We start from the raw sequence: 144,179 nt of genomic DNA on the forward strand, positions 1-144,179 counted from the left end.
TAATCGAATATGCAAGAGATTTAGATTTCCATACTTTTGAGATGAACTAAATATTCCATTACCACCTTAAACCAAATTTATATGTAAATATAAGGGATGGCCTGGTTGCAATGAGAGTGACCTCTATTTGCCCAATTTATTGAAGTGAACCATTTCGTTTGAGTTCATCTCCTAAACCCAATTATTCAGTGACCGAGATAGTCACTTGGTAAGGTTGTCAACGGATTGATTTTGGATTGGAGTATTAGACCTGTCTTGTCCAAAATCAATTTGGACGGATTGGATGGACTAATAAGATATATTGGATTTGATCAATCTGGTCCAAATATTTATTAGATTGAATTGGACTTAGCCTGTTCGTAATAAATTTATATTGGATTGGGTTGGATTAAGCCAATCTATAGTCCATTGAAATAAGATAGGAATATAGGTGTCAATCGATCAAGTTTGAATTGAAATCAATCTAAATCAAAACAAATTTGAACAAATTAGAGGGTTTAAATGTTGGATTGAATTAGACCTGATCTATTTATAAAGGATTCACATTGGATTAGATTGAATTGGACCAAATCCAGTCCATTTAACAACCCTACTTGATGTCCCTTCAAATATGGAGGTGTGAAATCAAACCCGTGTAAGTGCAGGTTTATAACGTGAATGGGCCTCACGTGCATCCTGATATTTTCATAGTCAATGGCCTAATAGCTAAGATGGTCTCTTGTTATCCCTCCAAATATGTAGACATAAGATCAAACCTGCATGACAGCAGGCTCTCCATGATAAGGTCAGTGAATCGCATGATGTGTAGTACTCTCTTATATGCCCACCCCTTAATCCCTTTTAAATATATAATACCGAAAGAAAAAAAAGAGAGAGAGAAAAGCAACTATAATCAAGTAACAGTATGAATTATGAAGCATTTTATTCTATTCTTCAATCATGAACTTGGGTTTGGGTTTGGTTTAATACTAATAATAATAATCTATTGTTTATAAATATTGTATACTTTTCCTTTATTTCAAACTTGGCGGTTGGCTGCTTCAAAAGCTAAAGTTATAACTGAAATCCTACAAATTAAAATTAAAAGGTCAAAAGACAAATTTATTGTGCCCAGAATACTTTATTCCTTTGCTCCTTTTCTTCTCTTTTTATGTTCTGAGTATCGGCTTTCAGTTTTGGCGGATAAAAGTGAAAATGCAACGTTCATTGGTTCCTACCATCTTTTGTAAAAAAAAAAAAAAAAAGAACTCCGTTAGATTAGGGTGGAGAGAGAAGAGAGAGAGAGTGCGGCAGTGCGCTTGTTGAATTCTTTTGTTTAAAATAGATTATTATGATGACGTGTGATGTGATTGGATGCGATAACATAATTGACTGACCACGAAATATTTGTGCACGTGTTTTTCTAATGCCTACCTTCTACGATTCTACTTTAGGATTGTTTTAGTTTGTTCTTGTCAAAGGAGTCATGTCAATGTGTAAAAGATTCTTTGGCCCTCCTAGTCTTGAAAAATACTTGGCTTCTACACTAATTTTAGAGTTCCCGAGTTTTTTTTTTTTTTTTTTCTTTTGGTTATAGAGTTCTCGAGTTTAGGGTAAGGGTGGCAACGAGTCGAACTTTTCACGAGTTGTTCGAATTTGGTTTGATTTGGTTTTAATCAAGTTCGAGCCTAATATAGTGGTTCGATTATTAAACGAGCTGAGCTCGAGCCTATTAGAACTTGGCTCATGAGGCTCGTGAGCCGGTTCAAATATATATATATATAATAAAATTATAGAAAATAATATATATAATAAAAATATTATAATTATTAATTATTATAATTCTTAATTTTTTAAATATAAAATAATTTTTTTTATATATAGTTTTTATTTTTATAATATATTTTTTCTCAAAATTGAGCTTGAGCCAAGTCGAGCTCGAGTTTATGCATTTTTTACTCGAGTCGAGCTCAAGCTCAAGGTTCTGGCTCGAACTGAGCTCAAGCTTGAGCTCGAGCCTTGTAGAACAATCTCGAGCCAAGCTCGAACCTGGTACTATTCGGCTCGGATCAGCTCGAATCCACCTCTAGTTTAGGGTGTACAAGTTTAGATTTTAAGGTATGAGGTTTAAGAATTTAGGGTTTAGATCTAAAAATCAAGAGGTGGTAGGATATGTCCTCTAGTATGGTAGCCCCTTCATATCATACCTTCATGTCTCTCTATTGACTTTCATCTCCTATTGTTAGTATGGTGGTGAGGGTGTGCGGGATGATCTCCTTGAAAAACGAAGATGGAATAGGGTTTAGGTCAAAGTTAAGAGACTAAGAAGTCTCGGATGACAATAACAATGATCCCCAAGGATTGTGTTTTGTCCCTTTTTTATCGAGAGGATCCCAAGACTATAAGGAAAAAGATATAAAATGAGACTTTTCCTACTAAGGGGATATTTGTCCTCACGTTAGTGAAAGAATGGTAGGATCCATCTAATGGACGCCAATAAGGTTGCGGAATGGGTGGGCGAATTTCAAAAATTTTTTTACCTTCTTCCAATTGGGAATCATATTCCCTAAATTTATAATACTATATTCAATGATCCTACTTGAACCATAATCGAACCAGGTCTGAACAAAAAAATAAAAGGGAGGAATATACCTGATTCGGAGAAGCAGTATCTCCCAAAGTTGGTGTTCACGCCCAAAGAAGAAACCAAGATCCGCTCCTGCTGAAGATGACACAGCTGTGGATGGAACGGAACCAGCAGGGTGCGTCCTACACACTAGATCCTTCGCAAGAATCCTCTGGAAACTCTGAACACTGAATCTTTCTTAGTCTTTTTCGCAAGACTAATGTCAAGAACTGATTTCTTGACTCCCTATTGCTGCAAAGATCAAATCTTGCAAGAGGGAATGGTGGCGGCTGGAGGAGAACTCCTGGGACGAAGATGGCTAAACTGCTTCTCTTCTCTCTGGAGTCTGTATGAGATCTAATCTCAATTCGCAAAGAGTTTTCTTGACCAAAACCCTTGGTTCGAAATCTGATATATTTCTCTTGGGTTTCTCCTCCTTTCTTCTTGATTAAGAAACCTCCTAATTAGGAGTTATCACAATCCAATTCAGTATTTGGATAGAGGATTATCTTAATCCTATCTGCAGATTAACTTAGCTTACTCCTGATCTTATCAGGAGGTTACCAGATTCAAATCTAATTTGAATTTGGTCTCTTGGAGTGGATAAGGTTAAAGGCCCTATCCTTTTACTAACATTAATCTCAGATTCGCCCCATAGATGGGTGATCATATCAGCCCAGCTCGAAATGGGCTTTTGGCCCATTAAGTGTTCAGTGTTTAACTAGTTTCTAATCTGCTGCCCAGTTGGGCTTCTTTATATGGCGTGGGACCCAAGCATTGATCTACACACCAGCCACATGGGTTTGGCCCAGCCTTTATTACAAGGCCCAACCGAATTCACTGAGACTGAAAAGCTCAGTGAACCCCTGAGCCCATCACATGGACCCTATGGGCCCAACACTTACATTAAGTGGTCCCTGGGCCAAACCATCTTATAAAAACCCAGGGACTGTGGGCAGGTGCAAGATTAGCCCATCAGGTATTATCCTAAATTGTCTTACACTTAACCTCTCAGCCCTTAATGATCAAGCACTGCCCGACAAGAGAGGACCTCTCCCTCGGTTGCAAGGAACAATGCCGCACTCTCCACTCACATGGATCCCGGGAATTAAAACCATTTGCAAACATTTCGAAACCATACATATATTATATTTTAATTTTGCAAAACAAAATTCCAACGATTGAAATCAACTGCCGGCAATTTGGTTTCCATCAGAGAGAGTGCATTCCCAATCATTACCCTTGTCCGACAAAGGGGCTGATCCTGTCACTATGATCACCCACTCAGATGAATTCTCAGACTGTCCCAATATACCCAGGTTTTGATCCCCATCTAAGGATCTCACTGATTGGCATATCAAAGACAGCCCGATCCGACACCTAGTGAAGTGTCATAATCAAGTCTAGGGGTCAGGTGTAACTTTCTAGTTTTGCCCATCTATCTCCAAGGTCCAGGGCAATACTGGAAATCTGGTCCGGTTCAAGGATTCGAGTAATCCCATACTGCATGTGCCTTGGGTCTTACCCTGGTGGCTGAGACAGGCCATCTCAATACTTGGTGGCACACCAGTATCAGCCTTGGCAGGATAAATCTCCCCAGACTTATCCAATGGCTGTGAACATTTAAAACTAACACGAGTCTCTATAAGTGTCCAGTTTTAGGGTCTTACACAGAATTGTACCAAACAACATGAATCAAACATGCACTTTATTTATTTCCACTAAATAACAAAAGTACATCAAATCGAATTGAAGCTAAGGGCATACAAAACTGTCTAACAGGTCCCACTTGCACTTAGGTCCAATATGGTACAAGCCGGAGTCTCATACTTTCCACGTGTTTCTCAAACACCTTCTGTGTTAGTGGCTTAGTCAATGGGTCTACTACATTATCTGTTGATGCTACCTTCTGAATTAGGAGGTCCCCTCTACCAACGATCTTCCGTAGTGCGTGGTACTTCCTCTCAATGTGCTTTGACCTCGAGTGGGCCCGAGGCTCTTTAGCCTGGGCGATCGTTCCATTGTTGTCACACAACAACGGGATGGGTGATGTGCGGGACGGTATCACTCCCAATTCGTGTATGAATTTCTTCATCCACACGGCTTCCTTGGCAGCTTCACTTGCGGCAATGTACTCGGTCTCGGTTGTGGAATCTGCAGTGGACCCCTGTTTGCTGCTTTTCCAGCAAACAACACACGATCCTATCGTGAAAACATACCCAGATGTAGACTTTCTATCATCTGGATCCGATTAGAAATCGGCATCGGTATACCCTAGAACTTGCAGTGAACTACCACCGAATACCAGACAAAACTCTTTTATCCTTCGAAGGTATTTGAGTATGTTCTTCACAACTATCCAATGCTCCTGCCCTGGGTTGGCTTGGAATCTGCTTACCACACTCACCGCCTGAGCAATGTCTGGGCGAGTGCACAGCATGGCATACATGATGCTCCCCACGGCTGAGGCATGGGGAACATCTCTCATGCTCTCAATCTCCTCAGAAGTCTTTGGAGACATCTTCTTGGAGAGAGTGACTCCATGCCTAAAAGGAACGTTTCCTTTCTTGGAGTTCTCCATGCTATATCTTTTGACAATTTTGTCAATGTAAGCAGCCTGGGATAATCCAATTATCCGCTTCGATCTATCTCTATAGAGTCGAAGACCTAGTATATATGAAGCTTCTCCTAGATCTTTCATGGAGAACTGTTGTGATAGCCATACTTTGACCGAAATCAACATTCCTACATCATTCCCAATGAGTAGGATATCGTCCACGTACAACACCAAAAAGGTGATCTTATCTCCACTGGACTTCTTGTAAACATAAGGCTCATTCGGATTCTGCTCAAAGTCATACATTTTGACAGCTGAATCAAAGCGGATGTTCCAACTCGTAGAAGCCTACTTAAGTCCATATATGGATTTATTAAGTTTACATACCATGTGTCCTGACCAGCAGCAATGAAGCCTTACGGCTGCTGCATGTAGATATCTTCACTAAGATCTCCATTCAGGAACGCGGTTTTGACATCCATCTGCCAAATCTCGTAGTCATGGTACGCTGCTATAGCTAGCAGGATCCTAATGGATTTAAACATGGCCATGGGCAAAAAGGTTTCCTCATAATCAATGCCTTCTTTCTGAGTATACCCTTTCGCCACCAAACGAGCTTTGTAGGTCTCAATCCTGCCATCGGGGCCCTTCTTCCTCTTGTAGATCCATTTGCAACCAATTGCTTTTACCCCGGAGGGCGGATCTAGTTAGTGTGTTTAGATGTCTATTCAATCATCTTCAAGGCGCCTCGTCACAACAAGAAGGGGCATTGATCACTTATAGGCGGGTGTCATTGGACTTCGGGGTCTATCCACCGTTCATTACACAACATAGGCTATCGTTTGGTGTTCATTGCAAAGTGCTAGTGACATATTGGGTTTGTCTCAGACTAGCAACGTCATTTTATGTCTGTCGCAAGTCTCAAGTGGCGCTCATTGCTCATCGTAGGTTTTGGGTGGTCCTTTATGTCCATTGCAAGTCTTAGATGGCTCTTTGTGCTCATCGCAAGCGTGTGAGCCTTCCACAATTTTGATAAAGTGTCTTTATGCCCTTACAGAGGTGTTCCAGTTGGGATTTCTCTATAGGGGTGAGCATTTGTTTTTTTCAGTTCAAAACCAAACCAAAATTTTTAAAACCAATTTAACAAGATGGCAAACCGAAACCGAAATCAAAATGTTTTTCGGTTGTTTTGGTTAAAACCGAAATTAAGTCAAGCCTTTTGTGTTCTATCAAAAATAGAGAAGAAGACCAAGAACAAGAAGAACAAGAACAAGAACAAGAAGCCCTCAATGGCAGCTGGCAGCCGACAGAGGCAAAACAGACGCAATGGCAACCAGCAATCGCAGCAATTGGCGGTCGGTAGTCACTCAACAAGACATGGAAGATGCCCTCAGCCGATTAGCCCCTCACCCAACAGGCAACAACAACACAGCAGGCCAGCGACCAGCCTATTCTTTCAAAATATAGAGAGATTAGAGTCTTTTGAGAGAAACTAGAGAGACTGACAGAGTCAAAGAGACAAAGTCAGAGAGAGAGAGAAAGAGAAAGAGACGATTGAGGAAGGAAGATGCTTAGACTCTCACGCCAGCCAATGCCTAATAGTTTACTTATCTTTCACTCTTTTGAGTTTTACTTGTTTTAGAAACTTGGCATTAAATGAAGTAATGATGTATATTGCATAATATTAAATATTAATATAAAATTATAATTATAATATAAATAATATTAAAAATATATACTTATAAAATTAAATCAGTTTTTTTTGTTAACCGATTTATCAACTATGATAACCAAAACCAAAAACTGAAATACAAAATAACCGAATAATAAAACCAAAATCGACAGAAAAACCAATTAAACCGAAACCGAAATTTCGGTTCAGTTTTTCGGTTTTAACTGAATTATGCTCACCCCCTATTTCTCTATGTGGATTTCCTTTGATGTCCTCATCATAGTCTGGGTGATAGTAAACTATATATACTTACACCTATAATAATAATAATAATAATAATAATAATAATAATAATAATAATAATAACAACAACAACAACAACAACAATAACAATAACAACAACTAGATCTTGAAAGAGTTTCCCAAATTCTTTGTTTGTAATAGCTAAATTTCATCATCATTTAAGCCTTGTCTCAACTATATGTAATTGATTAATTTTTTTGGTCTCGTGTCATATCCATCATTAAATTATGGGTGTTTAAATAATTTCTTTCTATTTTCACGTAAATTTAAACTATCCCTATCTCTTTTGGTCTCTTCAACTTATAACAAATCACTTCTAATAGATTTTATTGACATTCTATGCACCTAATTGAACCACTCAATCTACTTTTTTTCATTTTATCACCTATTACAATGGCTTAATGCATTCACTATTTTCTTTTATTATTTTTCTTAATAAACGGGAGGAGACATAAGAAAATAAAGTATAAATCCAATGTCTCAACATTTTAATACTCTTTTTTGGACAAATCATCATTTTAGGGATACCTGTCTAGGGGACCCACCTACTCTCCCCAAATTATATCTTAATAATAGGTATTAAAAACTAATGAAAAATGAGGAAAGGTTGCAGCCTCTACAAGTACGTGGTTTGTCTAGGTAACCCAATTCAGCTCTTCAAGAAGGTTGTAACTTGTAATTTGGCCTATTCAGCTGCCTACCAGACAGAATCTTTTGGGGTTCTCTTGTTGACCTACCGTGTACTGAAATTTTCCTCTCCTAATTCAATTATTGATGTTTCAAATCTTCAATTAAACTTTAGTTTACCAAGTTTTGGGCTAAGGTGCTGTTTAATAACAGCTGAAATGGCTGAACTGAATGACCTATTGATTTGTTTTTTAGTGAGTAAGCTTTTAAAGAGTCTGTGTACTCCCCAATCAATCAAACATGTGAGGAACCAGAGCAGCTAAACTTTACCTGGTTGAAATCAAATAGAGCTGTGGGTCATGATAATAGAGTTATACTTCCTTAGAATGGCTAGAGTTGTGCATGATTTTATTACTGATGGAATTAGGGGTGTCAATGGACCGGGTTTAGGTTAGATCCTATCGGATTAATCAAAATCAATTTGAACAGGTTGGATGGACCAATAAGAGATATTGAATTGGACCAGTCCAGATTTGATGGTCCAAAGTATTTATTGGTTGGATTAGACCTTACCTGTCTATAATAGATTTATATTAGCCTGGATTAGATTGAACCAATATCTAGTCTATTAACAGAAAATAAAAGTTCAGGTGTCAACAGATCAGGTTAGAGTTAGACCCAATCTAAATAATAAAACCAATTTGAGCAGATTGGACAGTCCAAACATTGATATTGACCAGTCCAAAATGGTATTTCATTGGATTGGACTGGATCTGGTTTATCTGAACTGAATTCACATTGGATCAGGTCGGATTGGACCAATATCCAGTCCATTGACAACCCTAGTGGAAAGGTTGATAGATAAAATGAACCTCTTATTATATAATCATTTAACGCTACCAAAACAGATTTTCAGAGCAAACTTTCAACATAACATAAAAGAAAAATCTTTCAGAGATACACCTATGGATCTACTGCAGGTTTATGTGCAGTTCTGCAGAGAGAAAAGATCCATAACTATACCTTGTCTGTGTTGGACCCTTCTTTTCTTCTTTCAACTATTCCTAGAAGTATTTATTTTTATTTTGGAGCATTTTCCACTAATTTTCCTTCTTTTTTTTAACTCAGTTTGGAAAAAGTGTAAATACAAATATGTACAATATATATGCATACAAAATAATACAAGATATATAGTTTTATACTCTATATATTTGTATTTGTACTCCTACCAATATGAGCCTTCAGAACAAATGGGAATTGGATTCCAATTTCACCCAACTAAATAATTGAAATTAAAATGGACCGATTACAGACCCCTACTCCCGCAAACAAAAGGGACCCTAAAATGAATTGAAAGCATGTGAATTTTGTATTGCAATCATACTCCACATTTTTGTATTGCAACCATTTGAAACACGTCTCTGAACATGTTTTGAGCATAGGCCATCTCTTACCAAATTAATCAGAAGCAACACCTCTTTCATGAATTCAGATTAACCAAACACTTTGGCTGTGTAGCAGGCTGTGGAACTAATGTTACCACTCCACACCAGTGATAAAATACATGGGGTTCACATTGAGAGGTTGAATGATTGTGGGGCCATGTATTTTATGACTGATGTGGAGTGTTATTATTGGTTACACAGCCTACTAAACAGCTTTCACCACGTAGCCTTTTGCCACTGTATCTATGGACTCTATTTAGATGGAGGGAGAGGGTGAATTTGTTTCTAATTTTTTGGACAAATCTATCATTCTTATCATTCTTAAATTCAGTTGGGCAATTTACTCGCAACACTAATCACCTGTCCTACCAGGGACATTTTCCATTTTTCCTGTCTTCTGTCTGTGGATCCTATTCGTCATGACCAAAGATAATTGCATGGTGAAGTGAAAAAATACAAGTACAAGAACACCGTTTTCAATAACTGTTGTATTAATTTGGTTTAATTGTTCTTTAAATCTGAGGTTAAAAGCTAAAACTCTTTTTGATTTTCCTTAGGTTGTGTTGGAAACGATGCAAATAAATATGAATGTAAATATGTAGAGTGTAAAACGTTTTATATAAATTAAAATTGGGTTAGTTTTACATTGGCAAATTTACCTTTTTACCAAATAGATTTTTAGCTGTAATGGATACAAACATGAATTTCAATAAAACATATGCTTTTTTTTTATCAAAAACCCACTTGAATACAAATTTACTTCTTTTTTATTGATGTATTTTTATATCTTATTATCAATGTAAATATACATTGATCTATCATTTGTCAATGCATAAATGTAATGTTACATTCAAAAGTGAATCAAAAGTAGAAATTTACCCTAAACCGATGTTTATACTTCATTTACATCATTTCCAAACACAGCCTTAAGTACTCCTTTACTATATTTGGATTTAACCCCAACCTGACCTGACCTGGTTTGACTTTCACTCCTGCAGCACATGCAGTGCTACTAAGCATTGAATGTATGGGCCTGAAGCACATAAATGCTTGGGCCCATAAATCAATTGCTGAATGAACTAAATGTAGATTGACTTGAGGCCTTGAGCGTAGAACAATATAAACCCCACATCCATATCTCTATTTAAATCCTTGGGCTTTTTGTACCGCTATATGGCAGTGTGCAGCAGGGGTGGCCCAAACAGAATTGGGCCTTTTGGACTAATTGTAAGCAACTTCTTTTGGTAATAAAATCCCAGCAACAAAATGTCAAAAACCCTTTCCCTTTGGAATCTGGAGCAAAAAGAAAAGCTTTATTGTTTGTGCCCTGTGGGCACGTGTGGATTGTGTTGCAGAAAAGCCATGGCTTTCACCAGTCATCACTATGAAGACTTTCTTTCGTTTTCTAGCTCTATTTTCAGAGAGCCCAGTAGAAATTGAAAGCACGCTGTTTCTGTACAGAAAAAGACTTGTATATTTGGCAATAGCAGGTTTGAAATTCAGCCCATGTTCATTTGCACCAAATACTACCTGACATTGACAATGCGAATTTCTGTATTATTTACAAAAGTTTTCTTTTTCCATATTAAAGAACTTGCATTAATTTCATTGTCCTTTTCAGGGATGTCAGTCGGTCAGGTCGGCTCGAAAATTTATTAAACTATTATTATTATTATTATTATTATTATTATTATTATTATTATTATTAATTTTCCGTTAATTTTCCGTTAGTTTTCCGTTAAAATCTGTCATTGCAGTTCCCATACTACGTAAACATTTGAGAGAAAAACACCGTTCATCTTCCTCAATTCACCATACACGAACAGCAGATCCACATTTCTCTCTCTCCCTCTCTCTCCTCCGATCTCTCTTCTTCCTCTATTAGGAATGCTCCAAAACCCAAATGCAACAGAATCCTGTTCTATTGTCCGCTGGACTGATGGAAGAATGGGCAAAGATGAGAGGAGAGAGAGTATGTGTGCGTCTCGTCAAATACGATGGAAGTCGTTTTCATGGAGGCAGCGATGACGTTTCAGGAGACAGAGTATGTGTGTGTCTCCTCTGTAAATCTGTAAGGTCAATCTAAGAGAACCAAAAACAGACGAAGACGAAAACGGAGATATGAAGAAGATCTCTTACTGTTCTTCTTCTCTTCTTCTTCCACTTCCAAGTTGTTGCCTGAATCTTCAGAACGCTGCAACCGAGTTCCTAGCGGAATCCCTTTTAAAGCACCAAGTCAAAGCTTACGACATTTCCGCGTTTAGCAGGAGAATCCATTATCGTGTTTCTTCTCCTTATCATCTTCTCTCTCCTGAAACTTCATCGCTGCCTCCATGAAAATGACTTCCATCGTATTTGACGAGACACACAGTCTCTCTTCCTCCGAACCGGAGAAGGTGCGACACGTGATGAACTACGATTCTCTCAACAAGCCAACTAACACAATAACACTAATATTGTTCTTCGCTGAGATTTATTCTTTCAAGTTTTTCCCCTACACTTTCTAGAGTAAGCTATTAGAATCAGGGCATGAAACACCGCTGCGATAATGGCTTATGGAAAGGGAAAAGCAGGGAGCTTTCTGATTTTCTATTTGACCTGAAGAAGGTCTCGCACCTCCTGGAACTCCAAAGTTTGGGAGAATTAAAACTCTTTCGAGCAGATCTAACCGATGAAGGGAGCTTCAATACCGCTGTCTCCGGATGCGAAGTGGTCTTCCACGTCGCTACTCCAGTCCACTTTGCTTCTCCGGATCCTGAGGTCTTCAACGCACAGCTGCTCTGTCTCAACAACAATTATTGCTTTTCTTTTTTTTTCAAGTTAATAGCAATTAAGGATTAATTTTAGAGTGAATTGTTTAAAACTCCCAAATTAATGTTGTTAATTGAAACAGAATGACATGATGAAGCCAGCAATTCAGGGAAGGTTAAGTTTTGTCAGAGACTCGACAATTTCGCCCGGGACGAAGTGATTCGCTCCTGGGAACATGTGAAGGACAAAACTGGGGATAACAAAGTGAGGGAAAAATATTTTGGAGGTGGAGAACAGCAGTGGCGGTAATCCCCGATCTCTCTTTCTCTCCCCTTATCTCCGCTGCTGTTTGTCTATCGTGAGGTAGGAGAAGATGAATAGTGTTTTTCTTATTACAAGGGTATTATGGATTCGAGTACAGCTGAATCAAATACTTGGCTATTTAAGTTTGGCGTACTGAAATTGTGTTAGGCTCGAGCTCGACTCGGTTCAAAACTCGGAAGTTTTAACTCAGCTTGGTTCTAATTCAACTAGAAGCCAAGTTTTTTTTCTAAAAAATTAAAGTTATATATATATATATATATAGCATACAAAAAAAGTAAGAGTTATAAAAATTATTTATTATTATACATATAAAATATAAAATGTTTTTATTTTACATACAAAAAATATGAACTATACAAATTATTTACTATTGTATGCAAAAAATAAAAATATTATATATAAAATATTATTATATATAATAAAAATTGTTTATTATATATATTTATATGTATATGTATGCATGTATATATGTATATAATAAAAAATTATTTATTTATTATACTATGCTCGATTAGGCTCGCAAGCTTTATGAGCCAAGTTTCACTAGGCTCGACTTCGAATCGAAACTTGATTTAACTTGAACTGGGTTAATATTTTCATGAACTTAGCTCGAATAACTTGTAAAAAGCTTAGCTAGTGGCCACCCCTACTTGTCCTTATCCCAAACTTTATCGGGGCTAGAAATCTCAACCCCATTCCTGTCCCTGCAGGAAATAAAGATCCCCAAATATGCCTTATCCTACCCCGGTCATTCCTACTTATAAACTTATAAATTTATTTTTTAATTATTTAAAACTATATAATATAATATGTATTAATATATATATATATAATCAAGACGGGGTCGAGGTTGGGATGGACAAATACCACCCCCACCTCGTCCCCAATCCCCAGAATTTTAGATTTCCACGAAACCTGCCCCAACCCCGATCAATGGTAAAAGGATCCACTCCAACCACAGTGGGGAAGGACGGAGCGGATGGAACAAATTGCCATCTTTATAAGAACCCATATCTTAACTCGAGAACGAGGTAGTTGAAGTTCTTCAAATCGAATAACTCACCTTGCAGCCCAAGTGTTGTGGGTTGGATTGAGAATTTGTTTATTTTCAATGGGCCCAAATCCTAATCCAAGGCCAATATGATTGAAATTCTTCAAATCAGATTAGGGTCAGCTGAATCATACGTTAACTGATCCGTTGACATTTTCAGTATTGAAACATTTGTAGATATATAGGTATACTGTGTACATGGGGCAGGTCGGATCGGCTTGCATTTTATATCCCCATCTTCACTTACTAGTGTGGGGTTAGGATTGAGATTATCTATATGTTTGGTTTTGTTTACGTTTATTGAATAAACATTGTCAAATAGGCGCCTTATTAGTAAAGATCTTATTATGTGCATTCATACAAATCTATCTTTGCAAATTCTGTACATCTTTCCAGTTTCAGAAAGTTTCATTTTGGAGTTTCCTAAAACAAATAGGTGTTTATTAACACTTTGTTGATGTGGTGCCTAATGGCGCCTATGTGTCATAAACACCCTCATTAATTATTTTTCTCGATTTTACAGTCACACAAGTACAAAACGTTTATTCAATAAATGTAAATGGAACTAAACACCCTCATTAATTATTTTTCTCGATTTTACAGTCACACAAGTACAAAACGTTTATTCAATAAATGTAAATGGAACTAAACACCCTCATTAATTGTTTTTCTCGATTTTACAGTCACACAAGTACAAAACGTTTATTCAATAAATGTAAATGGAACTAAACACCCTCATTAATTGTTTTTCTCGATTTTACAGTCACACAAGTACAAAACGTTTATTCAATAAATATAAATGGAACTAAACACCCTCTATATTATGTTGGATTCTAGTTATACTAGATATTGATTTAAACCGTCAAGCACTTATATCACCCACTGCTCCAAAATATATTACTGAATTCAATTTGTTTCCATATAAATAAAACCTATCCAAAAAGATCCAGAATAAATTTAATAAATTATCTTAAAAAATAAGAAGACTTAGGCCCCGTTTGGTTCATGGGAATAGGGGTCTGGAATCGGAATCGGAATGGGCAATTCCGATTCCAACTATTTGGTTGGGTGGAACCGGAATTCCATTCTCATTTTTGCTGGAATGGCATTCTCCCATTTCAGGGAATGGCCATTCTCTGCCCCTCTTACAAAATGAAATCTCATTCTTGTTGATTCTAATTCCCATTCTCATTCCAGTCTGAACCGAACAGAATATGGAAATTGATCATTCATATTCCGATTCCAAAAGATTTCAATTCCGATTTCAACTACAAATCAAATGGACCCTTGAAATTTAATTGGAATAATCTATCATTCTTCTTTTAAAAATACAAATACTTAATTGCAAGATTCAAAGTATCATTACGTATCAGCCGATACATATTGTTCCAGGACCCTTTCAATATGCCCCTACGGTGGATGTATAGGAGTCTGACCGATTCAGGAGATGGAGGGGTCCTAAACCGTCTCCCCTGACCGGGTATCAATATTTTGAACCTTGCTTAATTGTAGTTATCTAGTATAAAAATGCACTTGATTATTTCACGTGTCAATTAATTCTTCTTTATTTTCTCATTTCCTTTTTAGATCATCATCATCTTCCTCCATTTGAATATTGGCGGTTTGATGTTTCAAAAGCTGAAGTCCTACATGAAACCTACAAAATTAAATTAAATCCGCACAATTATTGGGCTTTGATTACTTTATTTTATTTTTTGGCTTTATTGAAACACATCTTATTTGAAACAAAGGGAAAATGGCATGCGAAGGTGGTCCAGGTAAAGGTCGTAATTTCTTTATTGGTGGTCCATTATAACTTTTTATCAAATAAATGAATAAAAGATGGTTTTGGAGGTAGCCCTACATTCATACATTCCTTTTTCCCAACATTAAGACCTCACGTAGTTGACCAAGAGCAACTTCATTTTGACTGTGTGAGACATGCTTTATTTCTTTTTCTTATTTTGTTATTTTTTTTTATCTCAGATTCTTCTGTTGTTTTATTGTTTTTTATTATTCAACATCCAGATAGGCTGAGGATATTTTATTATTTCATATGCAGCTAAAGTAATGCAGCTATTTTTATTACAGAACTCAGAAAATATAAAAAATCTTTTTTCCCTTTCATTCCATGCAGCCCGATTATTAAGGGTTGCAACTTGGGTGGGCCCAACTTAAGCCTAGACCAACCTAGGCTGGTCTTAGACTTTTGGTTTTTAGGCTTGGCTTGGCTTGGCCCAAAACCCTGGGCTTTATTGCTGTTTTTAGTTAATCTGAGCCTTCCATGAATACACACTTACCTGCTTGTATGCATGTGTATGTCTATGTATGTATGCATACACAAATACATATACCTGCATATATATAAATATATGCAAAATATATAAATTTTCTATAGGCTCATTTAAATTATTGATTCATACAACTTTTTAATACATTGGATCTAATAGATAGATCCACTTAAGCCCCGTTAACCAAGCCTAGCCCAGGCCCAGTCCAAAACCGTATTAAGTCAAATTTTAGTCTGGGCTGGCCTAGATTGGATAGATTGGACTTGACATTAAACACGACCCAGCCCACCTGACTTGCACCCCCTACCGGTTATTTCCTCTATGCCATCATTGTTCAGTTCTTTCTATAGTTTCAACACATCTAATTTTGGTTTTGAGGACAGATACCCAAACAGGGGACTTTTGAGCGGCAGTGGCAATTAGTGCCATGGGAGGACTTCCTGCAGCGGCTTCTAGGAATTAGTTCATTTCTATAGTTTTAATACATCCTACCAATCTACCATGCATTGGGAACATCTCCTGTAGTTATAAGTTATTATTCACGGGAGATGTTCCCAATGCAATGCATGGTGGATGCACCTGTGAGACGCCCATGTGTGAGGAGCAGATCCCATTCCCTTTTTTTTAACTGATTCCGGACATGCTACTCACACTATCCACAAGACACTAAACCGGAAAAAATTTCATGTGAATGACCACATAGAAGTACCGGAGATGTTTCTAATATATGGCTGAAGTGTCTTGTGGGTAGGTGTTGGCAGTGTCAATGCTTTCCTAAAATCTAGAATTTGGTAAAACAAAAGCTCTAATCCAAAGTGGTTGAATCATTGACATATTTGACCTAGTTACCAAGTTATAAGTTGCATGCTAATTTGGTAAAATAGAGTTTGATGCACTGATAAGATACCCACGAGGAATCATGTATTTCACAGAGGTGGGTTTGGAACCATGTTCTCTGATGTTAGATGTAGATTCTATGGTATTGGCATCAAGTATTGTATTTGACGTTTGAGATACAGATATAATTTGGAAATGCATGGATAAAGATGAAAGATACAAAGATGCTTATGTACATAATAAAAATGTATATAAATCATATAAGTGCATTAATAACATTAAATCTAAAGCTGAATTATCTATAAATAAGTTATAAACACATAATAGGTTATATGAAAAGAAACATTACATTCAACAATACTAAGACTCTAAATATGTACACATCATACAATAATTATCACGCCATTTCAATTTTTATTAAGCTTTTTTGGAAAAAATATTTATTTAGTTTTTTATATAAATATTAACTCTAATTTTTTAAATAGTAAATATGTTTTCATTTTTAACAAATACGTAAAATAAAAAATATAAATCATTTAAGGTAGATAAAATATTTTTTTTTTATAATTTTTATTTTTATTAAGTTATTGGGGAAATTAAATATTAATTTATTTATTTCAGTTTTTATAATTATAACTTTCAATTTTATTAATTTTGTTGGGAAATATTATTTATTTAGAATTTTTTATAAATAATAACTCTGTTTTTTTAAATAATAAATATATCTTCATTTTTAATATATAACTTATATGTAAAATAAAACACATAAATAATTTAAGGCAAACAAAATAAACTATTCTTATAATTTTCAATTCTTATTAAATTTTTGGGGGAAAATCATATCTTAAATTATTTATTTCAATATTTATAATTATAGTTTTTCATTTTATTAAAGTTCAAAAATAATTCAAAATTGATCAATATACAGTTTTGTCAAACTAGGCAATGATGCACTTCTGTACTGGTGCTATGGCCCGATATAGAGTTTTGTGCCATGCCGATACACATGACTTGGGGGATACATACCCAGTCTTGGCATATTTCAAAGCCATGGCCATGGATACGGATACGGATATCATATGCCCTATATTGGGAGTATCGTATCGATACATTAAACCTTGGGTATGTGAATTTGACTTGGACATGAGCAGTTGAGAAAAAGTTTGTAACAAATTTTGTGAAATTCCAAGGCTTAATTTGTTTGCATGTGAATTTCAATCTCACTAAGGTTGCGTTTGGAAATGATGCAAATATGTAGTGTAAAAACGATTTATATAAATTACAATGTTGGGTTAGTTTTAAATTGACAAATTTACCTTCTTACCAAACAGACTTTTAGATGTAATGGTGCAAACACGAATTCCAATAAGGCATATGCTTTTTTACCAAAAGCCCACTTGAATGCAAATTTACTTCTTTTTTATTGATCTACTTTTACATCTTATTATCAATGTAAATATGCATTGATCTGTCATTTGTCAATGCAAAAATGTAATATTGCCAAACACAAATAAAAGTGAATCAGAGTGCAAATTTACCCTGAACCAGGATTTACACTCCATTTGCATCGTTTCCAAACACAGCCTAGTGTGTGAATGCAAGTAGGCTAAAACTGCATTTAAAAATGACGTAAATGCAAAAAATGCAACACTCAAATACCCGTTACTCGATTCCCAAAAATGCACACCGATGCGCTTTTGCATGTTTGATTTGTTCTTTTCTTGTTTGACACTCACGACATAAAATGATTGGTGCACTTTTTCCAGCATTTGAAAATTTATAACGATGTAAAAAAGTTTTAACAGTATTTATCATATTAGATTTTGCACCTTTTATTACTGTTACTCACATGAACCGTTTTCTATTGAAGCTCACAATAGTGATCTAAATGGATAGATGGAAAATTGAGCAGATCAAATAAAGTACATCCATTGTTATTCAAATGGCTGATAATGAATAATAAATCTGATTTTTTGTTCATTTTTTAGACTGTTTGGAAATAGTGCAAATAGAGTGTAAATGCTGGTTCAGTGTAAATATGCACTCTAATTCAGTTTTGTTAGTGTTTGGTAAGAATACATTTATACAGTGACAATGACAGAAAACACAATTTCTAAGAAATATTTACATAAAAAATGAGATGTAATTTTACATCGTAAAAAAAAAAAGTAAATTTGCATTCAAAGTGGACTTTTATTAAGAAAGTATTTTCATGTTTGCATCCATTACAACTAAAAGTTGTTTGGTAAGAAGGTAAATTTGTCAATGCAAAAAGCTAACCCAACATTGCATTTGTATGGACTGAAATGTATTGTGTATATTTGAATTTACACTTTATTTGCATCATTTCCAAATGGAAGCCTTGTATGTTCACATGTAAATATACCTCCTACAACAAATCTATCCCCTTCACCATCGTTATTCAAAGAGATCACTGACAATGAATCAATTTGAGTTTTTGTTTGACTTCCCATCTACTTGAATCCAAATGAACATAACCTAGTAAACAAGAAGAATGAGCACTGAACAACCTGTGATTTAAAATCCAACCCGAACAACCTACCATTTAACCCTTTCGCCATAATATTTTGGGAAAAGTCCCGATTAGTACCCTGTACTTTGGGCCTAGCTAGTGCCACTTTGGTCCCCGAACTTTAAATGCGATAATTTAGTGCTCGAACTTTTGAAACATGACAATCCAGTACCTACTGTTAACTAGTCATTAAGTGGCATTTGAAAAAGACATAAATGCCCTTCGAGTGTCATCTGATTTTCTTTATCAACCATCCAAACATTGACAAAAAATTAACAGTCTCAAATCCTTACCTCTTTTATTCAAGAAAGTTGAGTCACCGGAATGTCCATTCAAACGTGACCCCAACTTTATTGAATGGAAAAGGCAAAATTATGTATAAATTTATTTTGTTTTGTTATTTAATAGAAAATTTTCAATAATTATTGGAGATTAAATTACTATTATTGAAATTTTTAAATTTAATTTTTGTATTTTTGTTATAAGTTATTGATTAATATTTATTAGAGATTACACTATTATTTGAGATTATAATATTTATTGACTAAGTTAATATATTTTAGTACTTATTGTATTTTTGTAATTTTTGTAATTATTGTATTTTTCATTATCAATATATTTTTCAATAATTGTGTATTTTTTATTATAAATTTTCAATAATTATTGGAGGTTAAACTATTGTTATTTATTAGAGATGAGACTATTAATTTAACTGAAATTATGAGTGTTCATGTGTTGGTTCAGTTTCAGTCGTAGACTATTTGGCCAACCAAATTGACCTGGTCAGGTTAGGGAGTTGGTCAGATGAAATCGACTAACCTTTTATGAAAACCAACCCACTCAAGTTGTATCGGTTGGAGTCAATTTTGGGGTTTGGTTAGTTGTTTCAAAAGATTTAAACTTAAAAATAATAATGCAATTATTGAAAAATAAATTTAAAAATTAGATTTATGATATAAAACATTTTAGACTAAGAAATATGGGAAATTTCCCACTTTTCCATATTAAAAATTATATTTAAAATATAAAATATTAATATATATCCATAGTTAGGTCATTCGATTTTGGTTGGTTTACAAATGGCCAAAGTGAAACTGATCCAACTTGGTCGAATTGGGAAATTTTTGAACCAAAGCCAACCTGGAACTAGAAAACCGACCAATTCAAGTCGAGTTAATGGGGTTGGTCGATTTCATTAGTTTGATGAATAAACCTAACTGAAATTAATTTTTGTTATTTTTGTATTATAAAATTTTATTAAAGTGGTATATAAAATATAAATAATTATTAATTATTTAAAAAGTTGAAAATATAAAACAATTGTATACTCTTATGTGTTTCTGTTAGGGTCATTTACTAGAACACACCTTTAGGGATGGCAATTTTTCCCATCCCTGACGGGGACCCAACTTCCCCGACCTAATGGGGCCAGGGATGGGGATTTTTTTGGCGAGGCGGGTGCAGGGGATGGGGATTAAAAGGAATCCTCGGTCGAGGTTGGGATCAGAGTCAAGGATGGGGATTGAGGACCTTGCCTCGACCCGACCCGATTATATATATATATTAAATATTATTTATATTAAATATACTATTATATTATTTATATTATATATATATATATATATCAAAATATATTTAAAACATTATTTATAATTTATATTTTTTATTTATTTGAAATAAATTATTTAAAAAATACTATTATTTGAAAACATTTTGGGGATTCGGGTCCCCACGGGGAACCCAACCCTGTCAAGGATCGGGGATGGGGGTTAATTTTAAAATCGGGGTTAGAGATGGGGAATATGATCCCCACCCCGTTGCCATTCCTACACACCTTATAGTTTTACATATTTACTTAAACCTACCTTATAGTTTTCATTTTACCAAAACATCCCATATATTATACAACTTATTTACTTAATTTCATTACGTAGTGTGTTTTTTCATTAGGCCCATATTTTTTTATTCCAAAAATACCCTTAACACTTTTTTTGTACAGAAAACAAAATTGACCAAATATTGCCAATAGAGTGGTTGCCCGTGTCTTATTAAGGGAAAAAATGGTATTTTTATTTTTATTTTCTTTTGATTAAATGAACATTAGGGTCAACACTGCCATTTTCACTATCATCTAATAGAAGAGTGATTAAATCCATTGCAAATTATAAGTGTTGTTTTAGTAAAATGCTAACTATAGGGTAGATTTTAATAAATCCCATGAAACTATAAGGGATGTTTTAGTATATGACTATTTCTATTATTTAGCTTCCGCTTAATAAATCCTATGCATTGCACATGTCCTTGCTAGTATATATTAAAACAAGGCAGTGAAGAAATTTTCTCCTTTTTTTTATTTATTTTTATTTTTTTATTCCATGTCAGTTTTTTAAAGAACCGATGAGATGCTCTCCTTCCTCTTAGAAATTATCTAAAATCTCTCTCTCTCACCTGCACTTTCCCAACAATCTCCTCTCCTAATGTTTATCCTAAACCACCTCCCCCACTTTCTCTTATATCATCTCCAATTCCTATTTATCTCCTAACTTATCTCTAATTTACTAGAGAATTTCTCTCCAAATTATCTCTAATTCCCATTTACCATCTTTGCCACTTTTGATGATATTCATATTATTAACAGTTTTATATTTTTACAAAATTCATCACGAAATCATGTACTAACAATATAAATTATGATTTTCCATATTATTCAAATTAATTATTCAAATAATAGAAATTTAACATTAAAAAATAAAATATTATTTCAATAACTAAATATCTTAATTTCAAATCACGAGTATTTTTAAATATTTTATATATCATTTAAATATTTAAATAACTAATATTTTAAATAACGAAAATATTTAACATAACTATGTTTTAAATAGTTAAAATAACTAAATTATGCAATAACATACAAAAATCATCAAATAAAATAGAACATAACATAATATTCGAATTAATAATAAATTAATATTTTTACAAAATCAATAATTAAATTATGTAATAATACAATAAATTATAATTTTATAGAATATTAAATTCAATAAATAATTAAAATTGTAAAATTTAAATCAGGATAATATTTAAATAACTAAATAATATTTTAAATAACCAAGTTCACTTATATCAATTAATAATTCAATAAAAATAACTTTCAAAAAAATAATATTCATTAATAATGATTTTAAAATCGTAATCCGTATTTATTATATATTTAATATACTGAAATTAATATTTATTGTATTTTCAGTAATTATTTATAGTTTTTTATGATAAATATATTTTCAATAATTATTTATAGATCTATATTTGTTTTGTTAGTTAATAGAAAATTTTTAATAATTATTGGATATTAAACTACTGTTATTTAATATTTTAAATTTAATTTATTATACTTATTGTATTTTTGTTGTACTTTATTAATTGATATTTATTAGAGATTAAACTATTATTTGAGATTAAAATATTTATTGACTAACTTAATATATTTTTTAGTATATTTTGTAATTATTGTAATTATTTTATTTTTATTATCAATATGTTTTCAATAATTGTGTATTTTCGCTATAAATTTTTAATAATTATTGGAGATTAAACTACTTTTATTTATTAGAGATTAAAATATTAATTTAGATGAATTTAGGAGTGTTGATCATGGCCTGGTTTAGTTCGGTTGTAGGCTATTTGGCCAACCAAATTGACATGGTCAGGTTGGGAATTTGGTTACCCGAAACCTACTACTGACCATTAGTGAAAACCAACTAAATCGGGGTTATATTGGTTTGGGTTGATTTCTAGTTTGCTCAACTGGTTTAAAAGATTAAATTGAAAACTTGATTTTACATTTTAAAAATTACATTAACATTATTAAAAAATAAATTTATAATATAAAATATTTGAGGCTAAGAAATATGGGAATTTCCCCACTTTCCCATATTAAAAAAATATATTTAAAATATAAAAATATTTATATGTGATTGGGTCATTCGATTTTGTCCAATTTACAAATGGCCACAGCAAAACTAATCCAATTTCAACCGAAAATATTATAAACTGAGCAATTCGGGTCGATTTGGCCGGGTTGGTTGGTTTCATCAGTTCGATGAACAAGCTTAACTGAAATAAATTATTGTTATTTTTGTATGACAAAAAAGTTATTAAAAGTATTATAAAATATAAATAATTAATAATTATTTATAAAATTAGAAATATAAAACAGTTATATACTCTTATGTATTTTATTGTTTAGTTTTCCTTAACAAATCCCGTACATCGTACAGGTCCCCGCTAGTAAGAATTAAAAATTAAAAAAAAATATTCAACCTATAAACCATTTAAATAAATAAGAGGTAAATAATAACGTAATATTTACTAAAAAAATAACAATATTGTTTTGAATGAGAAAATTATTGGTGACAATAATAAATAACAACCTTCACCATCGTTATTCATTGATATTAGTCCATTTTCAATATGATATAGCCGGCCCACAAGCAAATTCGAGACAATCTATATCCTTATAACAAATGGTGTGCATGGTCGAGTCCCCAATGGAGAGCAAATAATTTCCTTTTGCCTAATAAAGTGACACATGTTGCTTAATTTACTTTTTTCATGCACGTCGACACATCTCTAATGTTTCCCACCTTGATCTCTGTCTCCATCTTCCCCCTTTTTTCTCTTGTTTTCTCTCTGTTTCCATTCGGCCCAAAAACCATCCAGGTAACTGATTCCGTTTTATCCAAAAACCTTGAATTTGGTCAAAAATCATTGAAAAAGTCAATAAACCGTTGATTTGGGTGATTGAACCATCGGACCCGTTCAATGGACTGATGGTTTTTAATTTTAATTATTTTTAATTTTGCTGTCAGAATGGACCGTCCGTTCAAACCAGACGGTTAAACCATTAACCCGGAAAACCGGTGTCCAGAACAGTTCCATTTTGGGTCATTTTTTAAAATGTTGCGCATTTCCTCTCTCTCTATTTGAGTTTCTCTTGCTTTCTCACTCTGACTCTTTGAATTTCACTATCTCTTGTTCTCCCTCTCCCATTTCCTCCCTCTTCTCTCTCTCTCTCTCTCTTAGCAACAACAACAACACTTATTTTCTTTGTTCTATGTTATGGACTAGGGTTAGGGTTTTTGCAGGGTGGTGGTGGTGGTGGAAATTGATATTTTCTGTTAGGGTTCATTTGTGGCATTGGGTTTTCACTTTTCTATTTTTTTGTTTGGGCTTTGTGGTGGTGGCGGTTGATGTTTCCTGATAGGGTTTCACTTTCACTTATGTGGTTGTGGTTCTATATCTATGATTTCCTATTTCCTTTTTTGTGTTTTGGCTTGATACTGGTGGTGCTTGTGTGGTTGTGGTTGTGCACCTGTGGTTGCAGTTGGTTGGTTTGTCGGAGGTGAAAGCGGGTGGTGGTAGTTGTGTGACTGTGGTTGTACTTATGTGGGCCTTGCTATTGGGCTTTCACTTTTGTGGTGTTATGCCTACAGGATGGACCTAGTGTAGATGGGCTTTACTGGTAGGCCTATGTTTTTTGCTTAAATCCTGTAATTAAATTTGTGGCCTCTATTTTGAGGTATGGGCTTTATGGATGTGAATCCATTATGTTCTTTTGTTTGTAGGTGGGTCTCTTGTTTTGACTATTCTAGGCTTGGGCCCAAGTAGTCTTGGATTTTGGCTTTGTTGGCCCGCTATTTTAGACTCATGCCTACGACATGCTCTATTTTCCAATGTGGGTGGAACTGGTGTTTCGAATTGAATTGGTTTACTTGGAGATTTGGTTTCAAGCCCATTTGTTGTCCATTTCGGTGGGTTGTGATATTAAGTATTTGCTGTACATTTGTGAGGGAAAAGTAAGGAAAAGATAAGGAAATCTTTACAAACCTTGTATATGTTTTTATGTTTTTCCCTAAACTTACTTTTTCCTTCAAACCAAACACAACCTAATAGTTTGGATTTTTTTTTTTTGGTTCGGGAGGCATTTGTCAAACTTTAAGTGACTTATGCTTCTCACTGTTGCTAACATTCCTGATGCGATAGTTTTTAATGTCATGCATATTTTTTTAGTTGATTGAGTGGTTGAATGCTTGTGTTTTAATTTATCTTCTTTTTCCTTTCTTTTTTTATATGGGAACATTATGCAAATTCGTTTTGTTTGTGCGTTGTGTTTTTATTTTACTTCATCAATTCTTTTATGCTTTAGTTTGTTTGCATTAATTTCATTTCTCATATTTTTCATATGGGAGCGATGATGCAAATTTGTTCGTAGGTTTGCTTCATTTTCCCGTGATGTGTTTCATGTGTATTCTATTTTATAATTTCAATGCCTTTATTTCGGAAAGTGATTTGTTTTGTCTTTTTTACTATAATCCTACTTTTCCCTTTTGTTACTTCTTTACTAAGGGTCTAGAAATCATTTGCAAATCTGAAATAATAAAACATGGGCTAGGCATTGAATGCTATCAGATGCGTTTAAGACCTGACTGAAAGTCTAAAATACCTTTGAACTCTCGCCTCTTTCTCTCTCTCTCTCTCTCCTTTCTTCTTCTTCTTCTTCTTCTTCTTCTTCTCTCGCCGCTGCAATTCTTTCAATGAACTAGCGGCAATGAGTTCCGGCCTTCTACCCCCCTTCTCTCTCTCTCTCTCCTTTCTTCTTCTTTCTCTCACCACTACAACTCCTCTAGCGAACTAGAAGCAGCTAGTTTTGGCCCTCTCTCTCTCTCTCTCTCTCTCTCTCTCTCTCTCTCTCTCCTTTCTTCTTCTTTCTCTCGCCGCTGCAACTCCTCCAGCAAACTAGCAATGGCAAGTTTCGGCCTTCTCCCTCCCTCTCCCCCCCCTCTCTCTCTCTCTCTCCCCTTTCTTCTTCTTCTTCTTCTTCTTCTTCTTCTTCTTCTTCTCTTGCCGTTGCAACCGAATAGTCTAATTTAAGGGAAAAATAGTAAAATTAGTGAATTTCAGATGCTGAAGGTTTGATCCAACAAAAACAACCTTCTTTATTCAAAGCCCCTCAAAAGTCAAAAAACAAAAATGTCTCTTTTCAGATTTTCAGACCCTTTTAATATCTTTTTTTTTTTTTAACTTTTCAGATTTTAGATTTCAGATTTATCAAATGACACCTAAGCCTTGTGAGTTACATTTTATGTACATCTATTCCTTTTTTGTTTGTTTTTTTTTTAATATAAGTTTGGTGTGTGCGTTCAGACAAAGCTCTTGTGTGCTTCAATCTTTTCCTTTCAGGCTCCATTTGGTTTATGGGATGGGGATGAGAAAAAGGGAATATTCCAAAAATATTCACTGTTATCATATTTGTTTTGAGGGAAAGAGTGGGATGGGGTGAGAAAAAGATGGGATGCCAGATCCCAAAATCAAGGATTCGGTGCGACCCCGGTGGAAAAACTCGAGAAAATTTGAGATCGTCTTCATTCCCATCGCCACTACTGGTAATCGCCACCATTGCCACCACCGCCGGTAACAGATCTGCCGGTAACGGATTGTCTTCATCCTTCCTTATGCATATGCTGGTAATTGCCGCTGCTGGTAACAAATCTGTCGCTGTTAGTTTCGTCTTCTACCTTCGGCTCGAGACGCGTTACCATAGCTAGAAACCAGCAGCTGTCCTTATTGGCACCAGTTAGAAACTAGCAGTGGTAACAGATCTGCCACTGCTGTTACTATCGGCACCAGCTAGAAACATGGGGGCTGCCGCTGTCCTTACCAGAACCAGCTAGAAACCAGCAGCGGCAGAAGGTAGAAGACGAAACAGATCTTCCGCTGCTGTTACTAGATCTGCCTGTGCCGGTAACAGATCTGCTGCTACTGGTAACACCGTTGATGACAATGGTAGGCATTCACCAGCGATGAGAGCGGATTGAACCTCTGAGATCTCTGTTTTGTCTTCATCCTCCCTCTGCAGATTGAACCTCCGAGACCTTTGTATTGTTTTGGATAATTTTTCTTCTATTTTCCCATGTAAAACCAAACATTGGAAAATTAAATTTTTACACTTTCTCATCCCATCCCATCCCATCTTTTCCCATCTCACCCAAATCTTCCTACAAATCAAACGGAGCCTCAGTGGTGTTTTGCTTTTTTCTCACTTTTACATTCTGGTCTTATGTTTGTTTTTTCTAATGTGTATTGCGTTGTAAGGTATATATTCTTACAAAGGCCACTTTATGAATTGTTTTATTCTTCTTCTTCTTTTTTGTGTATGTGTATACGGCCTGAGCTCCCTCCACTATGACTATGAGTTTTCTCCACTTTATTGTTGTTTCGTTTTACCTTCTACATTATGAGTTTTATGTTTCTTGATAAAATGTGAAATGTGATATAATTGCATAACAAGGATTTACTACAAAGTGAAAAAAAATTTCCCTTGTAGAAACATGTCTTCGAAAAGGTCACCTTCACCATTTGTTATAAGGGATACTTTAATTTTGGTGAAGTTAAGCTTTTAGTAGATGGTGATTGGTGGATTATATCTGGAAGTAAGACTCCACAATTAGTGGTAGTGAAGAGTTGGTGACCGAGGAGGCAACCACATGGCTAAAGGACTTTTTTAAAGTGAAAATAGAGGATTTTAGTTATTCTGACTACTAGTATTACTTCTATAGATGCCAAGAACAAGAGGCTGAGGTTAGTGGGTTAAAAGCTGAAATCGAGCATATAAAGTAAAGAAATGCCAAATGAGCGAAGCAAGGAACTGGGGTAGGATATTGACCATTTGAAGGACCAAATGGGGTCTATTCTTTCCGACAATGAATCTAGGGTATCCTAAGTCATTCTTTCGCTGCATTCCATCCCTTATTTCATTGGAGTTGATATAGGCGCTTATAGCTCGGACCACTGGCACGCACGTGTGTGGCGGAAGGCGGCACGTAGAGCGGATCCAATGAGAGCGTGTGCAGAGCAGAGGCCGGCGTGCGATACAGTGCCAATAGAGCAGTCACCACGTGCGGCCTCGGATGGCCATGCCTTCAAGGCTGGACCGCATCTTGGCCGTCTACGTTCACCTACCTCGAGGCAGTCTTAAGTATAAATAGGGAGTGACCCTCCAAAGTGAAGATCTAGACTCTTTACTGCTAAGAACCTCATTGCCTCCCTCATGGTCTCGTTTGAGCATCCCAACCCCACGCCTCATCCACCTATCATCACACCCGTACTAATTTGAATGTCGGAGTCTCTGCCTCGAGCCAACACCTAGGGCCTTTGACATTCTCTCTCTCTCTCCACAGATCTAACCTACCAGCCCTCGGCCGGAGTGGTCCTCGGACATTTTGGAATTGATTTATCAATAGTCATAGCTAATACTATTTTTTCATAACTGAAATTCCCTTATGCTATTGGCCCATGAATACATTTTCATATTTTGGTAGAATTGCTTATTAAGGTCCTATCTTCCTTTATTGGGTTCACTACACATGCAATGTTGCCAAGAATTGAAGAAATAAATCATAAGGAGCCGTTGGATAATGGCTGAAGTTGTTGAACTGAAAGATTTATTGTTTTATATTTTAGTTAATAAAATAATTATGTTAATAAAACTTTCAAGGGTATAGTGATGTATCCAATTTCAATTTCACCCATTATGGAGCCCACAGCCTCCTTAAAGCACAAAACAATAATCTTTTCAATTCAGCGTCTTCAGCTGTTATAAACAGCCCTTCGGTACATAACTTAGTCAAATTTGTTTAATTAATTCTACAGTTCTAAGCATTGTCATATGGGCTTCAAGCACATTAGGGCTTAGCCCATTTGGGTGATTTTTGTCTGATTGACTTGAGGAGGGGTGGTCGTACAGTAAACCCACATTCGTGAGGAAGGATTGGGCTTTTTATGGCTACTATTGTGCTGTGGCAGCAGTGGTGGGCCCAGCAAAATTGGACCTTTTGGACTGTAACTCTGCAAGCTTTTATAATTTTTTTTCATAATAAAAAACCAACAACAAACTCTCTTTAGCTCAGCTTGAAAAGAGTATAAATAAAAATATATACAAAATTTAGAAATATAATATATAAGATTTTGCACTATACATATTTATATTTATACTCTTCCCAAAGTAAGCCTTTGCAGCAAAAACAAAAGCTTTGTTGTGATTTGTGGGCAGATATGGATTGTCTGCAGATTTGTGACTAGTGTTACAGAAAAAGCCATAGTTGCACCAGTCATCACTATGAGGATTCTTCTTTCATTTTAGCTTAAGCACACTATTTTTGTACAGAAAAAGACTTTATATTGCGCACTAGCAGTTTGCAATTCAGCCGATATTCATTTACACCAAACACTGTCTGACAACAACCTTACAATTTTTATCAAGTTGAAGTCCAACAGATAGCATAAACAAGTATACCCGTTGCAACTTTCAAAAGTGAGTCACTGATATAATAATGTGTTGACGAAAAAAGCATTTTTCCATGTTAAGGAACCTACATTTAGGCTCCGTTTGTTTTTCGGGAAAAGGAGGGGGAAAAGTTGGTCAATTAGAAAGTGGTTCCCATTGATCAACTTTACAGTGTTCTTTTTTCAGTAAGTTCTGGGTCCCACAATAAAGTTAGTTTCTTTGGGTATATCACTTATCCGGGAAAGTGATACCCATCTAATGGATGAATAATTAACTTGCCCACCTAGAACAAAATTTATAAAACATAATGGCACAAGTTTACCCATTTTAACATTGACTTTTTTATTGGAAAAGAATCATTATATATAACTTATCTGGAAATCAATAAAACATGGATAAGTAAAATTGGCTGGGTTTACCTGGGTAAGTGTACTTATGCGGTTAAAAGTGACCTTTTGAAAAATGAACAAGGCCTTACTTCATTGTTCATTTGTTACAAACAATAATAACTATGAATAATAGATCATTGTCAGTTAATTCCACTTAAAATTTGAGTTGCAAGGAAAAATGAAAAAAAAAGAATAATGTTTTCTATGTTAATTAGTGCTGCATTTGATTCATTGAAAAATTGATTATTTCATATGCATTAATTTTTCTTTGTTTTCTCATTTCTTTTTACAGTCATCGTCTTCCTCCATTACAATATTGGCGGTTGGGTGTTTCAAAAGCTAAAATCCTACATGAAACCCTATAAATTCAAACTAAATCCACACAATTATTGTGTTTTGGTTACTTGTATTTCCTACTTTTATTTTGTTTTATGTTTTTGGCTTTATTGGAATCCCTTTTATTTGAAACAAAGGGAACTTCATGCTAAGGTGGTCCAGGTAGTTTCTTTATTGGTGGTCAGAAATAAAAGCTAGAGCTTGACTTTTATTAGAACTGCATATGCACAGCTAAAGTCGTGAAATAAAAGAATATGCAGTTATTCTTATTATAAAAATCAAAATTAATATATAAAAAATATAAAAGTTTTTTATTCCATTGCTTCCGATTTTGGTTCTAACTAGGCCTGTCAATGGATTCTAATTCCCCATTCCATATCAAATCTGATTATCTCATATTTAAAGGTTAGAACTTGCATCTAATTAATATCGGGATCGGATACAGATTTAATTCTATCCTAGTAATTATCAAGGTTTTTAAATCTGACCCGGAGAACGAACCGGTCAGGGGTCTGGTTCCTGGCTCGAATGGTCCAACTGTTCAAACTGAACAGTCGACCCATTCTGTTAAAAAAATAAAAATAAATAAAAAACGGTCAAGACCATTGAATGGTTCAAACAGTTCAACCGCCCGGGTCACTGGTTTGCTAACCAAATCAACATTTTTTTTGTAAATATCCGATTTTCCGGTCTGACCAAATCAACATATATATATATATATATGTTGGTATTATATATAATTATATAAAGTTTATCGCCGATAAATTTAATATTTATATTTATATACATGTATTGAATATGTATGTTAAAAATAATTATTTTTTAATTTATTAATTTTAAACACAATAAAATGAGTGCGATTAAGTCTGAGCCCAATTTGAATCCGACATATTACAACCCTAAATCTGAGTGCTTCTATTTTTAATGATTGATGAATTCAATTTTCTTTCTATTTATTCAAATATTAGACATTTGAGCTAGAGTGGCAATGACCAATTAGTACCCCGTGCCTAGGGATGTCCAACCTGGAACGAGTTTGGCTCGACCTGAACCCAACTCAAAAACATTTTGGGTCGACCCAACTGGACCAAATAAAATGAAAGTCAAAAAGTACCCAACACCCAGGAACCATCTGTGTGCTCAAGGGGTAGAAAAAGACAAGAAATAAAAATATTTCCTATGTTTTGTTCTCTTGTGACAGGGCTACGTGGTGGGCAAGAGCTGTGATGCTAGCATAGCTCAGACCATAATTTATGTGACTGAGGTAGGCAATTTTAGTGGGTGTATATACATATATTTATATATACTGAATATATTTATATATAATATATAGAAAATGTGACAAATTAAAAATATATAAAAAAATACATATACCGGTCGGTTTGATTAATCGTCGGTTTTTTTATAGGTTAAAAAAAATCAAACCAGTCCTTCGGTTTTTCAAAAATCCTGAACTGAAACCAAATTGATCGGTTCGGTTTTTCGGTTTTTTATGGACACCCCTAGTTAAAACTAGAACTGCGTTTGGTAGGAAAGAAAGTGGAATAACAAATAAGAGAAATCCAAAAAGAAAGAAAAATAAGTTGTCAGATATAATTTTTTTTGACCTCTCTCCGCAAAGTAGAGAAAGCAGAGGAAAATAGTGGAGAGTGAGAAGCAGTAAAACCACCTAAGGTTATGTTTGGTTTGATAGAAAGTGAGAAGAGAAACAGAAAGATGAGGAAAAGTTCTTTAAGGAATTTTCGTTCTCTATCAAACCTAACACAGCTTTAAAGAAAATCATTCATCTTTCATTCTTTCTTTTCACCTTTCCTCTTTTTATTTGGTTTTCTTCTCTCGTTTTCTTTGTAACCAAACACAATGAAATGATCTTAAACTGAAACCATTTTTTTTGTGGTTTTAGGCCGAATCTACAACACTGAAAAAGGAGATCAAGAAGAAAATTAGCTGTAGCACTTCTACCATTCTCAACATAAAAACACACTTCTACATTTACATGTACAGACATGCCATTAGTCTGAGCTTCATGAGAAATCATGCTGACTGACCAAGGTAAAACATACCCATACTTACAGAAACATAGTAGTACTGATGCTAGTCACAAGCAGCTGAAGATCTCTAGAAGCTTTTTAGCTGCTTCTGTGCCACTTAGTACTGCACCTTCGACATTTGGACTCACACAGAAATCCCCACAGATGGCTAGCTTCTTCTTCCAATCCCAGAGACACTTCTCCTCTCCGGCAACTTTCATAGCCGGAAATGCACTACCCCTGCAAATGTGTCAGGAATTGATATATATTTGACATTTGAAAAAGCAAGGGAAATTTTATTTTTTTTTCTTGTGATTATTTAGTCTGTTTGGTTTGAAGGAAAAAGTAGGGAAAGGTAGGGAAACCTTTACAAACCTTGTATAGGTTTCCCAATTCCCTACCTTTCCCTTTCTTTCCCTACCTTTTCCTTCAAACCAAACATACTCTCAAGGCTAGTGTGGATGACTCCGGATCTCCTGCCCACGGGAACCCTGTCCACACCTACCCACAATACACCACCCCCCGTGAATTGGGAACATCTCCCCCTGCATAATACTATGCACAGGATGAGATGTTCTCCACGTGTGGCTGTGATAAACATGAGCAGGAGATCCGTTACAAGTGGTTGGTGTAGATGTTACAACCAATTAAAGTGCGACAGATCAGCCTCCTCACATGTGGAAAAACTTGAATTGCGAGACCAAGGGAGGGGTGTTAAGCAAGACTAAGGAGAGGATTGATGCGTCTCCATCTCCTGGTTTATATCAGAGAAAGATGAGGGAGTAATATCACAGGATCACAACTCTTTAATTTGGTTCCTGATGATTTGCAAGGATTATTGAGGGTAAATGGTCCTTGGAAATCATCAGAGAAAGGAACATCGGCTTGGATGATATTGATAATGAATTTATGACACCACAGGTTGACCTATTATGACCCAGATGGTTGAACCACCGACTTGCCACCCAAATGAAAAAGCAGTTCTGTTTCCAAATTGGTTTTAAATACACTGATTTCTACAATCCTTATCTGTGGAGATTCTAAGACAATGTATAATTTTATCCTAGTCCCTTTCGTACAGGTATTATTGAAACCTATAGTCTTTGTATTGGTTCTTTTTATCTTTTATCCCTTTATGGGCATTTCTGTAATTGTACATATTATTTTAATCTAATAGAGGCTCTTTGGGGTGGGAGTCGACTATTCTATTCGACACCCTGAAACTGTTAGTCTTCCTTCTTGTTTGAACTCTCTTGTTATCATGGTACCAGAGCATCTGAGTTGATTCAAGACCTGGGACTCGAAAGGGTGATTCAAAGGGATTCAGACCTCCATTCGAATACACTTTCAAGACCATTTTGAGGGCTGTTTTGATCTGCCCCAGATAACCTGTTTTCTCTGAAAAAGATGCTTACCAGGTGAGTTTTTTTTTTTTTTTTTGTGTTTTCTTCCAATTAGCTGTTCTGTTCAGCCTTGTATTCTAAAGTTTGTGTCTCCCTGACCTACTTTAGATGTTCCAATGATTGGTTTGAAGATTTACTTCAATTTGGAAGGGTTTTGATCCCTTCTCTAGCTCTACCGGCTTGCAACCTTTCATATCTGGACTGTTAGTTCTAAAAACTAGTTGTTTGGATAATTACCTTCTAAGATCATATTTCCTTTGGTTGTTGGATATTTATTCTGGAGTTTAGGAGACTTACTAATCAGTTTTACTTGAAGAACTGCTTCTCTTTGCTCATTTTTGGACTTGGACTGTTTCTTGTTATCGTTCTAGACTGGAAACTGTTAACCTATATGGCTGATAAGGTTGATGTCATACCTGTGAAGTTCGATAGAACTAACTACAGGATGTGGAAGTTCCATTTTGATTTCTTTGTTAAGGGAAAGGATCTGGAAGGTTATTTGAATGGTATAGTTACTAAGCCAGATGAAGCTGAAGCAAAGGCTTTTGAGCAATGGAAACTTGACCATGGAAAATTGGTTTCTTGGATCAAAACCCTTTGCGTGTGTTTGGTTGTCAGTGCTATTCCCTGTGTCTTCCTCAGTTATCCATCCTCCCATAAAGGCTACAAATGCTTTGACCCCACTTCCCACAAGTATTTTGTGTTCATGGATATGTCCTTTTTTGAATGCAAGCCATTTTTTCCTACCTCTCCTCAGGGGGAGAATAATGTGTGGGAGCATGTCCAACAGCACATCCATCTTTCCTTCTATCCCTCTTGAGGCTATTGTTTTTATTGCTACTAATGATTGTGTTGATGATCTTGATATCCCAATTGGTCACAGAAAGGGTGTTAGGTCATGTACAACTAAACACCCTATTACTCATTTTTTGTCTTATAAAAATGTATCTCCCTCCTTCCATGCCTTCTTGACTACCATTGATAATGTGTCCATTACCAGAAGTGTTGTAGAAGCTTTCTTTATACCAGAATGGACAAATGCAATGAAGGAAGAAATTAGTGCTCTTCATAAAAACAATACATGGGAGTTGGTAGATCTTCTTGAAGGAAAAGCGCTAGTGGGTGTTACTATGAAACATAAGCTGCTAACTTTGATTATGTAGAAACTTTTTCTCTAGTTGCCAAAATGAACTCTATCTGGGTTCTTCCATCATTAGTTGCTAACTTTGATTTTGAGCTCCATTAGCTTGATATTAAAAATGCTTTCCTAAATGGAGACTTGGAAGAGGAAGTTTATATGATTCAGCCCCTGGGTTCCTAGCAGAAGAGAATGAAGGGAAGGTCTACAAGTTGAAGAAACCCCTATATGGGTTGAAAAATCTCCAAGGGCTCGGTTCAGTGGATTTCACTTGGTCCTTCAACAGAGTTCAAGTAGTGTCAGATTATACACTCTTTGTCAAGAGGGAATAGGAGAAAATTGTATTAATTGTGTATGTGAATGATATAATGATCACTGGACACTAGAGTTCCGAAAATTAGAAGGTGAAAGAACCCCTTTCTATGCAATTTGAAGTCAAGGATCTAGGACCTCTATGGTACTTTCTTGGAATTGAGGTGGCCTGTTCACAAAAGGACATCTTCATTTCTCAAAGGAAGTACTCTCTTATAGGATATTGACAAACTAGGTGCAAAGACAGAAAATTCCCTTATTGGTGCTAATCATAGACTTGGCGATTGTGTTAGATAACTTGTGGAAGATATCAAGAAGTTTCATAGGTTAGAGGGTAAGCTTTTCTACTTGTCAATGACTCGGTCTGGTATTGCCTATGCAGTGGAGTCTCACCGAGTTTATGCATGCTCCTAGGACTTCACATCTGGAAGCTGTAGAGAGGGTTCTCAGATATCTAAAAAAATATACAGGGACTGGTATATTGTTCAAGAAGCATGATCATATGAAAGTTGAAGTTTATACCGATGCTGATTATGTAAGGTCAGTTGATGATAGGAAGTCCACCAATGGGTATTTCACCTTTGTTGGTGGAAACTTAGTCACCTTGAGGAGCAAGAAACAAAGTGTTGTGGCTAGATCTAGTGCTAAAACCGAGTAAAGAGCCATGGCTCATGGGGTTGCTGAAGTTCTTTGGGTAAAAAGTCTAATCGGTGAATTGGGTTTCTCTGCTGATAGCCCAATGTCCCTTTACTGTGACAACAAGGTGGCTAAAAATATTGTTGCCAACCTAGTTCTTCATTATAGAACTAAGGATATTGAATTTGATAAGCATTTTATAAGAGAAAAGAAGGGTGAAGTTTGTACTCCTTATATCAGTTCCAAGGAACAACTTGCAGATGTTCTCAAAAAAGGCCATCACTACCTGCAACACAATGAGTTATGTGACAAATTGAAGCATGATTGACATATATGACCCAACTTGAGGGGGAGTGTTGTAATTCTATTACATATCTTGGCATAGGACTTTTTTGTCTTTTCCTTTATTTTTATTGTATGGCTGCCACCTTAATAATATAAATAGAATCTAAGGTGCCATCAACCCATCCTTTTGGTGCCTTTTCAATACTTCTTCTCCCTCTCTTCTTCCACTTTTTTCTTCTCGTCTTTTCTCCCACTTCAATCTCTTTTCTTCTAGGTTTTCAAATTATTACTAGTCTAACATGACTAGGCAGTATCAAATTGATTCTGAAATCTTTGAATATTGTCAAGGAGACAAGAAAATACAGGAATATTATGTTGGATTTCTGGATTTGTGGGCTGAATATGAGCTAGTACACATTGACCCTTCCCATCCTCCTAAATGTGTTAAGTATCTTCAAAAACACATTGAGAAATGAAAGGTGACTCGGTTTCTCATGAGGCTTAAACCTGAATATGAGATAATCAAGTCTAACATTCTAAGCCAGGGAACCCTTCCACTCTTGGATTCAGTGATGGGGGAACTCCTAAGAGAGGAGACCTGAGTTTTGACTGTAGTGGGGATTGAAGGGAAATTGATGGATTCTAGGTCTGATACTGCTTTTGTTGCACATGGGAATAAGAAGCCAACCACTAAGGACTTTTAAAAAATTCAATGTTTTGAGTGCAAAGGGTTTGGTCATATTGCTTTTCATTGTAAGAAGAAAAATATGTCCACTTACTATAAACAACATGGCCACATTATTCCTATTTGTATAGTTCGATTCGCTAAGGGCGCTCAAAAGAAGAATCAACCGTGTGCATATCAAGTTACTGAGGGCCAGACTTCTAACATGACTACTACGTAGGTGAATCATTTATATCTTTCAATGAAGAAAAGATTTAACATCTGCTATCCCCTCTACTTTTTTTGCCATTGGCTTGTATGGTAATTCCTTTGCCGATTGTTCTTCACCCTCACATGTTTGGATTATTGGTTCTATTTCCACCAACCATATGACTGGAGCATATCCCAATCACCCAAGTCACCTTACTAAAACTCATGATAAACACATAGTGACTACTATTGGTGAAAAAGTTAAGCATCATTGGTAGTAATGACATATTTCTGAAACTTTCACCCACTATGTCCTTCCCTCTTTCAATGAATTTTCTTGTTCTCAATCTTACTACAAATTTATTTTTTGTTGGCCAACTTGTTGATTAAGGAAATATTATCACTTGTTCTCATAATGGTTGTTTGATCCAGGACCGGCACACTAAGAAGGTGAAAGGGAAGGGGCATAGGTTGGGCCATCTATTTGCATTGAAGTTTGAGAAATCTACACTAACAACATCCTTGGCTTATCTTAATTCTTCTAAATCTAGTTTTGTTGAGTCAAAGAAATAAAGTCTGGGATTTATGGCATAAAGATTGGGTCATCCTTGTTTTGAAAACTTGAAGACTTGTCTAGTTCGAGTTTAATCATGAACAAGATTCCTCTTGTTCATACTTTTGATGTTTCAAGTACAATTGCCTTAACACAAGTCATATTTTTACCTATGTTTCACAAATCTAAGCATGCTACTTCACCTTTTGAGATTATACATAGTGATGTTTGATCCGCTATCATTGCCTCATAGTTAGGATACAAATACTCTGTATTGTTTATTGATGATTGTACCATGTATACGTGAATTTGCTTCTTGCGGCACAAATAAGAAGTTTTCACAACATTCAAGTTGTTTTATGCTATAGTACAAGTCTAGTTCAAGGCTAATATTTGTATTCTTTGCTTAGACTTAGGGGGAGAATATACAGATGGAGACTTTTACGCTTATTTGAGGAGTTATGGCATTCAGTCTCAACATAGCTATCCAAACACTACTCAACAGAATGGTATAACAGAACGCAAGAATGACCATGTCCTTTTGGGAAAAGGCAGCCAATTCAATTGTATATTTAATCATTCTCATGAATGTACTAAACTAATTGCTCAGTTTGCTATGTGTGCCTTTGTGGGATACAATCTTGACTGTAAAGGCTTTTTGTGTTATGATCATAGAATTTTGATTTAGAGGATGTTCTTCCTCATCTCCTAGAAATGATATACCTTCCTCAAATACCTCTATTTCACCTACTAGTTCTTCTATTCCATTCTACTTGTATTTCTCGACCTCTTGGCCACTATGGTTTCTTTCCAAGCCATAGTTCCTATTTTGCTATTTTATCCTCCACTGATATCCTTCGATCTTACCAGCAAGCCATTACGAGTCCTCATTGGAGAGAAGCCATGGATATTAAGATTAAGGCTCTTCATGAGAATGACACTTGGGATCTTGTACCTGCTCCCTTAAGTGCTTCCATCGTTGGGAGCCATTAAGTTTACACCATCAAGCTAAAATTTGACAAATCCCTTGGTTAATATAAGGCTCGCATAGTTTCCTAGAGCTATAGTCAGGAGTATAGCATTGATCACGAAGAAACCTTTGCTCCAGTTGCTAAGATCACCACAATTCGTGTTCTCTTAGCATGATCTGCCATCCAATCTTGGACCATTTACTAGCTAGATGTTAAGAATGCCTTCCTTCATGATCAACTGAAGGAGATCATTTATATAAAGCCTCCTCCTAGTTATTGTAGTGATCCTTCCTTAGTGTGTCGCCTGAAGAAATCTTTACATGGTTCGAAATAGGCTCCCCGAGCTTGATTTTAGCACTTTTGGGATGTTGTAGTTGCGTTAGGATATAGCTAGAGTTCTTCTAATCATTCCCTGTTTGTTAGACAATGGCCTCAGGGTATTACCATTCTTCTGTTGTATGTTGATGATATGTTGCTAACTAGGAATGATGATAAAGGCATTCATGAGTTCAAGTCCTTACTTCATAATTCCTTCCACATGAAAAATCTTGGACCTCTCACCTATTTCTTGGGATTAGGAGTTCATCACAATGTTCAAGGATATTTTGTGTGTTAGCAAAAATATGCTTCTGATCTTGATTCACTTGCTAGCATCATCAATGGGAAATATGTTGATACACCCTTAGAGTTGAATGTTAAGTTATCTAAATTTACTGGTTCTTTACTTCCAGATGCTACCTTGTATCCCTAGCTTGTGGGATCCTTCATCTATCTCACTATGACTCGAACTGATATTTCATATGTTGTTTACGTTGTCAGTTAGTTTGTTTCTACTCCTTGCCAGCTTCATATGACTATTGTCCATCGCATCATTCATTATGTCAAAAGCACAGTTTCTCAGGGATTATTTTTCTCCTCTTCTCCCATTTAGTTGAGAGCATATATTGATGCTAATTGGGCTAGTTGCCCTGACACCCGTAGATCCACTTACAGATGGTGTATTTTTATGGGTGATTCTCTCATCTCCTGGAAGCAATTAACAGTATCCAAATCTTCCACTGCAGCAGAGTATAGGGCAATGCCTTCCATTTGCAATGAGATTGTTTGGTTATGGTCTCTCTTTATGGACCTTTCTACTTAGTTTCCCATTCCTGTTCCTCTCTATGCCGACAATACGAGTGCCATTGCAATTGCCTCAAATCCTGTCTTCCACGAGAGGACTAAACATATTGAGATGGACTATCATTTCATTCAAGATCTTTTCACTGTAGGCTCAATTTCTCTTCCTCATGTCGCCTTGAACATGCAAATCACTAATATCTTCACCAACACCATGACTAGGGATCAACATCTCTATCTTATGGGAAAACTGATGCTTATGCTTATGCATTAGTTTGAGGGGGAGTTTGGAGACTCCAAGACTGATGTATAGTTTATTATAGTCCCTTTTGTACAATATTATTGTAATCTATAGCCTTTGTATTGTAAACCAACTTAAATAACTTTGAAAATAATGGCTTCAAAGGAATAAAAAATAAATGATCCAATCAAATATGCCATATCATATATGACCTACTAACTCAAAAGAAACAAGATCAGGATGAAAACTTTGAGGAAACAAGACATCTAGTGACAAAATATCAAGATAAATCTCATCCACCTCACTGCCACTTATAATCTTCCTCTTTGAAATCAGACCCCAGAAGACATGATAATTAGACAGAGAAAGGTTACTGAACAATGTAAACCCTTTATGAAACTATTAACAAAAAGCTAATCTATGTAGCCTAAGAACATGTAAAACAAATGGTAATTTCAACCTATCAGTTAACTCTAATGTATCCTTTCACATAAAAAGGAGATAGTGACCTATCTGCAATACAAACATTATCTGCACCCAAACATAATTATAGGGTGCTTTGATCTCTAGAGAAGCTGCTCAACTGTTATAGGGGGTGGTTGCTGTTCGAGAGGTATCAAAGAAGCCAGGCAAGAGCAGTTGCTAATTTGCTATTTCTCTCTTTCTCCCATGTTACAAGGTTGGTGAAACCCTAGTATTAGGTCTTACACTAACTGTAGGTCAGTTGTTTTGGGTTGTTATACTTGTTTTCTTGTTTTCAGTGAACTGAGTTGTTGAGGTAATGGAGCAAGCTAGAGTTGATTTGAAGCAGTTTATAGATCTAGTGTTGGTCCAACAGGGTCTCTGGATAAGTTGTCCAAATCTTATGATTCACAATTTGAATCATGAATCCTAAGGGTTTCGATTCAAATCTTATGTTTAAATCCTTTTTAGCAAAAATCTTACAATTTTTGTTTGAATCCTATGATTTGATTCATAAATCATATGATTTATACAATTTCTACAATTCACTACGATTCAAATAAATTCAATTAAGAATTATTTCACTACTTTATTATTTTTTTTTTATATTTAATTTTGCCAAGGGACACTTTTTTTAAAACCCTTACTAGAAAATGATTTATTTACATTATTTAAGACTAGAAATTGAGTTTATTTTCCATCATATGTAGGTTAAAGAGCCATTGTAGTGGATTTGATTGACTTTCAAATCAAACTTGATTATAATCATCTTAGTCTTCTATTGTAAGTGTGGAAAATTCTATTGTTTTAGGTACATATATGGTAGATATAAATTAAAATAGGGTAAAGTCACTTTCCTATATATATTTAGCCTGTTAGTATATCTATATTTTATTAACCAAAAAGAATATATATATCTATATTTAATTTTTTGACAAGTTTGTAAAAAATAGAAATAATCTTACGATTTACGATAATTATTCAATTCGATTCAACTTTCTCTATGATTATGATTTTCAAAACATTTATTAAAGCTAGATGGGACAAATTATCTGGAATGGCCTCATGTATGCAGTATAGGGATGTTGTGTTGTCTTACAAGCAATACCAAGAAACCCAAAAAAAAAAAGGAATATCCCACTTATGAGAAGTGGATGCAGGAAAATTGCATGGTGATTGGCTGGGTAACTCCCTATTACTAAATATTAGTAAGCACTATTTGTGGATGAATATAGCAAAGGAGGTGTTGGATAATGTGGGCGAAACATATTCCCAGAAGATGTATGTTGCCAAGGCATACAGGTTGAAGAATGAAAATAATTTTAAGGCAAGGGGAGAACTCTCTGGCAGTATACTTCTCTATTTGAAATCCTTATGGCAAGAAATATATATATATATATATATTATTTCATATAAAAAGGAGTTTATTAAAACACTTGTAAACAGGTGTGCCGGTGCCCAAAGATACAATTGGTTAGAACATATTAGCTAGAGATGATGTGACTCTATCTTAAGCCTATTCATTAGTGAGCAGTGGAGAGTAGGAGACAGGTACATCTTCAGGGAGCATCTACAGATCTTTATGCACATGCGGATGTGAAGTCTAACAGTAGTGAGGGTAAGGAGGTTGTATGTGATTTTTACAAGAAACCAAAGCCTACTAAGGAGACTTGTTGGAAATTAAATCCACATCTCATGCTTGCAAGATTTAGAAACAATAAGAATGGGAATTGAAATGCAATGTGGCTATAGTACCAAAAGATGACAAGGTACCTAATGAAGAGAAATCAACTCTAGAACAGTTAGCAGCAAGCAAAGCTGGAAAATCATAGCCAACTTCTAAATCAATTGGAGAGTACAATGATACCCAGTTCTTCAAGCAATTCATCCTCTACACTACAACTCTTGCTCACTTAGGTATTTGTGCCTTTTTCAATCATGCAACAGTCTTAGGTAACCATGATATCCATTGGATTATTGGTTAGTTCTAATTAGGGGTGCACATCGGAAGGGCTGGGCTAGGTTTATGGTCAACCCAGCCCCGACCCTAAAATTTGGGCATAAGGCCCGAGCCCGGACCAAACCCGAGGTCAAGCCCGATCTTCCCAGCTTGAACCCAGCCCGCACTGTAATTTGATGCACTCGAGTTGGGCTTGGGCCCAGGCCGGGCTCGAGTTGGTCAATGAACCCTCTCTAAAATTATATATGTAAATATGTATACATATATGTATGCAAATATATATGTATATAGGTATATATGTATACAAATGTATATACATACAAATATATATATATATATATATATATGTATGCAAAATTTACATATATACATATGAATGTATGAATGTGTATAGTTGGGCCGGGTTCAGGCTACGTAAAGGCTAGGCCCGGGCCTGGCCCGAAAAATAAAAAGTCAAATTTCTTGGGCCCGATCCCAACCCGAGGACCGAAAATCCAAGTCCAACCCCATGTAAAATTTCGAGCTAGGTCGGTTCAGGCTTAGGCTAGGCCCGCCCAAGTTGCACCCCTAGTTCTAATGCTTCTAGCCACATGACCAATATTTCTAACCTATTTAATATCTATCAACTCCTCCCTGGCCATGACAAAATATCCCTAGTAAATGGTTCTCTTGCTACCACCTCTAGAAAGGGAGACACTAGAGCCACTAATTCCCTAACCCCATCCTCTGTTCTTCATGTCCCTAAGCTCAGCACAAACCTTCTCTCTATTAACAATTTAACTAAGCCCTCAAAGTTATTATAGGCATATATAGCTGCCACAAGAATTGACTACACAGAGAAGGAAAGACCAAACAACACCAAGGAGAGTGATATAGGAGCTGAAGAGTCAAAATTTGGAATTTTCTGAATTTCTATGTATTTTTGTATTTTTGGACAATAGGGACATTCTCATAATTTTGGCTATTTAGCAACAACACAAGTTCACAACTAATACCTGATCCCTAATCCTAAAATAAAATGAATTATAACTAAAATCACAAACCAACCTCTTTAAATATAGAAGGCATGCATGGACTTGTTTGGGCATGCTTCAAAGGGCTATCACATGGGTGGAGGGCCAATCTCCTAGGATTAGGAATGCAAGATGTTTAGCATCACAAATTCACACTATCTAGGAGATAAATAAAAACATCAAAATTTAAATATGCTTGAATAGCTATGAGCTTGAAGCACTTTGGTACGAGCACATAGTATGGTTGTCAAGGCGACACCTAGGCGGGCATCACTTTGAAGCACTTTTATATTCTTAATTTTTTGAGATTATGATTATAAAATAGACATTATTAAACTAAAATATTCATTTTGTTTCTTTATATACCAATTTCTTTTTATTATTTTCTTATTTTTTAGGGTTTAATCAACACAAACATTGGTAATTGCTGTATTCAACCCTCAAAGACTTTAAAACCACTTTTTTTTTTCTTCTTTTCCTATAACAAAATAGGGATTCAGCCCCCATATTTTCTGATTTTTTTTCTCTTTCTTCTTTTTCTTGTGAATATGTTGATTTTCTATACTTTAACATGAAGTTTATACTTCTCTTATGAAAATTATGGATAATTATTAAGGAATATGATTATGGAACCTAGGGAACTACTCTAGGATATATGTTTTTTACTTAAAAATGACATTAAAGATATCTCCTTCATTTGATGATATGATAAAATGATAAATAACCAATCTAGGGTGTATTAAAAAATGAACTTAGCAAAGGATGTGCTTTAAGAGGTGAAGAAATAAATAACCAATGTTAACTTATCCTCCTAAGTTGGAGGAGGTTAGGTAAATAGTTAGAACCAAGTTGTCACAATCTCCCTATTTTCACCTCATTGAGGTTTAAGATGCACGTTCTTCATCAAAATTGTAGATGTCTTTTAACCAACTTAAATGCTGTTCATGTATGTATGCATGTATCTACATATTTATATGCATGCGTATATGTGATGTATGCCTAAATTTATAGAATATGTTTCAGAGAAATAATACTTTGAGAATTTACTATGCCCTTTTAACTACTGACGTAAAAATCTCCCTATTTTCACCTCATTGAAGTTTAAGATGCACGTTCTCCATCAAAATTGTAGATGCCTTTTAACCAAGTTAAATGCTGTTCATGTATGTATGCATGTATCTACATACTTATATGCATGTGTATATGTGATGACAGTGACGTATGCCTAAATTTATATAATATGTTTCAGAGAAATAATACTTTGAGAATTTACTATGCCCTTTCAACTACTGAAGACATTTTTAAGTTACATAGACTAGTAGATAGAAGGGAAAGCCATTCAGGATACTGACCACCTATGAGCTTTCATGAAGAATGGTTGAGGAATATCAAGTCCTGTGTTTTGAAATTCCTCAAATAATTCTTCAACCACTTTAGTCAATGCTTCATTTGAAGGTTTCTGAAGACCAGTTTCTCTAATGACAGCCTTTGCATAAGCTGCTGTTGAATGCAATACCCAACACTCACTGCACAGCCATGAAGCAAATTCTCTTAAAAAAAGCGGAGCTTAAACTAAAACCTTACCCAGCATTAAAATAATCATAAAAAGAGAGGAAAAACACCTGACATTTAATGGATGTCATTTTTCATATACCTAGTGGCAGAACGCCCTGGCTTGCTACTATCACAAAAGGCCCAGCTTAAAACTTCAGAATTCCTGAATGAGATGCCTTTAACAGGTATCTAAACCATTAAGAAGTAACTCAGTGAAAGGAAGAAAAGGAAAGAGACGATGAAAAAACAGAGCCTGTTTATAACAAGCTGAGTAGACAATGGAGACATCAAGTGTAGAATCCTTCATGGAAATTATGTATTAAGAGAGAAACAAGATAGATATTTGACAAGATAAATCAATTAGCTACAGAAATGAGAACTCAGATCACTATTATGATAGAAATGGAGAAAATATAGGGAGAAGAATTTAAGAAGGTTGACTACGAAAAAGGCCATTACCCAATGTTAGTCCAGACTATCCACAACTGGGAGTTTGCAAGGGTGGACTATATATATAGATAGATAGATAGATAGATAGATAGATAGATAGATATGTAGAGATAGCTGATAGACCATTAGTGTGTGTGGGGTTCCAGCCCCACACTATTTTCTGTTTATTTATTTATTTTTCAGTTAGAGTAGTTGGATCGGTTGGGCCTTGTTTGTTTTCTTTTATTTTTAAGTAAGGGTATTAAGGTAACTCTAGTCTTGTAATAGATCACAATATAAATAAGATGTAATGGGTGGCTAGAGAATTAATTCTGCCGAACCCTTTTCTTCTCTTTTCTTCTTCTCTTCTCCTCTTCTCTTTCTTCTTCTATTCGTGACCTTTTTCTCTCTTCTTTTTTCTACTGAATTGAACCAGCAAACATCTATTTCCTGGTTTAATCTTTTCAAGTTGGTATCAGAGCCAAACCTAGGACAGTTTAGGGCTCTCATGTGAGCCTAATCCAGTCGGCAGCATGAGAACTTACTGAATCTGAAGCTGTGCATCATCGCCTGATTCTTGGAGGATCACTGGAGTCTTGAATTGTGCCCAAGGGATTACATGACCTTTGGAGAGTGCCCAGTGACCAGGAAGGATCAGAGAAGTTAGGTAAGTCAAAGATTAGGGCTTAAACTGAAGATTGAAGGTGGCGATCAAACTCTTTCTGAAAAAGAACCCATCTATATTGAGATCGGCCTTTAAAAGGAGCAGTTTTTAGCCTTCCTGGAAGCAGTGGTTAATAGAATTCTGTCTCCCTTGCTTATTTCTTTAGGGTTTTTGACAGATTTCTGTTATTTCAGTTATTTTCTCTGAGTTTTTTGAAACTCCACGGTCAGTTCTTGCTCCCAGATTTTTTCTGTGACTGTGGTTGGTTCTTGGGCAGTAATCTGTTTTTGGTTCCTGGGTGACTCTTCTTGACTGAGGAGTGTTTCTTGGTGGTATTTCTCAGCTGTGAGTGTTTAAAGGTAGTGACTGATTTTCTGATTCAGCATAAAAGTAGTCACAGTCAGCTGTGGTTTTCTGATTCAGCAGTCCTTTTGCATAAAAGGAAGTTTCTTTTGTGTAAAAGGAGTTCAAGCCCTCCTTTGATCAAAGTAGCGACTGTTAACATCTTTAAAATGGGGAAGGTTGGAAGTGAATTTAAGACTCAATGGGAAGGTTTTTTGAGAGCTGGAAGCATGACTGAAAGTTCTTTTCAGATTACAACTATTAGGTTCGATGGAACAAATTACTTGGAGTGGGCACAATCAGCCATGATGGCTATTGGAGGTAGAGGTAAATTAGGCTACATGACTGGGGATACAAAGAAACCAGCCATAGAAGACACATCACATGCCAAATGGGTTCAAGAGAACTATTTGGTGATGACATGGCTGTGCAATTCAATGCAGCCCCATATTATCCGGAATTATTTATGGGCAAAAACGGCCAAGAAAATCTGGGATAATATGAAAGAGACCTACTCCCAACCCCTTAATGTTGCTAGGGCTTATGAACTGAAGTGTGAAGTGAATAATCTCAAGCAGGGGGAGAAGCCAGTCTTTGTTTACTTTGCCACTTTGAGATCTCTGTGGCATGAAATTGACCATTTGGAAACCATTGAATGGGAGAGTCAGAGAGATGCAACTACCTATAGAAAGCTGATTGAAACAAACAGAGTTTTTGAGTTCTTAGCAGGTCTGAATTCAGAATTTGACATAGTAAGACAGCAACTTCTTACCGGGGATAGTGTAACATTGTCTCAAGCCTATTCACTAGTACATAGTGAAGAGAGTAGGAGAAAGGCGATGTTACAGTTTCAGCCCATGGAATCAGCCCTAGCAGCAACAAAACAGAAATTTGGGAGAGATTAGGAAAAGGAAATAAAGAAAGAAGATAAAAAGGAGATGTTTTGTGATCATTGTAAAAGGCCGAAACATACTAGGGACACTTGTTGGAAGTTGCACCCTCATCTTGTTCCAGCTAGACTCAAAAATAAGAAGGGAAATGCTAATGTGACAGTCAACACTAACAATGCATTGTCTTCCAATACAAGAACCACATCTCTAGATGCCTTAGCTTTTGTTTGGGCTGCCTTGACACAATTAGAGAATGAGGCTGGTATTTCTGGGTCATCATCTCAGTCTTCAACTGCTACTCCTGCCATCCTACTTCAGCTTTTGCTTCCTCAGGTACAAGAGATACAACATATCATACTTCAGCCCCAAGTAACACTAGACCCTTCTGGGTAATAAATTCAGGTGCCTCTGACCATATAACTAGTTTATCCACCTTGTTTACTACCTATTGTTTGTCCTCTGGCAGAGACAAAGTATCTATTGTTGATGGCTCTCTTATACCTATTTCCGGCAAGGGAGACATCAGATTGTTTGATGCCATCTCCCTGTCCTCAGTTTTGTATGTTCCTAAGCTCAGTGCTAACTTGCTTTTAGTTAGTAGTATTACTAAGAATCAAAACTGTTCAGTAACCTTTTTTTCCTGATCGTTGTGTTTTTCAGGATCTAGAAATGAGGAAGGTGATTGGGATTGGCCGTGAGATGAATGGAGTCTACCTGCTTGAGCATCCACAGGGGAAGGAGAGTGAAGTTGGGAGATTGTTTGTTTCTCAGTTTTTTGGTCAGATTATGCTTTGGCATAACAAATTAGGTCATTTGTCTTTTGGGTCTTTGAAGAGTCTGCTTCCAAGTTTGTTTGAGTCAGTCCAAGTGTCTAGTTTGAGGTGTGAAAGCTGTGAACTTGCAAAATATTGTAGATCAACTTATTCTTTGAGAAATAAAAGAAGCAATCTTCCCTTTGAAATTGTGCATACCGATGTTTGGGGGCCATATCATATTCTTGCTATAGGGGGGGGGGTATAGATACTTCTTAGTATTTGTTGATGATTATACCCGTTTCTCGTGGGTTTACCTTATGCACTCTCGAGATGAGGTCCCTTCTCTGACCCAAGCTTTCCATCAAATGGTAATGACCCAATTTGAAATCAAGATCAAAACTCTCAGATCTGATAATGCCAAGGAGTACTTTGCAAAACCCTTGGCATCATATCTCCTAAATCATGAAGTTATTCATCAGAGCACTTGTCCCTGTACACCTCAGTAGAATGGGGTTGTTGAGAGAAAAAAACAGACATATTCTAGAAGTAGCAAGAAGAATTATGCTCAATTCTAATGTTCCCATACGCTTCTGGGGAGATGCAATTTGTACTATTGTTTACCTTATTAATCAAATTCCTTCACGGGTTTTAGACATGAAAACACCATTCAACCTTTTGTAGGACTTGTTCACTATTCCCCTTAAAACCTTTGGGTGTACTTGTTTTATTCAAATCCTTGGACCTTATCGCTCCAAATTTGATCCCAAAGCTGCTAAATGTATTTTCCTTGGGTATGCACAAAATAAAAAGGGGTATTGCTGTTATGAGCCTGTTTCAAAAAGGCATTTTGTGTCCATGGATGTCACCTTTTTTGAGGATATGCCCTACTATCATAGGGCTTCTCCTCAGGGGGAGAGTCGTGAGGAAGAGATTTCAGCCCTAGAAGTTTCATTACCTCTCCTAGTTATTGAGGGGGAGTGCTGTGAAGAGGGTTGCCAGAAGTGTAAGGAGTTGAGAGTGTATCACAGACAGTGGTGGAGGCAAGTTGATTCTCATTCTTAGCAGTCCAGGCCAATCCCAACACCTCCTACAGGTTCAGATGCAAGCATTACACCCACTGTTGAGCCCACTATTGCAGATACTTTGCCTAACACTGTTGAGCCTCAGCCTCCTCCTTCAGATGACCTTGATCTCCCAATTGCAATTCGTAAAAGGAATCGCCATTGTACTTCATCTATTGCTCATTGTATCTTCCAGTTTCTCTCTTATGATCGTCTCTCAGAATCCTGCAGATCATTCCTGGCATCTATTGCTACCATTCCTATACCTAGAACAGTGCAATGAGCTCTTTTGATACCTGAATGGAAGGAAGCGATGAAAGTAGAGATGGATGAACTTGTTGAAAGCAATACATGGGAACTAGTTGACCAGTTTGAGAGGAAGAAACCTGTTGGATGCAGATGGGTGTTTTTACAGTGAAATATAATGATGATGGTTCTATAGAGAGATATAAGGTCAGATTGGTTGCAAAGGGCTTCACACAAACTTATGGCATAGACTATATGGAAACATTTGCACCAATTGCCAAGATGAACACTATCAGAGTCTTACTATCTATGGCTGCAAATTTCTCTTGGCCACTATTTTAGATGGACATCAAAAATGCTTTTCTAAACGGAGATTTGCAAGAGGAGGTGTACATGGAGTTACCCCCCAACTTTTATAGTACAGAAGCAAGAAAGAAAGTTTGTTGACTAAAGAAGGCTTTATATGGGCTGAAACAATCTCTGAGAGCTTGGTTTGATAGGTTTAGACTGGCCTTGGAAAAGTTTGGTTACATGCACACTCAATCAGATCACACTCTCTTCTTTAAGAAGACAAACTCCTCCTTGACCTTACTTGCTGTCTACATGGATGACATTGTGGTGACGGGAAGTGATATTAGTGAGATAGACACTCTTAAGAAGAATCTTCACAAAGAATTTGAAGTAAAGGACTTGGGAGAACTGCGTTATTTCCTGGGAATTGAAGTAGCTCGATCTAAGCATGGCATTTTTATCTCTCAAAGAAAGCATGTCTTTGACTTATTGGAAGAAACTGGAAAGTTAGGAGTAAAGCCTGCTGACACACCCATTGAGTTGAACCAGAAAATAAGTGCAGAAGGTGGAGAACCTCTTGAGGATAGGGCTATGTATCAAAGGTTGGTTGGGAAACTTCTTTATCTCTGCCTAACTCGACTAGACATTTCATATGCTGTTAGTGTTGTCAGTCAGTACATGCATTCTCCTAGGACCACTTACCTTCTTGTGGTGGAAAGAATACTTGCTTACTTGAAGAGATGCCCAGGGAGAGGCATACTTTTCAAGAATAGTGATCACATGAAGATAGAGGTGTATACAGAAGCTGATCGGGCTGGATCCATTGATGATAGAAGATCTACCTCTAGGTATTGTGCATTTTGTAGGGGGGAACCTTGTTTCTTGGAGGAGCAAGAAACTGAATGTTGTTGCTCGCTCCGATGCTGAAGCTGAATACAAGTCCATGGCCAATGGTGTTGTAGAAGTGTTATGGCTGAAATCTTTGTTGGATGAACTTGGAATTGACTATGATAAACCTCTGATGCTGTATTGTGATAATCAAGCAGCAATTAACATTGCCCATAACCCAATACAGCATGACAGGACTAAACATATCGAGGTGGACAGACATTTTATCCGAGAGCGAGTTGCATCTCAAGAAGTGTCTTCCCTATGTTACCTCCGACATGCAACTAGCTGATCTCTTTACTAAAAGCAGTTACAAAAATCAGGTTGGAGACAGATTTACGCAAGTTGGGTATGACAAATATCTACTCCCAACTTGAGGGGGAATGTAGAGATAGCTGATAGACCATTAGTGTGTGTGGGGTTCCAGCTCCACACTTTATATTTGTTGTTTATTTATTTATTTTTTAGTTAGAGTAGTTGGGCTGGTTGGGCCTTATTTGTTTTCTTTTATTTTTAAGTAAGGGTATTAAGGTAACTTTAGTCTTTGTAATAGATCACAATATAAATAAGATGTAATGGGCCACTAGAGAATTAATTCTGCTGAACCCTTTTCTTCTCTTTTCTTCTTCTCTTCTCTTTCTTCTTCTATTCGTGACCTTTTTCTCTCTTCTTTTTTCTACTGAATTAAACCAGAAAACATCTATTTCTTGGTTTACTCTTTTCAAGTATATATATATATATTATTTATTTTTTAGTTAGAGTAGTTGGGCCGGTTGGGCCTTGTTTGTTTTCTTTTATTTTTAAGTAAGGGTATTAAGGTAACTTTAGTCTTTGTAATAGATCACAATATAAATAAGATGTAATGGGCCACTAGAGAATTAATTCTGCTGGACCCTTTTCTTCTCTTCTCTTTCTTCTTCTATTCGTGACCTTTTTCTCTCTTCTTTTTTCTACTGAATTAAACCAGAAAACATCTATTTCTTGGTTTAATCTTTTCAAGTATATATATATATATATATAATCTACAAAAGTAGGAATAGATGTGGTTGGCTTCTGGAATTTTCACTAGACCAAACCTCCCCTAAACTTCTTGACACAGTTGCAAATAGATCTCCTTTGTAAAATCCTCTAATAAGAGGCATGAAAATGTCCAAAATACCCATATAATTATTATTGAGGCTGGTTTATACATAAAAAAACAATATAAAGGTTATGAACAACAAAAAAAGAGAGTTTAAAGTTGATGAAGTTCAGATCTATAAACATGTTGTCTTCGGATTAATCAGGGAAGAAAGGGTAAAAGAAGGAAGAAGTGAAAAGAGAGGAAAGAAAAAAGAAGAGGAGAGAAAATCTAGTTTGAACTCCAGAGAGAAAATCAATTCTCTCTAGTCGACCAGGGTGTATTAACCTTTCTATTTTTTCACTACAAATGACTCTTGTGCCCCTACTTAAGTATGGGACACATCATCTAACTCAAAGACATATCACCATATTGATAAAACTTAAATGACCATTCTACCCTTATTTAGTTGACACAAACACTCCCCCTCAAGCTAGAGAGTATATATCATATAGTCCCAACTTGTTACATATGTAATCCACTCTTGCCCGACTCAACCCTTTGTGAACAGATTTGCTCATTGGCTTCTTGTGTTAACATAAGCTATACTTATTACTCCACTAAGAACCTTCTCTCTCACAAAGTGACAATCAACTTCTATATGTTTTGTTCTCCCATGAAAGACTGGATTGGAGGAAATGTGGACAGCAGCTTGGTTGTCACAATAAAGCTTCATCGGTGTGCCAATTGAGTGCCCCATCTCCTATAGAAGGTTCTTCAACCACACCAGTTCGCAGGTTGTATGTGCCATGGCTGTATTCAGCTTCTGCACTGCTTCTTGCCACAACTATTTGTTTCTTACTCTTCCATGTCACCAAGTTACCCCCAAGAAAGGTACAATAACCTGTAGTCGACCTCCTGTCAGATACAAAACCAGCCCAATCAGCATCGGTGTACCCTTCTATCTCAAGTTTTCCTCCACTCTTGCATAGCAAACCACGACCTGAAGCACCTTTCTAGTACCTTACAATCCTTAGAATTGCATCCCAATGAGGGATCCAATGATTCTGCATAAACTGACTCACCACACCGACTACAAATGAAATATCTGGTCGAGTGATGGTTAGGTAGTTTAGCTTACCCACTAACCTTCTGTACCTTCCTGGATCTTCAAACTCCTCACCCGTATCACTACTCAACTTAACATTCAATTACATAGGTGTTTCAGCTGGTTTGGCACCCAACAACCCTATCTCCTCCAGTAGATCAAGGACATACTTCCTCTAGCACAAATTAATACCATGTTTGAACCTTGCTACCTCTATCTCTAAGAAATATTTTAGTTTGCCAAGATCCTTTGTCTGAAAGTGATCATGCAAAAAGATCTTCAACCTATCAATCCTGTACCTGTCACTACCAGTAATAACAATATCATCCATATATACCACCAACAAAATCTTCCCAACATTAGAATCATAACTAAATACTGAATGGTCGACTTGACACTGTTTCATGCCAAACATTTTCACTACTTCACTGAACCTTCCAAACCATGCACGAGGAGATTGTTTAAGTCCATAAATAGCTTTCTTGAGCTTACACGCTTTACCATCCTCCCCTTAAGCAACAAACCTGGGTGGTTGCTCCATATATACTTCCTTAAGAAAATCACCATGCAAGAAAGCATTCTTGATATCAAGCTGAAACAAGGGCCAATCATACATAGCAGCAAGGGAGATCAAAACACGAACAAAACCAATCTTGGCAACAAGAGAGAAGGTCTTTGTGTAGTCAATACCATATAACTGTGAATAACCCTTGGCAACCAACCGAGCTTTCAATCTCTCAACACTACCATCAGGCAAATACTTGACTGTGTAAACCCACTTACATCCTACAGCATGCTTACCAGGGGGAAGAGTGGTGAGATCCCACGTATGATTATGAACCAGAGCAGAGAGTTCTTCTTCCATTGCCTGATGCCACCCTAGACAGATAAGGGCTTCCTAGACATCCTTAGGAATAGAACTAGAAGATAACAACTATTGTAATGTGTAGTGGCCTATGGCCTAGTAGGGGCACCACTAGCTTTAGATTTGAAATACAATCTTTTTTCTTCTTCTCTCTTCTCTCTTCTCTCTTCTCTCTTCTCTGTCGAACTACATGATATCAGAGCATCTTTGATCTGGGCGTAAGTTCTCCTCTTCTCAGATCGTGATTTCCTTCCTTTTCTAGAAATCTGTTTTTTTCTCGGATCATGGTCTTTTCTTCTGGGCGCAACCTTCAACCATATTTTTTTTTCTCTTCTCTCTTGGTTACTGTACCAAGGAGAAGGGTGTGGTGGCAGCCGAATGCAATAAAAGATATCTCCAGATCTGTGGTGGCAACCGAATGCAATAAGAAATCTTTCTAGATGTGTGGTGGTAATCGAATGTAGTAAGGTGTCTTTCTGGATTTATGGTGGCAGCCGAATGCACCAAAACTTGATTTTCTGGGGGGTTTTCTATGTGCTGTGGGTCGTGGAAGACAAGTATGTATTGCTACATCCACACGTAAGCATTTGACCACTGTGAATGTCACAGTTTTGAGGATTGTAGGGATTGGTTGTCTCTTCCTCTTGGAAACTGAGGTGTTTCAACAAAAAGTCATCACCTACAAGTACTGTTAAACTTTTTTTTGGAGACTCCTAATTTCTTTCAGACAAAAAACCCTCTATATCAGGTTCGGTTTTTGAAAAAACAGCAGTAGATTTTCTGTGAAAATTGCTACTGAGGATTCAACAATCTCTAGTATTACTTCCCAGTAAGGAAACTTAAATGGGGGCATGGACGGCATGAATTTCTCTATGTCCATTACCCCATTTGATGGTCTGAACTATCTAGAATGGTCCAAAGGCATCAAACTTTATGTTACAGCTAGGGGGAAGGTTGGTTACATAAATGGCAAAATAAAAGAACCAAAGTCCGGTACTGCTGAACATGATCGATGGGATCAAGAAAACAGCATGGTTATGTCATGGCTGTTAGGCTCCATGTTACCTCAAAATGGCAGTCAAAAAGGCACGAAATGAGGGAGCAATGTTTTCGTAAGACAAGAACTGAGTAATAGGATGCTTAGTAGTACATGATCGAACCCCTTTTCTATGAGCAATTGGGATATCAAGATCATTAGTAGAGTCATCAATAGCAATAGGTTAAGTAATATCAAAAGGAACATGAGGAATGGGGTCCGGAATAGAAACTAGAAGCGAAAGGAGAGTGAAAAGAGAAGAGACGTCTGACTCAAAAAAGAAAGGAACCGACTCAAAGAAGGTAACATCGAGACACAAAAAACAACATCGAGAACTGGGACCCTTTCTAGGTCCTAGAGTAGCCAAGAAAGACACACTTTGTAGATCGTGCATCCAACTTGTCTAATCCAAGGCCAAGGTTATGAACAAAGCAAACACATCCAAAAACCCGAGGGGTAAAAGGAAAATGGGACAATGTAGGAAACAAAACCGAGAAGGGAGACTAACCATCAAGGATGGACATAGGCATTCAGTTAAGAAGAAAGCAGGATGTAAGCACAGCATTACTCCAGAACCGTTTGGGAACATTCATTTGGTACAACAGGGACCGAGCAGTTTTTCCTTTTAACTACCCCATTTTGTTGAGGGGTATAAGAGCAAGAGGTTTGATGAATAATACCATGTTATTCTAAATATTGCTGAAATGGTGTATAAAAATATTCTCGACCATTATCTAAACGTAGGATTTTAAGATAGACACCAAATTGAGTGCGGATTTCAGCATGAAACTTTTGGAAAATAGAAAATAATTCACTTTTCTTTCATAAGATAAAGCCATGTCATCCTTGAATAATCATCAACAAAAATAACAAAGTACTTGTATCCATTGTGTGACATTGTTTTATTTGGACCCCAAATGTCCAAATGGACCAAAGAAAAAGGACTGGACAAACGACTCTCGACTCTAGAACGAAAGGAAACCCAATGATTTTTCCCATACTGACACGACTCACAATCTAAAGTAGAAAGATGACTCAATGATGGAACAAGTTGCTTCAAAGCTGTAAGAGACGGATGACCAAGTCTACAATGCCACTGGAGAGGGGAGAGAGATGACAAAGAGCAGTTGATGAACCACCACCACCACCATCAAGGAAATACAGTCCACCGGCTTCACGCCCTCCACCAATCTTCATCCCCGTCTTGAGATCCTAAAATACACAAGATGAAGGATAAAAAGTGATAGAGCAATTAAGAGACTTGGTTAATTTACTAACAGACATAAGATTAAAAGGAAATTTGGGAACATATAGAACTAAAGACAAAGATAGTGAACCAGTGTTAGCATCACCAATACCACTAATGGGGGAAGTGGAACCATTAGCAAGGGTGATAGTATGGGTAGTAGAAGATGAAGAAAGTGAAGAGAACACACCTGGAGTCCTACTCATATGATCGGAAGCTCCAGAATCGATGATCCAATGGGAGGGCTTGGATGCCAGACAAGCCATACCTAAGTGGGCAAGCATAGCTGCACTTGGCTGAGAAGTTGCCTGGATTAATCGCTCATATTCAGTACGTGAAATACTCATCATCTCTTGTCAAGAGGCATCTATAGATGTAGGTGTTTGACCAGTCTGTTGATTCCTATGTTCCATACCACCACTAGCCACTACATGATTTGCCCAAGATGAAGGTGGACCATGCAGATCATAGCAAAAATTAATAGTGTGTCCATCCATACCACAATGCGTACACCTCCTCGAACCATTATTACGTCCTCTACCACGAGCTCCCCCTAAATCTCGGCCTCCAGCACGCCCACCACCACGACTGTACATGTGTCCACCTCGACTACCATGGCCTGGCTAACCCTGATGAGCAACTCCTTTACCACCACGACCTCCTCCCCTTGTCACTGCAAAAGCAAACTTGTCCGATATGGTAGGGTTCTCCAGATGTCCAATGGAAGTCCTCCGAAGACGGGCAAATACCTCTTTAAGAGAGGGGAGGGAAGACCCACCCAGAATTTGGGCTCTCACCAGTTCATATTCAGACTTCAATCCCACCAAAAAACTAGTAACATCAAGCTGCTCTCTCTGTTGTTGCTGAATTTTGACATCTGATGTAAGAAGGTGATACACATTCAGCTCATTCCTAAGATTCCTCAGACTAGCATAGTATTCCTCAAGACTCTAATTACCCTGCTACAGATTAAAGTACTCTTGATAGATTTGGTATACCCTAGTAGTATTGTCCCGCCCTAAATAAAGCTTCTTTGCATGATCCCAAATCTCCTTGGTTGTGTCAGTAGATGTTCAAGACTGCTGTCATCCTTGAACTCTAATAGATTTCAGGTTCGGAAAAAGAGAAAAAAGGTATAGAGGAGAGAGGAGAAAGAGTAGAGAGAGAGCAGTAGAACACAAGAATTGAAAGGAAGGATAGAATCTGAATGTTCTGCCGCCACCACTTCTATTTAGTATTTATAAGTTATGCTAGTTACATGAAAGGACAAATCTGCCCTTGGTATTTACATAACACATAAAACAATATAAAACTGAAATATAAATAACAACTAGAATAACAGATTGACCGTCAGCTAACCCTAGGATGACTAGGGAACATTCTACCCTACGGACCGATTGAGACCACAGCTGTGGGGCCCACATCAGTGTTCTCTACACACCCCCTCAAGTTGGGAATAAATATTTATCATTCCCAACTTGGATAGATCCGCCTCTAGCTTCTAGTTGCATACTAGATGTGATGTAAGGGAGGCATACTTCTTGAGATGAGACCCTCTCTCATACAAAATGTCGGTCAAGTTCAATGTGTTTGGTTCTGTCATGCTGCACTGGATTATGTGCTATATTAATAGTTGTTTGATTATCATAATACAGCATCAGGGGCTTCTCATACTCAATACCCAACTCCTCAAATAGAGATCTCAGCCATAGGATTTCAGCTACTCCGTTAACCATTGACCTGTATTCTGCTTCAGCATTAGATTGGGAGACAACACTTTGTTTCTTACTTCTCCAAGAGACAAGATTACCTCCCACAAGAGCACAATATCCTGAGGTAGACCTTTTGTCATCAACACTCCCAGCCCAATCGACATCCGTATAGACCTCCACCTTCATATGGTTATTGTTCTTGAACAGTATACCCCTACCCGGGCATCTCTTCAAGTATGCTAGTATCCTTTCTGCTGCAAGAAGATGTGTAGTTGTTGACAACACTAACAACATAAGCAATATCTGGCCGAGTGAGGCAGAGATATAGGTGCTTTCCTACCAATCGCTGGAACATAACCTTGTCTTCAAGAGGCTCCCCATTCTCTGCACTAATCCTGTGGTTCTGTTCAATGGGTGTATCCGCAGGCTTGACACCTAACTTTCCAGTTTCTGCCAACAGATCTAGGACATATTTCCTCTGAGAGATAAAGATCCCCTGTTTGGATCTAGCAACCTCAATACCCAAAAAATACCGAAGTACACCAAGGTCTTTCACCTCAAATTCTTGATGAAGGAGCTGTTTAAGGGACTCAACCTCATGGCTATCATTCCCTGTCACCACAATATCATCAACATATACTGCAAGTAGTGTCAAGGAGGACTCTACCCTCTTGATGAATAGAGTATGATCTGACTGGGCCTGTACGTAACCGAACTTCACAAGGGCTAGTCTGAATCTATCGAACCAAGCCCTAGGTGACTACTCCAAACCATACAAAGCCTTGTTGAACCGGCAGACCTTCTTACCTGTTTTTGCATCATAGAATCCAAGTGGCAAACGCATGTAAACCTCTTCTTGCAGGTCTCCATTCAGAAAAGCATTTTTCACACCCATTTGGTATAAATGCCAAGTGTGACTTGCTGCAAGGGACAATAGGACTCGAATGGTGGTCATCTTGGCTACTGGGGCAAAGGTCTCCAAGTAATCTATACCATAAGTCTGGGTGAACCCTTTTGCAACTAACCGAGCTTTATACCTCTCAATGGATCCATCTGCATTGTGCTTCACGGTAAATACCCATCTGCAGCCAACTGGCTTCTTTCCTTTGGGCAGATCAACTAGCTCCCAAGTGTTATTTTTCAATAGGGCATCCATCTCAACCTGCATTGCATCTTTCCATTCCGGGACGGATAGGGCTTCTTGCACTGTTCTTGGAATAGGGACCTGTAGGTAAGAGATAGGCGATCATAGGATAAAAACTGGGAAATACAGTGGGTTGTAGATGTGGTACAATGTCGTTTCCCTTTACGGATGGCAATTGGAAGGCCAAGGTCATCTGCAGGAGGTGAAATGGAAACAATAGAGGAAGTCTCTGTGGGCCCTGGGACTGTAATACTTGGACTTGGAAATGCAGATGAGATTGGAGCTGGCCTGGACTGCTGATGACTGGGATCAACCTGCCTGCATCGCCTGTGATAGACCCTCAACTCCTGATCCCTCTGACCACCCTCACCATTGCAGCTCTCATCGCCCAATGGAATAGGTAAAGGAACTGCCCCACTTTCACTACTCTCCCCCTGAAGAAAAGGACTCAAACCCCCACTCACACTGCTCTCCCCCTGAGGAGAAACCTGAGGATAATAGGGTGTCTCCTCAAAGAAAGTGACATCCATGGAGACAAACTTCCTCCCCGAGACAGGATTATAGCAACAATAACCCTTTTGAGTTTGTGCATAACCAAGGAAAATGCATTTGGAGGCCTTGGGTTCGAACTTGGAGTGATGGGGTCCGAGAAGCTGAACAAAGCAGGTACAACCGAATGTTTCAAGGGGAATAGAAAACAACTCTTCACTTGGGTATAGAAGGGAAAAAGGAGATCTCATATCAAAGACTCAGGAAGGAACCCGATTAATAAGGTATACCGCCATGAGGATAGCATCACCCCAGAAGCGAATAGGGACATTGGAGGTAAACATAAGACTTCTAGCCACCTCCAAGATGTGCCTATTCTTCCTTTCTGCAACTCCATTCTACTGAGGTGTATGAGGGCAAGAGCTCTGGTGTATAACCCCATGATTAAGAAGGTAAGATGCCAATGGTTTAGCAAAGTATTCATTTGCGTTATCGGATCTAAGAACTTTGATCTTGGCATCAAATTGGGTTAGGATCATTTGGTGAAAGTTTTGGGTCAGGACAGGAACCTCATCTCGTGAACGCATGAGATAAACCCAAGAAAAATGGGTATGGTCATCAACAAATAACAAGAAATATCTGTACCCACCCATGGAAGGGATGTGATAGGGCCCCCAAACATCAGTATGCACAATATCAAAAGAATTATTACTCCTTTTATTACTCAATAAATAAGACTTTTGAAGAAAACTGAAGAGAAGAGAGTTGACAGGATTGGCCCAGAATAAGGCCCGTTACAGAAAAGAAACATAAATAATAAGAAAGAATAAACAACCTATGGGCCATTCGGCTCATCTTCTCTACACTCCCCCTCAAGTTGAGCATAAATATCAATCATGCCAAGCTTGCTGGTATCATGCTGAAGTTTCGCCTTGGGAATGCCTTTGGTGAGAAAATCTGCCAACTGTCCTTCAAATGTGATGAAAGGAAGACACACTTCACCCGAAGAGACCCTTTCCCTAATGAAGTGTCGATCAACTTCAATATGCTTGGTTCTATCATGTTGCACTAGGTTGTGAGCAATGTTGATGGTAGCCTGATTATCACAGTACAACATCATTGGCTTGTCATATTCAACTCCAAGTTCTTCCATCAAAGATTTTAGCCATAATAATTCAGAAACCCCATGTGCCATGGCCCTGTATTCTGCTTCAGCAGAAGACCGAGCAACAATCGATTGTTTCTTGCTTCTCCAAGAAAACAACATTACCAGCTACCAAGCTGCAATACCCAAAAGTAGATCTTCTGTCATCGATGTTCCCGGCCCAGTCAGCATCGGTGTAGGCTTCAAGTTTCATATGACCATGCTTGGCAAACAGAATACCCTTTCCTGGGGAGCCCTTCAAATAACATAGGATTCTCTCTGCAGCTGCCATATGAGTGTCTCGGGGAGCATGCATGAATTGGCTAATGCAACTGACTGCATATGCAATATCTGGCGGAGTCATGCATAGGTACAAAAGTTTCCCAAGAAGTCTCTAAAAGATTCCTTTGTCTTCTAACAATGTCCCTTCTGAGGCTGAGAGTTTATGACTCATATCAATAGGAGTAGCAACTGGTCTAGCACCCATCTTTCCAGTTTCAGAGAGCAAGTCAAGAACATACTTCCTTTGGGAGATAAGAATTCCATCCATGGATCGAGCCACTTCTATGCCAAGAAAGTATCTCAATTCCCCCAAATCTTTAATCTCAAACTCTGTATGGAGAAAAGATTTTAGATCATGAATTCCTGAGGCATCATTACTAGTCACTACAATATCATCTACATACACAATGAGGTATACTGCTAGAGCTCCACTCCTCTTCACAAAAAGAGTATGATCGGACTATGTCTGCACATAACCAAAGTTAACAAGCTGTTATAAATCTCTCAAACCATGCTCTAGGGGACTGTTTTAGTCCATAAAGAGATTTCTTCAGCCTACATACCTTCCCTTTCATATCAGTTCCATACATCCCTGGAGGAAGAGACATGTAAACCTCATCATGTAATTCACCATTCAGAAATGCATTCTTCACATCCAATTGATAAAGGGGCCAGCCAAAGTGAATAGCTAAAGATAGAAGAACCCTCATAGATGTCATCTTGGCAACAGGTGCAAAAGTCTCTAAATAATCAATCCCATATGTTTGTGTATAGCCTTTTGCAACCAGCCTGACCTTGTACCTTTCAATGGTGCCATCAGCTCTGTATTTGATAGTAAAGACCCACTTGCAACCAACAAGATCCTTCCCTTCAATCAAATCCACCACTTCCCATGTGTCATTCTTGTGTAGGGCATCGATTTCAGATCTCATAGCATCCCTCCATTTTGGAATCTTAAGAGCTTCTGACACAGACCTGGGAATAGGATGAGAAGCAACAGAAGAGAGATAGGCAAAGTATGAAGGTGAAAGCAAACTGTAAGAAAGGTGCTTGGAAATGCAGTGTGCAGTGCACTTCCGTTTTCCTTTTCTAACAACAATGGGAATATCAAGGTCAGGGAAGGATGAATCCAAAGGTGCTGAAACAGTACCTGTTGTCTCTTCTGTGACTGGAAGTGTATGAAGCTCATGTGTTGTAGGAGAAACAACCTGCACATTTCTGGATCTTTGCCTTTGATACACCTTGGGATTGAGGATAGGACGAGGAGGTAGAGTGCTGGGACAAGGAGAATGGAACGACTGATCCGCCCTTGATACATTTGAAGGAGAGGCAAACACATCAAGAGACTCAACAGGGACAGGAAGAGGAAGAGCAAACACCTGTGTCAAATCCTCCCCCTGTGGACAATGCCCTTCTGGAGAGGAACCATAAAAAGGGGAAAGCTCATCAAAGGAGACATCCATTGAGACATACCGATTGCCAGACTTTGGATCAAAACAACAATAACCCTTCTGTGCGGGGGAATAACCAAGGAAGATACACTTTTGAGCTTTGTGTTCAAATTTATGCCTTTGGACACTTGGAACATGTACGTAACAGGTGCAGCCAAAGACACGAATAGGAATAGGAAAAAGGTCCTTGTCCGGATGAAGAAGAGTGAAGGGAGACTTAAACCCCAAAACCCTGGATGGCATGCGGTTTATAAGGTAGGTAGCAGTAAGAACAGCATCACCCCAAAACCTAGTAGGAACATGTGAGGCAAATAAGATACTTCTTGCAACCTCAACAATATGCTTGTTTTTCCTCTCAGAAAGATAGCAGGATAGGTTTTTCTCAAAGTATTCTTTTGCATTGTCCGATCTGAAGATTTTAATCCTGGTATCAAATTGGGTTAGAACAAATTCATGGAATTGTTTTATAAGTCTTGGAACTTCATCACGGGATTTCATCAGAAATATCCAAGTGAACCGTGAAAAGTCATCAATAAACAGGATAAAATATTTGTAGCCACCCATGGAGGGTAAGTGGTAAGGTCCCCACACATCAGAATGCACAATATTAAAAGGAACAGAAGATCTTTTATTGCTCAAAGGATAATTATTTCTACAATGCTTTGACAATTCACAAGACTCACAATGAAGATTGGACAAACTAATTCCCTTAAACAGTTCAGGGAATAGATGACTCAAGGCAGAAAAAGACAGATGACCAAAACGACAATGACACAACATAACCCGACTAACAGACTCTAAAGAGACGGATCCGAGAGCAACATTCCCAAGATGATCAGTGCATTGTCCCGGAGTATCAAGCAGGTATATTCCGTTCGCCTCATGGCCACTCCCAATCACCTTCTGAGACTCCAGATCCTGAAAAACAAAGTAGGAAGGAAAAAATGTTACACAACAGTTTAGTGATTTGGTTAAACTACTCACAGACAACAGATTTGTATTTAGTTTAGGTACATGAAGGGCAGAAGGTAGGTACAAGGAATCCGTAGCCTTGATGGTTCCCTTACCAGAGATAGCATGATTGGTAGAAGCCCTTATACCTGAATGAGCAAATGCTGAAGCAGTAGAATTTCCTGAAGGGTTGGAAGGAGAGGTCACATCACTCAGCTGACTGATCATCTTCCCAAACTTTTCATATTCTGCTCTCATGGCTGCCAACTGTGCAGAAGCAGACATCTCTTCACTATCTGGCCCGACAGCTACATTTGCACTTCCTGATCTTTTACTATCATGTTTTTTCTGAAACCGAATGGGAACAAGATTAGGATGTAACTTCCAGCACTTGTCTTTGGTGTGCTTCGGCTTCTTGCAGTACTCACATATAACTTCTTTCTTTCCTGTGCCACTAGAAGTTCAAGTATTCCCTTTAGGTTTAATCCCCATATTGGCAAAGTGATCATTAATATCAGCCCCTTGAATCTGGACAGCCCTTCTGCTCTCTTCACTACTCACCAATGCATAAGCTTGTGACAAAGAGACACACTGCTTGGAAAGAATATTCTGTTTTGTGATATCATATTCCGGGTTTAGTCCAGTTAAGAACTCAAAAACCCTGTTCCTTTCAACCAATTATCTGTAGGTCTCTACATCATTGGTAGTGTCCCAAGTTACAGCTTCTATTAGGTCAATCTCTTGCCATAGGGACTTCAGGGTTGAGAAATATACAGCAAAAGGTTTCTCTCCTTGCCTTAAATTCTTTACATCACTTCTCAATTTGTATGCCCAGGCCACATTGAGTTTTTGGGAATAGGTTTCTGCAACACTGTCCCAAATTTCTTTTGTTGAATTCATCCATAGGTAGTGTTGACTGATTTGTGGCTGCATTGAGTTCACAAGCCACCCAATGACAGTGTAATTTTCTTGCATCCACTTCTCGTAAGATGGATCATCTTCTGGGGGAGCCTTCTTACTCCCAGAAATGAACCCCCACTTTCCTCTACTACATACATGAATCTTTACTGATTGTGATCATGCCAGATAATTAGTTCCATCTAATTTAACTGTAGTCACAGTCAATAAGGAATCACTTGGAGTCCCCTGAACCAGTCCGTATTCAGCACCACTTTTGTTTTCAACCTCTGAGGAGTACATCATGTAAACACTCCAATAATAGAGTTCAGCCGACCACAAGAAGGCAATACACTGAGTTCAGCCTTCAAGAAGTAAACAGAAACTTCTAGGCACTCAGCCGAAGTACCCTTTTCAAATCTGAACTTCAAAGTAAATACCACTTGGCACTCAGCCGAAGTATCCTTTTTACAAACACAATGTGGGCAATAGAGACAACCCCACTGTCAAAAGGAGAAAAGGCCTCAAGAACAGTTCGTACAGCCCCCCAAAAACAGCCAGGTATAAGCAACAATCCACAGCTTTGTTACAAGGATGTTTTGGCAGTTTGACAGTCCAATAAAGAGTGAAAAACAGCCCAGAAATTTCTGGGTTAAACCAGATTTAATGGCAGCCGAAGGTAGTACAGAACAACCAAAGTTTTTCGAGCAGTTCAACAGTCCAAACACATTCGAAAGCAATACAGAACAACCAGAAGAAATTGAACCCAAAAATCTGAGTACAACTTACAGTTTCGAACCAGAAGAAAACTGAACCCAGAAGTCTGAGTACAACTTACAGTTTCGAACCAGAAGAAAACTGAACCTAGAAATCTGAGTACAACTTACAGTTTCGAGCTTCAACAGAACCGAACTGTTCCTCTTCCTCTTTTTCTTTTCTCTGATTCTTCCTGGTCACCGAACCACTTCTCCAAGAGATTCGAGTCTTGGGCACTTCCAATGACCTCCAAGAATTAGGCAACACGAGTCAAGCTTCCAGCCCTAGGATATTGAAGTTCAGGTATGCTCTGATACCATGAAGAAAACTGAAGAGAAGAGAGTTGAGGGTTCGGCAATGAGGGTCTGAGAAGAGGATTTCGAACTCACTCTCTCTCAGCCCCCCTAACACTGTTTTATTAGATATATTTGAATAATTACAAGGAGGCCCTTAGTTGGGCAAGAATTTACAAAGAACTTAATATTGATAGGATGGGCCCAGAATAAGGCCCATTACAGAAAAGAAACATAAATAACAAGAAAGAATAAACAACCTATGGGCCATTCGGCCCATCTTCTCTACAACTTTCTACAATGTTTAGCAAACTCACAACTTTCACATTGCAACAACTCAATAGAATCAAATAAAGCGGGAAACAAACTCTTTAGAGACCGAAAGGACAAATGACCCAATCGATTATGCCAAAGCATAACCGAACTCACACTCTGAGAAACAAAAGACATCTTCTCTACTAACTCTTCCTGACAAGACCTCTCCCCGAGCAGATAGATCCCATTCGTCTCACGGCCAGTCCCAATCACCTTCTTCGTCTCCAAGTCCTGAAAAACACATCGGTTAGGGATATAGTATCAAGCTTAGGAACATGCAAAACAGATGACAGGGATATAGTATCTGATAACTTGATGTCACCCTTCCCAGAAATAGGGACCAGGGAGCCATCAGCAATAGATACTTTATCCCTACCCAAAGACAAATGGTAAGTGGTAAACAGTGAAGGCAAGCTAGTCATGTGGTCGGATGCACCTGAATCTATTACCCAACAAGGTTCAATAGTACCTGAAGCTGAGGCAAGGTAGGTTGAAGCTCGAGTACTTGAATGTGCGAAGGCAGATGTGGCAAGAGCTGATGGTGACTGCGGTGGCTGAGCTGAACTTCCAACTTCCTTTTCTAATTGTATTAGGGCAGCCCGAACTACAGCTAAGGTCTCTAAAGGTGTTCCTATTGTTCCAGATGAGGATGTTGAATCAGTGTTCACGGCCACATGAGCATTGCCCTTCTTGCTTCTCAACTTTGCCGGAACCAAGTGAGGATGCAATTTCCAACATGTTTCTTTTGTATGTTTGGGTTTCCTACAATGTTCACATACCACATCCTTTTTGTCTTCCTTCCTCCTGTCCTTCTCTGAATCACCCCCTGATTTGGGTTTGACATCTACAAAGGCTGGTGTGGGAGGCTGAGGTTGCATGATAACTTTCCTTCTGGTCTCTTCACTATGTACTAAGGAGTATGCCTGAGAGAGAGTCACACTGTCTCTAGTCAAAATCTGTTGCCGCACAATATCATACTCTGAATTTAGGCCCGCTAGAAACTCAAACACCCGGTTTGTCTCGACCTGCTTTCTATATATCTGTGCATCTTTGGGACTCTCCCACTCAAGAGTCTCTAAGTGATCAATCTCACGCCACAGAGATTGCAAGATAGAGAAGTATACTGAAATCGGTTTCTCTCCTTGTTTAAGGTTTTTCACTTCACATTTCAATTCATATGCCCTGGCAACATTAAGGGGTTGGGAATAAGTTTCTTTCATAACATCCCATATCTCCTTATTTGTCTTTGCCCACAAGTAATTTCGGCTAATATGAGGCTGCATAATTACACAGCCATGTCATAACCAAGTAGTTTTCTTGGATCCACTTGGTATACGTAGGGTCTCCCTTGGGGGGTTCTTTCACATCTCCCAAGAGGTACCCTAATTTACCTCTTCCCCCAATAGCCATCACGGCTGATTGGGCCCATTCCAAATAGTTTGATCCATCAAACTTTACGGTTGTAATCTGACCACCTGTCTCAAAAACACTACCATAACTGTTGTTCCCAAAACTGCCTTCTGCTTAATTTTTAAACTCCATCTCGGTCAAGTCTCAAAAAACAGCACTTGGACTACCAATCACAATCAAAACAGTGTAGGACCAATCTGTATTCACAGTGTATGTGCACAAAACAGGTATAAATCTGACCTGAAATCAACTAGCAAACACAACAGCAGCAGTCCATACAGTTCTCACCCCTTAAGAGAGTTCGAAAAACCCCAAAAGGATCTGAAAAAAAAGCTTAGAAGCAGGTCTGATATGCTTGGCAGAATTAGGGTTTTAATCAGTCCTTAAAGAGAACATTTCAGTTGCACATTCCAATCAGTACCATACTGATAGGCTTGCAGTAGAGTTAATATGAAACCCTAAAAGCTGATCAATACTAACAAAACTTGAGGACAGCTCCAGGTAAATCGCAAGGTTCAGTCTAACATTAGGGCTTGCCGCAAGCTTATTAGGGTTTGCCGCAAGATCACTTTCAAACCCTAGAGTAGGAGAAAAGAACCCTAAGGCAGTTCGGCCCAACAGTAGGGTTTGTTGTAAAACCCTAGAGAATAGAAGGGAGAAAACCCTAGAATGGTTCGGCCGCCCTTTCCAGATAGGTCCAACCTATCCTCTCTAATAGTACTTCTCTTAGAAAATAGATAACATACAAGAAAAAATTGTTCGCTGCCTTCCAAGGTTACCCGAACCCTAGTCTTCTCTGATTCTTCCTGATCACCAACACTCTACAACCGTGACAAGTCTTCAACAGCTACTAAACCCTCTGGCGATCTCCAAGAATCAGTCCACGAACTCCACTTTCTCAGCTTCCAGCCCTAGGGGATTCTCATGTGGTCGGCTGGACTAGACTCACATGAGAAACCCTAACCTTGCTCTGATACCAAGTAGATGCTCAAGACTGCTGTCACCCTTGAACTCTAATAGATTTCAGGTTCGAAAAAAGAGAAAAAAGGTATAGAGGAGAGAGGAGAAAGAGTAGAGAGAGACCAGTAGAACACAAGAATTGAAAGGAAGGACAATCTGAATGTTCTGCCGCCGCCACTTCTATTTAGTATTTATAGGTTATGCTAGTTACATGAAAGGACAAATCTGCCCTTGGTATTTACGTAACACATAAAACAATATAAAACTGAAGTATAAATAACAACTGGAATAACAGATTGACCATCAGCTAACCCTAGGATGACTAGGGAACATTCTACCCTACGGACCGAGTGAGACCACAGCTGTGGGGCCCACATCAGTGTTCTCTACAGTGTCTAAGAACATAAACTTCACACTAATCTTGGGTTCCATGCTGTTCCATAACCAAGTCACAATCTATGAATCTTCTTGTTCCCAATCACTGTATTCTTTAGATTCAACTAGAGGTTTTTCTTCTCTCACACGTTTCACTTTCTTCTTAGCTCTGAGAAACACTTCAACAGATTTGGCCCAAGGGGCGTAATTTTCTACATTCAGTTTGATGGAGGTCATTTGCACATTCAAGTAGTCAAGAGGGATCATAACAGATTTTGTGTTCACTGCTGTCTCCCATGGCTGCTGAAAAAAATATTATTGTTTTTTCTTATTCACACTAATATGTTACCCCAACTCACCAACACCCACCACACTACACTCCTATAGTTGAGCAATCACCATTATCCCACAATACTTGTGGCTGACCATTGCTGAAACATCCACTGTCACAGATTTCAGCAATGGTAGTTAAACAGTCTCCTCTTTCGGCATCTCACAAGAGACCACACACAAGAACATCACACAGCACTCCACATACCTTTGACCACATGCCTGAACACAGATCACGAGTTCACTGTAGCAACCTCGTCAGTCCATCAGAGGGTGCCCTACCAGCCACCTGAAACGACCAGACACCACACTCAGCTAGAGGCATTAAAACCTCTAGAAGGAGAAAACGACCACTCCTTTTCAGCCTTTTTGTCAAACTCCAAAAACCCTAAGAGAAATCTGCAAAAAACTCAACTAGGGCGAGCAGAAACTGTACAGATCCAAACCAATTTAATCAAGCTTTGATACCACGATATAGTTCAGATCTGTAAACCTTTTGTCTTCGGATTAATCAGGGAAGAAAGGGAAAAAGAAGGAAGAAGAGAAAAGAGAGGAAAGAAGGAAGAAGAGTGAGGAGAGAATCTGGTTCGAACTCCAGAGAGAAAATCAATTCTCTCCAATTGAACAGGGTGTATTAACCTTTCTATTTTTTCATTACAAATGATTCTTGTGCCCCTACTTAAGTATGGGACACATCATCTAACTCAAAGACATATCACCATACTGATAAAACTTAAATGACCATACCCTTATTTAGTCGACACTAACAAAAGTTGCAATTTTACCTTTCATCAATTGATATGAAGGGCAAATTTGAAAAAAATACATCAATTTCAAAAAAGAGATTAGAAGGGATTGGGGTAGTGATTCATACGAAGAAAAATTTTGGAAAATAAACATTTTGGTCAAAAGTAATTACATGGGTATTTTGGACATTTTTGTGCTTTTTGTTAGAAGATTCTAATAGAGGGTCTACTTGCAACTGTCTCAAAAAGTTCATGGGAGGTGATTGCATTTACCAAACTTTAGGGAGGTCAGCAATGATTAAAAATTTTACAGGAGGTTTTAGCAATTTACCCTTTCATTTATTTAAACTAAAAAAACTGAAAGTACATCTTATGTTCTCAATAGCCAATGTTAGGCCACATTAAGTGGCCCAACCCAGCCTCTCTGTATCTGCAGGGGCAAGTCTGTTTTCATCTGTCCCAACCCAGACCCTGCATCAGTGGGAATCTCGTTCACTCAGCTGCCCTTACATATGTTTATGTTAAAGATAAGTCTAAGATACATATTTAAAATTGTACTTATCCAGACCCTGATATGAGGCTGCATAACCATCCAATAATCCATTTTCCAACTTTTCCAATAAGTAGTATACAAGATGAACCAACTCCCCTATGAACCAGAAAAATGGCAGTCTTAAAAAGCAACAAACTCTCCCACTCAGGAATCCCCCTTGACCCACCTAAAGCTCTACCGACTCTTCCCATGACACTGGAACAACCTGAAACATAAAATTTTTCTCACCACAAAACAAATTAAAAATAAAAAGTTTTAAGACCTGGTTTCAAGATACTTGTACTTGCTTCTTACCAGGATATAATCTCAGATTCATCCATTAACAGCCAACCATTTGGACTTTAGGCCGTGTTACCCAGATATAGGTTTTGTATCCATGTGAGATGCTTCAACTATTAGTGTGGATTCTATCTTAGAAATTCTGTCCATATAGCGTCCCTCTTGTATTTGAGTAACATAGCCTACAGGCTAAGTAGTGGTAGTGGTAGTAGTAGGTGGTCAAACCAAAGAAATCAGATAACAATTAGATTATGAGACTCTAATCATGTAAACTTTTCATTATCCCGAGAACCACTAAGCAGGATCCCTTTCTCTGTGTATCATGTTCACCAAAAGGACTAGGTTAGGTCAGCAATTCATGTAAGATAACCTATTTCTCAAAAAAAAATGTCAGATATCTTACCGAAGTTAAAGGTTCTGAAAATGCCAACATGAGAGCAAAACATGAATGCACAGGAACATCTTGTAACTTTAGTGCCAATTCCGGGAATAAAGACAAATCTGGAGAAACCAAAGCCACATGTATGTTATAAGCTGAACTATCTATTTATGCAAAAGAAAGAACAAATCTGTAACTTAGTCCATAGTAAGAGATGAGTTAGTGTATCATTAGATTAGACCACAAAACCACAACAGAAGTCATGCTCACATCTAAGTTGTAGAAATATTCTTGTCTCTATGGACTCTAGGTTATTATTTTGTATTATTTAAAATATGAGTGTTTCAATCATTTCTTACTACTTTGACCCATGTCCTTTTTGGTATACTCCTACCTCTTTTAGTCCCTTCAACTTGCAATAGATCACTTATTACAAGTACTGTCAATGGTCTTCTATGTGCGTGACCAAACCATCTTACCTACTTTCTCTCATTTTATCACCTATTGGAGCTACTCCTAGGTTCTTTTGAATGCCTTCATTTCCAACCATGTATTTTCTAGTTTTCCACTTTTCCATCTCAAGTTCTCAGCATACACATTTCTCCCACACTCATTCTGTGGACATGTTGACATTATTTCCCTCACGTGGAGGTGAGACCCATTTACGTGTTGGGGTCTCTTGCCCAACACATAACTTAGAAAGTTTAAATAAAAAGACAAAATCAAGCTTGAGAATCTTGGTATTCTCTCATTAGTGAGAGAGAGAGAGAGAGAGACAAATTGTCTTGTCTTGGTTTTATGTTAGTGGATGGTGGGACCCACTCTCCACTATCTCATGGCTTTCTCTACAAGCCTCATTTATCCTGGTGTAGAAAGTGGAAAAGCTAATCCTCGTTTACAAGAGAAGAAGAGATTCAACCCTCTTGCAACCTGAAGAGTGCCTTCAATCAATTATTTTGGCTATTGTTTTGTGCTTATTCCATCAAGTTTTGGTGGGTTTCTTGGATCTTCAAATGGTGGTCTTGGAGAGGGTTTTGGAAGGCTTGTTTTGTGAGCTCTTTCTTATATTTTGTTGGTTGATTACATCTTGTTTCGGTTTTTTGTATATCCAAGAGAGGTTTTTGTCTCTTGAAATTTCTATCCTCTAATTGGAGCTAGAGAAGTTGTAACCCCTTTATTCCTGTTGATAGTGGAAATTTTCTGTGTTAGTGCCCCATGGTTTTCCTTTCCACATTGGAAAGGTTTTCCATGTTAAAAATTCCGGTGTGCCTTTGCTCTTATTGTGTTGTTTGATTATTTGCCTCATTGGACACTATTTATTGTTTCTCCTTTGCATTGTAAATTGCTGATTTGCACTGTTAATAAGGGGTTTTAACACCAACAAAATGGTATTAAAGTTTTAGTTGGAGCAATTCGTTTGTGTAAATAATGGATGCTGATACAAGTCATATGGTTATACTAAATGGGAAAAATTGGACCATTTGGAAATCCAAAATGGAAGATTTGTTGTACTGTATGGACCTAATGAAGGAGATGAAGCCAACCCGGAAGGAACTTCCATCGAGTAATAGAAGAAACTTGACCGAAAAGTTGTAGGTGTCAATAGTGTTTTCCACCATGTTTCTATAGAAATATCGGCACACTCTCTTTGGAAGAAGTTGGAAAATCTATATGGAACAAAAACAATAGGAAATAAAGCTTTCTTGATTAGGAAGCTTGTGAACTTAAAGTTCAAGGAAGGTACTTCGATTGCAAAGCATTTGAATAAAATGCAAAACATTGTGAATCAGCTCTCCTCTATGAAAATTGTGTTGGATGATGAATTACAAGCCTTGTTGTTTAGTTCTTTGTCAAATAGTTGGGAGACATTGGTGGTGCCTCTAAGTAACTCTGCACTCGATGGGATGATCAAATTAGTCAAGTTACAACTAGTTAGTTGAATAAAAAAAACAAGAAGAAAGGCATCCATTTAATCTCAAGGAAAAACACTTGTTATAGAAAATTGGGGGAGAAACAAGAGTAGAAATCTACAACACTGTGACAAATCCAAGGGAAGGTCCAAGTCGAAAAAAGGGATTACATGCTATTATTGCAAGAAGCTAGGGCATGTGAAGAAGAAATGTAGAAAATTTAAGAAAGTACAAAAAGAAAAGCGTAAAGGAAAAAAAAAAGAAAAAGAAACCACCATAGTTGCTTCTTGATATAGTCAATATTCACCATGCCACCGGTTCATGACACGTGGCAAACCTCTGAGGGTAATCTCATCATCTCACGGACCCCAGGGGCACCCTCGTCCTTTTACACCTGGGTTAATACAGAGCCTTAATAACAAGTGTTACGACCTCAGCCGAGCCTCTCCCGGTGCATTTATTGAGTAACACTCAACCACATGGTCTACGCCTTAATTTCCTCCCGCTTAATGATGCCCAATGTGTGGAGTCATTACCAAGCATCCACCGCGCTCACACTAGGGAGACCTCAACCAAATAGGGACTTGAAGCCATAGGTATCTCTCTTATGAAATCTTAACTACTTAACTACTATTGCACTCCTTCCACCTCAGCTTTCTTGAGTCCTTGGCTGACTTGATCGTCACAGTCCTTGCCCCTGAGACCACACCCCAAGGCCTCTAACATCTTGTCATTGCTTTCAAGTGGGACCCTCGGCCTCATCACCAACTTTCCCTTTCTTTTCCAAATCTCCAGATCCACTTCACCAAAAGGGCCTTATTGAAAATCTTCATCTTCCTGACCCCCCAACCTCCTTTTTCTTTTGGAGCATAAACGTGGTCCTAGCTAACCAAATGGATCTTCTTTTCCTCCTACCATCCTTCCGATAAAAAGTCCCTCTATAACTTTTCCACTCTTTAAGCCACTTTTGTTGGGATTGAGAAAAGAGAGAGATAGTAGGAGGGAAGGTTTGATAGGGAGCTCTTGAGGAGAGTAATCCTACCTCCCAAAAATAGATATTTGGTTTTCCAAGAGGATAGCTTCCTTCCTAACCTTTCCACCATAGGATCCCACACTAGGGAGGAAGTGCACTTAGCTCCCAAAGGAAGCCCTAGATAAATAGTAGGCAGAAAGCCAATTTGACATGCTAGAACCTCTGCTAGAGCTTCCAAATTCTCTATCCTTCCTACTGGAATTAGTATACTTTTTGACCAGTTGACTCTCAACCCTGACACAACTTCAAACCAACTCAGCACCTCTAAGAGTACTCCCAATTGATCCACATCAGCATCAATGAAGTAGAGAGTATCATCTGCAAATTGGAGCATTTGTACCTTATCTCCCCCCTGGACTGGTCTTAAAGCCTTTCCACAAACCCTTTTCCCCTACTCGGTCAACAAAAGCAGCAAGGATCTCCATTACACAAATGAAAAGAAGGGGAGATAGGGGACCCCCTTTTCGAAGACCTATGAAGCTCTTAAAATAGCCTGCCAATTGACCATTAACAAGAACTGAAGAATTTTGGAAAAGTGATACAGACCTTCACCCAGTTCCTCCATTTCTGGCCAAAATTTATTCTTTCCAATACAAAGTCTAGGCATTTCCAATTAACTTGATCATAGGCCTTTTCCAAGTCCAACTTGCATAACAGCCCTGGCCTACCTTCCCTTCGCCTTGAATCTCTCAGTTCATTTTCCACCAACACAATGTCTAACATTTGCCTACCCAGAACAAAAGCAAATTAGTTTTTTACTATCACTGTGTTTAGGACCTTCTTTAATCTTTCTGCTAGAACCTTAGCCAAAATTTAGTAGAAACTATTCAGCAGATTATTAGTCTAAAGTCCTTGATATTTGTAGTATTCAACCTTCTTGAATGTAGTATTCAAGCTTCTTTCTAAAGCCACATTATGATAGAAATCCTAAAACACCTTCAATAGGTCCACTTTCACCACCTCCCAACACTTCTTATAGAATATGTTGGTAAGGCCATCTGGCCCAGGAGACTTGTCAATTTCCAAATTTTTTACCACTTGCCATATTTCCTCCTCTGAGAAGGGGGCTTCTAGCTCCCTTTGCTGATCAGCTTAAGTCTTTTGAGATTCAGGTCACTAGGAAGGGGTCTTCTAGTCCAATTTTCCTTGAAAAGATCAGAGAAATATTTTGTTGCTATGCCTTTCATTTCTGTCCAAGACTCTCCCACCTGATCTTCAAATTCCAGCCTCTCCAAATGATTAAATTTTTTCCTAGCATTAGCCATCTTGTGGAAAAAGCTGAATTTTTTAGCCCCCACTTTAAGCCAATTAACTTTGTCTCTTTGCCTCCACTTCGGCTCATCCTTATAAGCTAGCTTGCCTATAATCAATTTAGTTTCTAACCTTCTTTTTCTCTCCTCTTCTGATAATGAGAACCAACCTCTTCATCCAAATCCACTTCTTTAGTTACTTCCAAACAAATCCTTTTTTTCTAGTTCTGAGCTCCCTTGGAAATCCTGCCTCCAAGATTTCAGTGTTTCCTTGATTAAACTGAGTTTTTTAGCAAAGATGAAAGAGCCAATTCCTTCAAATAGGGCTCCTATCCATTTTGGAGTAAGCAAAGGAACCAATTCCTCCTCTTCAAACTAAGCATTTTCCAGTTTGAAAGGAGTCTTTCTGGCCCCCTGATTCCAACAGACTAACTGAATTGGGGAATGATCAGAAACAGGTCATGAGAGAGCTACCTGTTTTAATTGTTGGAAAGTATCTTCCCATCCAGGAGAAACCAAAAACCTATCTAATTGTACCAGAACCAGATTTTCCTAATTATTTGCCTAGGTGAATTGGGCCCTACCAGAGGAAGATCAATCAGGTCAAATTGATTAACAAAATGCAAATCTTCTCACTTCCCTAGTCCTCCGGGTTCCTCCCTTCCTTTCTTCCAGAAATCTCACTACATTAAAGTCCGCTCCTATAACCCAGGGGATGGAATGCACACCTCTGGCTTCAGCAAGGTCCTCCCAGAGTCTCTCTCTCTCTGAGTTTACAATCGGACCATAATCATTGTAGAGAGACTGGGCCAACTGGGCCCTAGTGCATTATTTTTTGTTATTAGTGCTTCTTACATGTTTTGTTTGATAATGGGCCTTTTTCTTTATGGGCCTGTTAATCTTTTCTATTTCTTTTAAGTGTGTTGATGAGCTAGTTGCCCAGTTAAGGGCAGACTTGTAATTAGTTCTAATTAAGTGAGATTAATAAAAGGATTAGAGAGGTAGGAGACAAGACATCAAACTCTCATCTCCTTCTCCCTTCTTCTCCATCTTCTTCTTTCTTTTTTGTTGTTTCCTTCTCCTTTTTCTTTTCTTGCCATAATTAGAGATTATTTTTTTATTTTAGTGGACTGAATCTAACATTTGTAAACTGCCCTTGAAAACCTCCCTCAAATTCTAGGGTCACCAACACTGAATACTCCCCTATGTGAGAAGAAATCAATTTGCACTTCAATCTGTCCCAAAGAATTAAAAGATCCCCTACAATACCTCATGGGCTGGCTCGGGCCGGGTTTAGCAGTAACTATAAGTGCTTTAACCTAGGCTCAGGCCTGGCCCGACCCGCACTCCGAGCCTAGTTTGCAAGCCCAAACCTGGCCCTACACAGGCCTGAGCCAGGCTTATAGGCTTTCTGAGCCTAATGAGTAATGAATTTAGGTGTATAACATCCAATAATAAAAAATTAATTATTTAAATTTAAATTTTATTTTAAAATAAATAAAATGTAATAAATGCAAAAAAATATGACACAAGCCCAAGGTAAATTAGGCTTGGCTAAGCCTTGGGCCTATGTACAAAAAAAGGCATGAGCCTCATTTAATTCTTAGAATTGGTTTAGCTTGGCTTACCTATCCTTTTATAGATGAAGGCAAGACCTCCATTCCCATTCTTGAGCAATGTGGAACTTGGAACAACACTAAATAATGAGTTCTACCATTGAGTATTTTTCCAAGTCCAACATTACTTAAGCAATGAAAATGAAGGCCTTTTCTAAGAGGACAATTTACCTACTTGAATTGGCTCATGTGTTCATACATGTATTAACATGTGTCAACTAATTAATATTTATTTATATGTTAAAACTTAAAATTTTTATATCTTATATAAAATAATAAACATTTAGTATAAAATAAAATATACTTGTATATATAACATATAATATAATGTTATAATATATATTTAAAAATATATATTATATTGCAGGTTGGGCCAGACTTGAAGTGTTTGGCCCAAGCCCGGCCCAAAACTTTTTGGGCTTGATGTGGGCCCAAGCCAGGCTGGGATTGCACACAAAAACCTAGGCCCATGCCTGGAAATTTGCGGGTTGGGGCGGGCTAAGCCAAGAATGATCACCCCTACTTCTAATCACTCTAGCCACCACTAAATCCAGCTTTGTTTCTTGAAAGAAAACTGCATCTGACTTCCACCTATTCAGCAGTGTTAGACAGTGTATGCCCTTAGCTCCAATCAGAATGATGTACATAAACATTTATTTGTAAATAGATAAAGTGCATTGTTGTTATATGTTGATATTGGTAATGTTTCTATGTATTACCCCTTAAACTGGACACTTAAGAGACTTGTGTTAGTTTAGAATGTTCTCAGTCATTGGATAGACTTAGGGAGTTTATCCTGACAAGGCTGACATTGGTGTGTTGCCAAGGAGTTGGAGTAGCTTGTCTTAGCTGCTAGGGTTAGACCCCAAACACAGCTAATGGGTGTTTATTAGAAGCACTGAACCCAGACTAATTTCCAATTGTGTCCTGGACCTTGGAGATAGATGGGCAAAACTGGAAAGTTACACGTGACCCCATACTTGATTATAATACTGCACTAAGTGTTGGACTGCGTTGTCTTTGATATGCCAACCAGTGAGATCCATTGAGGGTCAAATACCTGGGTATGTTAGGGTAGTCTAAGTATTCACCTAAGTGGGTGATCATAGTGATAGGATCGGCCCCTTTGTCAGACAAAGTGAATATCAAGGTTTACACTCTCTCTAATGGAAACCTAAACTGTCAGTAGTGGATGTCACCTGTGTTTGAAATCTGGTTTTGCAAAAGTATTTATACGTTATATATACTACTATTTTATGTAAAAGGTTTGCAAAAGGTTTTAATCTCAGGATCCATCCGAGAAGAGAGAGAGGCACTTTACCTTGCAGCCAGGGGAGAGGTCCTTCCCTATCGGGCAATGTTTGATCATTATGGGCTAAGAGTTTAAGTGTAAGAGACCATTACAGGGCTGATTACCTGATGGGCTTTGTCTTACATGAGTCACTTATCCTTGGGTCTTCATAGGGTGGTTGAATCCAAGGATCATTTAAGTGTAAATGTTGGGCCCAAACAAGACCAATGCTAATTGAGTCAGGGGTTCACTACCCTGAGCAGTGAATTCGGCCTAGTCTCTTTTAGGGGTAGGGCTGAACCCATATGGGCTTGTGTGAGATCATTGTGGGGTCCCACGCCATATAATATCAAGCCTAAAGTGGCCATGCAACGCCTTGGGTCGTGAGTCTTTGAAGTAAATGGGCCAAAGGCCCAAAATTAATAACATTAATTAAGTTGTCACATGACAACTTACTTTGAGTCAAATTTGGGTTTGGTATTGGGTATGGAGCACCTATCCTCTTAAGAGGATAAGGTTTATCTCTTAATAGAGTCCAAATCCAAATCAGCTTTGGATAATCTCCTAACTAGATTAGGAGAGTGCTCCATAAGGAGATAAAAGAGAAGAGGGCAAACTAGGCTAGAAGTTTTCACACTCTTGCTCTCTCTCTTCTTCTCTCTTGTTTGCCAAGAAACCGCAATTCGATCTAGGCTTTCAAAAACTGATTTTGATCAATTTTTCTTTGCAAGAAAAACATTGAGGAAATATTAGGCTCATTCACCTTTTTTGACATTTTTTGACATTTTTTAGCATTTTTTTTTGTTTGTATTTGTTGAAGTTTGACCTGCCCTAGAATTCTGTCTTGTTCGTTGACTATAAAGTAAACAGCAAGAAGTAGGAGAGGAAAGAAGAAGAGAGAAAAGAGAGGAAAGAGAGAAAGGCTGGTTCGAATTAGAGAAAAAGTTATCCCTAGATTCGGCCAGACCTGTTATTATATTATTAACTTATTGGAAAAGACTTAAGTTCCCTTCTTTAAGTAAGAGGCACTCGAACTAACATAACAGTACACATCAACATTCTCAACAAGTACAAAGACCGAAATACCCCTTCACTAACACCACTAACACTCCCCCTCAAGCTGGTGAGTATATATCATATAATCCCAGCTTGTCACATATGTAGTCCACTCTCCCCTGACTCAAACCTTTTGTAAACAAGTCTGCCCACTGGTTTCCCGTACTAACATATGCAGTTTCTATCACCCCATTCAGCACCTTCTCTCTCACAAAATGACAGTCAACTTCGATGTGCTTGGTTCTTTCATGAAACACCTGATTGGAAGAGATATGAACCGCTGTCTGATTGTCACAATAGAGCTTCATTGGAGTACTAATGTCATATCCTATCTCCTGTAGAAGGTTCCTCAACCACATTAATTCACAAGCAGTATGTGCCATGGCCCTATATTCTGCTTCTGCACTGCTTCTTGCCACAACTGTTTGCTTCTTACTTTTCCACGTTACCAGGTTACCCCCCAAAAAGGTGCAATAGCCTGTGGTAGATCGTCTATCAGACATAGAACCTGCCCAATCAGCATCGGTGTATCCTTCTACTACCAGTTTTCCACCACTCCTGTACAGCAAACCACGACCAGGAGCTCCTTTCAGATACCTCACAATCCTTAGCACCGCATTCCAATGTGGGACCAGAAGTTTTTGCATGAACTGACTCACCACACTAACCGCAAATGAAATATCTGGCCGAGTAATGGTTAGATAGTTTAGTTTGCCTACAAGTCGTCAGTATCTGCCAGGGTCTTCTAATACTTCACCTATATCACTGCTCAGCCTTGTATTTGTTTCCATAGGTGTCTCAGCCGGTTTAGTACCCAACAACCCTGTTTCTTCCAGTAAATCAAGCACATATTTCCTCTGACACAAATTAATGCCATGCTTAGATCTTGCTACCTCTATGCCCAAAAAGTATTTCAACTTGCCAAGGTCCTTTGTCTGAAAGTGTTCCTGTAGGAATGCCTTCAATCTGTCAATGCCCATTTTATCATTCCCAGTTACAACGATATCATCCACATACACCACCAATATTATTTTGCCTGCCGACGAGTCAAAACTGAAGACTGAGTGATCAACTTGGCACTGTTTCATACCAAACTTCTTGACCACCTCACTGAACCTACCAAACCATGCTGAGGGAACTGTTTAAGTCCATAAATAGCCTTCTCAAGTCTACATACCTTACCATCCTCCCCCTGAGCAACAAACCCTGGTGGTTGCTCCATGTAGACCTCCTCGAGCAAATCACCATGCAAAAAGGCATTTTTGATATCTAGCTGAAGGAGAGGCCAATCATACATAGCTGCAAGGGAGATGACGACACGAACTGACCCTATCTTAGCAACCGGGGAGAATGTCTCTGTGTAGTCAATGTCATAGGTATGGGAGTACCCTTTGGCAACCAGCCGCGCCTTCAAGCGCTCAACACGACCATCTGGCAAGTACTTAACACTATACACCCACTTACAACCGACAGCCTGCTTCCCAGGAGGAAGAGCGGTGAGATCCCAAGTGTGATTATGATGCAGAGCAGAGAGCTCTTCTTCCATAGCACGGCACCACTCTGGAGAGGTAAAGGCTTCCTGGACATCCTTAGGAACAACCACGGAGGATAACAAAGATATGAACTGGCGATGGGAGGCGGAGAGGTGGGCAAGTGAAACAAAATTGGAAATAGGGTGAAGGGTGCAAGTATGTTTACCTTTCCGAAAGGCAATAGGAAGATCTAGGTCGGAGGCTGGTGTCGGAGCTGGAGCTGGATCTGTCAACGGTGATGAAGCTGGAGGAGCTGCAACCGGTACACGCGGGCGATGTGTATACACATGACGGATGGGTGGACGGTCAATCGACGGTGGCACCGGAGGCAAGGACGTAGGCATGACTGGAACCAGAGGAGGTGGATCAGCCACAGGAAGAGGAAGAGGAGGTGGTGATGTGGAGGAAGCAGCAGCATCGGACCCCACGAAGAACGGAGTAGACTCGAAGAATGTAACATCAGCACACACCAAGGAACGACGAGAACTGGGATGATAACACTTGTACCCTTTCTGAGTTCGGGAATAGCCAAGGAAGATACACTTCAGGGAACGTGCATCTAACTTGTCAGTGTCCTGGAACCTAGATTATGAATGAAGTAGACACACCCAAATACCCGAGGAGAAAGCGGAAACGGAGACATGTTGGGGAATAAGACACTAAAAGAAGAACGACCATCAAGGATAGACATGGGCATCCGATTAATTAAGAAACAAGAGGTGAGCATTGCATCGCTCCAAAAGATTTTGGGAACATTCATGTGGTGCATGAGGGAGCGTGCCGTTTCTACAAGATGGCGGTTCTTTCTCTCAGCAACCCCATTTTGTTGCGGAGTGTAGGTACATGAAGTTTGGTGTATAATGCCATGTTGGTCCAAGTATTCTTGAAAAGACGAAGACAAGTAAGTATTCACGACCATTATCAGAACGGAAAACTTTGATGTGAACGCCAAATTGATTGCGGATCTCAGCATAAAATTTCTGGAAGATGGCAAATAATTCACTTCTTTCTTTCATTAAATAGAGCCACGTCATTCTTGAACAGTCATCAACAAAAATAACAAAATATCGGTATCCATTATATGACATCACTTTATAAGGACCCCAAACATCTGAATGAATTAAAGAAAAAAGACTCGACACACGATTATCGACCCTAGAACGAAAGGGAACACGATGGTGTTTTCCAAATTGACATGACTCACAATCTAAAACAAAAAGTTGACTCAATGAAGGGACTAAGGACTGCAACACTTTCAGCGAAGGATGACCAAATCTACAATGCCACTGGAGAGGAGAAATGGATGACTGAAGGGCCTTTGACGTTCGTCCACCACCATTAAGATAATACAGTCCACCGGCTTCATGCCCTCCACCAATCTTCATCCCCATCTTGAGATCCTGAAAAACACACATAGAAGGGTAAAATGTGATGGAGCACTTAAGGGACTTGGTCAGCTTACTAACAGACATAAGATTAAATGGAAGCTTAGGTACATATAAAACAGAGGATAGGGATACAGGGTCTAGGTCAACATCACCAACACCACAGATAGATGATGTGGAGCCATTATCAAGGGTAACAGATTGTGATGTTGAGCAATGAGTGAGAGATGAAAACACACCTGGAGTTCCCGTCATGTGATCGGAGGCTCCAGAGTCAATAATCCAGGGGTTGGGTGTGGATGCCAAACAAGCCATACCTGAGTGTGCAAAGGAAGTTGTGTTCTGCTGCAACTTGGATTGAACAAACCTCTCATACTCATCCCGAGGAACACTCACCATCTCCTTGCCTGGACCATCTGAGGGAGTAGAAGGCATCAGGTCAGCTGACCGGTTCTCCTGTCTAGAGCTGAAACTGGTGTCACTAGTCATGGTATGGTTGGCCCACGTCGAGGGAGGACCATGTAAGTCATAGCAGTAGTTAATGGTATGTCCATCCAAACCACAATGGGTACACTTCCGTGGACCCGAGCCACGTCCTCTACCACGAGCTCCCCCTGAATCTCTGCCTCCAGTACGACCACCACCACGGATATGTGTAGATCCACCACTACCACTCCTGCTAGGCTGGGCTCCTCGAGCCCCACTTCTGCCACATCGACCTCTCGACACTGCAAATGCTGATTTATCGGAGACATTAGAATCCATAGATCCAATGGAAGCCCTCCGAAAACGAGCAAACACTTCCTCTAAAGATGGAAGAGCAGATTCCCCTAGTATCTGGGCTCGTACTGGTTCATACTCAGACTTCAACCCCACCAGAAACCGTGTCACATCAAGCTGCTCTCGCTGTTGCTGTTGAACTTTGACATCAGAAGTGAGAGGATGATAGACATTTAACTCATTACGGATATTCCTCACACTGGCATAGTACTCCTCAAGGCTCTGATTTCCCTGTTGCAGATTGAATTATTCCTAATACAGTTGATATACCCTAGTGGTATTATCCTGACCTGAATACAGTTTCTTAGCATGATCCCACACCTCTTTGGCTGTGTCAAGAAACATGAAGTTCACACTGATTTTGGGTTCCATACTGTTCCACAACCATGTAATGATCTGTGCATCTTCCTGTTCCCAGTCTTCATACTCCTGAGAATTAGCGGGGGGTTTCTCCTCTCTTATATGCTTCACTTTCTTCTTCGCCTTTAGAAAAACCTCTACAGACTTGGCCCAAGGGACATAATTCTCTCCATTCAGTTTAATGGAGGTCATTTGGACATTCAAGTAGTCAGTAGATATCATGACACTAGGTTTACTATCACTATTATCTGCCATTGCCGAACTCCCTTATCACTGAATTCTGAGCACTGAATTATGAGCACTACACACTGCACACTGCACACTACACACAGACACTTCACCGAAATCTGCACACTGATTTCAACAGTAATAAATGCTGAGAACTGCAACACCACAAACCCTACTCATCGAAATCTGCACACTGATTTCAGCAGTATTAAATGTTGAAAACTGCAACACCACAAACCCTAATCCACAGCTACAGGAAGTTTCACCATTAAGTATACACTATTGCCCTTCGAATCACACACAAACCAGAATAAACCCTAGCATAAACCCTAGCATACTGCAATCTGAAAACCCATCATGCGAATTGTACTACACCTCTCATGTATTCCATAATAGATAATATGCATAAAAAAAAAAAACTTTACCACATCGCCTGAAGGCCAACCACACGAAGGGCTGAGACACCACTGCACCACACGTACCAGCCCTAACTAGGGCTTAGAAACCACAACAACCAATCACCAACGACACAATCGGAGGCATAGGAACCTCCTAGGGAAGAGGGCGATCACTCCTTTTCAGCCCTTTTCCCAATCTCCAACTCACAGCTGAGAACCCAAGAGAAACCCTAATTCGAATGCGCAGAAGACAGAATTCTAGCAAGTCTGATTTGTTGAACCTCGCTCTGATACCATGTTGAAGTTTGACCTGCCCTAGAATTCTGTCTTGTTCGTTGACTATAAAGTAAACAGCAAGAACTAGGAGAGGAAAGAAGAAGAGAGAAAAGAGAGGAAAGAGAGGAAAGAGAGAAAGGCTAGTTCGAATTAGAGAAAAAGTTATCCCTAGATTCGGTCAGACCTGTTATTATATTATTAACTTATTGGAAAAGACTTAAGTGCCCTTCTTTAAGTAAGAGGCACTCGAACTAACATAACAGTACACATCAACATTCTCAACAAGTACAAAGACCGAAATACCCCTTCACTAACACCACTAACAGTATTTTTGTGCCTTGCTTCAAAAAGGCGCACGCCTCGCCTTGCGCCTCAGGCGCAAATTGACCCATATTATTGGTAGGAGAGAGCCCCCTAAAAGCCTTTTCATTCAAGCCCCACGAAAACCTCATCATTCCCTACTTTTCTTCACCCTGTTACCCCCTTTTCTTACACTTAATTTGCCCATTTCTTCTAGACATCTTTATTCAATATTTTTTAGGTATTTAAATATGTCAATGACTTATAAGCCACTAGATAAATGACATTACTTCACAGGATAAATTGCATTCAACTGTACATCAATTATTAAATTCTCAAAGGAAAACTTCTAAAATTAGTAGAATTATTCATTCTCTCAAAGAGGATCCCCCTAAAAATACAAGGCGCTGATACCAATTCTGATAGATCAATAGTTTTATATCATCAAAAATAGGGTAGCCTCCTTTAACAATATAGTGACCATCCAAACCACACACACACACACAAAGGAGAGAGAGAGAACCAACCTAAAGGTGGAGGTCGTCTTGTGACACCTGTAAACCTTGGAGAAACTGCATTTTTATCTGATGCCACCACACCATCAAAATGGCCTAAATTTTGTCCATCCAAACTAATTAACGACCACGAGTTTATATCATCCAACCACTCCAATCTCCCAACAGTAATTCCAAACTTTGCTTCCACTCCTGAAGAAAAGTTGAGCAGGAAAAAAACATGCATTTGTATCCTAGAATTTAATATATAAAATGCTAGCTGACAAAAGAAAATGCATTTTTATCAATGTATACCAGCCTCATGGCACATTGCTCTACAAATAGAGTTCATGCCTGGAACACCAACATATTTCTTGCCTGATCCATCCTACAGAAAAACTTATATTCAAATTGAATTCATTCTTGGGAGACCAAAACGTTTTTTGCCCAATCCATCCTACAATAAATTCATTCATATAAATTCTATCTCTTCAATATATTTAGAAAATTAGCACATATAAGCTACATGTAAACTGTTCTTCCACCATTCTTTCCAGCCACATGGATGGCCAGCATAACTAATCCAGAGGTGTGTTTGGCATGCTTTTAGAAATTTAATTCTGATGAATTTTGCAATTCTAAGAACAATTTTATGTTTGGGCGTATGAAAATTCCTGGAACTAAATCTTTTTTAGGCTCAAAAATCATTCCAAGAATTGATTATTTAGAGTTAAAATTTAGCTTCAAGAAAGAATAATTTTTTACTCAAATGCCATTCTTCAAATAGTGATTCTTTGGAGCAGAATAACCAAACGTAGCCTCTGTTAATTAGGGAAACCTCTGGATTACCACATACACAAGTTTACTTGTCTATGTCAGCTCCATACCCCATTTTGTATTGAACCTTTCCTCTCCTAGTAACAACATTTACACTCTTGATTTATTTTCCTTTCTAATAAACATACCCGAGTTTGCTTGTTTATGTCAGCTCCATACCCCATTTTGGTTAATCCATATTTGCATATAGTGGCCTTTAACCCCATTGATCTGGTGCATCATTTGGGGTCAAATGCAATGGCATTGTTCTGTTTGAAACATTAGGGGTCAAATGATACACTATAGCCAGTCTTCAAGGATACAGTATGCAAATATAATTTGACCTACCCATAGGGATAGCATTTCTCTTGTCACTAAACCTGAAAAATAGAAAAAGGTGATGCAGCAAATCATGCGGAGCTATTTTGACCACCAGATCAGCATCCATTGAGACAATAGCATGTGAACAGCAATACTTCTTTATCCGCACAAGTAGGTGGCTTCTTTAATGTATGCATGAAACATGGCTGTAAATTATGCCTTAGAGGGCTACAGGAAAAAGCTGATAATGATAATGTATATGAATCATGAGAAGGGGCACTGAGAAAAAAGCTAGTCTGTTCTCATTAAAGGCCAGAGTTTGGGTTTGCTGGGACTGGAAAACTTCCTCAGCAGTTGAAGGTGCTGCAGGCTTGCCTACTCGGAAGGTTTCTCAGGGCATATGCTGACTTAAAGAAGGTAAGGAATTGGATGGTAGAGGAGTAGAGTTTACACGACCCATTGTAGGTAGGAAGACTTAACGCAAGATTATTCCTTGTTATGTTCAACAGTTTAACAGAGGTGGAAGATGTCTTGGAGTTCAAAAAAGATCAATGCAGATTGCCTGAGTTACATTTAAGTCAATGGAATCCATCAGTGGGAGCCCTGAGAAGAGCACCAGGATGAAGAATTACATGGAAAAAAACATGAATAGGATTCCATTACATGCTTGGTGCATGCAAACTTTCACTGTGATTGGAAATGTAGTTGGGAGATTTTCAAAGATTGATTGGAATTGGAGAAATAGAACTTGGCAACTTGGGAGCAGGTAGACAAGGCAAGAATTTGTATCGAAATGGAAGATGTTTTTCAAACCCCATCTGGTATTATGTTATCTTCTGCACGTGAAGACTATTAATTAAAGTTATTGGTGGAAGGGAAAGACCAAACTGTGTTGAGTCTAAGTCTCTAAGAAACTTCAAAGAGAAAATATTAGAGTGGACATCTGATGCTGGAAGGTTGAGCAACGTAAGCTCATAGGGATCGGTATCTGAAGGTGTGATGGAGAAGATGAAGGGTGTATGAAAGGAGAAAGATGAAGAACTGGTTGGTGGAGAGAGAAAAATGTAAGTTAGGCATGGCTTTTTCCTGAAACTCTCCCAAACTTTTCAGGGATTCTCTTAAACTTACTCTTATTTTTCAACTTCTCAATCAAGAACCCCCCTTTCAACATTAGTGACTATGACAGAAATGGTCAACATGCACCATTAAAATTATTTAACGACAAAATTAACCCTGATCAATAAATCAACCTACTAACTAATTGTTTATGATAAAAATACCCCTGGTTCATTTCTTTCCACTATGTTATGTTCTCTCATTTCACAGCCCATCAATGGTTGAGTTCATCTTCTCATTTGTTCCTTAGAAAAAATAGGTTTTAATATTTGGCCTTCACCTCTAAATCAAGTGAATGGTTACAGGTATTTTGGTTTAAAGGCCAGAGATGAACAGAGGGTATTATGGTAATCTTGCAAAAACTGTTTTGTCTTTTAACAGAGAATGTCTGACCAGGGGGTTCCTGGAGGTATCTAAAAGTTGGGGTAAGTTTAAGAGGATCACAGAAAAGTTATGTGGAGTTTCAGATAAAAATCCTTTCAGCCAAAGAGTTACCCAGAAAAAAATGAAGGGAAATTGAAACATGTGGTTAAAGATTTAAATTAGGGTATGCTAAAGCAAAGTGTTAGATTGTTTTCAAAAAAGGTATGCCACCTTAAGAAAAAGGTGAGATATTTTAGTTACTCAAGAAATTTCAGAACTTAGATCAAATGGATTATGAAGAGGGATGGTAAGAGTTGAAACTACATCTGCTGCGACCATGGTCACAGCACTCCCTTGCAACCCCCCAATGAAACACAGGCATGCCAGAAATTGAAATTAAAAAGCACTTCATGTGATGTTTCGAATTTATTTCCATTGCTGACCTATCTTTGTTTCATGGGGAGGGAGATGCTGCAACCAAAGTCACAGCAGGTGCTTTCATAAGGGTTGGGTCAGGATGTAAAGTAGATCAGATGGCAGACACATGGAAGACTCATTTAAGTAGTTGTGTTGGCTTGCATAAAGGGCCAGCGAAAAAGTCTCTTTACAGGTCAAGAGAGAAGTTTAGTGTCAGTACAATGGGGTCAGTCAAAAGAAGAAAGTTAGTGTGGGGCCCACCACTTAAAAAGAAAAGTAAGAGATTGAAGGAGAGCAGGACAGGACATTATTTAAAAGTTAAAGCTGTGAGGGATAAAAAAAGGAATTTTATTCAAAAAAAAAAAAAAGTGGTGAGACAGAGAAGATGAGGCTACTGGAAGTCAAGAGGTTTTAGAGAAAAGGAGAAAGCCAGGGAAGAGAAGGAGAAATAGGAGTCAGTGGTTACTATGTTTGATCAAGTAACCAAGATTTGGGACACAACAGTAGTAGATGACGATGGCAATCCAATAAAGGAGTCACCCGATCATAACTTGCTTGAAGAAAGTCAAAATGTAAGTTCAAACAAAATGATCTCAGTGGATACTTGTCTTGAGCCTCAGTTGAAGTCTTTTGAGGAGAATTGACAGCAGTATCAAGGGAGACTAATATCAATGTCCAGTGGTCCAAGGTTGATCTCACCAATGATGCAGCTCATTTGGATGCCTTCCATGATGAGGGCAAGGTGGCATCGGTGGCTGAATCTGGTAGACTTAATGAGAAACAGTTGTTGAGGCTACTTATGTGTCACTGGTTTGTGTGGAGGATTTATAACTGGCTTTTTCTGTGCCACTATGCTAGAAGGTACAAACTGCAGAAGTCAATCATTTAGCTAAGAAACTGGTTGAGAATGGTGAGGTTTCACCTCATTCTTTGGAGATCGGTAGGAGTGGTCCAGAGGACATTGATGAAAATGAAGGTATGGTCCGTATGGATGACACCTCCAAGAGTCATAATTCAGACATATATTGAAGACAGGGAGAAGACCAAATTCATAAGAGGATTGCAGTTAGTAAAAATGAAGTTACTAAAGAGCCTAGAAGAAGAGACAAAAACACTCTCATCGAGAAGACCAAAATAAACAAATAATTTTCGTTTAGTTAATGTAACTAAGAATTTTGCCAGTTGAAAATGGTCTTTAGGGGGCAGGCCCATAATAAGTTTAAAAGGATTCATACAAGAAAGGGTGTGAAGGACAAAGCCTGAAATTATAAGGTTGTTGGCAAAGGTTTGACATCTGATCAGATGCAACAATATTCTGATAATGTGTCTATGTGATCGACTTCAAAGCTCTCTGTGGCAAATTCTAATAAGACATTTCTAGAATAAGCAGGGAAAGAATATAAATAAGTAGAGGAAGCTTCCTAGATGCAAGAAGAAGACGAGGAGAATTTTGACCAAGTTAATCATATAGAGAAAAACATCGACTTAAAATGGTTATTGATTAGGTAGTTCAAATAAGTAAAACATTAGATCCCTTTTTCTTGAGTGCTAAAGAGTTCGCAAGAAAGTCTTTTATGGGTTGGGGAAAAGGGTGAAAGATCTGGAGTTGGGTGTGTGGATTCATTAGTTGGAGTACTGTGCTGTGAAGGCTGATATGGGCTGCTCTTGCAGGTCACCAGAGACTTCACTTCATGCTGTTTGAGATCTAAGCTTTGGTAATGGGGATGATTGTTTTGGGTGTTTCTAAATGAGGGGTGTCGGTTTTGTTTTGTTTTGTTTTTGGCTACAGTTGCTTCTTCTCTCAGGTGATTTCTTTATCAACTTTTCTTGTATCTTTTTCCTTTTCTAATGAAACTTTCTATTTATTATCAAAATAAATTACATGCTTATGTGATTTATCCTCCCCTTTTCATAGGATAAGTAAAAAGTTTTCCCTGAAATTAAGAATGAAAGACATGCACAAAAGAAGTATTCTTGTATTTGCTTTTATTCATGTATGATTGTATGCACACGATATTTAATAGATAAATATACATGAGAACACTATTTAAATTGACCTCAGAAAGGATAATGAGCAATACTACTTACAGATTGGTAAGGTAGAAAACATTATATTTACTTACATATTTAAAACATGTTTTTATATGTAGTTTAATAGTTTATACTTATTTGTTTGTGCTAAATTAATGTCTAAATACTAGTTAGCCTTTTATGAATGTAAATACTTGTATGCCTAGCATTTACAACAGTTATGTATACATATCTATGAAATTTCATATGAAAGTAGAATAGTTAGCCAACTTTTTTAAAAAAATCTAGCAACCATCTGTAGCCATGCTTAAAATTGAATATGGAACAGCATAGACTTGAATTCCAAGCTCAACCGAGAATAGGACAACACTTACATTAGAAAAATATAACATTGATAAGATAGCACTTGATAAAACTAAAATTAGGAGCATTAAACCTCTTATTTATTGGCTGATTTTTTGGAGGGATTATAGTTGAGTCCAATATGAGGTGAATCAAGATCATTTGTGACATCTGAAACCTGTTCACTCACCACTTAACAATGAGGTAATCAAAAGTTTTGTTGGTATGAAATGAAAAGGATGAACATAGAAAAAGACAGTAGCTTTACAATAAACCACCATCTATGGACAAAGTGTCCTTCCAATTAAAAGCAAATCTCTACTGTGTAAATACCTGAAATCTCTAAGAACATAAAATCAATCCATAAGCAAGCTATACATATCAGCACATAATTGGGGAAACCTTCTCCTTACCTTCAAAAATCCTTCGGTTTCTTTCTTTCCAAATGCACCATAAGCAAGATACCTCATCCCTTCCCCTTAGATTGTAAACTTTCTGGTATTACCCCTTAGATTGTAAATTTGCCATACTACATTAGGGATCACACTACACATGGACCCCAGCAGGATGGTTTTAAAAGCAAAGCAGCAATCAAAATAAACTAACACTCAGCAAGAAAAGCATAAAAAATAGAAGGGAAATGGCCATCCTGTCAATCACAACCACGTGCACGGTCTACGACACTTGGAACCACAAATATGTCAACTAGTGTAATGGCCACCACATCTTTTAAACAGCTATATATGCTACTTTTTCTTTTTGTTTTTTATCAGCAACACACCAAAGGGACTTCATTTATATGATTTAATGGTAGAATTAACCCCATTTAAGCAAAGAAAGAAAAGCAATACAAGATAATATCCCCAGCACAAACTCCTACATAAACTCAGAGAAAAAAAAATAGAAAAGAGTAGCACAATCAGCCCAAATCCAAAACCTCCCAAATAAAGACACTCTCTACCCACTCCCACTAAGGCATTTAAAAAACTTGTAATCCCATTGAACAAGCTATTGATTCTGTACATCAAGGACCTAATCTCTCTAATGGTGCACCTATGTATTCAAAGTCCATCCTCAGCTGATTGCTTCCACCTGGTTATGACTTCAAAGACCCTTTTGACTGGTATATTATCTAAATCCCAGGCAAAACCCAGTTTTAAGACTTGAAGAATAAAATTCACTTCTGCTCTTATTGCACCGATTTCACCTATATGCCATGAATATTATAAATGATGTTTCCATTTGTTCTTACAGACACACCCAGAAGGGAGCCTGGATTGCCCCTGGAATGGCCATCAATGTTTAACATGATTCTTCCGGCCACAGTATGGAACTCTTCTCTTGTAAGCACCCAATATTCTTTTATAGTTTAAATTTCAAGTATTTCGATGTTCCCAAACACTCTGAAAATTGCGGCCTTTGTGCATCTCCAAAGGAACTTCAATCTTTTTTTATGGGAAGATTTATTGTTAATGATTCCAAAGGAACTTCCATCTACATATACAGAAGATCAGTAAAATATTCAACAAAAAGGGTTTATTGTAAACCTTTTCAGTGTCAACAAATTTGCAAGAGATACAGTCAAAAGATCTGAAGGTTTCCTTCCATTCTGCAACCAGACCTCTTGCTTCCCACTCATGGACTAGATTCATTACATTATTATCACTGACATTAAAGAAAGGAGCACCATGGTCGAAGAAGAGTTCCTTCCCATCTTCCGTAGTTTCTCTAATATGAAATACAGAGAGAAATCAAAATAGGCAAGAAAATAGGCAAAGCTAACTACGAAATCTAAATTTTAAGATAATAAACGATTGCAAAGCATTAGATGTCAGAAACTCAACATAAACATCATTATAATTATGTTAATATTTTAGTAAAACAAATACAAGCCATCGAATAAAACATTTTAAATTAAATGTGTCATAAAAATAATTAAGAGGCAAATCTCCTATCAAAAGTAACAAGGAAAAAAGATAACGAAATAATGAACCTCCTAAGCTGAAAGAAATTTACAGAAAATGAAATTCAAGAGAGAAAATGGATTACAAATAAACCCAGCTCGCTTAAAAAGAAAAAAATGGCAGATCCCACCGAAACAAACGAAAGAAAGATCCCCCTACATCCCACCAAAAGTAAAATAAATAATAAAAATAACTAATATAAAATAATAAAACCCAGAAATTAGAAATAATAAAATTAAAAGAAAACACAAAGTTACCTCCTTTGGGACATTCTGCCACCGGGGCCTCTTCCGGACTCAAACACAGTGACGGATACGCCATTTCTGGCCAGAACAGAAGCACATACGGCGCCGGATACTGGCACCCACACAAATTATCACTTAATTAGTTAATTAATTAAAAAAAAAGAACCTACTGTAGAAGGTATGCACGGGACGCATATCCACTTCCATTTTAGCTTTCCATACATCAGAAATAAGTTGGATACGAAGTTGAAGAAATCCTTACTTCCACACCCCAACACGGCAACCTTGTTAACGACACTTTTCATGTCTCCTCCAGATCGAGTTGCAGAAATGGCAAAGCTCCGGAACAAGGAACTATGAGGCTCTTTGAAGATGAGATACTCATGCACACGATGAGGTCGGTGGCAGTTGAGGGTCGAAGTCAAAAGGGATGAAAGCCATAAAGGCAATAACCGTCCAATTTCACTGAGTTGGGCTTCCGTTGGCGTTTATGGATGGGGCGTTTATTTGTAATTTTTGACTTTAAAACTTTATTTATATATTTTCACTTTAAACATTTGTATTGTTTTTGTTGTTTAATTGGACTTTTTTTTTTTATTCTCTATCTCATATTAATACCCATGCAACATTAACATTTGATTTTTTGAATTTGATGTTTCCCCAAATGCTAGGTGTACAAAAATCAAAATATTTCAGTTTTTTATCATTTATTTGATAAATAGTGAAACCAAACATTTGTTTTATTTTACTTTATTTGCAATAAACACTAACACCTATGTGCTACTGATGTGGTGTCATTTTTTCAATAAATGTCCACGGAATCAAACACAACCTCAATGGTTTTAAAAATTGACCCAGAAAATGGAACCACTTTGGTCACCGATTTTGGTCAACAGTTCAACCATTCGGGTCGATATATATGGTGGGTTTTGTAAATTCTAGACTCTACCCGCCTCCCTAAACCTTCCAATCCATATTTGCTCCAAAATCTATATTGGGTTGGATTTTGAGAATCCAAACTCTCCCCACACATAGAAATACAAAACCCTCCCCGCATTTAAGGATAACGCATGTTGAGTTTAGAATTCGCATCTAATTTTCTCTTACTTATTTTTATATTTAAATAATAAATAAGTAAAATAATAAGAGCAACAAAATTTTCAATTATTTAATTAAGACTTGTAAAAAACACATTATCAATTATCTTTCATATATATATAATTTATTATTAAGTTCAACACTTAATAGATAAAGTTCATATGCTTTCCAACAATATGAGCGAGGAGGATGGGGTTTAGCCCAATACCCTATCCATGCTTGTACGGATTATAAAAATCCAAAATCCCTCCTTTAAGCAAAATAAAAAAAAAATACCCCCACGAAGACAATATGACCAGAGGGGTGGGTATACCAGGTCCGGATGTAGTAGGCACGTTAGGTAATTAATGAGTAAGCACCTTAATAGCTGTGTCACTCCTGTCCCATCTAACGTTTCTTTCATCCAAATGTTTTTATTCCCTTACATATGAATTATCTATTATTTTATTATTTCTATCAAAATAATTAAAAATAAAAATTAGTGAAAAAGTAAAACATCGTATCTTTCTCCAAGATTTTTGGGTCGTCATCGTCAAAGTAGATTAGAACAGAGAATTTCATCGAGAGATATTTTTTGGGTCATCATCGTCATCGTCAAGATAATAACTGAGTTTTGGTTTGGATGTAGAGTAAGTCATGGTACAGATAATTGGGTCTCAAGGGATATTTTTCTGGAGCGACAAAGAACATGGGGTTGGTGGGTTTTCTGCTATAGATGGCTTTAATAAAAAACATTGTTGATACAGGCGATGTTGTTGATGGGTTTAAATCTTCAGGAACTGACCCAAAGCATATTAAATTAATGGAATTCGATCAACAATAGCGTGGATCACTTGACCTGTCGAATGTCTCTCACCAAGTTAGCCCTCTTGGATTGAAACTGAGTAAGACTGCGTCATTACCACTACAGAGTAAGACTGTATCAGCAAAGTGCGATTCTGCTCTATCCACTACCACTTTGAATATAACCATATGCTCAAGGATACAAGGATGATTACAGATCAACTTGTTACACAACTAGTTGCAGAAAAAATGAAGGATTCAAATTTCCCAACATCCTTTATCAGAATCGGCAATTGGGAGAGAATGTCGAAATACGAAGGTGATTTGGTAGCGAAATGTTACTATGGAAAACGAAAACTGGTGTGGGAAGTGTTGGAAAATGGGCTAAAGAGCAAGATTGAGATCCAATGGGCGGAGATTTCTGTGATCAGAGCAGTCTTTTGTGAGAAACAGCCCGGGGTTAGAAATTGAGTTGAATCATCCCCCACTCTTCTTCAAGGAAACAAATCCTCAGCCTCGAAAGCATACTCTTTGGCAGCATGCTTCGGATTTTACTAGAGGCCAAGCACCAATATTCAAGAGGCACTTTCTCCAATTCCCTGAAGGAACTCTTGAGAAGCACTATGAGAAGATTCTACAATGCGATAATCGTTTGCTCATGTTGAGCCAGAGACCATTCCCTGATTTTAATAGTCCTTACTTTCAATGACATCTGTATGGACTTGAGGACTTCTCCCACGAATTCAATGTGCCACAACCGGAAATACCACCCCAATTTCAGTTTTCCCATTTGGGTTTCCAGAGGCCCGATTCAGCCCCTCTTCAATCTGTTGAGAATATCCAGCCAATAAACAGACTGCCCGTCGGTGCCTTTGGTTCAACTTCACCATTGTCGGTTATGGAATTCCCACCCATGGAAGACAAAGGATATAACCATAGCCGGAGTTCCAATTGGGGACAAATAACAGACGTTGTTGAGAGCATTCAGACAAGAAAAGTGGATCCATTGTATTCACCTTTCTCTCGACAGGGTTCTCATCACCTACTGACTGAATCGGAACAACCTCCTATAGATAACTGGTCACTCAAGGAGGTAGCCGATCAGTTGCTGAATGACTCACAGACAGTGGTGTTCTCCGACGAGTTCTCCAACCTTCTGCCGTTTTGGGTTCTCCCACCTCTGGACCTTCAAAGGTTTTCCTTTTTCAGTTTTTTATTTTTAATTATTTTGATAAAAATAATAAAATAATAGATAATTCTTGCCTAACGGAACAAAAACGTTTGGATGAAAGACACATTAGCTGGGACAAGTGTCACACAGCTATTAGGTGTTCACTCATTGTGTTTATCTAACGTGTCTACTACATCCAGACCCGGGTATACCCACTAGGTAGGGTGGAAATTGCCATCCGTAATCATGGTGGTCTCTTTACAAGCAAGGCTACCTTCCATCAAACATTAGAATCCCTTAACGTTAAATAAGACCCTTTTAATATAGACATTTGTCACTAAAGTGTTGTTTGGCATCAATGTTGATTCTTCCTTACCATTTTTTAAAAGATAAGTGAACTTTGTTCTTTGGTAGCATTTTTGAGAAGTCAGCTTTGAGTTTGTTGGTACTAATTCTCAAGGGCCGATTATTGTTGCATTGGAGTTATTATTCAATGTCACGTCGGATGCCATGTCATCCTCAATAAATCAAAAATCAATAGGAAATAAGGGAATCACCGAATGGTAATCCCTGAAAAAGGACCAGTTTTAAGAATTGATTTTTGGTCAATTTCCCAAAATTCACCAAAATCAGCCAACCAAACAGAAATTGCAACACTAATTCTTCTAGTGATGACATAGCTCCAACACGGTAATGATTTTCGGGAAATTGGTGTCAATGTCAAACATTAACTATATCACATTATATCAAGTATTGAATTGAATACATGGCTACACATGTTTAGGTTCCATTTGGGAAAGTGCAAATACAAGTATGTAAGGCTGTGTTTGGAAACGATGCAAATAAGTGTGAATGCAAATATGTAGAGTGTAAAATGGTCCATATAAATTGCATAGTTGGGTTAGCTTTGCATTGACAAATTAACTTTATTATCAAATAGACTTTTAGTTGTAATGGATGCAAACACGAATTCCAATAAAGCATATGCTTTTTTTATCAAAAGCCCACTTGAATTCAAATTTACTTATTTTTTTATTGTTGTACTTTTACATCTTATTATCAATGTAAATATGCATTTGTCTGTCATTTGTCAATACATAAATGTAATGTTGCCGACAAAAGTGAACCAAAGTGCAAATTTACCATGAACCAGGATTTACACTCCATTTGCATCGTTTCCAAACACAGCCTAAAGTACATATTGATCCATGCAAACGCAAAGTTGGTTTACTTTTGCATTGATAAATTTACTTTCTTGAAAAATGATATTTGGTTGTAATGACTGCAAATACGAAGAAATATACCTTTTTAACATTGATCAACTTTGCTTTCATTTTGGATGCAAACATGCCTTGAATATTTGTGAAAGTTGACACTTTTATTACATAAATGCACTCTTACCAAACACCAACAAAACCAAATTCAATATATGCATTGAACTTGCGTTTGTAGTCTTCTCAAATGGAGAGTTACAAGGTTCAATAATATGTTGGGGAAAACCCCTTTGCCATGAGTAGACTTGTTCATGGGCTAGGTAGCCAAACGAGCCGACTTATTCATGGTCAGGCTTGGACAAGATTTTCGGCTCGTTGGTTCAGGCTCAAGCCTAAAACACTAAGCCTAACTTTTTTTTAGGCCAGGCTCAAGATTTCTCAAAAAATGTCCAACCTGAGCTTAAGCCCAACCTGATACAAAACTATAATTCTAAAATATACTAAAAGATCTTGAGCTTGACTTTTTTTTATTTTTATTCAACAAGAAAACCAATTTACTTATATTAAACGACCTCGAAACCCAAAAATACTAAAAGATCTCACTATGACTTGAAAAAGAAAACTAGAATATGAACAAAAAATAATTCTAAATAAATCTTAGAGACAAGTGAGAGTGTCTCATTATAGTCTACTCCCTTTTGAGTATTATGCCCTTTGGCCACTAATTTGGCCTTATACCACTCAACTTAACCAATAAGAGTTCTCTTTGTTTTAAATATCCATTTGCATGCAATAGTTTTGGCACCTATTAACAATGGAACAAGGTCCTAAACACCATTGGTGGCCACAGAGTTAATCTCACTCTTCATGGTATTTAGCTAAAGGGTGAAGTTAGAACTATGCATGGCATTACTGAATATAATAGGGTCTTCTTGGAGACATAGTCTGAGGATGTGATGCTACATCCAATCCTATTGGATCTTCTTAGTACAAATGGGGCTTTTTGCACCTTGGCCCAACTTTTAGGCTCAGGTTGTATAGGGGCAATAATAGGTAATTCTGTTGCCATATAGAGCAAACATTTATTTTGTACAACTTATTTATTTTGTATTCATATTATCTTTCCATAAGTAGGTTGTATAGCTGTAGGTAGAGATAAATCAGCCTTTAATGTATAGCTGTAGGTAGAGATAAATCAGCCTTAAATCTCTGTAAATCAGCCTTTAATTATTGTATATTCAGTTATATATTCAAGAAAATCAGAATGAAAAGGCATTGAGCCATTCAATAAAAAATTCTTTCAAAGCAAAAGTTATCATGGTATCAGAGCGCTTGTCTTAGAGTTTTGGAATTTCTAGTTATTCTTGGGTGTTAGAACTTTAGGCCGCTATAGATTGCAAGTTCCATCTGTGTGATTTTTTTCAGAAAGCTCACGTATTTTGGTAATTTTTTTCCCACTCATATTTTGGGTTGTTTATCTCTCTATATTTGTCTTGTTTTTTGCTGAAAATGACTAGTAACTACTCTAAATTTTGTGTTAAATTTACTGGAAAAGAGTTATGGGGACATATTGATGGTACTATTCGAGCTCTAGCAGATGCTACTCAATTGGCTCAATGGAAGATCAAAGATGCTAGGGTGATGTCTTGGATTACCGGGTCATGTGATTCTCAAATTGTTCTTAATTTACGCCCCTATAGAAGTGCTCAAACCATGTGGGAATATTTGAAAAAGCTTTATAATCAAACAAATTCAGCCAGGAGATTTCAATTGGAGTGTGAAATTGCAAATTATACACAGGGGAGTCTCTCTATTCAGGATTACTACTCTGGTTTTCAAAATTTATGGGCTGAATTTTCTGATATAGTGTGTGCTGCAGTGTCTAAAGATTCTCTTGCTGATGTATTGGCTGTTCATGAGATTAGCAAGCGCGATCAGTTTTTGATGAAGTTACGATCAGATTTTGAAAATGCTCGTTCTAATTTGATGAATCGTCATCCTCCTCTTACCTTGGATGTGTGTTTCAGTGAATTGCTTCGTGAGGAACAATGTCTTCTTACACAAACCACTCTTGAACAGGAGAAAATGACTACAACACACATGGCATTTTTGGCTCACGAAAAAAGCAAGGGTAAAGATATGAGTAAGGTTCAATGTTTTAGTTGCAAGAATTATGGGCATATTGCTGCAAATTGTACTCATAAATTTTACAATTATTGCAAAAAGCATGGGCACATCATCAAAGATTGTTTAACTCGCCCTCAAAATCGTCAAAACACTGTTTTTCAAGCAACAGTTGGCAATTCTTCTACGGATTAGATTTAAACTGGGTCCTCAACTATGTCAGCAGTCAACCAAAATGCTCAATCCTCTATTATTTCTCCTGAAATGGTGCAACAAATGATAGTTTCAGCCCTCTCAGCTCTGAGACTCCAAGATAATGGTAATTCTTTATCTAAGTCTTGGCTTGTTGATTCTGCCGCATCAAATCACATGACTAGTTCTGCTAATTTGCTACAAAATGTCCGGTCCTATCCAGGTTCAGAAAATATTCAAGTTGCTAATGGAAATCATTTGCCCATTACTGGTGTTGGTGATATTACTCCGGTTTTCAACAATGCTTTTATATCACCTAGACTTTCTGATAATCTTCTTTCATTTGGCCAATTAGTAGAAAATAACTATAATGTCCATTTTTCTCGTAATGGTTGTTGTGTGCAGGATCAGGAATCAGGGACGATGATCGCGAAGGGGCCTAAAGTCGGATGTTTATTTCCTCTGCATATTTCCATTCCTAGTAATGTTCCTTTAGCATGTTCTGCTGTTATTAATAAAAATGAGGTGCGGCATAAACGTTTGGGACACCCCAATTCTACTATATTGTCTTATTTGTTGAATTCTGGTTTATTAGGCAATAATAATAAACTTTCAAGCCTTTCTTTTGATTGTTCAACTTGTAAATTGGGAAAAAGTAAAATTCTTCCTTTTCCTCTTGCCAGTAGTTGTGCAGATAAATGCTTTGATATTATTCATAGTGATGTATGGGGGATTACACCCGTTATTTCTCATGCACATTATAAGTATTTTGTGACATTTATTGATGACTATAGTCGATTTACTTGGATTTATTTTCTTCGTTCCAAATCCGATGTTTTTTCGGTCTTCAAGACTTTTGTTGCGCATGTTGAAACTCAATTTTCTACTATTATCAAAGTTCTTCGATCTGATTCTAGTGGAGAATACATGTCTCATGCACTTCATGATTTTTTAAATGAAAAAGGTATTCTCTCACAACATTCTTGTTCGCACACACCTCAACAAAATGGTGTGGCAGAGAGAAAGAATCGTCATCTCTTAGAAGTTGTTCGTACTTTGCTACTTGAGTCTTCCGTTCCCCCTCAGTTTTGGGTAGAAGCTTTATCTACAGCAGTTTATCTTATTAATAAACTGCCTTCTCAAACTCTAAACCTTGAGTCTCCTTATTTTCATCTTTATCAACAACATCCTCAGTATGGGCATTTACATACATTTGGTTGTGTTTGTTTCGTTCATTTGCCTTCTCTTGAACGTCATAAACTTTATACTCAATCTGTTAAATGTGCATTTATGGGATATAGTACAAATTATAAAGGTTTTGCTTGTTATGATTCTTCCTCTAAGAAGCTCCGTGTTTCTCACAATGTTGTTTTCTTTGGAAATCAGTTTTTCTTTCCAACTTGTGATAAGTCATTCTTCGATATTGCTATTCTTCCTAGTTTTGATGAATCGTCTTCTTCTCCTGAACGATTCAAGTCTGGATATGTGTATGAACGACGTCATTCACCACCACCCCTTCCGACTCCAGATCTGTCACCTGATCCTGCTCCGACTATCTTAAGACGCTCCACTAGAGTCTCCCGTCCTCCTAATTGGTATGGCTCCTATCATACATCCTTTAGTGCTGCTTTGTTCTCTGTTTCGGTTCCATCTTCTTACTCACAAGCAGTTAAGCATGAGTGTTGGCAGCAAGCAATGCAAGAAGAACTTCGAGCTCTTCAGGATAATCATACATGGGATATTGTTCCATGTCCATCCAAAGTTAAACCTATTGGGTGTAAGTGGGTTTACTCAGTGAAACTTCGCTCTAATGGGACTCTAGAGCGCTATAAGGCTAGGTTGGTTGCTCTTGGTAATCGATAGGAGTATGGGGTGGACTATGAGGAGACATATGCTCCTGTGGGTAAAATGACTACTGTGTGAACAATCCTTGTCATTGCCGCTTCACAGGGTTGGCCACTTAAACAAATGGATGTCAAAAATGCTTTTCTCCATGGTGATCTCGAAGAAGATATCTACATGACACCTCCTCTTGGTTTGTTTTCCTCTTCTACTTTGGAAGTTTGTAAGTTGAATCGCTCATTGTATGGCTTAAAACAAGCTCCCCGTGCATGGTTTGAGAAGTTCAGATCTACCTTGTTACAGTTTAAGTTTGTGCAAAGTCAATATGACTCTTCTCTATTCCTTCATAAAACTTCTATTGGAATTGTCCTTCTTTTGGTCTATGTTGATGACATGGTTATAACAGGAACGATTTCTTTATTGATTACTCAGCTTCAGCAGCATCTTCGAGAGTCATTTCATATGAAGGATCTTGGCCACCTTACATATTTCTTGGGATTGGAAGTTCAATCTAACTCCTCTGGTATATTTCTCAATCAGCATAAATATACTCAAGATTTAGTTGCATTGGCTGGTCTTCAGGATTCTTCATTGGTTGATACTCCTCTAGAAGTGAATGTCAAGTACCACTCGGATGAGGGAGAGCTACTTTCTGATCCATCTTTGTATCGACAACTAGTGGGCAGCTTAAACTACCTGACTATTACCAGACCTGACATCTCCTTTGCTGTCCAGCAAGTTAGTCAGTTTATGCACTCTCCCCGTCATCTTCACTTGGTTGCAGTTCGTCGCATCATAAAATATCTTCGGGGTACTCCATGTCATGGTTTATTTTTTCCCGCTGGGTCTTCTCTGTGCCTTAGTGCTTTTAGCGATGCCGATTGGGCTGGTTGCGCAAACACTCATCGCTCTGTTACAGGTTGGTGTATGTTTCTTGGGGATTCTTTGATATCGTGGAAGAGTAAGAAACAAGATCGGGTCTCTAAATCTTTTATTGAATCTGAATATCGGGCTATGTCTGCTGCCTGCTCTGAGATTACTTGGCTTCGAGGATTGTTGACTGAGATTGGATTTCCTCAATCTAATCCCACTCCTCTACATGCAGATAATATCAGTGATACTCAAATTGCTACTAATCTAGTCTACCATGAGCGCACCAAGCATATTGAAGTTGACTATCATTATATTCGAGATGTTGTAAATACTCGAGTTATTTATCTTCCACATGTTTCCACAGATTTGCAAATTGCCGATGTGTTTACCAAGTCTCTTACTCGACAGCGCCATCAATTTCTTATTGGCAAATTGATGCTTCTTGATCAACCAGCATCAATTTGAGGGGGGATGTTGCCATATAGAGCAAACATTTATTTTGTACAGCCAATTTATTTTGTATTCATATTATCTTTCCATAAGTAGATTGTATAGGTAGAGATAAATCAGCCTTAAAATCTCTGTAAATCAGCCTTTAATGTATAGCTGTAGGTAGAGATAAATCAACATTAAATCTCTGTAAAACAGCCTTTAATTACTGTATATTCAGCTATATATTCAAGGAAATCAGAATGAAAAGGCATTGAGCCATTCAATAAAAAAATCTTTCAAAGCAAAAATTATCAAATTCAACCATGATAGGTTCTTCTATTGTAACTTGTTGTTCTTCTTGTCCTACTTTCTCATTCTTTAGGACACATGCAGAACAATATAAGAATATCAATACTTAGATTAACTTCTTAGAATTCAAGGTTTCTTGAAGTCCTACTCCCACTTACTAAATCATCCTATAGGAACATTGCATTTCTTGTCTTTATAATCTTTCGGGAGGTATTTGGATAATAAAAATTATATCATTTAAATATCTCAACATACCCTACAAAATGGCCATTGATGGCTCTAGGGTCCAATTTCCTTAGTTAAGAGTTATACACCCTCACTTTTACATTACAACCCCATATGTGTACATGATTTAAACTAGATTTTTTAAACCTATAACTTATAAGGAGATGTAGAGACTATCTTAGTAGGCACCTTATTCAAAATGTACACGGAAATCTTCAGGGCTTCACCCCATAAACTTGTGGGAAAAACAAAGTTGCTCCTCATACTTCTCACCATTTCCATAAGTGTCAAGTTTCTCCTGTTTGCAACTCCTTTTTGATCTGGAGAATGAGGCACGGTGTATTGAGCAACAATACCTTGTTCTCTTATGAACAATGCAAAGGGTCTAGGTTTTTGACCCACTTCTACTTACCTAATATGGCACTCACACCCTTTATTAGACGACATAGCTTTAATTAGTTCTCCTATCTATTCTTTACTTCATTCTTAAAAACCTTTTTATTTTGCCCCAAAATTTACTCCCAGTGGAGGGGTGGCCACCATTTGATTTTTATTAATAATGTGAAAGAGATAATAACCAATGAGGGGGGCACGTAAAAGTCTTACCCCTCGACAAAAACTAGTTACACTGAGATCCAACCCTACTATAATGTAATTACAATTATGAATTTGGCTCAGTTTGGAAGGAGTACAAATGCAAATTTGTAGAGCGTAAAGCCTTGTATTTTGTATTAATTTGCATTTGTACTCCTTCCAAACTGAGCCAAAAAGAAAAAAAATGGGAGGATCTCAAAAGAAACTATCAACAACCTGAACCATCATCCTCGATAATCCCTTGAACCACTCATGCAAGCTCCTTCGAAGAATTGTATATACCATTTGGTTGGGAATTGCTAGCCAATTTAGAGAGCTAGTCAACTACCTTGTTGGCTTCCCTGAATAGATGTGCAATAACTATGTCCATCAACAAAAAAATATTGTTGCATTTGTGCTTTCTAGTACCACATTTTCTAAGGCAGAGAATAATTTCCTTTCACAATTTTAACTAAAATCTTTAAGTCTCTTTCCACTATTAGCTTAAGAATTCCTAATGATCTTGCCAATTCCACACCATCCATATATAAGAGCCTTGGTTTCGGCCATCAAATTGGTTCCAGATCCATAAGAATTGTAGAAGGCTGAAATACTATTGTTCTTGTCGTCCCTAATGATTCCACCTCCACCACTCGGGCCTGGGTTAGTCTTAGCTGATCCATCTACGCTTAATTTAAAATAACCCACGGGAATTGTTTGTATATGAACAGCTGTAGGTTGTTTCATAGTAGGATTAAAAACCTGGATTCCCAAATATGATAAGTCATGGGATTGCCAAGAATTAGATCTAGAAGTGACCTTAAACAGAGGATGAAACTCTTGAGTTCAGAGAACAAGTTTTCAAATAATCTGTTGAATACAACTATATTTTCTTTCCATTCTCCTTTTACAATGCTCATTCCAAATATCCCAAGGAATTATACAGTTTAAAGTATTAACACAAATCCCCCATTGGCTATTTGACTCAACCATTAGCCATTACTGAAGAAGAACCCGTATGGGATCTTCAGGGAAGAAATCTATTCCCAAAGTGTAGCTAAAGTGTTCCATAAACAAATGATCCCAGTCTCAACCTTTGAGTCCCTACAACTACATTTTGAAATGATAGGGATTCCCAAATGATGAAGATCACAAGCAACTCTAACCTTGGTGTTAAGCAATTTCCAAGTAAAGAAAGCTACTTTAATTGGAATCACATTATTCCAAACCGCTTTGTGCCAAGTCACTTTATGCATATGATGTCTTAACTGATTCCAAGCAGCTTTAGTGAAGAAATGCCTATCACTGTTATCCACCCAAATCACCTTATCTTTTTCATTGCTAATTTGAATGCCAGTAGATCGGATACCCAGAGATTGACATGGTCACCACGTATATAGTATAGATTGGATCCCCTTTAAATGCCAAACTCCTTCTTCATCTAATACATGGTACACCCAGAAATTGACATCCATATCTTCTAAGTCAACAGCCCCATCAACAAGAGGACCACTATCCAGCCATTTATCTAACCAAAAGATGATCATGCCTTCACCAGCCATCCATCCATCTTGAGCCTTGAAACTAAAGCTTCAATCTGTTGAAAATTATGTTTCCAGGTCTGAGTTGCATTTGGCAATGTAGAAGTGGAAATTTTTTAAGAGACTTGGTGAAAAGAGTCCTCCAAAGTGCTTTCAAATGGAGATATTGATGAACTTCCTGTAAGTCTCTGATTTGAAGACCTCCATCATCATAATGACGAGTAATTTTATTCCAAGAAATCCATACATGCATGTTCTGCTGCTTTCCGTCTGACCAAAAGAAAATTGGAGAATAGTGTCTTTCTATTCTCTTTAGAACTCCCTTAGGGGTTGGGACAACTATTAGGATATGAACAGGGAAGCTTGCTAGCACATTCCATAACAGTACAAGCTTACCTCCCATGGTCAGAGTTTTGCTCTTCCATCATGAGATCTTATTTTCATTTTTTTTTCAAACGACAATTGAAATGAATTGCTTAGAGCCTGCCTTTAAGTTACAAAAACACCCAAATATGTGAATGGAAATTTCTTATGCACAAATCTAGTAATTCTTTCAATAATATGAATCTGGAAAGGTGATAGTTTTTGCTGAAGTTGAAAAAACAGCTCATTTGCTTGTTTATTCTTTGACCTGAAATAGCTTCATACCTGTTGAGAATCTACATTACCCTCTCTAGAGTTCGCTTAGAACCTTTAGTAAAAACTATGGTGTCATTAGCATAAATACTATGAGTAATACAGGGACATCCTCAGGAGGTAGCATAGACACCATCCTCAAAATCTACACAATTACAGACAGATCTTCTCAAAACTTCCTTTGCCAAAATAAAGAGATATGATGAGAGAGGATCCCCCTTCCGAAGTCCTCTCCTTGAGTAAAAGAAACCTGTAACATTTCCATTCCAAATAATAGAAAACCAACCGTTTTTTTCTGTTTTCATCACCATTGTTACCTAATTGGAGCTTAAACCAAATTTTAGAAGGAAATTTTAGAGGAAGTACCAGTTTAGCCTGTCATACACCTTGGCCATATCAAGTTTTAAAATCGCATTACCTCCATATATTTTTCTATCAATATCTACCACCATCTCCTAAACTAGGGATATGTTATCTACAATATTTCTTCCTTTTTTTGGTAGAAATAGGAGGAGCTACACAAAGCGGAGGTTTGCACCACAAAGGGATAAAATTATGTTTGGATGGGAGAGAGCCTCCTTAGCCAACCAGTCAGCAGCTTGATTTGCTTCCCTGAAAGCATGATGATAGTCCACTACACTTCTAAGATGCTCTCTGGTCTTCCTGAATTCCTTCAGAATTGTCTTCAGTCTCCAAGGCATGAGGTCACCAACAATGAGTCTCCTTCGATGATGATGGGAGAGTCCTTATAGTTCAAAGCTAAATTGTGGGCTTCCTAGGCTGCCTAAGCTTCTGCAACATAAATGGAAGTATCTCCAATAAAATAAGCTTTAACTTCTAGAACACTTCCAGAAGAATTTCTCACAACACACGTAATGGAACAAGAGCCATCACTCTTTCTCGATGCATCAAAATCAATTTGACCACCTGCCCCCAAGGACACTTCCATAAAATGGGTTTACATAAGTCTTTTAGCACGATCTAAACCCCTCCAAAATGGGGTTATTTTGACTATCAATAAATAGATAGAGAGCCCGATCAATAATAGTATCAGGATTTGGGCTTAGATTTTTAAAAATTTATCATTTCTATTCTTCCACAAGAACCAAAGAATACAATACTTTTTACTTTTATTTGATCTAACATTAGCCCACCAAGTTTTAATATCCACTCTGCGATCATTTGGCCCCACCAAAGAATTTTCAATGGCCAACCACACTTGATTTGCTATAGGAAAAGTCCTAAATATGTGATCCACATCCTCCTCCTCCCCACATAAATTGCAAGCAACATTGGAATGGATGCTCTTGTCCCTCACTAATTTTTTTTTTTGTGGAGAGCCTATCCTTAAGAAGCAAGAATAAAAAAAAAATATATTTTAGGAGGAAGTTGAAGGCTCCACACCTTACATCCGAGGTTATCAAAGAGCCTACACCCCCATTAGTGATAAACGCCTCCTTGTAGGGCGATTTCACTGTGAATAAACCTTTTGGGTTTAACCTCCAAACCACCATATCTTCAATATTATCTAAGGGATAACGATTGTTCTAATTTTATGCCAACATGAAAGCAGGATTAAGGGACAGATGTTTTCCTCCCTCCACACCTTCCTATCAAAATTAATGACATCAGAAATATGAAGCTCCCCTCTACTCGAGTTAGCACTCGGAACCAACTATCCCTCTAGAAGTCTTATTCGGGATGCTTATTTGAGTCTTGGAGTCTTGGAGTCGCTATCAAATGAAAATTGATTTCTGGTGTAATTCCTGGAGGACCCATCATCTCCATTTCCTTCACATGATGGGTGGCGACTCCTAATTAGCTATAGTGAGTCATTTTTCAATGCTCAGAACAAGCAATTGACTACTTGAATCAAGTCAACTATTAGCAATTAATTGTCCCAAGTAATCAACTACTTTACACAAGAGGAGACTAATGCCACTAGTACTTGACTACAAATTTCATGTAGTTGACTACTCCACGTGATTAACCCATTAAAAATAAGTGTTCAATTTATATTTGAAAAGTTCTCCGTCGCAATAGTAGAGAAGAAACAACTTGTATAGTCCTATCCATTATCTAAGGTTTCAAATATCTTCCCTTTTGATTACTTGGCATCAACTAGTGGAAGAAGAAAGAGAACTGCAATCACTAAGAATCGATCAAAGCATGCTTAGAATCAAATCGGTTCTATGTTTCAACCCAAAGAGGCTAAAACCAGGTACTTTTCAATCTTTGTTGGGAGAGAGATTCTTGAAAGAAGAAAAGCATTTTTAAAGCTTTTGCCTCCAAGGGATTTGATTTTGAAACCTCATTAAGTATCTTGGGATGGGAAGCTCTAGTAAACTTTCATGAAACCATCTTTTCGAGGTTAATAAGATAGTATTACTCATACTTCAATTTAAATTGGTTAGGCAATGAGACTAATTCATTTTTGATTGGGGTGAAAATACAACTCTTCAATGCTAGATGGGAGAGATCCTAAGAATTAGAACTGTAGGGCTCTCCATATATGAATAGGGAAAATGGCCCAATCTTGAAGGGGTAAGTTATGTTGAAGCCTTGCAAACCATATTTGAAAACCCTTAATACATTGTTCATATAAGTCTAATTTAAAGAACTTAAAGGTTCTCATGTGTGTCTTGTTGGGAGGGCTTGAATCCATCTTATGGATGGCCCAACCATGCTACATGGCTGGGCGAAATTTCAAAAATTTTCTAACCCTTCTAGGAACCGATTTCCTAGTGTTTAGAAAAAAAACGGCATTTTTTTTTCTATTTATCTTGCATTGAGCCAGACCAGATTTGAAACTAAATCAAAAAGGAAAATATGCCTGATACAAATACCATAAGCATAGATCACAAGGTGGAAGTTCACGCCCAAATCAGTCCTAAAGTCAGCCTTCATTGAAAATGGCGCAGTGTATAGGTGAAGCTAGTTCAACAACACTGTTTTCTCCAAAACTGCTATCCATCTTGCTTGGATCGAATGAGGTGAATAAGTCTGATCTTCCTCAATGTTTTCCTTGCAAAAAATTGAAGAAAAACTGACTAAAATTCAGTTCTTGAAATTCTAAGTTGAACTAGGGTTTCTTGGGAGACAAAGAGAAGAAGAGAGAGAACTGTTCTGATTTGGTACGCTCCTTCTTCTTTTATCTCCTTATGGAGCACTCTCCTAATATAATTAGTAGATTATCCAAACCTGATTTGGATTTGGACTCTACTAAAAGAGAAGCCTTATCCTCTTAAAAGGATAAGTGCTCCATACCCAATACAAAGCCCAGATTCGACCCAAAGCACATGACAACTTAATTAATCTTATTAATTTTGGGCCTTAGGCCCATTTTCTTTAAAGGCTCACGACCTAAGGTGTTGCATGGTCACTTTAGGCCTGATATTATATGGCGCAAGACCCAACAATGATTTCACACATGTCCACATGGGTTCGGTCCAACCTCTGAAAAAGGCTAGGCTGAATTCACTGCTTAGGGCAATAAACCCCTGGCCCAATTAACACTGCTCCAGTATGGACCCAACATTTACACATAAATGATTTTTGGATTCAGCCACCTTATGAAGACATAAGGATAATGGTCTCATGTAAAACAAAGCCCATAAGATAATCAGCCTTGTAATGGTTTCTTACACTTAATCTCTTAGCCCATAATGATCAAACACTACTTGACAAGGAAGAACCTCTCCCCTGGCTACAAGGTGAAGTTCCACACTCTCTGCTCGGATGGATCCCAGGATTAAAACCTTTTTCATAAATTAATAATATATATAACATATAAATACTTTTTGCAATACCAAATTTCAAACATAGGTGAAATCTATTGCCGGTAGTTTAGGTTTCCATTAGAGAAAGTGTAAACCCAAATATTCACTTTGTTTGACAAAGGGGCCGATCCTATCACTATGATCACCCACTTAAGTGAATTCTTAGACTACCCCAACATACCCAGGTATTTGACCCTTAATGGATCTCACTAGTTGGCATATCAAAGATAGCCTAGTCCAACAATTATTATAGTACCATAATCAAGTCTAGGGTTATATTTATTTTTTTAGTTTTGCCCCCAAGGTCTAGGGAATAACTAGAAATTTGTCCAGTTTCAATGCTTCTAATAAATACCCACTTGTTGTGCTTGGGGTCTAATCCTAGCAGCTAAGATAAGTTGCTCAAACTCCTTGGCAGCACACTAGTGTTAGTCTTATCAGGATAAACTTCCCAAATCTATCCAATGGCTGAGAACATTTTAAACTAACACAAATCTCTTAAGTATCCAGTTTAAAGAGTAATACATAGAAACATACCAATATTAACAAGAAACAAGAATGCACTTCATTCATTTACAAATAAATGCTTATGTATATCAATTTGATTAGATCTGCGATTCGTAGTGAAAGTGACTTTGCTAAGAGAATGTTTCTTTCGACTACTAGGCTACGGGCAGATGTTCCAAACAACAAAAGCAGGCAACCGTGATAGTCAATTTCGGCTTTGCCTTGTAGGTCAGGGTTAATAGATAAAGGCAGCATATGCAGGGGCTTCTCGTGCATTCATCCATGATGGGCATGGAGAAGCACATAAGTCTTTTCATGGGCCAAGGACTTATGGCCCATGTACGAATCACATTCACATAGCACATCATATATATAATTAATTAAAATCAAGTTAAAACCTATAAAACCCAAATCCAATCATATTAACACATGATCAACCCATTATTGGACATAATTATCAAATAAGATTTATCTTGGTATATGAGCCCAACTACAAAAGGCAGTTTGGCCCATATAACTATCCATGTTGAAATGGGTTATACTTATTTTAATCTAACTCAAGTTAATTTTTAAAAGCATGGGATGAATTGGTCAATGTAACGATCTATCAAACCCCTACCTTAGATCCATATTTGATCACTTAATTAGTGATCCATGGGGCTATAATTAGTCCCCAACCAACCATAGGTTCAGCCCATTTAGGTTGGACAAAACTAGGTCAAATCGGCCTAGGGTTTGGTGCCCAAAACATGCATCAATCCACATAGTTTATGATCTGAAAATTCTCAGTTATGATTCATAATCATATAAGCAAATAAACAATAATTAATCAAATTAAATAACTAGGTCAAATAGTCTGATGGTCTAAATCCAATCCAGACAAATGCAGGATGACAACAAACTGCTATCTCTAGATTGATCTCCATCTTCCTCTGCAATCTTCAAAAATTCTTCCAATGTAAATAAAGAGAAAAACCCTAATTTCTAATGCTTACATCATAAAAAACCTTATACACTCATTCTAAAATAGAAAAAGAATCAAGTATAGACCAAGTAATCAAATAATTAAATGGTGTGCATTAAACTAGCCACCATCAAAAATTTCAATCTCTATCACACTTTCAACCCAAGAATTCAACAATTCAGCAAAGAAGAATTCCACAATATATCAGAAAAAATAAAGAATAATTTTCAGATCATTAGCCCCAAATTTGAGAACCGAATTCTGAGTTTTCCATGCTAATTAGGTCAAATCAGCTTGACTAGTTCTTCAAATCTATTTCGGTTTGGTTCAAGAACTGAACCTTTGGCTTTGATACCATTATTGGAAAGGATTGAATCCATCTTATGAACCATGCTATATGGCTGGGCAAAATTTCAAAAATTTTAAAACCCTATTGGGAACCGATTCTCCGGTATTTTGAAAAAAAAAACGACATTTTTCTGGATTGATCTTGCACTGAAATGGACCAGATGTAAAACCAAATCAAAAGGGAAAAATATACCTGATACGGATACCATAAGTGCAGATCCCAAAGTGGAAGTTCATGCCCAAATGAGTAATAAAACCAATCTCCACTGAAGATAGCATAGTGTATAGGTGAAATCGGTTCAACGACACTGTTTTCTCCAAAACTGCTATCCAATTTGCTTGGATCAAATGGGGTGAGTGAACTTAATCTTCCTCAACATTTTTCTTGCAACAAATTGAAGGAAAACTGAACAAAATTCAGTTCTTTAAAGCCTAGGTCGAATTAAGGTTTCTTGGGAGACAAAGAGAATAAGAGAGAAAGGTGTTTGGTCTTGTTCGCCCTCTTCTTCTTTTATCTCCTTATGGAGCACTCTCCTAATCTAATTAGGAGATTATCAAAATCTAATTTGGATCTATACTCTATTAAGAGATAAGCTTTATCATATTAAGAGGATAGGTGCTCCATACCCAATACCAAACCCAGATTCGACCTAGAGCTTGTCATGTGACATCTTAATTAATCTTATTAATTTTGGGCCTTAGGCCCATTTACTTCAAAGGGTCACGACCCAAGGTGTTTCATGGCCACTTTAGGCCTGATATTATATGGTGTGAGACCCCACAATGATCTCACACATGTCCACATGGGTTTGGCCCAACCTCTGAAAGAGGTTAGGTTGAATTCACTACTTAGGGCAGTGAACCCCTGACCCAATCAGCATTGGTCTAGTTTGGGCCCAACATTTACACCTAAATGATCATTGGATTTAGCCGCCCTTTGAAAACCCAAGGATAATGGACTAATGTATGGCAAAGCCCATCAAATAATCAGCCCGGTAATGGTTTCTTACACTTAACCTTTCGGCCCATAACGATCAAATACTACCCGATAGGGAAGGACCTCTCCCCTGGCTACAAGGTGAAGTTTCACACTCTCTGCTTGGATGCATCTCGGGATTAAAACCTTCTATAAAATTTTACATAAATTAATATTATATATAACATATAAATACTTTTGTGAAACCAGATTTCAAGCATAAGTGCCATCCACTACCGATAGTTTAGGTTTTCATTTGAGAGTGTGTAAAACCTGATATTCACTTTGTCCGATAAAGGGATCAATCCTATCATTATGATCACCCACTTATGTGAATTCTTTTTTGGTTATCTCTATCCTATTTTCTTCTTTATAGTTACTTAGTTATTTATTTAACATTAACTTTCTAGTTTCTTCGTTATAGTCTTTAGAATTATTTTCCTTTTTTGAATAGTAAATTTTACATCAAAAAGGAAAGTTTGAATGTGGCTATGGGGAAAAAGACACAATTTTAGTCAATTTCAAAAACCATGTTGAGATTGGCAAGCATTCCAAACAAAATCCCTACACCTTTAGACTTGCCAAACTTGGAAAATTTCTCATTTGATACTATCATTGGAGCCTTGGAGAAATGGAGAGTGGACGCATTGGAGACTAGGCTAGTTGGCTTCTTGCACTTTTGGAAAGAGTAAAAGAGAGGTTCTCTACTCTCTAAGGTATCCTCTACACCAAATAGGCAAGTAAGAATATAGGAGTCCTAGTCCTTCCTATACTAGGGGTGTAGGGTGGTGCATTGGTAGGTTTAAGCTTTATTGGTGCATTGGTAGGTTAAGTTTTGTAGGCTATAGCTGAATCATTCAGCCAAATTGGAAGAGATTTTTTAGTAGTCAAATTGACCTAAACCAACCAAGTCGATTTTGCTTAATAATAGGTCAGTTTCAATTTACTTCGGTTGAAAAAAAATACCATCAAACCGACCCAACCTGATTCGTAAACAGCCCTATCAGTGAGATCATTGTTTAAGGTTTTCTGCGTTGTTTATGTGGTGAATTTTTTATTCTCAAGGGTGGCTGGCCCTAAATAGTCACAACACTGCTAATGAAAATATGCAGTTGGAATTGCCAAGGGGCTACCCACCCAAGGCAGTTCAAAGGCCCTAAAGATTTAATTTCCAAACATAACCTAAATTTTATATTTTTAAGTAAAATTAAAATCCCTAATGAGAAATGAAAAAAATGGGAGACACAATTAAAGTGTTAATTTGTGTGATGGTAGATAGGTATGTTTTTTTTTAAATTTCAATCCTTTGCATATTTCTCGGAATGGATCCTAAGGTTCATTTATGGTGAAACTTACAATAATAGGAGGAACCAATTCTAGAAAAAGACAAAAGACAAGCTAGGGCCCATATCAAAAAGAACTTGGACAGGGTTCTTGGATCAGTCGGGTGGATATCTATCTTTCCCATCGTAATTTGAAGTGAGACCCCAAATGGGGTTTCAATCATAACTTGTTGATCTTAGACCTAAACCAAAAGCAAGCTAACAGACCAAAACCTTTCAGTTTCTTTGTGTTTTGTTTAAAACATGAGAAGTGCAGGATTTGATCAAACAAGGGTGGAATATAATTTTGAACGGGTATGCGGGGTATATATTGAAAATTAAGCTAGACCGGATAAAAAAGTAGTTGAAAATGTGAAGCTGTCTGCACTCGATTGTTGAAAATTATTTAAATTTGACATTCTAAGTTTAGGTGATTAAATTTATTAATTGGAGGCTCCTAATAGGTCAAATCTTGAATTTTAAGATGGTTCTAGAAGTTGGGAGAAAGGTTTGGTCATGGGATGCCCTAGGTTTGAAGTTGTAGTGAAGAGGATTTCAAACAGAAGTCTCGGGTCAAGTCTAACTTTGGGTTTCAAGATGGAGGAGTTAACGGTGTTGGAATTGGACAATCTTGGTTCCATTGGACTCGGAATTTCGAGCTCTATCCATTTACAGGGTTCAATTTCAGATTTCATATGGTATATGGTTCAGGAATAAAAGTGATCCCGATCAGATGATCGGAATCGATTCTAATTTTAGGTTTTGAGATGAAGGGGTAAACATGTTAGATTTGGGTGATCTTGGTGTTGTTGGATTTGGATTTTTGGGAAGTACATATCTATGGTTTTAGATTTCTGATTTGATGTGAAATGGGGTTAAAGATCAAAACAACTCTGATTGGTGGATTGGAATCGGTTCCAGCTTCAGGTGTTAAGATGAAGGGAAAATGGTGTCGGACTCGGGTGATCTTGGTGTCATTGGATTTGAATTTTTGAGCTCTACGTGCCTATGGTCTCGGATTTCTGATTTGGTGTGAAATGAGGTTCAGGATCAAAATGATTCCAACCGTATATGATCAAAATTGGTTTCTACTTCGGCTCTTAGGATGAAGGGTTTAACGGTGTCAGATTCGAATGATCTTGGTATTGTTGGATTTGGATTTTTGAGCTCTACGTACATATTGTATCAGATTTTTGATATGATGTGAAAAGTGGTTTATGATCAAATGACTCCAATCGAACGATCAAAATCAGTTTTGGCTTTGGGTCTTAGGATGAAGGGGTAGATGGTATTGGACTCGGGTGATCTTAGTGTCATTGGATTTTGATTTGTAGGCTCTATATAATTATGGTCTCAGATTTCGGATTTGATGAAGTGAGGTTCGGATTGGACAATCAGAATCAGTTTTGGCTTTAGGTTTTAAGATGAAGGGGTAAATGGTGTCGGATTTGGATGGTCTTGGTGTTGTCAAGTTCAGATTTTTGGACTCTACGTACCTATGGTCTTGGGTCCTTAAGGAACCAACTTTTATAAAATTCAAAAAATGCCCACAAATCGGCCGAGAGGTTGGTTGAAGTAGCTTGAAGCTCAAAATGCTACAAAAAGATTGAAGGGCACAAAAATGGGGTACCTACAAGTTTGTTAAAGTTTTTAACCTCCAGAGCGTTGGCATTAATGCATTAGATATAGTCCTAGTGAGATTTCCTAGGTTTTTGTCTTATGGCCATTAGCGTGGCCGAGGTCTTTTGACAATGTCTACTGCTTACAAAATGGAAGAGCAAGAGGTTTGCAAACTGGTCTCATGAAGTAATGGACTAAGTAAGAGACTTGGTAACCATTGTTGGGCAGCCTTCTTGAGTCTAGCCTATAAGGCCTATCACATCAGAACGTTGGAGAACCGGTGGAGGAGCATAATGGCACAGAAACAAAACTCTAAATATAATCTTCCAAGTTGGTGGTTCCATCATAAAGTTGGGAGCGTTGAAATTCAGGGGAAGATGCTCTTATATGATCTTCTCAATGATGGCTTCCATCCTATTCACCGAGTTGTAGTGGCTAAAGATCAAGCTGTTTACCTTACCCTCCCTCACTTCGTTAATCTCGATGAGTACAACACCGAGCTCTATAGCCATGTTGTCAGACCTTTGATCATTTTCCTTTTGTGGGACGTTATTAATGAGTGTCTCCTTGATTTGTGTGAATTCTAGGTTGTTTTGTGAGTATCCCAACGTTGTGGGAACTTCCCTCTGATTGTTGAGATGCTTGCGCATAGGGGGTGCAACTTTTCTGGGTTAGGGTTGGGAATTTATGAAAATTTCAAGGGACCCAATAAAGCTGGAGCCTAAAACAACATAAGTTGTTAACTCGGGCGAACCCGACTTATACCTCTACTTGTGTAGGTTTGATACCAAAGCAGACAAGACAAATCGACAACTAGAGTCATTCTACTAACTAGGAGTGACTTGTTCCACCTACACTTCTCTGATGCCTAGAGATAAGAATGGAAACGGGGTGGGTTCGGGGCGGGGATTAAATTCCCCATCCCCAACCCCAATTTTCAAATCATCCCCATCCCCATCCCTAATCCTCATTAGGGAAAGAAATGCTCCTCCATCTCCGACCCTGATGTGGATGGGTTATCCGTCGGAGACCTAGATCCCTGATTGCTTTTGACATTTGTGTGCTCTCTCGTCCGTCCCATACTCCTCTTTGGAAACAAAAACCAAACAAATCATGTTTGCTTCCAACCCTTCACCACTCCAGCCGACATCGTAAATATTTGGAAGGAATTCCAAAATAGTTCTTTCCGCATTGGGAGAAGCAGAGGGAGAGAGAATGTGATGAAGAGGAAAGCCAAGAAGAGAGAGAGATGGTGAGGGTATAATTGGGATACCCAGTGAGATGGAAACGATGGTTTTTCTTATAAGAGAACCACTACCGTTATATGTTCCATTAACATTGTTGCAGCTCTCTACGTTCTCCACTCTCTTTCTACCTTGCTTTATATATTTAGTAATGCCTCACCCACTTTTAAATACAATCAAGATTAGAATAAGAAAATGGAAGATTCAATTCGTATTCGGAAGGCATCGAAACCCATAGAGATTGTTAGATTGGTTAAGGAAATGAAGGAGGAAGTTTCCAGAGAGAAAAGTGTAGTAGAACTATCCCACTCCATGAAGAAGAAGATAACCCATGAGATTTTGCAGAGGTTGAAAGGGCTTAATACTAATGTAAATGTTAGTGAATAGAGAGAGAGAGAGAGAGAGAGACCATTGCGGCGTTGCATCACCTGAAATCTGGAAGAATGAAATTGGAAGTACCAACTACTGAAGATGAAGAAAAAGAGTTGGGTTTCACTATTTCAGTTTCAGCCACCACTGGCAAAGTTCTTTTTTCTGTTCTGTCATCGAGTAGAGCAATAGAAGAGACTCTTGAGAGTTATTAGTTAATTGTTCTTTGTTAATAAAACAATATATAATAATATTATAATACAAATACTAGCTGAGGGGACCCTGCGTTGCAAGGGCTCGCTCATAAACTGTTAGGCTCGAGCTCGATTCAAATAGAGACATGAGCTAGAGATCGAGCTCGGCTCGAGTCAAAAGCTCAGAAGTTCGAGCTCGGCTACCTTTGATTGCAGTTCTCTCAAGCAGCCGAGGTCTCCCTCAATCGTCAAGGTGCCAAACTGAGGTCTCCCTCAGTTGCTAAAGTGTCGAGCTGAGGTTTCCCTAGTAGGCGAGGTGTCGAGCTAAGGTCTCTCTTATTTGACAAGGTGCTGAGATGAGGTCTCCCTCAATGACCGAGGTGTCGAGCCAAGGTCTCCCTCAGTGGTTGAGGTGCCATCTAGCTCGAGCTCGATGCGAATTAGAGACTGGAGCTTGATCTCAAAAGTTCAAGCTTGGCTCGACTCGAACTCGACTACCTTTGATTGCAGGTCCCCTGGCAACCGAGATGCCGAGCTGAGGTCTCCCTCAGTTGGAGAGAGTGGCATTCTTGTAAAATATAAGGAGAGAGAGAGAGATGGCATTCTTGTAATTTGCAAGAAGAAGGAGAGAGAGAGAGAGAGTTGGTAGGAGAGAGTGGCATTCTTGTAATTTGAAAGAAAAAAAGCTCTAGTAAACTTTCATGAAATCATCTTTTCATGGTTAATAAGATAGTTTTACTCATACTTCACTTTAAATTGGTTAGGCAATGAGATTAATTCATTTTTTATTGGGGTGAAAATACAACTCTTCAGAACTAGATGGGAGAGATCCTAAGAATTAGAATTGTGGGGCTCTCCATATATGAATAGGGAAAATGGCTCAATCTTGAAGGGGTAAGTTATGTTGAAGCCTTGCAAACTATATTTGAAAACCCTTAATACATTGTTCATATAAGCCTAATTTAAAGAACTTGAAGGTTCTTGTGTGTGTCTTGTTGGGAGGCTTGAATCCATCTTATGGATGGTCCAACCATTCTACATGGCTGGGTGAAATTTTAAAAATTTTCTAACCCTTCTAGGAACCGATTTCCAAGTGTTTTGTAAAAAAAATAACATTTTTTTTTATCTATCTTGCATTGAGCCAGACCAGATTAGAGACCAAATCAAAAGGGAAAATATACCTGATACAAATACCATAAGCATAGATCCCAAGGTGGAAGTTCACGCCCAAATCAGTCCTAAAGTTAGCCATCACTGAAAATGGCACAGTGTATAGGTGAAACTAGTTCAACAACACTGTTTTCTCCAAAACTGCTATCCAGCTTGTTTGGATCGAGTGAGGTGAGTAAGTCTGATCTTCCTCAATGTTTTTATTGCAAAAAAATTGTAGAAAAACTGACCAAAATTCAGTTCTTGAAATTCTAAGTTGAATTAGGGTTTCTTGGGAGACAAAGAGAAGAAGAGAGAGAACTATTCTAATTTGGTACGCCCCTTCTTCTTTTATCTCCTTATGGAGCACTCTCCTAATCAAATTAGGAGATTATCCAAACCTGATTTGGATCTGGACTCTATTAAAAGAGAAGCCTTATCCTCTTAAAAGGATAAGTGCTCCATACCCAATACAAAGCCCAGATTCGACCCAAAGCACATGACAACTTAATTAATCTTATTAATTTTGGGCCTTAGGCCCCTTTTCTTTAAAGGCTCACGACCTAAGGTGTTGCATGGTCACTTTAGGCCTGATATTATATGGCGTAGGACCCCACAATGATCTCACACATGTCCACATGGGTTCGGCCCAACCTTTGAAAGAGGCTAGGCTGAATTCACTGCTTAGGGTAATGAACCCCTGACACAATTAGCACTAGTCCAGTTTGGGCCCAACATTTACACATAAATGATTTTTGGATTCAGCCACTTTATGAAGACACAAGGATAATGGTCTCATGTAAGACAAAGCCCATAAGATAATCAGCCTTGTAATAGTTTCTTACACTTTATCTCTTAATCCATAATAATCAAACACTACCTGACAAGGAAAAACCTCTCTCTCCTGGCTACAGGGGGATGTTCCACACTCTCTGCTCGGATGGAACCCAGGATTAAAACATTTTTCATAAATTAGTAGTATATATAACATATAAATACTTTCTGTAATACCAGATTTCAAACCTAGGTGAAATCCACTACCGGTAGTTTAGGTTTCCATTAGAGAGAGTGTAAACCCAAATATTCACTTTGTTTGACAAAGGGGCTGATCCTATCACTATGATCACCCACTTAAGTGAATTCTTAGACTACCCCAACATACCCAAGTATTTGACCCTTAATGAATCTCACTAGTTGGCATATCAAAGATAGCCTAGTCCAACAATTATTATAGTACCATAATCAAGTCTAGGGTTATATTTAATTTTTTAGTTTTGCCCATCTATCTGCAAGGTCCAGGGAATAACTACAAATTGGTCCAGTTTCAATGCTTCTAATAAATACCCACTTGCTGTGCTTGGGGTCTAACCCTAGCAGCTGAGATAAGTTTCTCTAACTCCTTGGCAGCACACTAGTGTTAGTCTTGTCATGATAAACTTCCCAAATCTATCCAATGGCTGAGAACATTTTAAACTAACACGAATCTCTTAAGTATCCATTTTAAGGAGTAATAAATAGAAACATACCAATATTAACATGAAACAAGAATGCACTTCATTCATTTACAAATAAATGCTTATGTATATCAATTTGATTAGATGCGCGGTTCGTAGTGAAAGAGACTTTGCTAAGAGAATGTTTCTTTTGACTAGCAGGCTGCAGGCAGATGTTCCTAACAACAAAAGCAAGCAATCATTATAGTCAGTTTCGACTTTGCTTTGCAGGTCAGGGTGAATAGACAAGGGCAGCATATGCAGGGGCTTCTCGTGCATTCATCCATGATGGGCATGGAGAAGCATATAAGTCTTTTCATGGGCCAAGCACTTATGGTCCATGTACGAATCACATTCACATAGCACATCATATATATAATTAATTAAAATCAAGTTAAAACCTATAAAACCCAAATCCAATCAGATTAACACATATCAACCCATTAATGGACATAATTATCATATAATATTTATCTTGGTATATGAGCCCAACTACAAAAGGCACTTCGGCCCATATAGCTATCCATGTTGAAATGTGCTATACTTGTTTTAATCTAACTCAAGTTAGTTTTTACAAGCATGGGATGAATTGGTCAATGTAATGGTCTATCAAACCCCTACCATAGATCCATATTTGATCACTTAATTAGTGATCCATGGGGCTGTAATCAGTCCCCAACCAACCATAGGTTCAGCCCATTAGGTTGGACAAAAACTAGGTCAAACCGGCTTAGGGTTTGGTGCCCAAAACATGCATCAACCCACATAGTTTATGATCTGAAAATTCTCATTTATGATTCATAATCATATAAGCAAATAAACAATAATTAATTAAATTAAATAGCTAGGTCAAATAGTGTGATCATCTAAATCCAATCCAGACAAATGCAGAATGACAACAAACTGCTATCTCTAGATCGATCTCCATCTTCCTTTGCAATTTTCAGAGAATCTTCCAATGTAAATAATTAGAAAAACCCTAATTTCTAATGCTTACATCATAAAAAACCTAATACACTCTTTCTAAAATAGAAAAAGAATCAAGTACAGACCAAATAATCAAATAATTAAATGGTGTCCACTAAACTAACCACCACCAAAATTTTCAATCTCTATCACACTTTCAACCCAAGAATTCAATAATTCAGCATAGAAGAATTCCATAATATATTAGAAAATATAAAGAGTAATTTTCAGATCATTAGCCCCAAATTTGAGTACCGAATTCTTAGTTTTCCATGCTAATTAGGTCAAATCAGCTTTACTAGTTCTTCAAATCTATTTCGGTTTGGTTCAAGAACTGAACCTTTGGCTCTGATACCACTATTGGAAGGGCTTGAATCAATCTTATGAACCATGCTATATGGTTGGGCGAAAATTCAAAAATTTTATAACCCTTATGGGAACCGATTGTCTGATGTTTTGAAAAAAAACTACTTTTTTTCTGGATCGATCTTGCACTGAACCAGACCAGATGTAAAACCAAATCAAAAGGAAAAAATATACTTGATACGGATACCATAAGTGCAGATCCTAAAGTGGAAGTTCATGCCCAAATGAGTCATAAAACCAATATCCACTAAAGATAGCATAGTGTATAGGTGAAATCGGTTCAACAACACTATTTTCTACAAAACTGCTATACAATTTTCTTGGATCAAATGGGGTGAGTGTGCTTAATCTTCCTCAACATTTTTCTTGCAACAACTTGAAGGAAAACTGAACAAAATTCAGTTCTTTAAAGCCTAGGTCGAATTAGGGTTTCTTAGGAGACAAAGGGAATAAGAGAGAAAAGTGTTTTGGTCTTGTTTGCCCTCTTCTTCTTTTATCTCCTTATGGAGCACTCTCCTAATCTAATTACGAGATTATCCAAATCTAATTTGGATCTATAATCTATTAAGAGATAAGCTTTATCATCTTAAGAGGATAGGTGCTCCATACCCAATACCAAACCCAAATTCGACCTAGAGCTTGTCATGTGACAGCTTAATTAATCTTATTAATTTTGGGCCTTAGGCCCATTTATTTCAAAGGGTCACGACCCAAGGTGTTTCATGGCCACTTTAGGCCTGATATTATATGGCATGGGACCACACAATGATCTCATACATGTCCACATGGGTTTGGCCCATCCTCTGAAAGAGATTAGGCTGAATTCACTACTCAGGGCAGTGAACCCCTGACCCAATCAACATGGGTCAAGTTTGGGCCCAACGTTTACACCTAAGTGATCATTGGATTTAGCCGCCCTATGACCACCCAAGGATAATTGACTCATGTAAGGCAAAGCCCATCAAATAATCAGCCCTGTAATGGTTTCTTATTCTTAACCTCTCGGCCCATAATGATCAAATACTACCCGATAGGGAAGGACCTCTCCCCTGGCTACAAGGTGAAGTTCCACACTCTCTAATCGGATGGATCTTGGGATAAAAACCTTCTGTAAAACTTTTACATAAATTAATATTATATATAACATATAAATACTTTTGCAAAACCAGATTTCAAACATAGGTGCCATCCACTATCGATAGTTTAGGTTTCCATCAGAGAGTGTGTAAAACCTGATATAAACTTTGTCTGATAAAGGGATCGATCCTATCATTATGATTATCCACTCATGTGAATTCCTTTTTGGTTATCTCTATCCTATTTTCTTCTTTATAGTTACTTAGTTACTTATTTTTAACATTAACTTTCTAGTTTCTTCTTTATAGTCTTTTGAATTATTTTCCTTTTTTGAGTAGTAAATTTTACATCAAATAGGAAAGTTTGAATGTGGCTATGGGGAAAAAGACACAATTTTAGTCAATTTCAAAAACCATTTTGAGATTGGCAAGCATTGCAAGCAAAATCCCTACACCTTTAGACTTGCCAAATTTGAAAAAATTCTCATTTGATACTATGATTGGAGTCTTGGAGAAATGGAGAGTGGACGCATTGGAGACTAGGCTAGTTGGCTTCTTGCACTTTTGGAAAGAGTAAAAGAGAGGTTCTCTACTCTCTAAGGTATCCTTTACACCAAATAGGCAAGTAAGAATATAGGAGTCCTAGTCCTTCCTATACTAGGGGTGTAGGGTGGTGCATTGATAGGTTTAAGCTTTATTGGTGCACTGGTAGGTTTAGTTTTGTAGGCTATAGCTGAATCATTCAGCCAAATTGGAAGAGATTTTTTAGCAGTCAAATTGACCCAAACCAATCAGGTAGATTTTGCTTAATAATAGGTCGGTTTCGATTTACTTCGGTTGAAAAGAAAACTATCAAACCGACCCAACCTGACCCGTAAACAGCCCTATCAATGAGAACGTTGTTTAAGGTTTTCTGCGTTATTTATGTGGTGTATTTTTTATTCTCAAGGGTGGCTAGCCCTAAATAGTCACAACACCGCTAATGAAAATATGCAATTGGAATTGCCGAGGGGCTGCCCGCCCAAGGCAGTTCAAAAGCCTTAAAGATTTAATTTCCAAACATAACCTAAATTTTATATTTTTAAGTAAAACTAAAATCCCTAAGGAGAAATGAAAAAAATGGGAGACACAATTAAAGTGTTAATTTGTATGATGGTAGATAGGTATGTTTTTATAAAATTTCAATCCTCTACAATTTTCTCGGAATGGATCCTAAGGTGCACTTATGGTGAAACTTACAATAACAGGAGGAACCAGGTCTAGAAAAAGACAAAAGACAAGCTAGGGCCCATATCAAAAACAACTTGGATAGGGTTCTTGGATCAGTTGGGTGGATATCGATTTTCCCCTTCGTAATTTGCAATGATACCCCAAATGGGGTTCCAATCATAACCCGTTGACCTTAGACCTAAACCCATTGCAAGTTAACAGGCCAAAACCTTTCAGTTTCTTTGAGTGCTTGATAAAACATGAGAAGTGCAGGATTTGATCAAACAAGGGTGGAATATAAATTTGAATGGGTATGCGGGGTATATATTTAAAATTAAGTTAGACCGAATAAAAAAGTAGTTGAAAATGTGAAGCTATCAACACTCGATTATTGAAAATTATTTAAATTTGACATTCTAAGTTTAGGTGATTGGATTTATTAATTGGAGGCTCCTAACAAGTCAAATCTTGAATTTTAAGATGGTTTTAGAGGTTGGGAGAAAGGTTTGGTCATGGGATGCCCTAGGTTTAAAGTTGTAGTGAAGAGGATTCCAAACAAAAGGCTCAGGTCGAGTCTTACTTTGGGTTTCAAGATGGAGGGGTTAACGGTGTTAGAATTGGACAATCTTGGTTCCATTGGACTCTGAATTTTGAGCTCTATCCATTTACAAGGTTCAATTTCAGATTTCATATGGTATATGGTTCATGATCAAAAGTGATCCAGATCAGATGATCGGAATCGATTCTAACTTTAGGTTTTGAGATGAAGGGGTAAACATGTCAGATTTGGGTGATCTTGGTGTTGTCGGATTTGGATTTTTGGGATGTACATATCTATGGTTTTGGATTTCTAATTTGATGTGAAATGGGGTTCAAGATCAAAACGACTCTGATTGGTGGATCGGAATTGGTTCCAGCTTCAGGTGTTAAGATGAAGGGAAAATGGTGTCGAACTCGGGTGATCTTGGTGTCATTGGATTTGAATTTTTGAGCTCTACGTGCCTATGGTCTCGAATTTCTGATTTAGTGTGACATGAGGTTCAGGATCAAAATGACTCCAATCGGATGATCAAAATTCATTTATACTTCGGCTCTTAGGATGAAGGGTTTAACGGTGTTAGATTCGGGTGATCTTGGTATTATTGGATTTGGATTTTTGAGCTCTACGTACATATGGTATCAGACTTTTGATATGATGTGAAATGAGGTTTAGGATCAAATGACTCCAACCGGACGATCAAAATCAGTTTCAGCTTCGGGTCCTAGGATGAAGGGGTAGATGGTGTTGGACTCGGGTGATCTTAGTGTCATTGGATTTTGATTTGTGGGCTCTATATACTTATGGTCTTGGATTTCTGATTTGATGTGAAATGAGGTTCAGGATAAAAATGACTTTGATCAGACAATCAGAATCGGTTTTGGCTTCAAGTTTTAAGATGAAAGGGTAAATGGTGTCGAATTTGGATGGTCTTGGTGTTGTCAATTTCAGAGTTTTGGACTCTACGTACCTATGGTCTTGGGTCCGTAAGGCCCCAACTTTTATAAAATTCAAAAAATGCCCACAAATCGGCCGAGAGGTTGGTTGAAGTAGCTTGAAACTCAAAATGCTACAAAAAGATTGAAAGGCACAAAAATGGGATATCTACAAGTTGGTTAAAGTTTTTAACCTCTAAAGCGTTGGCATTAAATCATTAGATATAGTCCTAGTGTGATTTCCTAGGTTTTTGTCTTATGGCCATTAGCGTGGCCGAGGTCTTCTGACAATGTCTTCTGCTTACAAAATGGAAGAGGAAGAGGTTTGCAAGCTGGTCTCATGATGTAATGGACTAAGTAAGAGACTTGGTAACCATTGTTGGGCAGCCTTCTTGAGTCTAGTCTATAAGGCCTATCACATCAGAACGTTGGAGAACCGGTGGAGGAGCATAATGGCATAGAAACTAAACTCTGAATATAATCTTCCAAGTTGGTGGTTCCATCATAAAGTTGGGAGCATTGAAATTTAGGGGGGAGATTCTCTTATATGATCTTCTCAATGATGGCTTCCATCCTACTCATCGAGTTGTAGTGGCTGAAGATCAAGGTGTTTACCTTACCCTCCCTCACTTCCTTAATCTCGATGAGTACAACACCGAGCTCTATTTCCATGTTGTCAGACCTTTGATTATTTTCCTTTTGTGGGACGTTAGCAATGGCTATCTCCTTGATTTGTGTGAATTCTAGGTTGTTTTGTGAGTATCCCAAAGTTGTGGGAATTTCCCTCTAATTGTTGAGATGCTTGCGCATAGAGGGTGCAACTTTTCTGGGTTAGGGTTGGGAATTTATGAAAATTTCAGTGGACCCAACAAAGCTGGAGCCTGATACAAAATAAGTTGTTAACTCGGGCCAACCCAACTTGTACCTCTACTTGTGTAGGTTTGATACCAAAGCAGACAAGACAAATCGACAACTAGAGTCATTCTACTTACCAGGAGTGACTTGTTCTCTGTTCCCACCTACACTTCTTTGATGCCTAGAGATTGGAATGGCAGCGGGGTGGGGATTAAATTCCCCATCCCCAACCCCAACTTTCAAATCATCCCCGTCCCCATCCCTAATCCTCATTAGGGAAAGAAATGCTCCTCCATCCCCGACCCTGGTGTGGGTGGGTTCTCCGTCGGAGACCTAGATCCCTGATTGCTTTTGACATTTTTGTCCTCTCTCGTCTCTCCCATACTCCTCTTTGGAAACAAAAACGAAACAAATCCTGTTTGCTTTCAACCCTCCACCACTCTAGCCGACATCGTAAATATTTGGAAGGAATTCCAAAATAGTTCTTTCCGCATTGGGAGAAGCAGAGGGAGAGAGAATGTGATGAAAAGGAAAGCCAAGAAGAGAGATAGATGGTGAGGGTATAATTGGGATACCCAGTGAGAAGGAAGGGATGGTTTTTCTTATAAGAGAACCACTACCGTTATATGTTCAATTAACATTGTTGCGGCTCTCTACGTTCTCCACTCTCTTTCTACCTCGCTTTATATATTCAGTAATGCCTCACCCACTTTTAAATACAGTCAAGATCAGAATAGGAAAATGGAAGATTCAATTCGTATTCGGAAGGCATCGAAACCCATAGAGATTGTTAGATTGGTTAAGGAAATGGAGGAAGTTTCCAGAGAGAAAAGTGTAGTAGAACTATCCCACTCCATGAAGAAGAAGATAACCCATGAGATTTTGCAGAGGTTGAAAGGGCTTAATGCTAATGCAAATGTTAGTGAAGAGAGAGAGAGAGAGAGACCATTGTGACGTTGCATCACCTGAAATCTGGAAGAATGGAATTGGAAGTACCAACTACCAAAGATGAAGAAAAAGAGTAGGGTTTCACTATTTCAGTTTTAGCCGCCACTGGCAAAGTTCTTTTCTCTGTTCTATCGTCGAGTAGAGCAATAGAAGAGACTCTTGAGAGTTATTAGTTATTTGTTATTTGTTAATAAAATAATATATAAATAATATTATAATATAAATACTAGCTGAGGGGGTCGTGCGTTGCAAGGGCTCGCTTATAAACTACCAGGCTCGAGCTTGATTCGAATTAGAGACTTGAGCTAGAGCTCGAGCTCGGCTCGAGTCAAAAGCTTAGAAGTTCGAGCTCGACTACTTTTGATTGCAGGTCTCTTAAGCAGCCGAGGTCCCCCTCAATTGTCGAGGTGCCAAACTGAGGTCTCCCTCAGTTGCTAAAGTGTCAAGCTGAGGTTTCCCTAGTAGGCGAGGTGTCGAGCTAAGGTCTCCCTTAGTTGACAAGGTGCTGAGATGAGGTCTTCCTCAATGACCAAGGTGCCGAGTCGAGGTCGCCCTTAGTGGTTGAGGTGCCGTTTAGCTCAAGCTCGATTCGAATTAGAGACTTGAGCTTGAGCTCAAAAGTTCAAGCTCGACTCGACTTGAACTTGGCTACCTTTGATTGCAAGTCCCTTAGCAACCGAGATGCCGAGCTGAGGTCTCCCTCAATTGGAGTGAGAGTGGCATTTTTGTAATATATAAGGAAAGAGAGAGATGGCATTCTTGTAATTTTCAAGAAGAAAGAGAGAGAGAATTGGTAGGAGAGAGTGGCATTCTTGTAATTTGAAAGAAAAAAAGTGAGAGAGAGAGAGATGGTAGGAAAGTGGTATTCTTGTAATTTCTAAGAAAAGAAGGCAAAAAGTACTATTAGATTCCATTTCCCTCATCCTCAAGCCTTTTTACGTACATGTTTTAGCTTAATATATATATATATATATATATATATATATATATGTGTGTGTATATAAATCGGGGCCAAGGGGTGAGAATTGCATTCTCCATCCCTGTCTCCGAACCCAATTAAGGATTCAATTTTATCCCCATCACTGCCCCCAACCTCGCCAAAGCACTCCCGATACCAGACCCACCGAGTCAGGGAGTCTAGGTACCCGTTGGGGATCATCCCTACCCAGAGATGGGGTGATCAACGTGGTATCTAGGAGCATTATCAGTTCCCCATATAGCTATTGTTGTCAATTTCAGAGGTTTTGTCCTTAGTATGGCTTTCGAGGCATTGGCTCAGGGGTGGAAAATTGACCAGCCTCATGTTGTGGTGCTCATTGGCATCAATGAGTTGGCCGTTTTGGGGCTGGCCTCCCACTGGTTGTTGTAGATGGCACACCTCGTTAGTGGGGAGGGCTACTCACTCCACCAATTATTAGAATTCTTCTCAAGTGACATGATTTTGAGGTGCAAGAGGGGTCCAGTGGTTCTCTATCTTGGAGTTGTCTTGGTGATTGGCCATGATGATCCAAAGCGAGGATTCAAATACCATTATTCTTATAGACAGTGTCAATTGGTGTTATCAAAGAATGTAGAAGGGGTGATTTGGGAACTTCCAAGGGATTAGACCAAGAGTCCCACTTGTCAACACAAAATGACATCAAAGGTCTTGGGATGTGATTTTAGGGGCGAGAACTTTGATAGGAGTACAAATGTATGTATGTAGAGTGCAAAATCTTACATTTTATATCATTTTGTATGTATTTGTATCGAACAATTTTGTATTTGTACTCTTTCCAAAGTGAGTTCTAAGTCAACTAAGATAATCAATGCCAAGATAAGACAATAACAAGAGCAATTGCCTGCAATACTTGAAGTTAGAATGTTAAAAGAATTGCAGGCTCACTTGATAGTGCCTGCCGGATCAAAACGTTTTTAGTTCTTGCACTTAGATGGATTGGATTTGGATCTTCACAACCAAGAAATCAAGCATTAACGTCTTAAATCTCAACCATGGATTCATGGGTCTTCTTCTGTCTCCACGGTGCAATGACTCACCATCCAGTTGTCCAGGAAATTCTTACCCACCCAAACTTACCAAGCATGGGCTTATAAGTTTGAATCTAGGGGTCCTTTGTCATTACTCTCTAAAAATATTAATAAGCAGTTAATAAAATTAATAATAATTTATTATTATTAAAAATAATTTTATTATTTTAAAGCCCATTAAAATTTATTGGAAATTAATAAATGTATTAATTTATAAATACAAAATAATCTACTAATGATGTTAATAAAAAGTTATTTAAAGAAACTATAAGTTAAAATGATGAAGAAAGCATAGTAAATTAACAACTCTCACAAAAAACAAAAAAGCAACTTGCATTTCTTTTTGAATTAAAGAATGCTATAGATTTCTATGGCTAAGAATTTATATGTCACTCTTAAGTGATTTCTTGCCGGTGGACAATTGACAGCTTTTCTCAGTATGTTCATGATCCAGAAGAATCAAGAACAATTCCTCATTTTACAACTGAACTCTGTTGGTGTATGAAAGGATTAATAATAGATTATATAAAACCTGGGTTTTCTGGGACGGGCTTTAAATGGTCTCCCTGTAACTTGATTCCATCTGAATTCCATTCTATCCAAACTAATATAATCCAATTTGATCGTCCAACAAGATATAATTAGAATCTAATATAGTTTGATGTGGACAATGGTTTTTCTTTATTATCATTTATACAACTAACATTTGTATAGAAGCATGAAATAATGTGGCACAACTCACAGTCCCTCCCCCTCTCCAAATCTTTCTCTCACTAATAAGGGGGTGTTGGATAGTGTAACGGGTATTAGGTGTGGTGTGTTTGTATTTACTATCCTCTGTGTTATGGTGTGGTTGAACACATTGTATTGCTCTGTTCATTTTTCGGTAAGTTATTTATTCGGATAAGTTTTTCCTAGAAAATACTTGTCCAGGTAAGTGTATTTATTCATGTTTTTTTATTTTAGGTAAATAAGGTAATGACCATTTTACTTATAAAAATACATTATTAAAAGGGGCGTTTTTGTTTCATTCAAGTGTTAGCAACTTTCCTCTTAAGTGGGAAAGTTATTTATCCACCTAAGAGAACCCAGGTAAGTGATACCCAGGAAAATAAACTTTTTCTAATCCCCACATTAATCTGAAAAATGAACATGAGATTCTTGATCAATGGGAACCAAAAATCCAAAAAAATGAAAGCCCCCAAAGTGTTTTGTGTTATGGTTTAGATGCGTTGTTAGTAGAATTTCAAATAAAATAATTTGGTCATTTATTGCATCACCTATGGTAGTCATTCACTTTTGTCTTGGCATGAATATAATCAAGAGATGTGGTGTGGTTGAGAAATTATGATATTCTGTTTCAAAACCATCTGCTGATCCGAAACATCCCATACCATAAGGTCCCGTTAGCTTTTAATTACTTGGATATGTGAGTTTATTCAAGCAAGTGGTTCTCAGATAAATCTTGTTTGGATAAGTTCAATTTTAGCATTCTTTTGTGATATAAGTTATCCAGGTAAAGGGAGAAGCACTGTTTTCAAAACTGGATCAGATCAGACAGTCGGACCGGAAAAACCGGGAATTGGTCTATTTTCCTCCAAAACCGCTTTTTCTCTCAAAACTGTTGATTTTGGTCAGCAAACCGTTGAACTGGTCGGTTCCACCCATTGACAGTCCTACATTTAAGCTGTGTTTAGTTTGAAAAAAAAAGGTATATAGGTTTTCCTACATTTCCCAACCTTTTCTTTCAAACCAAATACAGCCTTAGGTTCCATAATTTTGACAAATTGAACCATAAAAAAGCCCTAAAAAATTCTCTTTTGAAACACATACCAACCTTTGAGATATAAATTTGCCAATATATTTCATTCCGTATATCTATACTACCATAAAAAGTATGAATAGGGTCTAAGATTTCTATTTTTTTACTAAAATACCCTTTTTTTTTAAATAGAGTTCCTCTTTATTATGAGAACAAAAATATAATTTGAATTCTATTATTCAATGCATTCCATTCCCTCTCATTAAATCCCACATTTAAGCTACTAATTCCCATTCACCCTCATTGAATCATATATTTAAGGCATTTTTATTTGTTCTGATCACTAAATTCCACTATTTAAATCTATACGTAATAATTCCAATGACATAAAAACTTGTACTTTTAAAATTAACCTGGAAACAATCGTATTTTCATTTGCATGGTGGTAATAAATTAAACCATTTTGGATCAAATGGACAAACCCATGCTGCTACAATTAAATAATAAAAATTTAAAATTATATAATATGTAAAAAATATAGAAATTAAAGAAAATTTTGGGAACATTTTTAACATCATATATTTAACATATTAAACAATAATAAGTATGATAATTAAGAAATATTTTTATTAATGATGGAAAATGGAGTATAAAATCTAAAACTATTTTCCTATTCTCTCTCATTAAATCCTATAATTAATATATGTTCTTCTCATTGTTAAATTCTACTAATTAAATCCACAACATTAATTGTAATAATAGAAAAATAAATATTTTAAAAATTAATTTAAACACAAAACCATTTCTTCTCTCCCATTGGTAGGTAAGTGATTCAACCATTTGGGTCAAATGGGTTAACCAATAATGCCATAATTAAATAATAAAAAAATAAAATATAAAAATATAGAAAAATAAAATGAAATGGACATATCACTAATATTATATATTCATTATTTTAAACAAAAATAAATTTGAAATGTGAAAATTACTTTTATTAATGATGAAAATGGAACAAGGGATCTGAAATCAACCTATAAATGATATGATGCCATAGTGAAATATAAAATTTTAAAAATAGAAAATACAATTAAAGAATCACAAAAATAAAGAAAAAATTTGGACACATGTCTGATGTTATATATTTATAAAAAATAAAACATTTGGTACATCTCTAATATTATATATCCATTATATTGAACAAAAATATACAAAAATTAAAGTGATCAACCAAGAAAGCAAACCACTTTGCTTTTTAGGTGGTCAGTTAGTGGTTTGGATCAAATGGATTAACTGATGATGTGATAGTTCAATAATATATCTTTAAAAAATAAAAAAAAAATACAAAGAATCAAGTGAGTATAAAAAATTAGATACATCTCTAATATTATATATTAATTATATCAAATAAAAATTAAGTATGATAAGCAAAAATCATTCCTATAATGTACATGAATAATAAGTTTTTAAACTCAAAAACATATTGAATTTCTAATGTTATATATTCATCATATCAAATAAAAATAATTTTTTATTTATCATAAAAATGAAATCTAAAATTTAATAATAATAACTTTTTATTTTTATTATAATTTTAAATTTTAATATACAAGGCACGTGCACATCTACTAGTTTTGTAAAATCAACTAGTATTGTGAAATGACGGAAACAAGATGAAAAGATCAATAAAAGAAGCTCTTCAATAACATAGCAACACCCGTCGAAGAGGGACATTGACGTTGTGTGAAGTTATGAATTGTATCATTTTCAACAAAATGGACAATACGGTCTACTCGCTCGATTCCACTGGTACAACTGTACAAGCACCATCTTCACCACAAGAGTCCCTACTCTACCTCTCAGAATTCAATGGATCAAATAATTGAGTTGAGGTTAATTGGGTTGGGCCGAACCCATCTATATTCTAATTCTAACCTTATAAAAGCTCAAATCAAATTGTATGCAATGTGTGGTTCAGTTAGAGGTCACACTGTCATAGACAGCTTGAACTTGTGGGCCTAGGCCCATACATTAGATTTTTTATGAAAGATGCTCGAATTGAATTGTGGGGTCCATGACTAATTGCCCACATGGTGTCCTGTCTTACTTTTTTGTTCTCCCAGGTGATTGGACCCCACCCGCCTCCTCTCTTTTATGAACTACCTACCTTGTCATGACAATATAACTAATAAAATAGTTAAATATGGAGATATAAGAATTGTTTAAATTGAAATAAGACAATTAGGCTGCCAAAATTACTTATTGATTTTTTTTTTTTTTTTATCTTTTGTACTTAATGATCTCTACCATAAACCATCCAGTATGAATGAATGAGATAACATATGGAAAATATACTGCACTCCATTACAGAAATTTGAATTTCACTACAAATTAACGATAATTCAAAATGTTAAATACCTCCATTCTAAACATCAACATCCGCTTATATAGTAGCATCAATTCGGAGTTGATACCTATCCTAATTATATGATGGGACTAAAAGTTTTAACGATGAGCTGAATAATTATTTTTCCGATAATATAACATTAGAAGTGATATTTCTGACAAGACCCCAGATGGGTCTTACCCAGTAGATCAATTCGGCCAAAAACTAGAATGAACAGGAGAGAATAACCATTCTAGACTTCTTAGAGAAAGGGAATGACAGGTAAAGAATATGGCTTAGTTTGGAAGGAGTATAAATGTAAATATGTAGAATGTAAAACTTTATATTTTATATTATTTTTTATATATTTGTACTCTTTGCGTAGTAATCCACCAGTAAAAATTGGGTAAGAGGTTGGTGCATCTTTACTATATATAATCGTGATACTTGTTTGGCTTCACATCAAGTCATAAATGAAAATATTCTAATATATCAAATAGTTGCAATGATGGTTGTTCAAATATTTTAATTTTTAAATCTAATTATTGAGAGAAGGCATCTAAAGAAATGAAAAAAATAAAATCTAAATATTTTTTTTTTCTATTTTTACCCTCTTTTCTTGCATGCCGTTACTCTAATCATCCAAAGTCACATCCGACTTAACTTGCAAATTTTTGATATACAGAAATTGCTGGGGTGCATTTCATTAGGCTGTGCTTGGTTGCAATACAAATAAATTTATGCTGAATCATAACAGTGCAAATGATTTGAGTGTAAATTCTGACTTATTTTTGTTTTAAATTGTAACTTATTTTGTTTGATTGCAATACAAACGAAGACAATTAAAACATGAAACAGAATAAAGTAAAATCCAAAACAAAATTAAATGAAAATTTACATTTTTACATTTGCATGCACTGTTATGTATTTGTACTAGTGCAAATAAAATTGCACTGCAATCAAATACAGCCTTTAACTACAAAAGGGGTGGTTTGTCCTAAAAATCGGAGGAAAAAAATGGGATATTTAGGTCCTTCCTGAAGGACCTGAACTTGCAACCCAAATCCCATGAAAGAAAAAGTTGTGTACATACCCTGATCCAGTAATACATTGAGAATATCTTAGTACTTGAAATATTAAATTTATGGAGAGATGTTCCGTATGTATGACTGGATGCAGTACTCTTAAGGTATATACACGATTTGGGTTCAGGAGATCCGTCTCCAATATCCTATCTTTTAAGACCAGTGGCTCCAAATTTTTTTGACTAACTGTTAATTGAGTCACTCAGATGCAACTTTGAGAGCTGATTAGCCGGAGATAAAATCATACACACCCGGCTGAACTACCTATCACAGTTTAACATGTTACAGCTGGGTCTCATATGGGGTTTACAGTAAACACTAACATGTTCAACCGTGATAGATAATTCAGTCGAGTGTGCATGATTTTGTCTCCAATTCATCCGGACTGTGCAACTTTCCGAAAATTAAACAAGTTTTATTCTTCTATATCAACCTTTGTTTATTTATTTGACTGACCAAGATAGGTAAGGGATGGATGCCCATCAACTTTGAACCACCTCTTATGGACCGTTTAGTAATGACTGAATGACTTGTAATGTTAGATTATTATACCCCTTGTTTATTTATCATGTACTATTTTATTCATTAAAAGACAGCAATAAATTATTGACTACAGTCATATTTGCTTCCAATCAAGGAGCAGAATTACTAGATATGATTGATAAGCAACTCTCTAAAGGAGTATGCATGATTTAGAAGCTGTTTGGTGCCATTGGTGTTTCAAGTATAATCGCCACCATATAGGCATTTTGAGTTTAATTAATAACCAATTCTGTTTGATTGGAGATTGCTTTGAGACAAAACAGTCATAAAACACTTATCATGTAAATCCATGCCAGGGTGTGCTTCAAGTTATGTTTTGAGAACCGGATCAGACATTGACCCGGTAAAGGCAGAGAGGTTCATGGGTTAAAGGTTCAATCGGGATTGAACTGGAGGTCAAACTATGTTATTTAATAAATAATATATATATTGAAAAAAATACTAAATATAAAAAAAAAGTTAATCCAATATATAGAAATAAAATAACAATTCAAACTTTCAAAGCTTAAAGACAATATCTCCACAATGAAAGCATATACATCAACAAACAAAGTTTAAGATTCAATTCTAACAAATTAAATAGTATAAAATTATAAATTAAACACAACTATATATTTGTCCCAATTCCTAAATCATAATATTTAATTATTTAATTTATTTCTACAAAATTCAAAATATGATATCGATTTATTGAAGTTTAAATTTCACTATTTCTGTATTTCTATTCCAAGCATTGAAGGGGGCTTACTAGATTGAAAGCCTGAAACAAAGATCAATCGAATTTTGAGCAAATCTACAGACAAAACTAATGAATGCTAACAAATTTTTTAATTTACAAATTAAAAAATAAATATTTAAAATTTAAAATAAAATAAATTGCTGGAGAATGCAGAAATAGGCATCAGCGGTGGGAGGAGAAGGAGGAGAGAGGAGAAGAGAGGAACCACTATCACGCAAGTGGTGGTGAAGAGACCACCACCGGAGGAGGAAGAGGAGGAGAACAAACGACCAATGGAATTGAAGGGACACAGTGAACAGACCACCGGCGGGAAGAAGGAGGAGGAAGCAAAGGATAAGGAGGAAAGAGAGAGTATTTGGCATCGTCGGCTACTGCTTGAGGCAGCCGATGGCGAGCCAGTGAGTCGCAACTATTGTTAGCGGTGGAGGAGGCGATGTCCGGTGATGGCTGGAGTTTGAATGTAAGAGAAAGAGGGACGAGGGTCTTAGGGATTTTGATTTAGTTTAGGCTAGTAAATTAAGACATTAAGTTTTGTTTGGTTAAATTCTGCATTATTTAGTCTTTTTTGTGATAAAAGTTGGGTGTAACAAAACCAGGACCGGTTCACCAGTTCTCAGGTTGAACGACGAGTGGGCGGTTTTTTTAATAGAACAGTTTTGGGGGCATGTCTGAACCGGTAAAGGGTCCAGGTCATGGTTCGATTGGTTCAACCGGCAATCCGATCCAATTTTCAAAATATTACTTTCAAGAAACATTAATTTTATGTTTCCTTCTTTGGGATCTAAACAGCCTGATTGATGTGGTGCTGACATGGATGGAGGAAAAAACATATTTTTCGCCTAACAAGATTCTAATATATATAGGAATGGTGTTTGTATTTCAAGTATAAAGAGTGTTAGTTTCAACTCAAAACATTGTAAGGTGAAAAGAAGGGGTCCTCACATGAATGGGGAAGTTTACCAACCTTAATAAGGAGTCCTCAAATCAGCGAAATGAAATAATTTTGATGATATAACAATTAATTTTGTTATGTAAAAGTAAACTCTTTTCATCTAACATGGCAAACACTGAAAAGCAAAAGCATGTACAACAGGCTACAACCAATCAAGAGCAAAACCAATGATGGGTTTAAACAATAACCCTAAGAGAGTGCTCAATTTTCAAAGCAAAAAAAAACTGACATATAAGAAAAATGAAATTCTTTTTCCTCATGTGTCAGTTGATTTTGTTTTGAGAAACAAAATCATTCATTTTCGCCAACACCCTCCTAAAGTGTTTGGTTTGGGTTTAAGCTAAATACTATAATCATCTTATGATTTGTGCTCCAACCCTTAAACCCTTTAAGCTAAGTTTTACTTTACTCCGCTTTAGGCCCTACAAAACAAAGTAAAAAATCCAAAACGAAAGTAATTCAGAATATGTTATCCAATTCATTTCTACTCTGCCAACTAAGTGCTGGCTCGGTTGGTGCTTAGTCTGGGTATGTACTCCCTTAAGTGATGCAGTTTCGAGCTCTGTTATCGGCTCTCACCACCATATCTTTGAGAAGAGTTGTAAGATTGTTGCTAAAAAACGTGATATAATGTGTCAAGTAAAAATGAGATACAGTCTCTATGGAGCAAAAGGCGATGATTCAATAAAAAAAAAAAAAAAAATCATTTATACTCTCATAATTTTGCACTAGTACAAATCAAATTATACTATTACCAAACCAAGGACACCAGTGCAATGACAAAAAGTCTCTTGAAGAGTACAATAATGTCTTAATAATTCTTATATGATATATGCAAAACGAATCATGAGCTATTAAGTGCCCATTTGGGAGGGCTTCAACTTCAACATTGCTGCTTTTGGTTTTGTAAGGACGGACCCACCTCAAAAGAAAAGGTGGGGAGAACCCAACCCCAAACCGACTATTTTTCAACCACTTATTGGTGGCAGATCAGCCAAAATAGAAATGAGGATGAGGAGGGCTATGGACAGGGATCATATATTTCTCTATCTACTTCAAAACAAATTGTCTTTATCCCTCATCCTAATCCCCGTTGGAGTCTTGGAGACAGGTTTTTCATCAGGGAATTGAATCTCTGAATTTTTTAAATTAAAATTAATTTTTAAAATAGATTTACTTAAAATAATGAATTTTTTTTTTAAATATATTTTGATATAAATAATATTACATATGTATATATATTTAATATATATAATTGGAGTCAAGGCAGGGTAGGGAATTCACTCCCCATCCCGGTTCCTGTTCCCATTGAGTATCACTATCAATTCCCGTCCCCATCCCATCCCTACCAAGGCAATCTTTACCCTTGATCTAATGGGATCGATGAGGTTTTTTTTCTTTTTCCTTGTTTTTTCTTTTTGCAAAGGTCAAAATACAAAGAAGGCTTAAAAATTCTTTCTCCATGGGGTTACACAACCACGGGGATCATCCCCCAAACACATAAAGCCCCACCAAACCTAGTGTAAGAAAGATTCAATCCCAAGTCTCCGCTAACCAGCAAGAGACCTTACCAACCAACTAGTTGACACCTTGGTAGGGGATGTTAATAACTAAATTAACAAAAAGACTCTATTTATTGTTGTTTGCATAACATAAAAATAAAAAATAAAAAGATAAATTTGAATATCTTAAAAATTCTTGGTATAAATTTTCCAAAATTTATTGATATGAATAAATTAATTTTCAAAAAAAAATCTGAATTTGTGAATAATTAATTATTGAAATATAAATTTTTTTCATTAAATTAGAACTTTCTAAATTAATTTACCAAAAACATGAAAATTAGTTTGTGGAATTTATTAAATTAAAATTTCCCAATAAATACCAAAAACCAATGTAAATTACCAATAATTATGAAAATCATTAATAATTACCAAATGCAAATTATCAACACTAAAATTCCCCAATAATTTTCCAATTTGATAATTACCAAGAACCAGTGTAAATTACCAATTATTAATAATGTAAATTATTAAATTTTTCCAATTTAATAAATTTCCAATTACAAATAATTTTCTAATTAAATAATTTTTAAAAATATTAAAATTTCTAAATAGTTATGGAAATTATATATAGTTAAAATTCCCTAACAATTTTCCAATTAATAATTTAAAAAAAACTAATATAAATTACCAATAATTAATTATAGAAATATAAATTATTAAAATTAATATTATAAATTATTAAATTAATAATTACTATTTACTAAAATTACTTAACTGTAAGTTTGCTAATATTTATTTAATAGTATATATATTAATGTTACATTATTGAATTACATTAATATTACATTCACAATCATTTAATAATTACTAGTAAATTAAAATTATTTAACATTAATTAGTTAAAAGTAATTATATTAAAATTTTCAATAATTTATTGACTTTGATAATTTACAAAAATTGCCAAAGTAAGGTCCTATTTGGGTTGGTAATTGGTCCATGGGTTTGGGCGGTATCTAGGTTGGATCCAACACAATAACCCTTTCTTTTTAACTCGTTAATAGCTATAGTGTTGTTTGCTTAAAGTAGAGAATGCAATAGTTGCTAACTCCTCTTCTACCATATCAAAATATTTGACATTCCATGGCCATTTTGACTATTAGAAAAATCATCTATTGGGGGATCAAAAAATAATAAAAAAAGCCTCTAAAACTAATTAGAGGCATTCACCTGATTACCTTTAAATGTCTAACCTCTAAATGTTATAGGGGCACTTGACTCTTGACTAATAATTAGAGGCACATCTGATAAATGCCTCCAAAAATAAGATATTAAGGCACATAATCATGCCTCCAAAGCATTGTTGCTAAAAAGCATTATATAGAGGCATATATGAATGCCACCAAATGTACATTTTTAGAAACATTTTAATTTAATTTGAGGCAAATTTAGTTGCCTCTAAAAGTAATTTTAGGAATCCTAATTATACTTTATGGTAGCACTTGTAATTTCCACTAAAAGTATCGGTTGCTCTTACACTTCCAAATGCCTCTAAAGATTGTTTATTTCTTTTTTGAAAAACTATTTTATCATATGTAAAAGCTTATGTAAACTTATATAAAAATATTTAATTTTCTATTTAAAATAATTCATTCACATATCTATTAAAAGATATCTCTTGTTTCATATTAATTGATACAAATTCAAAGAAAAAAGAACAATCAATCTACAAAAACATATGGAATAAAAAATACAAAAAAAAAAAAACAATTCACTTTCTACTCTAAGAAAAGAAAAAAATAGTTCATCTTGACACCATTTGCGTTCTTTTCTTCTTCAACCTACAAGAAAAAAATTATACAAAAAAAAAGCCAAAAATTAGTCAAATTAGTAACTATAATTTTTCAAAAACAAAAGATGTTCAACCATCTAGTTACATGTTGCATGATTCTTACCTTAGCAACAACCTTGAGAGGGTAGCCCCTTCCAAGTCTTGCATCAAAACACTATATTTTCATGTTCACTATGTTCAAATTTGTTTTAATTTAAATTAATTCTAACCCAAACCTGGTCCACTGACACATATATTCCTATCTTCTATCAATGGACTAGATATTCCAACCCAATCCATTATAAATTTATTATGGGTGGACCGGGTCCAATCCAATCTGATACATACTTTGGACCATTAAGTCTGAACTGGTCCAACTCAATGTCTCGTTGGTCTGTCCAACCCATACAGTTGTATTGAGGCCTTTTGAATCAGTGTTGGACAAGTGGCATTTGGAAGCTAGTATTGGGCCCATAAACTATATGCTAATTGAAACTAAAACTAAAACTAGAATTGGGTCTATCGACAAGTGGCAATCAGAGGTGTAAATGAATTGGATCAAATTGAACATTATCTAGATCCATATTTAATCTGCTAATTTTCAGACATAGTGGAATTTTATTGGCACTTCAGATTGGTCTTGGATATTGAATAACATTTATAAGCTAAAAAGTAAAACTACTCAGAAAAATGAATTGAAAATGAAGTTAAATAATGTATATCATGAATTAACTAGAAACAAGAGTACAATAATGTTATTCCCATTTTGGGATGCAAAATTTGCATTATTAGTAAGTGCAAATGAGACAAGAATACAAATTTTATATCAGGTAGAATAGAAATCATAATTCCAAACAAATGAAAACAGAATTGCACCTATAACAAAATTTGAGTCAAATCAGGATTTTTAAGTTACAGTGCTAAACTGCTAATATATTGAAAAATATATGAAAAATAGAGTCTTAATATTAGAAATGTCCTTCAACGAGCCCTCATCTACATCAGTCTGCTTAGTCTGAAGTTCTTATTTTTCTATTTTCTTTTCTTTTCTTTTATTTTTTTTTGTATTTGCTTTTATGCCACAAGGCAAAAGAAAAAAAAATATCAGCTGCTCATCAATCCAAACTGTCCTCCATCAGGAAGATCTGCAAATAAATTCCTACTACAACAGTGTAGGTTATTGGATTAGGCAGGGATGGGTTATTGCAACACATTATTTATTAAAATATTCCTCTATATCATGGTTTTTAAAAACGAACCGGTGACCGAACCGGTCAGAGGTCCGGTTACTGATTTGAATGGTCCAACCGTTTGACCCGAACGATTGGCTCGTTCTGACAAAAAAATAAAAAAATTTAAAAAATTGGAAAACAGTCAAAACCGTTCGAACGATTAACCAGCCGGTTCAGTGGTTTACTGACCAAAATCAATGATTTTGGGAGAAAAAATGGTTTTGGAGGAAAGAGGAACCAATCATGTGATCGGTTCCCGGTTTTTCCGGTCCGACTGTCTGGTCCAATCCAGTTTTGAAAACAGTGCTCTATATTGTGACCAATGCCATAAGATTGGCCAAGATCGAAAGAACCGTAAAAAAAAAAAAAAGAAAAAAAAAAGAAAAAAGAAGAGAGAAAGATAATAAAGTCATGGTGGAGTATCAAGCAATTTTCAATATGATGTTTCAAAGAAGTGCTTACGTCCAAGAAAGACTGAATGCAGAAGTCTCAGCTTCACCTTTAGTTATAAACAGTGCCTACTCAAATAAAGATGTTATAAAAATGTTACTGATGAGATAAATGTAGCCAATGAGAATGTTCTATTGGAGGTTTTTGGGATGTCTTTTGTTTTTACTATGGCTCACTATGATTTGGTTATCACAAAAAAAACATAATTTGGACTCTCATGGAGACCAAAATTTGTTGATGGTAGGGATGTAAATGGATTGAATCAGATTCAAATCAGGCTATATCCGAATTCAATCTGGTACATTATAGATTCGATATGATTTGTTGATCTAAAGATCCAAACAGATTTCATAAATACTGATTCGAATTCGAATTCGAATTCAACTAGGGTGTTGGATATCCGGATCGGATCTGATCCAACTTGATTTAATTAAAAAAATTAATAAATTATTAAAAGAAAAAGAAAATATAACAATTTAAATAAAAAAACAAAAATACACGGATGTTTTCAACTATTTTCATCGTATATATACACATGTTTTTTATAAAAAATTACAAAAATACAATATAAATAACATATATATACATATTGTATCGGATAGGGGTGATCCAAAATAGGATTGAATCGAATCGTGATCTGATCCATTAATTTGCACCCTTAGTTGAACGGAATTGTTCTAGTGTCAAAAGAGATTCCAACTTGGCGTTAGAAGCTTTTCATGATTTCCAAAATAGCGTTCATGATTTTCAAACCACTAAGGAATTCCATATGTGTCTTGCAATTCATTGTAATTGTACACTGGGCAACCCATTTGCATGAGTTGTTGTCTAAGGCATAAAAAAGAAAACTCATGTCCAAAAAAAAAACTCATATTCAACAAAAAAAACATTGATTGTGTAAATAATTCATCGACCTAAAGTTTGAATTGTTGAACCCTTAGACCATTTAATGGGTTATCATTTTTATTTTATTTTTTAAGATTTTATAATAACAACATCATAAGTGAACCTACTAAGGCATTCGCCAGAGTTGGGAACACCTGCCAACAAAAGATGTTCCAACACTCTCCCAACATGATCTGACACTACGCATCTCACCATGAAACTAGGATCCACCATAAAAGTAGGATTCACCATGTATGACATGTGTGGTGTCAGATCATGTTGGGAGAGTGTTGGAACATCTTTTGTTTGCAAGTGATCCAGACTCCACTGACCAATGGAGATAAGCAATTCAACCTCTGAAGTTAGGTTTGAAAATATTGCACAAAACCTCTACATTTGGAATAATTTCAAATGAGACAATTAGGAGGTATTTTATAATATGAATATTTGTTTTTTCATTTGTTTTTGAAATTGCAACATTAGTGAAAAAACAAAAATATGTTCTTGAATTCTATTTTCGTTTTGAAAGACAAAAACAAATTGGTTTCTAGAGAACTTACCAGATTGTCACAAGGTAAGCTTGTGTAGCAGAAGATACTTGTGTGGTGTTCAGGCTTATACGACCAAGACAAGCCTCTTATGTTGTAAGGGCTATGTGTCAATCTGTTGAATGGCTCCACTAAATTAAGTGGCATAGGATCACCTCAGTTCACATGGTCGAGGCTCTTGTGTATGTCATTTTCGATCCATGGGATGTGCCACTTATGTGCCAAAGGGGGATTGTGCGATCTTGATGTGCTAGGTAAGTGTTAGGCCTTTGAATACACTCGTGTGTTTGGACAACGAGGTAGCTCGATCAACTTAGACACAGGGTTGACATGGCATAAGGACACACATAGGCCAAACCCATATGTAAAGCTTCCATTTCATGTATGTGGCACAATGCTAGTCCATGCACCGCCCTCATGAGCAATTATGTGCTCATGAAGAACCTTGGTATATAGCCATTAATCAAGGCAGCCCCCACAAGGGATGTTGGTCTTGAGTGCTAAGGCCAGGCATTCAAGTAGATCAGCCACCTCTACTCAATGAGGACATTTAGTTTTTGGAGGTTTGATCACTTCTCTAAAAGTCATATCGGTAGAATTTATGATGTTGGTTTATGGGGGTGTACCAATAAACCAAGTAGATCAGCCACCTCTAGGGTGGAGCTAGGATTTTTAGGGGTATACTGAATCCTGCCCGTGGATTTACGTCAAATTCACGGGCAGGATGTTGGTTTATGGGGGGGCTACTAATACATTAGGAGGGGATGCAAATCAGAATTCCGAGGTAGTCAAAAAATCCCTCTCAAGGCTGATTGACTTGCAACACGTGTCTAAGATATTGGGACACTTATTTCACTATCCATTGACACCTTTGATGTACATGGTATGATGCTGGGCCCTTCTGGCCTTCTCTTATGTTAGTCCATAGATTTCTTAACTTCCATTACCAAGGATTATAGAGTTTACAAAAGATCTAAAACTCTTTTACTATGGGGCTTTGGCGCATCTTTCCGCACGGTCTTTCAACTGTTTACAAGTTGAGTAGACTGAAATTTGGTCTATTTTCGTTTGGTACGTGGAAGATCTAGTCACCAAAAGACGGAACATAAAAAAGACACAAAAAGCCCATTTTAGGCTGATTTCAGGAAGCTCCAAATGAAGCTTTTCATGTCTTTCATGTTTTAATCTCGTGCAGGAAGACCTGGAAAGACACACATATGCTAAACAGTCTTCAGGCTGCCCGAATCTTATATCAAAAACTCAATACATCTTTTGACTATCAAAGCTACAAGATTGCATCATGAAGAATTGAATATAGACAAAATTATGAGTTCAATTTTCACCTACTTGTTTTTATAAAAAAAAAAAAAGTTATTATAGATATTCTTGGCAAATCCCCATATGAACCTCCATATCTCCTACCAACGCAGCTCTATATAATAGGCTATATGGGTTAACAGTAAGTATCCACGCATGTGTTGAGAATTTCGATTTGGGCCTACTATTATGAGTCCGTTTGGGAGGGTTTCAGCTTTCATTGAATTGATTTCATTCAGCGGCTTTAAAGAAGTTACAAAAATCAATTTTAGAAAAAATCTGATTTATTAATTTAGTTGTAATGTAATTGGGCTTTTTAGATTTTCTAAATGGTCTTTCTAGATTTTTCACCAAATATAGTTTTTAGTTTTTTCGTGTGAGGTCCACTAGAAGCCGCTAAGCCGTTACAAATAAGTATTATATGGGTTCTTCTTAGTACATCAACTTAGCTAAGTCTCATGAGGGCATTACTTATCCACCTCATTATTTTGTATTTTGTATTATTCATCAGAATCGGTGCCAAATTTCGATTTGTAGAAGTTGTTGGATTACTTGAACCACCTCTTAGGGGCTGTTTGGCAACGGCTGAAGTGGCTGAGTGGCTTTTGTTCTATTAGATTATTATACTTTCTAAATATTTTATTATGATGTGACTATTTTATGTCTTAAAAAGACAAAGCAATATCAATCAGTCAGCTATTTAGCAGTCGACTACATTCATATCTGCTTCCAATGGTGCAGAATTACTAGATGTGGCTCATGAGCATTTCTGTAATGGTGGGTGGCTTTAATAAGGGCACCCTCACAAATGGGCCATTGTTAAGGCATATGATAATAGTAGGTTGTAAAGTAAAACTTTCTTACCTTAATATGAAAATATGTGATAGTAATTTTGCTGATGTGGCAATTAAGTCCTTTAGGCTCAATTTGGAAGAAGTTTAAATACAAATGTATCGAATGCAAAACCTTGTATTTTATATTATTTTGTATGTATTTACATTATACATATTTGTATTTATACTCCTTCTAAACTAAGTAATGCTACACAAAAGTGCATCATGAGCTCTTGGGTTTGATGCAACAGGATGATTGGGATCCACTGCTCAGTGGCCCCCACATTGAGGCTTAACTGGTTAAGGTTATATTTGAAAGTATTGCCATTTCTACTCGAAACACTTCCGTTTGAAATGTTTTGGCATAATCAATACAAATGGTGAAAGATACATTTTTTATGTGATGTTTTGAGTTGATTGATACAAATTATTGTTCTCATCTATAATGTGAAATATGACTTGGGGAGCATGATGATTGAAGTAATTGTTATATGTGATGTGACAAATATATTTTTAATCAATTTGTATTGATCAATCTAAAACGTTTTAGGTAGAAATATTATTATCAAACACAACCTAAGACCTGGTTAGAGAGTTTAAACATGCTGCTTTGGGCTTTGTATGATGGGATCCACCCCAAAAAGCCTACAATTAATGTTTGATAAAAGTGGGGGAACCCCAACTGACTGATTACCAGCCGAAAAAAAGTCATGTTGTAGCAGATCAGCAT

General features: G+C 37.1%; 1 protein-coding gene and 1 long non-coding RNA gene across 4 annotated transcripts; one reads left to right on the forward strand and one right to left on the reverse strand.

The window, feature by feature from the left end:
• Window positions 1-31,932: 31,932 nt before the first annotated feature.
• Window positions 31,933-91,886, reverse strand: LOC104598324 (FAD/NAD(P)-binding oxidoreductase family protein). 3 transcript variants are annotated; one of them, XM_010260346.3, is made up of 10 exons: window positions 91,751-91,886; window positions 91,501-91,600; window positions 90,827-91,007; window positions 84,189-84,261; window positions 83,907-84,086; window positions 69,989-70,086; window positions 44,718-44,806; window positions 44,416-44,589; window positions 43,098-43,176; window positions 31,933-32,336 (listed from the first exon to the last, which is right to left on the reverse strand). In XM_010260346.3, the coding sequence occupies exons 1-10, from the start codon at window positions 91,791-91,793 to the stop codon at window positions 32,331-32,333; spliced, it is 1,023 nt and encodes a 340-aa protein (XP_010258648.1). In that variant the 5' UTR covers window positions 91,794-91,886; the 3' UTR covers window positions 31,933-32,330. The 3 variants fall into 3 exon arrangements, 2 of the variants coding, with proteins under 2 accessions (XP_010258648.1, XP_010258646.1); XR_016078669.1 differs by lacking the exon at window positions 43,098-43,176 and adding an exon at window positions 35,814-35,871 and having other exon boundaries at window positions 32,194-32,336; XM_010260344.3 differs by lacking the exon at window positions 43,098-43,176.
• Window positions 32,343-92,236, forward strand: LOC104598323 (uncharacterized). Its single transcript, XR_735358.3, has 3 exons — window positions 32,343-33,514; window positions 90,534-90,622; window positions 91,805-92,236. It is a non-coding gene; the product is annotated as an uncharacterized LOC104598323 (long non-coding RNA).
• The last annotated feature ends 51,943 nt before the right edge of the window (window positions 92,237-144,179 follow it).

This window comes from Nelumbo nucifera, chromosome 7, assembly GCF_055504915.1.
Source record: "Nelumbo nucifera cultivar China Antique chromosome 7, China Antique-T2T, whole genome shotgun sequence".
In the NCBI taxonomy this organism is placed as follows: Eukaryota; Viridiplantae; Streptophyta; class Magnoliopsida; order Proteales; family Nelumbonaceae; genus Nelumbo; species Nelumbo nucifera.

Bases quoted from the DNA above. Each gene is read 5' to 3' on its own strand.
- LOC104598324 (XM_010260344.3), bottom strand. From the start codon at position 91,793: ATGAAAAGTGTCGTTAACAAGGTTGCCGTGTTGGGGTGTGGAA. The intron at 91,008-91,500 runs GTAACTTTGTGT...ATTTCATATTAG, and splicing joins GGCAGAATGTCCCAAAGGAG to AGAAACTACGGAAGATGGGA. The intron at 84,262-90,826 runs GTTTACAATAAA...GTTTTTCTGTAG, and splicing joins AATTTGTTGACACTGAAAAG to GATGGATCAGGCAAGAAATA.